Source organism: Bubalus kerabau, chromosome 17, assembly GCF_029407905.1.
Source record: "Bubalus kerabau isolate K-KA32 ecotype Philippines breed swamp buffalo chromosome 17, PCC_UOA_SB_1v2, whole genome shotgun sequence".
NCBI lineage: Eukaryota > Metazoa > Chordata > Mammalia > Artiodactyla > Bovidae > Bubalus > Bubalus kerabau.
Window position 1 is genome coordinate 21,588,483 of NC_073640.1, and position 121,493 is coordinate 21,709,975.

The 121,493-nt window shown below is 41.7% G+C and overlaps 2 protein-coding genes and 2 non-coding genes across 4 annotated transcripts; all 4 read left to right on the forward strand.

Annotated features, from left to right (window-relative positions):
* Nucleotides 1–9,332: 9,332 nt before the first annotated feature.
* Nucleotides 9,333–23,939, forward strand: CNEP1R1 (CTD nuclear envelope phosphatase 1 regulatory subunit 1). Its single transcript, XM_055552420.1, has 6 exons — nt 9,333–9,491; nt 10,546–10,617; nt 12,806–12,879; nt 17,535–17,644; nt 17,760–17,814; nt 22,584–23,939. The coding sequence occupies exons 1-6, from the start codon at nt 9,467–9,469 to the stop codon at nt 22,623–22,625; spliced, it is 378 nt and encodes a 125-aa protein (XP_055408395.1). The 5' UTR covers nt 9,333–9,466; the 3' UTR covers nt 22,626–23,939.
* A 14,812-nt stretch (nt 23,940–38,751) lies between these two features.
* On the forward strand, nt 38,752–77,830 carry HEATR3 (HEAT repeat containing 3). The gene is made up of 15 exons (XM_055552372.1): nt 38,752–39,052; nt 39,182–39,354; nt 43,907–43,994; nt 45,369–45,481; nt 47,749–47,858; nt 50,019–50,159; nt 51,605–51,882; nt 56,285–56,375; nt 56,480–56,637; nt 56,907–56,989; nt 58,518–58,654; nt 64,071–64,159; nt 69,075–69,218; nt 72,854–73,030; nt 77,065–77,830. Exons 1-15 carry the CDS (start codon nt 38,918–38,920, stop codon nt 77,185–77,187), a joined length of 2,040 nt encoding a protein of 679 aa, XP_055408347.1. The 5' UTR covers nt 38,752–38,917; the 3' UTR covers nt 77,188–77,830.
* A 3,224-nt stretch (nt 77,831–81,054) lies between these two features.
* On the forward strand, nt 81,055–81,159 carry LOC129632636 (small nucleolar RNA U13). Its single transcript, XR_008704626.1, has one exon. It is a non-coding gene; the product is annotated as a small nucleolar RNA U13 (small nucleolar RNA).
* A 34,017-nt stretch (nt 81,160–115,176) lies between these two features.
* TRNAG-UCC (transfer RNA glycine (anticodon UCC)) lies at nt 115,177–115,249 on the forward strand. Its single transcript has one exon. It is a non-coding gene; the product is annotated as a tRNA-Gly (tRNA).
* The last annotated feature ends 6,244 nt before the right edge of the window (nt 115,250–121,493 follow it).

The following is a 121,493-nucleotide window of genomic DNA, read 5'->3' on the forward strand; positions in this document are numbered from 1 at the left end:
TTCCCTTTTCTCCACACCCTCTCCAGCATTTATTACTTGTAGACTTTTGGATTGCAGCCATTCTGACTGGTGTGAAATGGTACCTCATAGTGGTTTTGATTTGCATTTCTCTGATAATGAGTGATGTTGAGCATCTTTTCATGTGTTTGTTAGCCATCTTTATGTCTTCTTTGGAGAAATGTCTATTTAGTTCTTTGGCCCATTTTTTGATTGGGTCATTTATTTTTCTGGAGTTGAGCTGTAGGAGTTGCTTGTATATTCTCGAGATTAGTTGTTTGTCAGTTGCTTCATTTGCTATTATCTTCTCCCATTCTGAAGGCTGTCTTTTCACCTTGCTAATAGTTTCCTTTGATGTGCAGAAGCTTTTAAGGTTAATTAGGTCCCATTTGTTTATTTTTGCTTTTATTTCCAATATTCTGGGAGGTGGGTCATAGAGGATCCTGCTGTGATGTATGTCAGAGAGTGTTTTGCCTATGTTCTCCTCTAGGAGTTTTATAGTTTCTGGTCTTACGTTTAGATCTTTAATCCATTTTGAGTTTATTTTTGTGTATGGTGTTAGAAAGTGTTCTAGTTTCATTCTTTTACAAGTGGTTGACCAGAGTTCCCAGCACCACTTGTTAAAGAGATTGTCTTTAATCCATTGTATATTCTTGCCTCCTTTGTCGAAGATAAGGTGTCCATATGTGCGTGGATTTATCTCTGGGCTTTCTATTTTGTTCCATTGATCTATATTTCTGTCTTTGTGCCAGCACCATACTGTCTTGATAACTGTGGCTTTGTAGTAGAGCCTGAAGTCAGGTAGGTTGATTCCTCCAGTTCCATTCTTCTTTCTCAAGATCGCTTTGGCTATTCGAGGTTTTTTGTTTTTCCATACAAATTGTGAAATTATTTGTTCTAGCTCTGTGAAGAATGCTGTTGGTAGCTTGATAGGGATTGCATTGAATCTATAGATTGCTTTGGGTAGTATACTCATTTTCACTACATTGATTCTTCCAATCCATGAACATGGTATATTTCTCCATCTGTTAGTGTCCTCTTTGATTTCTTTCACCAGTGTTTTATAGTTTTCTATATATAGGTCTTTAGATTCTTTAGGTAGATATATTCCTAAGTATTTTATTCTTTCCGTTGCAATGGTGAATGGAATTGTTTCCTTAATTTCTCTTTCTGTTTTCTCATTATTAGTGTATAGGAATGCAAGGGATTTCTGTGTGTTGATTTTATATCCTGCAACTTTACTATAGTCATTGATTAGTTCTAGTAATTTTCTGGTGGAGTCTTTAGGGTTTTCTATGTAGAGGATCATGTCATCTGCAAACAGTGAGAGCTTTACTTCTTCTTTTCCAATTTGGATTCCTTTTATTTCTTTTTCTGCTCTGATTGCTGTGGCCAAAACTTCCAAAACTATGTTGAATAGTAATGGTGAAAGTGGGCACCCTTGTCTTGTTCCTGACTTTAGAGGAAATGCTTTCAATTTTTCACCATTGAGGATAATGTTTGCTGTGGGTTTGTCATATATAGCTTTGATTATGTTGAGGTAGGTTCCTTCTATTCCTGCTTTCTGGAGAGTTTTGATCATAAATGGATGTTGAATTTTGTCAAAGGCTTTCTCTGCATCTATTGAGATAATCATATGGTTTTTATTTTTCAATTTGTTAATGTGGTGTATTACATTGATTGATTTGCGGATATTGAAGAATCCTTGCATCCCTGGGATAAAGCCCACTTGGTCATGGTGTATGATCTTTTTAATGTGTTGTTGGATTCTGATTGCTAGAATTTTGTTAAGGATTTTTGCATCTATGTTCATCAGTGATATTGGCCTGTAGTTTTCTTTTTTTGTGGGATCTTTGTCAGGTTTTGGTATTAGGGTGATGGTGGCCTCATAGAATGAGTTTGGAAGTTTACCATCCTCTGCAATTTTCTGGAAGAGTTTGAGCAGGATAGGTGTTAGCTCTTCTCTAAATTTTTGGTAGAATTCAGCTGTGAAGCCGTCTGGACCTGGGCTTTTGTTTGCTGAAAGATTTTTGATTACAGTTTCAATTTCCGTGCTTGTGATGGGTCTGTTAAGATTTTCTATTTCTTCCTGATCGAGTTTTGGAAAGTTGTACTTTTCTAAGAATTTGTCCATTTCTTCCACGTTGTCCATTTTATTGGCATATAATTGTTGATAGTAGTCTCTTATGATCCTTTGTATTTCTGTGTTGTCTGTTGTGATCTCTCCATTTTCATTTCTAATTTTATTGATTTGATTTTTCTCCCTTTGTTTCTTGATGAGTCTGGCTAATGGTTTGTCAATTTTATTTATCCTTTCAAAGAACCAGCTTTTGGTTTTGTTGATTTTTGCTATGGTCTCTTTTGTTTCTTTTGCATTTATTTCTGCTCTAATTTTTAAGATTTCTTTCCTTCTACTAGCCCTGGGGTTCTTCATTTCTTCCTTTTCTAGTTGCTTTAGGTGTAGAGTTAGGTTATTTATTTGACTTTTTTCTTGTTTCTTGAGGTGTGCCTGTATTGCTATGAACTTTCCCCTTAGGACTGCTTTTACCGTGTCCCACAGGTTTTGGGTTGTTGTGTTTTCATTTTCATTCGTTTCTATGCAAATTTTGATTTCTTTTTTGATTTCTTCTGTGATTTGTTGGTTATTCAGCAGCGTGTTGTTCAGCCTCCTTATGTTGGATTTTTTAATAGTTTTTCTCCTGTAATTGAGATCTAATCTTACTGCATTGTGGTCAGAAAAGATGCTTGGAATGATTTCTATTTTTTTGAATTTACCAAGGCTAGCTTTATGGCCCAGGATGTGATCTATCCTGGAGAAGGTTCCATGTGCGCTTGAGAAGAAGGTGAAATTCATTGTTTTGGGATGAAATGTCCTATAGATATCAATTAGGTCTAACTGGTCTATTGTATCGTTTAAAGTTTGTGTTTCCTTGTTAATTTTCTGTTTAGTTGATCTATCCATAGGTGTGAGTGGGGTATTAAAGTCTCCCACTATTATTGTGTTATTGTTAATTTCTTCTTTCATACTTGTTAGCATTTGTCTTACATACTGCGGTGCTCCCGTGTTGGGTGCATATATATTTATAATTGTTATATCTTCTTCTTGGATTGATCCTTTGATCATTATGTAGTGACCATCTTTGTCTCTTTTCACAGTCTTTGTTTTAAAGTCTATTTTATCTGATATGAGTATTGCTACTCCTGCTTTCTTTTGGTCCCTATTCGCATGGAAAATCTTTTTCCAGCCCTTCACTTTCAGTCTGTATGTGTCCCCTGTTTTGAGGTGGGTCTCTTGTAGACAACATATGCAGGGGTCTTGTTTTTGTATCCATTCAGCCAGTCTTTGTCTTTTGGTTGGGGCATTCAACCCATTTACGTTTAAGGTAATTACTGATAAGTATGACCCCGTTGCCATTTACTTTATTGTTTTGGGTTCGAATTTATACACAATTTTTGTGTTTCCTGTCTAGAGAATATCCTTTAGTATTTGTTGGAGAGCTGGTTTGGTGGTGCAGAATTCTCTCAGCTTTTGCTTGTCTGAAAAGCTTTTGATTTCTCCTTCATACTTGAATGAGATCCTTGCTGGGTACAATAGTCTGGGCTGTAGGTTATTTTCTTTCATCATTTTAAGTATGTCTTGCCATTCCCTCCTGGCTTGAAGAGTTTCTATTGAAAGATCAGCTGTTATCCTTATGGGAATTCCCTTGTGTGTTATTTGTTGTTTTTCCCTTGCTGCTTTTAATATTTGTTCTTTGTGTTTGATCTTTGTTAATTTGATTACTATGTGTCTTGGGGTGTTTCGCCTTGGGTTTATCTTATTTGGGACTCTCTGGGTTTCTTGGACTTGGGTGATTATTTCCTTCCCCATTTTAGGGAAGTTTTCAACTATTATCTCCTCAAGTATTTTCTCATGGTCTTTCTTTTTGTCTTCTTCTTCTGGGACCCCTATGATTCGAATGTTGTAGCGTTTAATATTGTCCTGGAGGTCTCTGAGATTGTCCTCATTTCTTTTAATTCGTTTTTCTTTTATCCTCTCTGATTCATTTATTTCTACCATTCTATCTTCTAATTCACTAATCCTATCTTCTGCCTCTGTTATTCTACTATTTGTTGCCTCCAGAGTGTTTTTAATTTCACTTATTGCATTATTCATTATATATTGACTCTTTTTTATTTCTTCTAAGTCTTTGTTAAACCTTTCTTGCATCTTCTCAATCCTTGCCTCCAGGCTATTTATCTGTGATTCCATTTTAATTTCAAGATTTTGGATCAATTTCACTATCATTATTCGGAATTCTTTATCAGGTAGATTCCCTATCTCTTCCTCTTTGGTTTGGTTTGGTGGGCATTTATCCTGTTCCTTTATCTGCTGGCTATTCCTCTGTCTCTTCATCTTGTTTAAATTGCTGAGTTTGGGGTGTCCTTTCTGTATTCTGGCAGTTTGTGGAGTTCTCTTTATTGTGGCGTTTCCTCGCTGTGTGTGGGTTTGTACAGGTGGCTTGTCAAGGTTTCCTGGTTAGGGAAGCTTGTGTCGATGTTCTGGTGGATGGAGCTGTATTTCTTCTCTCTGGAATGTAATGAAATGTCCAGTAATGAGTTATGAGATGTCTATGGTTTTGGGGTGACTTTGGGCAGCCTGTATCTTGAAGCTCAGGGCTGTGTTCCTTTGTTGCTGGAGAATTTGCTTGTTATGTCTTTCCCTGGAACTTGTTGGCCCTTGTGTGGTGCTTGGTTTCAGTGTCGGAATGGAGGCGTTTGAAGAGCTCCTGTCAATTAATGTTCCTTGGAGTCAGGAGTTCCCTGGAGTCAGGGATTGGACTTAAGCCTCCTACTTCCAGTTATCGGTCTTAATTTTACAGTAGTTTCAAAACTTCTCCTTCTATACAGCACCACTGATAAAACATCTACGTTAAAGATGAAAAGTTTCTCTACTGTGAGGGTCACTCAGAGAGGTTCACAGCGTTACATGGAGAAGAGAAGAGGGAGGAGGGAGTTAGAGGTGACCCAAATGAGATGAGGTGGAATCAATAGTGGAGAGAGTGGGCTAGCCAGTAGTCACTTCCTTATGTGCACTCCACAACTGGACCACTCAGAGATGTTCACGGAGTTATACAGGGAAGAGAAGAAGGAGGCAGGAGACAGAGGTGGCCAGAAGGATACAAGGGGGAAATGAAAAGGCGGGAGACAGATCCAGCCAGTAATCAGTTCCTTAAGTGTTCTCCACCGTCTGGAACACACAGAAATTCACAGAGTTGGGTAGAGTAGAGAGGGGTTAGGGAGGAGATACAGGTGACCTGGTGGAGAAAATGGAGAGTCCAAAGGGAGAGAGAGCAGTCAAGCCAGTAATCTCGTACACTAGTGAAAAATGGGTCCTGAAGATTGGGTTCTTAAAGGTACAAAATTGGTAACAAATACATAAAAACAAAAATTAGAAATTAGAGTAGAGTTTGGAATTTCAAAAATGCGATGTTAATGAAAAGGAGAAGGAAAAGAAAGAGAGAAAAAACGAACAAAGAAAAACAAACAAGGTCGTGAAAGTAATAAAGAAACTACAGGTACAAAATTGATAACTAATACCAAACAGCAAAAATTAAAAATCCAGAGTAGAGTTTGGAATTTCAAAAATACAACGTTAAAAAAAAAAAAAAAAAAAGAAGAAGAAGAAAAATAAAGAGAGAAAACAAACAAACCAACAAAAACAATGTCGCAAAAATTATAAAGAAAATACAGGTACAAAATTGATATCAAATACCAAAAAGCATAAATTAAAAATCTTGAGTAGAGTTTGGAATTGCAGATATACGATGTTATATAAAAGAAGAAGAGAAAGAAACAGAGGAAAAAAAAAAGTCACAGCAATTATGAAAAAAACTATAGGTACAAAATTGATAACATATATCAAAAGGCTAAAATTAAAAATCTAGAGTAGAGTTTGGAATTTCAAAAATGCAATGTTAAAGAAAAGAAGAAAAAGAAAAAAGAAAAAGAAAAAGAAAAAAAAAAAAGAAAAAAAAAAAACCACGGTCAAAAAATTATAAAATATATATATGAAGTTTGCTGAAGAAGAAAAAAAAAAAAATAGGGTCTTTTTTTTTTTTTTTGCAAAGTAATAGTTATAAAAGTGAAAATTAAAGGACAATAGAGGACTTAAAAAAATTTTTTTTTTTAATTAAAAAAAAAAAGAAAGAAAGAAAGATTGATCGTAAAAATAGTAAAAATATATCTAGGTCTTTCTCTGGTTTTGTTGTGAGTATTGTGGGTTCAGTTCATTTTTGGCAGTTCCTTAGTCGGACTTATATTTCTCAAGATCTATAGGCCCCTTCCTATGTAATCCGTAGTAACCACAGGGTTTTAATCTATGGCCTGTAGCTTCCAAGGCGTTTCCCTCTGTTAGAGCTTCTTCTGTTTGCTGGTCTCTTCAGTGTCTGGTTCCCGCCCTGACACAAAGGGGACGGTGGAGGACCCTATTTTTTTTTTTTTTTTTTTTTAATTTAGGCTCACTTGTTCAGCCGCGCTGTGTGGAGGGAGGGAGGGATGCTGCAAACAGATAACACTGGTGTGCGCTCGAAGTGCCTCAGCCACACTGGGTCTGCCCCCGGTCACGGCGCGTGTAACCTCCCTGCCCACACTGCTTGGGCTCTAGGTTGTTCCACCGGGAACAATCAGAGGCCGGCCCTGGACTGAGCTCCCAGGTCCAAGCCGCTCAGGTTCAGGCACTCGGGTAGTCCTCAGAGGCGCAGACTCGGTTGGGCCTGCGTTTTGTGTTCTTCCCAGGTCGAGCAGCTCAGGCGATGAGGTGCTTGGCGGGCGCCAATGCTGCGACTTATCGCCTCCCCGCCACTCGGTTATCTGGGTGTAAAACCGGCGCACCTTCTCAGGCAGATGTTGACCGTCCAGCCCCCCAAGAAGTTTTAGTTAGCAAAGAAGCCTGCTTACAGTTTTATAGATAGTGTCTCTCTGGGGCTGCGATTGCCCCCTTCCGGCTCTGGTTGCCTGTCACCGGAGGGGGAGGTCTGCAGCCGGCTATCTCTGTTCAGTCCTTTGTTCTGTGCGCGGGCCTGGCGGTGTCTTAGGTTAGGGCTGGCTTTTCGCGTGGTAGATATCCCACAGTCTGGTTTGCTAGCCCAAATTATTTCGCTCAGATAGCGCTCAGGACATTCGGCCCGATTCTTACTCTAAGGGACACAGCCCGCGCCGCACTTCCCTGCCCAGCCCCCGCTTGCTAATGCCGTGTGCAGGCGTCTGCGCTGCTTCTCCGCTGGGGGAGTTCCCGTAGGGCTCACAGTCCGCGATTTTTAATTGTTTATTTTTTTTTTTTTCCCCTCCCTTTTTTGTTGCCCTCTGTGCTTCCAAAGCTCGGCACAGATTCGGCAGTGAGAGGGTTTCCTGGTGTTTGGAAACTTCTCTCTTTTTAAGACTCCCTTCCCGGGACGGAACTCCGTCCCTCCCTCTTTTGTCTCTTTTTTTGTCTTTTATATTTTTTCCTACCTCCTTTCGAAGAGTTGGGCTACTTTTCTGGGTGCCTGATGTCCTCTGCCGGCATTCGGAAGTTGTTTTGTGGAATTTACTCGATGTTTAAATGCTCTTTTGATGAATTTGTGGGGGAGAAAGTGTTCTCCCCGTCCTACTCCTCCGCCATCTTGGCTCCTCGTTTTTTTTTTTTAACACAGATAAAAATGAATCTGTGACATGAATGTGTGACTGATACACACACTTCTGGGCAAGTTTGTTTTACTTTTCTCATTGTAAATGAGCCTATTAATACCTACATTGGTGGCTTTCAAACTTTTTTTTATTGGAATGCTCAGTTACATATATGTTTTACATAATGATCAGAACATAGCACATATGTAATACACACACAAACAAAATAAAAAATCATGAAATGACACATTCTTACTTCTAGTGATGCTAATATTTTAAGTTTTACTTTAGCTCATATTTACAAAATAACAATTTTGGCTCATTGCATGTCTTTCATGATCTTCTCAGGGGTTTTGACCCACAGTTTAAAAAAAGATTGTGTTGGAGCGCTAAATGAGATAATGTATTTAAAGGGTTTGGCTCAGAGGAAGGCTCTGGAAGTGTTAGGGTAAAGGAACCTACAAAGTGAAGTAATGGGTAAGAATGTGTCAGTTCTAATAGCAAGTGGGGAAGAGGAAAACTGAAGGATGAGTAAATAAAATACCAACAGTGAAAAAATCCCAGTGCCACTTGGAGCTTCTTAGCACCTATCTTTGTATGGCCAGTTGCTTTTTGGGGCTCTCAAATCAAACATCCCGCCCTATGTATTAAATAGCTCTTCCCTAGAACTAGCTCGGAGAAGGCAATGGCACCCCACTCCAGTACTCTTGCCTGGAAAATCCCATGGACGGAGGAGCCTGGTAGGCTGCAGTCCATGGGGTCGCTAAGAATCCGATACGACTGAGCGATTGACTTCACTTTCACTTTTCACTTTCATGCACTGGAGAAGGAAATGGCAACCCACTCCAGTGTTCTTGCCTGGAGAATCCCAGGGACGGGGGAGCCTGGTGGGCTGCCGTCTATGGGGTCGCACAGAGTGTACACGACTGAAGCGACTTAGCAGCAGCAGCAGCAGCAGAACTAGTTCCCATTACCCACCACCAACCACCCCACCACCCACCTCCCACTCTTATCTCATTGTATCCTATTACCCTGTTACTTCCTTCACAGAACCAAGATTATCTGAAATTAATAATCTATTTGCATGTTTATTGTCTGCTGTAATCCTTCCATTTTGAGGATAGGAATCTTGTCTATCTTGCTAAACTGCATCCCTGATAAATACAGTGCCTGCCAGACATGCAATAGTTCTTGAATGAATGAGTGACCACAAGGAAAGGAGCAAGAAAGCGTTTTAATCAAATATAAATGTAGTCAATGCCTTACAGATTTTTTTTAAAGTTCCAGAACACTTTGCTCATTTTACGATTTATGAAAATTGGATGTCATGAGAAAAAAATAACCAAGGGAGAAATGTGTACTTAAAGGGTTCGTCGTCGTTCAGTCGCTCAGTCGTATCCGACTCTTGGCGACCCCATGAACTGCAGCACGCCAGGCTTATTTAAGTAATGAAAGAACCAAGCGGGAAACTAGAAATACACACACGAATGAATGAACTTTCCGGGACAGGCTGCAGTTCCTCCCCAGGGCAGGAGGCGGCGCTAGTGTCACGCCAACTCAGCCGCCGACAACTCTTGGTCCCTCTGGCTGACCGTCCAACACCGGTGCCCGAGGACCGTGAGGGAACTAGCCAGTAGAAAGCCGTCTTAGTTACAGGGTCTGGCGGAAGTGTCCAATGAGCGTGGCGGGTCTAGTCAAGGGGCGGTGCCAAGAAGAGGGGCGGAGGCAAGCGGTTAGAGGTGGGAGTTGGCGCTGCGGGCCGGGCAGGGACCGCGGAGCTGAGATGCGGACGGTGCCGCGCCGGTGACCGGAGCTGCCGCCCGACATGAACTCGCTGGAGCAGGCGGAAGGTAGGGTGCGCCTCCTGGGCCCTTCCCTAACTCCTCCCGGAAGCTCGCGGGGCTCTCGAGGCGCCGGAATCGTGGGAACTGGTCGGGAGAGAGGAGGCCGCGAAGGATGGACTGATGGGGCCCGGAGCTGGGGGCGCGGGGGCCGGACCAGGGGCCAAGGGGCGGCCGGACACGGCCAGGCGCTGCTTCCGGCGCGCCTGGCCTCCGCCGGCACTGGAGAGGCGCTGCGTCAGCTCCCCCCCATTCCCCCTGCGTGGATCAGGGAGCTTCTCGCCCGGTTACTTCTATTGCTTACTCGTTAGCAAACCGTTGTACTTTGTGCCTTGTAGGGCGCTAACTCACTTTATTTTTTTCGGGTAGTCGTTAAGAGTTGTATCCCTAATTCCTGCCTTGGTTTTTGGTAACTGCCGGGGTAAGGGAGTGCTTCTTGGTCTCCTTTTTAAAGTTTGAAAAGCGCAACTGAAAATGATACCTTACCTTGCTCATTCAGAGGGAACACCTTAAACGCCCCTGTCTTGTAGAACCAGGCGTTGGCGCTCCAGAAGTGCCACATAGATCATCTTGTAAGCTCTTGGGAGGCTGGAAAGGGGAGCGTCTTTCCATTACCCATCCGTTAGCTGTATCAGAAGTCCAGTAAGAGCAGACTGAAAGCGTAGCTGTTAATTAAACGTAAGGGCATCGAGACTTTGGTCCTAGGTAAGACATTATCCAAATACGGAGTTCTTGATTCCAACAGAGTTAAAACTCGACCTGATTTTGATCCTTTATTTGCAACCCCAAATTTCTAGCTTTTGGCGCCGACTGAGGCTGCTGCTGATTTTCCACATACCATTTTACGAGGAACCAGCTAGTTTTCTTATATGTGAAATTGGAACTATAGAAACCTTGTGTCTCTGTCAAGTGCATAAAGGTGTCATAGTAAAGAAGTAAACAGTGCAGTCATACGTGTAAGTTGGTGTGCAAGACCTGAAGCAGTTAGAGTATTTAAAATTCATCGTAATAGATTCAGACTAGAAAGAGTTGCTAATTTCAAAATTGGAATCTTTTTACCTAGATCTCAAGGCTTTCGAGAGGAGACTTACTGAATATATTCATTGTTTGCAACCTGCCACTGGACGTTGGAGAAGTAAGTGCTTAGACTTTTTTTTAAGGGAAAATAAGCTGACAGTTGATACTTTTATTCTGCCTAGCAGTGATTTGCTTTCACGTAAAACTTTTGATTAACAAATGCTTGCTTAAAAAACAAATGCTTGCTTTATTAAACCATAAGGTTCCCTTTTGTTTTGACAGTTTTAGATCTATTTAATAGTGTAAATAACAGCATTTTAAAGAAATTTTAATAAACTGACAGCGCTAAAAGGATAGTCTTATTTTGTGTGGTTGAATTTTTATTTTTATATTAAAATACATATATTTTGTTAGACATATATGGCAAATCTGGTTACCAGAACACGTGATAGAAATTTCAGTGATCTGTTTAGCAGTTTTACAATTTTGCCTATAAACTATTGAAGTAAAGTTTGTTAAAGGAAGTGATATTCACCAATACTGTAAAATGTGACTTGAAAGAATTGTAGTTACTGCCCCATGGAAATATATAGGAAATAGGAAATGTAGACAAATATATAAGTGATAAGATCAGTAAGCAGAATACTTTGGTAACTTATGTTGGGAGAGTCTTAATTTCTTGGCTGTTCATTGCTGAAGTCTAATTTTTTCCAAGAAGAGTGAAAAGTGAAAATCATTCAGTTGTGTCCCACTCTTTGGGACCCCATGGTCTCTATTATAGTCCATGGATTTCTCCAGGCCAGAATACTGGAGTGGGTAGCCTTCCCTTCTCCAGGGGATCTTCCCAGCCCAGGGATCACACCCAGGTTTCCCGCATTGCAGGCAGATTCTTAGATGAACCACAGGGAAGCCCAAGAAGGACATCCTTTATTTTGAAGTACGATTCAGTTGGTGGGACTGAACTGAAGAGCATTGTTGAAGTCAGGGGTCTTTTCCTGTGTCAAGATTTTTTGTGTAATTTTTATTAAATCTGTGTGCAAAGTGCTAATCATACGTTACAGGAATTCTGGTTGGTCAGAATTCACGAGTAGTAATGATTTTTCTCAAGCTCTCCCGTTTACCTAGGAATTATCCCGAAAACCTTATTTCACTGTTACGTGGGAATCTTTTTAAATGTATAGGATTATAATATTTAATATAATGAGTACACTTTTTCTCTGGTTCACAGTCTCAGTGCTTCCATATAAACGACATCAGCTTGTTTAGTATACCCATTTGTATGAGGTCCTGTCTGGTGGGTTTGATTATGATTTCGCATCATTTTAAGAAAAGAAAAATCTGTATACTTTAGTATATTTCTTATTGGAAATATAGAAATGTAAGAAACAGTTTAATCTGTTCTGAGAGCATAAATTTGAGATTTTTGAGTATTATTCAACAACTAAAATGAGATTGTTTTTCTATGATTTGCCTCTTCTAAAAGTGCATCACCTGAGGTTCTAGATAATTAAGGTTTCGCAATATTTCTGTTGGTCGTTGAAGCTTGATCTGTAAATTTAAAAAATGTTTGCATCCCAATTGAAAGAAAGTAACTGTCTTGGTCTCTAGGACATTAACTAGGTCTTGTTGCCCCTGTATTATTTTTAATAGTATAATAGTATTTTAGTAATACTATTTATTCTCAGGTTTTACTTATGCTCTATCTAGAATTTCTAAAATGATTCTACCTTAATGAGGAGAAAGAATCTTTCTAACTTGTACTGTCAGTAATTCTACCCCAACTTTCCTTAAGTCCCTTAAAGAAAATCTGATACTGATTGGTGTGTTCCACACTCCTAACACTGACCTTTGTTTAATTCAACAACAGGCGGTTGTCTGCAAGGCAAAATTCTTTAGTCCAAGTTCTCAGTGCATTCATAAAAGAGTCTTTGTTTGGTTTGTTTACATTAAGAAATGAGGTTTTGGTGGGGAGTGTTTTTTGTTTTGAGTCTGCAGAAAGCATAAAGCACATAACAGAAATTTACATTAAAGTTTTACCACTTTGGTTCTTACTGTTTTTAATTTCATAAATCTATAGCAATACTGACTAAAGAATTCAGGGGGACAGTATCCGCCTCAGTTACTAAGGTTCACATTGTTTTAGAGAATTCCCCAAGGTCTTGTGGCAAGTTTCCCTAATTCCTGAGTGGAGTACATTTTCCATTTAATGAAGTGCTGCATCCTCTGGCTGTTGTTTATTAAGAATTGGTAGTAGTATCACATTAATGGCTTATTTCCTTACTAATTTCGTGTTTATCTTTCATCAGTGCTTCTTATAGTGGTATCTGTCTGTACAGCTACTGGTGCCTGGAACTGGTTAATAGACCCCGAGACACAAAAGGTAGAAGTTTTGATTTAAAATCTTTCATAGATTAAGTGAGACAATGGCTATAGCAGTGCTTTGTTTTTTGTAAAGTATTAATCAAATGCTTCCTATTAGTACTAGTAGTGATATTAATCATGTTAAAAATATGCCTTATATTAATTTGCTTGAAAAAAACTTCAGCTGGCTATTGCGGGTCAAGTATCTTTGCAGAGAAAAAGGTCTAAGAAATAGTACTTATATTACTTTTCATTTCTGAACTTGTATGCAGTTGTTATATATCTCACTATTACATATTTCAGTGTAAACACTATATTTTGTTTTGTTCATTTAGTATCATCAGTACCACCTTTTAAAAACTATACAGCAACATTTTCTTTTATGAGTTACTTTTGTTAATGCCTTTCCTCACCCTGTAAAGCATTCGAGACAACTCTGCAGTAAGCATTATGATTAAATAGTAGATATAAGTGTACTAAGCAGCCAAGACCAGAAAAAAACAGGAGGACGTCAGAACCAGGACGGAAACCAGGTCACTAATACCATAGACCATCTGGGCCAGCATAATTGCCAGGGTCTCTGAAGTTGCACACCACCCTTATGACAGAAAGTGAAGAGGAACTAAAAACTCTCTTGATGAAAGTGAAAGAGGAGAGTGAAAACATTGGCTTAAAGCTCAACATTCAGAAAACGAAGATCATGGCATCTGGCCCCATCATTTCATGGGAAATAGATGGGGAAACAGTGTCAGACTTTATTTTTTGGGGCTCCAAAATCACTGCAGATGGTGATTGCAGCCATGAAATTAAAAGACACTTACTCCTTGGAAGGAAAGTTACGACCAACCTAGATAGCATATTCAAAAGCAGAGACGTTACTTTGCCAACAAAGGTCTGTCTAGTCAAGGCTATGGTTTTTCCAGTGGTCATGTATGGATGCGAGAGTTGGACTGTGAAGAAAGCTGAGTGCCGAAGAATTGATGCTTTTGAACTGTGGTGTTGGAGAAGACTCTTGAGAGTCCCTTGGACTGCAAGGAGATCAGTCCTGGTTGTTCTTTGGAAGGACTGATGCTAAAGCGGAAACTCCAGTACTTTGGCCACCTCATGGGAAGAGTTGACTCATTGGAAAAGACCCTGATGCTGGGAGGGATTGGGGGCAGGAGGAGAAGGGGACGACAGAGGATGAGATAGCTGGATGGCATCACTGACTCGATGGACATGAGTTTGGGTGAACTCCGGAAGTTGGTGATGGACAGGGAGGCCTGGCGTGCTGCGATTCATGGGGTCGCAAAGAGTCGGACACGACTGAGCGACTGAACTGAACTGAAGTCACTGCCAGTTCCATGGTTTTCATCATGAAGAGAACAGATGTGTAAATTCCCTAAACTGTCAGAGCCCTTCTTTTTCAACTTCATTTTATCTTTAAAAAAAAAAAATTCTGCCTGAAGTTTAATATAGGAGACACTGAGAGATCTCCCATTGGACACCAAGAATATTGCTGTGCCAAATGCAATAAGAGATTTCATAATGTTATTTCTTGAAGCATCCTTCCATGAAACATGATAGCATGTTTCTGAAATTTCTACCTCTTTCTACCAACTTGTGCCTTAATTTAAAACTTGAGCTTTTTTGTTAAAGGAAGTAATCATCTTCAGTTTTTCAGCGAAGTTTCTTTTCTCCCAGTTCAGCTTTCTTTGGTATTAATGATATTGTAATTTTCACAAAATTAACCTTCCCCTTTTAAACTATAACTAGATAAACTATTTTCAGTAGCTTTATTTACAACCTTTAAGTTATATACAAGAAAGACTTAGTAATAAGACTTTTGTCAGCAGTCTAAATGGCAGTTCAGACAGCCAGGGGGTTATTTACCATGTAATCTCTCTGACTTTATCCACTGAGGTGGAAACACAAAAGAATAGGAGCAGGGGAGGTTGGTGATGGGATTTCAGTTAATAGAGGGGTTTTTATAATGGATAAGAAACCCTCCTGTGTGTCCCTTTATAGCTGGTACTCATCCTTAGGGGAAGAGTGAAGGAGGCTGGCAAGAAAAAGGTCTGTCTTGGGAAATGAATCTGACTTCTAATTGGGAAAAACATAAGCTGATTTCAGCTAGTTGACATCTTAATAAAACATAGAATTAAATGTAATATGAAATAGGCTCAAAATTCTGTAGTTAATGTAATTCTCTAAATTAGGCGAGAATGTAAGTATTAGCCTGAATGTCAACTCTGTATTTCAATATTTAATAACTTCAAACCTGACAAATAAACAGCGATTGTGTCTGTAAGAAGAGTAGCAGACTCGAAAGCCAGTGGCTAGCTGGAGGAGCACAGGGGAGAGGGAATGTGGCAGACTGGAAAGTACAGGTGTGCCCAGACTAAAGGAGGAAATTGTTACTTGGGTGCAGTTGACTGTTGCCATGGAGGAAAGAAGGCGGATGCTGACCTAATTAAAATTAAAACACTGTATGTGCTAATATTGTGCAGGGCTCATAAAACACAGCTAGCCTGTGGGAATTGAACTGTCCTCAAGGGTTTAAGAAGACATTACTCTGGAATATTAATCTTTCTTCAAGATCCCATCCTTCTGGGAGCTTTCTCCTTCCTGATGTTTTCAACCTGTCATCTCTTCACTTGACAAATTTATTTAACCAGTACCATGCTAGGCCACTGTTCTTCCTTAAGTTTAGTTCTCTGTCTTGAAACATGTACACACATCTTAGTATGAGAGTGGAGCACAGATGCCCTTAGTTTGATTCTGTTGCTCCCATTTAGTTTCTAGTCCACTTGATTTCTTTTTCTAGACTCTAAATACTTGCCTTCTCCATCTGCATTCTGATTCCCAGTAGTCTGGCTTCAGTGCCTACGCTTGTTCCCATTCTGGATCCTGTTCCCTTGTCCTTCTACATGGTCTCATAATTGTGGATGGTTCTGTTTTTTTTTCTACCATCTGATTATGCTCATATCTGAAATTAGCCCTTTGTTTCTCTTGAACTGTAGTTTTTTATGGCTAGCTACTAATTATTCTCTCCTACTGGAATGCCCTGTGGCCATCTAAATCTAGTAACTTCAAAACCAAACTCATGTTTTGTCTCTTTCAGAAAGAAAGGGTGATGCTGAAACTGAGTCTTATAAGGATATGTAGGAGCTAGCCAGGTGAAGAGAGAAAAGGAAAATGGTAGTGATTAGACTGAGACCAGGTTGTGTATGCAGTTTGCTCACTTCTGCTTTTTAACAGGGAAGGTAACTAGATCATGTCTGACTTGTGTTTTCGTTGAGATTAGAGGTTGCTCAGTCGTGTGCACCTCTTTGCGACCCTTTGGACTGTAGCCCGCCAGGCTCCTCTGTCCAGGGGATTTCCCAGGCAAGATTACTGGGGTGAGTTGCTATTTTCCTCCTCCAGGGGATCTCCCCAGCCCAGCGATTGAATCCCTGTCTCCTGTGTATCCTGCATTGCAGGCTGAGTCTTTACCCACTGAGCCACTGGGGAAGCCCCTGAGCACCAATACTTGCCAAGTCCTATTTCAGGTGTTGGGAAAATAGCAATGCCATGCCCAGAACAGTGTCCGTCTGCCTGCAGAACTTTTTTCTTTTTTTTTCTCTTTGGCCGTGGCACTTGGCATGTGGAATCTTTTCTAACCAGAGATCAAAGCCTTCTTCTCTGGGAACATGGAGTTTTAACCACTGGACCGCCTGGAAGTCCACGGAACTTGTAGTCTTATGCTTTTTAAATTACTTCTCACTAGGAAGCGTCCAGTAAATATTGTCAGTAGGGTATTTTTTAATTATAGAATTGAATTTGTAATGGTTCAAGCATTTGGAATGAATGGAGGGAATATTACTAATATTACTATATTGTTTTGCTGCATTGAAGATTTAAAACAGACATTAATTTGTGTAGCATAACAATAGGAAGAACTGGGATTTGGGAAAGGCCTCAAATTCCTTTTTTTTTTTGCCTTGCCTCGCAGCTTATGGAATCCCAGTTCCCTCTTGTTCCTTGTTCAGTGGCTAAGTCATCTCTGACTGTTTGCGATCCCATGGACTGCAGCATGCCAGGCTTCACTGTCCTTCACTGTCTTCCAGAGTTTGCGCAGACTCATGTCCATTGAGTTGGTGATGCCATCCAACCATCTAATCCTCTGTTACCCCTTCTCCTCCTGCCCTCCAGTCTTTCCGAACATCTGGGTCTTTCCATTGAGTTGGCTCTTTTCATTAGGTGGTCAAAGTATTGGAGCTTCAGCTCCAGCATCAGTCCTTCCAGTGAATATTCAGGGTTGATTTCCTTTAAGATTGACTGGATTGGTCTCCTTCTTGTCCAGCTGAGTCTCAGGAGTCTTCTCCAGCACCACAATTCAAAAACGTTGATTCTTCTTTATGGTCCACCTCTCACATTCAGACATGATTATGGGAAAAACCATAGCTTTGACTATATGGATCTTTGTCAGCAAAGTGATGTCTCTGTTTTTGAATACAGTCTAGGTTTGTCATAGCTCTTCTTCCAAGGAGCAGGCCATGGCAGTGAAAGCCCAAAAGCCACCAGGGAACTCACCAAATTCTTGTACTTCAGAGAATTAAATGTTATATGTATTCGTGTACAAGTAAAGAAGTAGGAATCAATACTGTTCTAAGATTTTTAACATTTTTATATTTCAAACTCTTCTTTTGACAGGTGTCCTTCTTCACATCATTATGGAACCATCCGTTTTTCACCATTAGCTGCATCACTCTAATAGGCTTATTCTTCGCTGGAATTCACAAGAGGGTAGTCGCACCGTCAATGTATCCTTCATCATGAATTGAATTTTATTCTCTGAACTAAACTAAAGCACCTCTCTAGGTGTTGTTAAAAGCTTACTTTTGAAATACAAATTTTCCTTTGACTGTATTTATTCAGTATAGCTGCTCGATGTCGAACTGTGTTAGCGGAATACAACATGTCTTGTGATGATGTGAGTATTTTCATTAGAAAACTGTAGACAACATGTGAAAGGACTGAAGTTCTTCGGTTTAAGTAAAACAAGCATTAAAAATAATTTGTCTCAATGGAATTAATAGGGAGACTATTCACTGTAGCATTGATTCGAAGACACTTTTTTTAAAAACACTGTAACATCCCTGAAAATTTAGATACATCTAGCAGTCAGTGGTGTCTCATAGTTAAATTGGTAGAGAGTGTAATCTGTCTTAATGACAGAAAGTCATGATGCACCTTCTAACTGAAGCTGTCTTAGATTCAGTGAAGTACAGCGGTCATTATTGGCCAAAAATGACTCGCTGGGAGTTGGTTTTATAAATTACTGTTATTTATCTCATGCTGTTGTGTATATAGAGTTTTAAATAGAGTAATAGATTAATTGATAGACTATAGACATATGAACCTGCCGTGTTTTTAAAAAAGTTAATCACATATCAATATGATGAGAATATGTCACAATTTTGATTTTATTTATAAAAAGCATTTTTACCTTCAACTTAAAAAACTATTTAGTAATACTTACCCAGTATAGAAAATTAGAATAAAAGGTCAAAAAAATTCTAGGGCAGGAGAACAACTGGATTGGTGAAAGAGAATGATAGAGGATAGTATTCATGATATTTGAAGACCTATTAAAAATCAATAATAAAAAGACAAATAGTACATTTTTAAAATGGGAAAAGGTTAAGTCATATCACACAAGTGGAAATACAAATGGATAAAGGTGAAGACTGGACAGCCTCGTTTATCATGGAGGAAGTGCAAAGTTAAACAGTTTATTTATAAATATTACCTGTCAGATTAGTAAAAATTAAATACTTTACAACTAGTATGGTGGTGAAACGATGCAGCCACACACTGCTTGTTAGGAATATACATTGATACAGTAGGTTGCCATTTCTCTCGCCAGGGAGTCTTCTTGACCCAGCGATTGAACCTATAACCCAGGTCTCCTGCATTTTAGCTACATAACTTTACCATCTAAGTCACCAGGGAAGCCATTTTTGAAGGATAGTTTTCATCATTCTTATAAAACGTAGTATGTGCTTGCCTCATGACCTAACCATTCTGCTTTTCTTCTCCTACCCTGGTTGGGGGTACCATCCCACAGGTACACAGGGTTGTTCATTATAACATCCTTAGTAGTGAAAAAAAAAAATGGAAATAATCTTTGTGTCTCAACGAGGGAGTGGTGAAATAGGCTGTGGGAAAGCCATATCATAGGAAATCAGAAGTAAATCTGTAAATACAGACATGGAAGCATCCAAGACATAATGTAGGAGCAAAAAGTAAATTAACAAACAATATGCTCAGTTTTGTGCTTTTTTTTTTTTAAGTTTTAATTAGGGAAATTTCCAAACATAAGAAGGCAAAGAGAAGAGCTAAATGAACTTCATTTATCCTCAACAGGTGTCAACAGTAAATCAGCTCTTGGCCATTCTCTTTTGTTTTCATGGCCATTCTTATGTGTACCCCTGCCCACCTTCCCCATCATCAGGTTATTTAGAAATGAAATGCTTAATTAGCATGTTAGAAGCACCAAATTTTTATTCATATATGTGAATATAAGTCCATTAAAAAAACAGTATGTAAGAATTCATGCTAAAACTGTTTTCTTCTGTAAGAGGACTAGAATTTGAGGTAAATGGAAAGGATGACTTTGGCTTGTCTTTTTTGAACTTTTTATTAAATCCATGGTATTTTTATACAGTGGAATACTACACATCTTATAAAAAGGTACAAAAGTGCTAAAACATAGTGGCATCTGTGAGTTTCAGAAACACACTGAGTGAAAGAAGTAGGAGCAGAAAAACACACTGTGAGATTCTATTTATTTAAAGGTCAGAGACAGGCAGGTTAATCTATGGTGAGCAGTTATGTCGGGAGCTCAGGTTCCATTGACCTTGGAAAGAAGCATGGAGGAACTTTCTAAGTGGTGACGATGTTCTGTAGCTTGCCTTGAGAGGTGGCAACTTGGGTCTATACATTTGTTGGAACTTAACAATTTTATATGAATTACACCCCAGTAAAACTGTAGAAAACTTAGTAAGTTCTACCAAGATACAAAAGTATTACCAAAAATTAAGGGAAAGTAAGACTTAAGATAATCACGAAGGTGTGATCACTGACCTAGAGCCAGACATCCTGGAATGTGAAATCAAGTGGGCCTTAGAAAGCATCACTACGAACAAAGATAGTGGAGGTGATGGAATTCCAGTTGAGCTCCTTCAAATCCTGAAAGATGATGCTGTGAAAGTGCTGCACTCAATATGCCAGCAAATTTGGAAAACTCAGCAATGGCCACAAGACTGGAAAAGGTCAGTTTTCATTCCAATCCCAAAGAAAGGCAATGCCAAAGAATGCTCAAACTACCGCACAATTGCACTCATCTCACATGCTAGTAAAGTAATGCTCAAAATTCTCCAAGCCAGGCTTCAGCAATACATGAACCGTGAACTTCCTGATGTTCAAGCTGGTTTTAGAAAAGGCAGAGGAACCAGAGATCAAATTGCCAACATCCGCTGGATCATGGAAAAAGCAAGAGAGTTCCAGAAAAACATCTATTTCTGCTTTATTGACTATGCCAAAGCCTTTGACTGTGTGGATCACAATAAACTGTGGAAAATTCTGAAAGAGATGGGAATACCAGACCACCTGATCTGCCTCTTGAGAAATCTGTATGCAGGTCAGGAAGCAACAGTTAGAACTGGACATGGAACAACAGACTGGTTCCAAATAGGAAAAGGAGTACGTCAAGGCTGTATATTGTCATCCTGCTTATTTAACTTATATGCAGAGTACATCATGAGAAACGCTGGACTGGAAGAAACACAAGCTGGAATCAAGATTGCTGGGAGAAATATCAATAACCTCAGATATGCAGATGACACCACCCTTATGGCAGAAAGTGAAGAGGAACTCAAAAGCCTCTTGATGAAAGTGGAGAGTGAAAAAGTTGGCTTAAAGCCCAACATTCAGAAGACGAAGATCATGGCATCCGGTCCCATCACTTCATGGGAAATAGATGGAGAAACAGTGGAAACAGTGTCAGACTTTATTTTTTGGGGCTCCAAAATCACTGCAGATGGTGACTGCAGCCATGAAATTAAAAGATGGTTACTCCTTGGAAGGCAAGTTATGACCAACCTAGATAGCATATTCAAAAGCAGAGACATTACTTTGCCAACAAAGGTTCGTCTAGTCAAGGCTATGGTTTTTCCTGTGGTCATGTATGGATGTGAGAGTTGGACTGTGAAGAAGGCTGAGTGCCGAAGAATTGATGCTTTTGAACTGTGGTGTTGGAGAAGACTCTTGAGAGTCCTTTGGACTGCAAGGAGATCCAACCAGTCCATTCTGAAGGAGATCGGCCCTGGGATTTCTTTGGAAGGAATGATGCTAAAGCGGAAACTCCAGTACTTTGGCCACCTCATGCGAAGAGTTGACCCGTTGGAAAAGACTCTGATGCTGGGAGGGATTGGGGGCAGGAGGAGAGGGGGACGACAGAGGATGAGATGGCTGGATGGCATCACTGACTCGATGGACTTGAGTCTGGGTGAACTCTGGGAGTTGGTGATGGATAGGGAGGCCTGGCGTGCTGCAGTTCGTGGGGTCGCGAAGAGTCGGACACGACTGAGCGACTGAACTGAACTGAAGACTTGAGAGGGAACCAGAATCCTGGCAATACTTTTAACCTAGAACCTTGCAACCAAAGATAATCACCATGTTTTATGTTTTATTGTGTATCTCATGTACTTATTATAAGAGAAAGATGTTATAATCAAGCTTATGAGTAAAGGACCTCTAAGCAGTGTTACAGGGTTTTCAGTTCAGCACTTTGACCCAGTGTTAGGATTTCAGAGCTGCCATATATTGGATATTAACTGTATACAAGGTCTTGGGCCTGTTTTTCCTTTTTATTTGCATGATCTCAGTTAATGTCATCCGTTTTGTTTAATTGCGTAGTGCTCCACTTTATGGATGCATCGTAATTTCATCCACACTTTGCGTGTTGTATATGTTGTGCATATTTCATTAGAGCTTAAGCTCCACGAGGACAGGAAACTGTCTCATCCGTTACTGGGTCTCTAGCGTCTCTTGAGGCATGGCACGTGATAAGCACTCAGTCAATCCTGAATGAAAGAACAGGACTTAAATGTGCATCCTTACAGTTGCATCTCTTCAGATAAGTTCCTAGAAATGAAAGTCTTTGGATTGTATGGTATGCGCTTTTCTTTCTGGATAACTGTGACACCGGCCCCGCCTGGCCCTACTGTATCCGTCCGCACATGGAAACAGAAGAGTTGTATCCGTGTGCGTTGAGGACCAACCGCATATGCGTGTCTGTCATTCCAACCCTAGTTGTGCATTTTAACTTGAGGAAATTAAAGTTTTGATGTTAGAAAATGGGAAAGTTTTTGTTCAGATACAGTTTTATTTGTGTTTTATAGACTCCACTTGGTAAGGAGCATAAATTAGCCTGTACAAGTCTGGATTTTATTTTATCCAATGGGTTGGTTGGCTGATTTTCAGGAAGACTGTGTGTGTGTTTTAAAGTACTAAAGATTTTAGAAAAAAATTCTACACAAAGAACACTTAGAAAATATAACTATTAATTGCTTAATCTTGACTAAATATTGAGGGATGTTCTGATGCCTTATAAGGCTTTTAGGAAAGTGGTGATATTTTTAATAGAATTGTGTATATATATATTTTTTTAACCTTTTTTTCTTTTTATTTTTGCAGACAGGAAAGCTAATTTTGAAACCTAGGCCTCATGTTCAATGACAATCTACACTCATTGTTCTGGGACTTAAAACAACCTTTCTTCAAAAAGTGATACAGCAAAAAGCCATAAAAGATCCCTTTTACAGTTGGATATGTGACTGTCATAGCAACAACGGACAAGAAATGTGCAATATTTCCCCAGATTATCTTCCTGATGACTCGTTACCAGTGCTCTGGTCCTCGGTTACCTGTGTTTCAGTATTAGTGTCACTTTAGTACTTCAGATCCTGCGAAGCTTTTTGCAGATGAAGTATGTATGTAATATGTTACTAAGTTAAACTTAGAAACAGAACCTCATCCAGTTTTTATAATGTATTTTTGCAAACTACTGTAAATAGCCAATCAATGCCAATGTTAAAGAGGAAATGTTATGTGGACTTCATTCTCCTGCACCAGTATTTCAAGAACATCCGCTTGCCATCTCCACAGCTCTTTAAAACCGGCTATTACTTATAGCTGTGCCTTTCACTCAAGACTCCTCTTTTAATCATAATGCAGGAAAAGCATCGGATTGAGCTTAGGCTAAGGAAAATTCATCTCCATTATGTTGTAAGAAATTGTAGATGTTTTGAGAAACAGTTTTTGTTAAACCAGATAGTGAATTTCAGCCACTGTAGTGCTATTTTCCAGGTTCATTGTTTTCATTTAATGCTAAATATACTTTATATTTTTTTAAATGATTTTAAGAACACTCCAAAGGCTTCTGAGTAGACAGATTTAGTTCTAAATTACGTATTGTCTGGGAATTTGACGGTCATTGTTTTAGATTATTGGATTTCATGCTGTGGTAGACATGCTGCTACACTAGTGTTGTGCAGGTGTGACTGGCCATCCATCCGTCACGGGGTCACTCGGGAGCAGCGCCGCAAACCAGAGTCTAAGATTCTCACTGTTCAGAGAGTGTTAATGACATACTGTGTATGCATATTAGCCACATGTACTATAATAACCCTGGAGATTAAACTATTGGGATTGCTGTAAATATTTTAAAGAACTGGAGGTGCCTTTTACCTGTTTATTAGAAGATTTTGAAAAGGTTTAAATTATTTCATGAGCAATCTTTTTAATTTCATTTAATGTAAAGCTGAAAATTCAAAGACAGGACAAAAAATTTTTAACAAGGCTGCCATTTATCTTAAATGTGTTCATCTTGGCTTTCACATGTATAAAATTTTATTCTTTGAACTGCAGCAATAAACCCTCTGCTCCTACTAAGTCTTAAGAGGGTATTCTATATATTCTTCATTGTTTTATTTCCTGTAAATTTTGTAGGTAAATATGTGCATAAAAATAAATACTTTATATATACATAGTGATTGGGCTTTTCCTTGGTTTAAGTCTGTAACTGAAAAGAATTTTAAACATACGGTGTGTCAGATACAGGCTAGTTCCAAATGAGATATTTGACTCTTAACTGTAGTAGAGTAGGTCCAGTAGAGCAAATTTTAAGTGACAATTTAAGGTACACAGTTTATCAGGCTGTCAGTACTTTTAATATGTCTTATTCTGTATGCTGTGTGCTCAGTTACTCAGTTGGGTCTGCTGTGGACTGTGGTCCACCAGGTTCCTCTGTCCTTGGAATTTTCCAGGCAAGGATACTGGAATGGGTTGCTATTTCCTACTCCAGAGGATTTTCCTGACCCAGGAACTGAACCCAGGTCTCTTGCATCTCTGGCATTGGCAGGTGAATTCTTTACCACTGCACCACCTGGGAAACCCCATTTCTTATTCATCATTATCTAATAACATTTGGCTCTTAATTAGGAAATTCAGGTTTTCTCAAAAACTGATCACTAGTTTCCTCCAAGAGTATAAAACTAAAGAGTGATTTTATATGTCCTTAATCCTTTATGGAATCAAAAGCTACTTCATGTATTTAACAAAAGCCTTGACTCTCCTTCCCTAGAAAACTATGTCTGTGTAATGCATATACTTCACATGTACATGGAGAGGATTCCAAGGATTTCCTGATGCCAGGCTGCTTGGAATCCAGTGGCTCCAAGAAAGAAACTTTAGTTACAGTTCCAAAGACTCTTCATACCTTAACTTCTAGCACAAGTTTTTCTTTTCCAAAAAAGTCTTTACTCTGATTGAAATGGCCCAAGGATCCTTGCCAAGCTAGCTTCTTAACCACCAGCACCCTCACTCTTGTATATCCTTCCACACTGTTAGGAAATTATTGTTGAGACTAGTCCTCTAACTTTACAGGTGGGAAAGACAGTCTTAGATTTGCAAAGTGACTTTACATCCACCTGACTTACTGAAGACAACCAACACTAAGTCTCTTGACTCAGATTGAAAGGGTGTGTGTGTGTGACTTAAGTCATGAGCCATTACAATGGTATGGTTAAGAATGTACACTCTTGTGCCAAACTGGATTCTGATCTCAGATCTACTACTTGCTACTTTTGTAACCTTAGGCAAATTATGTAGCCTTAGTTTTTTCATTTATAAAATGGGCATGATTCCAGCCTTCTAGATAGGGAAAGACACAATGTATAAGATAAAGGTGTGTTGCCAATCATCCAGGCTTATATCCAGTATTATTAATTCAAGGAGAGCACTTAACCAGCGCTTGGCTACAGAGTCAGTGCTCAGTAAATCTAGTTGTTAAACACTAAAGAAAGAAAGAGTTGACTCATTGGAAAAGACTCTGATGCTGGGAGGGATTGGGGGCAGGAGGAGAAGGGGACGACGGGATGAGATGGCTGGATGGCATCACCGACTCGATGGACATGAGTTTGGGTGAACTCCAGGAGTTGGTGATGGACGGGGAGGCCTGGTGTGCTGCAATTCATGGGGTCGCAAAGAGTCGGACACGACTGAGCAACTGAACTGAAAGAAAACCTCGTTATAGCTATTTTACCTAATATTAATATCTCAGTTGAGATAGCCACGAGGGGAAATTTTAAGTTAGAAGGCTAAATGCTAAGATTTGTAATGTAAAAAGCCATAGTGAAACTAACATAGCTTCATTATAACTTAATTAAGTCAAAAGAAACATCGTTTATCCTTGCTTTCTGTATTCTAATTTTCCTACAGTTATCTGTCATTATCAGACATTTGCCCCTGCCCTACCCTAAAAAATCATTTTTTTAAATCTAACAAATTGTTATGAAAAATTTTAAAACAAATGTAAAAGTAGAGAAAGTGGTATAATGGACACCCATGGGCCCATTGCCCAACTTTTAACAGTTACCAACATAAACGTAACCAATTTGTCTTGTGTTCTACTTCCTCACACCCACAGATGATTATTTTGAAGTAAAGCCTAGATAATTTTTCATTAAAACCGTAAATATTCCAGTAAATATCTCCAAAAGATAAGGACTCATAGTCAACAATACTGTATCACATATAAAGCAATAATTTTGTACCATCAAAGGTACAAAGGGGCTGTTGCCCCCTTCTGCCTTCAATCTTTCCCAGCATCAGGGTTTTCCAGTGAGTCGGCTCTTGGCATCAGGTAACCAAAGTATTAGAGCTTCAGCATCAGTCCCTCTTGTGAATATTCAGGGCTGATTTCCTTTAGGATTGACTGGTTTGATCTTGCTCTCCAAGGGACTCTCAAAAGAGTCTTCTCCAGCACCACAGTTTGAAAGAATCGATTCTTCGGTGCTCCGCCTTCTTTATGGTCTGACTCACATCCATACGTGACTACTAGAAAAACCATAGCTTTGACTCTACAGACCTTTGTTGGCAAAGTGATATCTCTGCTTTTTAATACACTGTCCAGGCTTGTCATAGCTTTTCTTCCAGGATGCACGCATCTTTTAATTTGGTGGCTGCAGTCACCCTCTGCAATGATTTTGGAGCCCAAGAAAATAAAATCTGTCACTGTTCCCACTTTTCCCCATCTGTTTCCCTTGAAGTGGTAGGACTGGATACCATGATCTTAGTTTTTTGAATGTGGAGTTTTCAGCCAGCTATTTCACTCTCTTACCCTCATCAAGAGGCTCTTTAGTTCCTCTTCCTTTCTGTCGTTAGAGTGGTATCGTCTGCATGTCTGAGGTGGTCATTTCTCCCTGCAATCTTTTTTTTCCCTCCCTGCAATCTTGATTCCAGCTTGTGATTCATCCAGCCCAGCATTTCACACGATATACTCTGCATAGAAGTTAAATAAACAGGGTAACCATATAATCTTGATGTCCTCCTTTCCGAATTTTGAACCAGTCCGTTGGCTCATTTCTGGTTCTAACTGTTGTTTCTTGACCTGTATACAGGTTTCTCAGGAGGCAAGTAATACAGTCTGATATTCCCATCTCTTTAAGAATTTTCCACAGTTTGTTGTAATCCACACAGGCAAAGGCTTTTGCGTAGTCAATGCAGCAGAAGTAGATGTTTTTCTGGAATTCTCTTGCTTTTTCTATGATCCAGTGGATGTTGGCAATTTTACCTCTGGTTCCTCTGCCTTTTCTAAATTCCACTTGTAGGATTCAGGTACTGTTGAAGAAATTTTAAAAAAGAATCAGATAAATTTGAATAGCCACAGTTTGGGGAAAAAAATAAAACAACAACCTAGGGTCTCGGACTGGGTTTCTGAAATCTCTATTTCTGAATGTCTGATTACGTTTGTGAACTCATGCATGTAAAATATTTTTTCAATGAATTATGTAAAGTCAAGAGCTTCCAGAGTAAACAGCGTTATCACAGTGAACACCACTGCTATCTCTTCCATGTATCAACAACTTCAAAGGAAATGGAGAACCCACACGCAATCCACCTTGAAAGTCCAGTATGACTGCTATGCAGCATAGACAGTTCCCAGTCCGGATAAGGGCAGGAGGAAAGGAGAAGGATGACAGGGAGAAACTGGAATGGATATGTTTGAACATGTGAGAAATACAATTGACAAAGTAATGAAAATAAGGCAATTATTAAGTCCAAGGAAAATGAAGGATTGTATAAGAAAGAGACTGGTTTTAGTGGACTTAGACATTTTAACTTTCCTGATGGTTCAGAATGTAAAGAGTTTGCCTGCAATGCAGGAAACCTGGGTTCAATTCCTGGGTTGGAAAGATCCCCTGGAGAAGGAAATAGCAACCCACTCCAGTATTCTTGCCTGGAGAATCCCATGGACAGAGGAGCCTGGAGGGCTACAGTCCATGGGGTTACAAAGAATTGGACACGACTGAGTGAATAATATTTAATACTTAGACATTTAGCAGTGTCCAAGTAATTTGAATAGCGATAACTGATTTAACCAAGAATTGTGGTATGGTTTTGTCGGAGGAAGTAGAAATGGAGGAGAAGGTACAGGAGAGTAAAATCTTTATACCTCCCAGGGCAAGAAGGCAAGAAAGAAAGAGAAATAATAGCTTACTCTTTGGAATGTGGAGATAGTAACAGGAGAAACAAGAGTTGAGAATGTCTACTTCCTAGTAGACATTGGCTTGGGGTTGGGGAGAAGAAAAGCAAGGGACTGCTGTTCTTCCTTTTATAACTTTTCAAATTGTGTATTTATGTAAGAGACTTCTTTTCAATGAGGTAGTAAAATAAATACAAGTTTGCTGGGGGCAGTAGTTCATTTTATGAAACACATTTAGAGCATTTTTCCCAGTTTGGGAGCCCTTGCTCTGCTCTTATACTTAGTCATTATGTTCCTCCTTTTACCTGGCGTTACCCAATAAAACTTTGGTGTTTTTTTTTTTTTTTTTTTTTTTCCAATTTGCTAGCTCTTCAGTAGATACCAAAAAATTCATTAGGAGACAATGTATTGGAGTTACTACAAGCCAATTCAAGTCTGTGTGAGTAGGGTCAGTCCTGTCTTTGTCATTTAGAAACCACGTGCTCTTAGGCAAGTAACTTCTCAGTGCCTTGCTTCTCTCATCTCTGACATGGCAGTGGATGCAACGTGGGGCTGTTGATGGGTTAAACATCTTAATCCACGCAGAGCTCTCAGAGCACTGGCTGGCACACAGCGATGGCTCAGTAAATACTGTCAAGGGTACCCTCACTCTCCAAATAGGGAATGGAATCCATTATAATTACCAATGACTATGGGGGAGATGATCAAACCAGGGATAGGTTCTGCAGGCTTTTTAAAAAGTCAACTTTATTGAGGTTAATTTACATGATACAACTCTAATTTTTATCATAAAATGCAGTTTTAACTGTACAGTTTGATGAACTTTGAGAAATATGGTACCCCTGTAACAAGCACTACAAGGAAGATGAAGAACAATCACCCCAAAGGGTTCCCTCACCCCATGTGCCAGTCAGTTCCCATCCCCAACCTCTGGCTCTGGGCAACTCTTATCAGCTCTGTCACTATAGACGAGATTTGTGGTTTCTAGTTTCACACAAATGAAATCATGGTATAATCATACACTACAATTCTCTTGTGTCTGGTTTCTTTTGCCAAACATGTTTTTGAGATTTTTATCTATGTTAATACATGTATCTGTAATTCATTCCCTTCTATTGCTTTTTTGTTTCTTCATTTACCTGTTGACAGGTATTCCAGTTTGGGGCTGTTATTAACAGAGCTTCTGTGAATATTCATCTACAGGTCAGTGTGGATATATTCACTTTTCTGGGAACACCTGCAGTGGGATTGCTGGATCATAGGCTGAGTATATGTTAACTTTATAAGAAAGCACCAAACTGTTATCTTTTTTTTTCATTATTTATTTATTTTTATCCTTCTCAATTTATTATTGCAGTGGCTTCTCTTGTTGCAGAGCTTGGGCTCTAGGCTCATGGGTTCAGTAGTTGTGACACAGGGGTTTTGTTGCCCCGAGGTATGTGGAATCTTCCCACACCAGCAGTTGAACCTGTGTCCCCTGCATTGGCAGGCAGATGTCTCACCATTGAGCCACCAGGGAGGTCCCCACCAAAATGTTTTCTGAAGTAGTTGCCCCATTTTACATTCCCACCAGCAATGTTTGAGAGTTCCAGGAGCTACACAACCACTAAAAAGGCTAAAATGAGAAAGACTGACAATACTGGTTTAGGTGATAGCTGACTCTGTTGACTTTGGGGTATATAGGATGCTCTTAAAATGTACTCCCATCACTCTCTATGGATCAAAACCATTAAGGTTTGTTGCTTTCCAAAGGTTGATTTTGAACTGTGCTGCTGGAGAAGACTCTTGAGAATCCCTTGGACAACAAGGAGATCAAACCAGTAAGTCCCAAAGGAAATGAATCCTGAATATTCATTGGAAGTTCAGTTTAGTTCAGTAGCTCAGTCGTGTCCGACTCTTTGCGACCCCATGGACTGCGGCACGCCAGGCCTCCCTGTCCATCACCAACTCCTGGAATTTACCCAAACTCATGTCCATTGAGCTGGTGATGCCATTCAACCAACTCATCCTCTGTCGTCCCCCTCTCCTCCAATCTTTCCCAGTATCAGGGTCTTTTCCAATGAGTCAGTTCTTAGCATCAGGTGGCCAAAATATTGGAGTTTCAGCTTCAACATCAGTCCTTCCAATGAACACTCAGGACTGATCTGCTTTAGGATGGATTGGTTGGATCTCCTTGCAGTCCAAGGGACTCTCAAGAGTCTTCTCCAACACCACAGTTCAAAAGCATCAATTTTTAAGTGCTCAGCTTTCTTTATGGTCCAACTCTCACATCCATACTGACTACTGGAAAAACCATAGCTTTGACTAGATGGACCTTTGTTGGCAAAGTAATGTCTCTGCTTTTTAATATGCTGTCTAGGTTGGTCATAACTTTCTTTCCAAGGAAAAAGCGTCTTTTTATTTCATGGCTGCAGTCACCATCTGCAGTGATTTTGGAGCCCCCCAAAAATAAAATCTGCCACCGTTTCCACTGTTTCCCCATCTATTTGCCATGAACTGATGGGACCGGATGCCATAATCTTAGTTTTCTTAATGTTGAGCTTTAAGCACAAGCTGGAATCAAGATTGCCAGGAGAAATATCAGTAACTTCAAATATGCAGATGACACCACCCTTATGGCAGAAAGTGAAGAAGAACTAAAGAGCCTCTTGATGAAAGTGAAAGAGGAGAGTGAAAAAGTTGGCTTAATTCATTGGAAGGACTGGTGCTGAAGCTGAAGCTACAGTACTTTGGCCACCGGATGTGAAGAGCCAATTCATGGGAAAAGACCCTTTGCTGGAAAAGATTGAGTGCAGGAGGAGAAGGGGTCAACAAAGAATGAAATGGCTGGATAGCATCATGGACTCAATGGACATGAGTCTGAGAAAACTCCAAGAGATGGTGAAGGACACAGGTAAGCCTGGTGTGCTGCAGGTCATGGGGTCACAAAGAGTCGGACACACAGGACTCAGCAACTGAACAACAACAGCAAAGGTTGGTTGAGTTAGATGGAGTTTAGGGCCACTCAGGATTAAATCCTATCAGGTAGAAATTGTATGTTCCAATCTAGGTATTTTTCATAGTCTTTATTTCAGCCAAACAGCCAGCAAAGCAGGCAATAGTTTTCAAGGGCAGAAATGTGAATATCCTACAACACAAAATTGATTTGGCTCATTTTAGGCAAGACCACTAGGTTTCAGCTTTCTTAAAAAAATTTTTTTTAATATTAGTTCTCTATTTGAAGAAAGTTTTAACCTGCTAGGACAAAATAAAAAAATTGAAATGCTATATCAGCAACTGGTATTATTTTTGTCACTTTTGCTATTGGCTAAACATGTGAAATGACAATTTAAGCCTGAACTTTTTAGAGAGAGGCTATTCCTAAAAGCTCAGCCTCTCTGTAATACTGGTGCTAAATCAAATTCTGGAGACAGAGTTTGGAATGAAGTAGGAAAGGACAGCTTCATTGCTTTGCCAGGCCAAGGAAGACACACCAGGCTCTGCCTCGAAAAACTGTCCCCTACCCCAGAGAACTTGATGAGGGCTTTTGTGTTAGTGGGTCAAAGGTAGGGTCTCTGACAAGATGAGGGTGTGAGCAGAGTCTCAGGTGTTCAGTCTCCTAATCTTGATGAGCTTTTCTGGTCCCCTTAATCCTGCATCAGGTGTTACGTTGGCTGCTCCTCCTTTGATTAGCAGCTGCTCCAGTCTGACCCTCGGAACCCAGGGAAGGTCATGATGGCTGGAGTCTTGCCTACAAGAAATGGGGGAGAGAAAGGCCTCTGTGCCTGGGAGCCCCACAGGGCCCCACTTGTTTTCAAGGCTATATATTTCTTTTGGATGTAAAATGTGGTATCATTAACCATGATCTTTTAATTCATATGATTTTGCAAGTTTTATCACATATGATACAGATTCCCTAGGGAGTCAATTTGTAACATTTTTTAACATTTGAGATGCACAAAAAAAGCTGTCAGTCATCTAAAAAAATTCCTTACTTTCAGTTTTACTTGAGAATTTGATAAATCCTGATTTTGATCTGGCTTAGAAGGCAATGGCAACCCACTCCAGTACTCTTGCCTGGAAAATCCCATGGATGGAGGAGCCCGGTAGGCTGCAGTCCATGGGGTCGCTAGGAGTCGGACACGACTGAGTGACTTCACTTTCACTTTTCACTTTCATGCATTGGAGAAGGAAATGGCAACCCACTCCAGTGTTCTTGCCTGGAGAATCCCAGGGACGGGGGAGCCTGGTGGGCTGCTGTCTGTGGGGTCGCACAGAGTCGGACACGACTGAAGCGACTTAGCAGCAGTAGCAGCAGAAGGTAATGAAAAAGCAAAATTATATAATCACAGTTACTTAACTGAAGTGATATTATCCCATGATCAGTTAAATAAAACATATACGAAAATACAACAATCTTTAGATGCCCTAAAGCTAGTTCTTGACAAGCTCATTTAAAAACAAATGGGAAGACTTCACTGGGTGGCCCAGTGGCTAAGACTCTACGCTCCCAATGCAGGGGGCCTGGGTTCCATCCCTAGTCAGGGAACTAGATCCTACATGCCACAAGTAAGGATCCCACATGCCACAACAAAGATGGAAATTTCCGTGTTCCACAAGAAGACCCAGCACAGCCAAATAAATAAAGACAGGAAAAAAAAAAAAAAAACCAAACACAAGTGAATTTTAAAAAACACGTGGGAATACACCAGCTCTTCACTGGAGAGCTTGGTCTTGTGGTCTTTGTGCTCAGTCGCTCAGTCACGTGCGATTCTTTGTAACCTCGAAGACTATAGAAGCACCCAGACTGAGAATGGATTCATAAAGAGCTGGGCAAAGGAAGTAAGCAACTACCAACAGGAAGAAAATGTTTCCCGTCTAGAGAAAAAAGAACTGCAGAATTAAATGGGTTTATTCGGAAAAGTACAATTTTTTTAAAGTGAGAAATTTTTAAGAACTCTACAAACATAAGACTGTTGTACTACGTGGGACTCGTGCTACAACTAACCTGGAAACAACATTCAACAATATTCATATTCATGATATTGATCTTAACAGAAGATACAAAATGCCGATCTAGACACAGGAGTCATGGGAGGAGCCTTGAATGGGGCAGAGTCTTTTACAGCAGAGTCTCTGGCTCCAGGGGCAGCCGCTGATCTGTGGCAGGTAGTTGTGGGGTAATACGAAAGGAATAGGGACTACATCAGGAAATTGAGTCACATTTCTTTTTCTTTTTTTAACATTAAAAAAAAATTTCTTTTGGCGTGCTGGGTCTTCATTGCTGCATGCACACTTTCTCTAGTTATGGCGAGTGAGGGCTACTCTTCACGGCAGCGTGAGTGTTCCTCTTTGCCGTGGCTTCTCTTGTTGAGGAGCCCGGGCTCCGTGGTGCATGGTCTTTGGTGGTTGTGGCACACAGGCTTAGTTGTGCCAAGGCATGTGGAATCTTCCCGGACCAGAGACTGAACCCGTGTCCCCTGCATTGGCCGGCGAATTCTTAACCACTGGATCACCAGGGAAGTCAAATCACATTTCTTTTTTAAATTGTTCATGATTAAAAAAAAATATGCGAAGACTACCTGCTCATTCTAGAAAACCTCCAAAATAAAATAGTTTAAACGTAAGATAATTAGATAATCTCTTTTAATTCCCCCACAGTCAAAAACAAGTTACACTTTGGTATATGTGTGAAAGAAAAGTGTTAGTCACTCAGTCGTGTCCTACTCTTTGCAACCCCATGGACTGCAGCCCATTAGGCTCCTTCTGTCCATGGAATTCTCCAGGCAGGAATACTGGAGTGGGTTGCTATTCACTTCTCCAGGGGATCTTCCTGATCCAGAGATTGAACCCAGGTCTCCTGCATAGCAGGCAGATTCTTTACCATCTAAGCCATCAGGGAAGCCCTTGGTATATATACTTTCAGAGATAGTCCCTCTGTGTGTGCTTTTCTATAAATGCAATTTTACTATATATGCTGTTCTGTAACCTGCCATTTTACTTCATATCTGGTGAACACCTTTCTTGCCTTATGAATAAACACTGTCAAAGGATGATTTCCACAAGTTTAAATTTTTGTGTTTATCATATAAACATATAGTGATCATGTGTCAGTTCCTTAATGAAGGAACCAGGAAGATGGAAACATCGGTTTAAAGGAGGAACAGAAATTTAGTCACTGAGGAAAAATATGCTTAAAGAAGACTTCTAGGAAACCATAAATCTTCTAGAAAGAAGCAAACATAGGCAGAACTCCTTTTTTTCTTTGTTCTTTTTTATTTATTTTAAAATTAATTTTTATTGGAGTATAGTTGCTTTACAATGTGTGTTCATAGGCAGAACACTTTGACATAAATTGTAGCAATGTTTTTTTGGATCTGTCTCCTAAAGCGAAGGAAATAAAAGCAAAAATATACAAATGGGACCTAATTAAACCTAAAAGCTTTTGCACAGTGAAGTAAATCCTCAAGAATATGAAAAGACAACCTAGTGAAGGAGAGAACATCTTTGCAAATGATATTACTAAGGGGTTAATACCCAAACTAAATAAACAATTCAACATCAATAAACAGACAACCCAATTAAAAAATGAGCAGACGAACTGAACAAACATTTTTCCAAGAAGACATACAGATGGCCAATAGACACATGAAAAGATGCTCAACATCATTAATCATCAGAGAAATGCAAATTAAAACCACAGTGAAATATCACCTCACACCTGTCAGAATACCATCAAAGCTACCATCAAAAAGAACACAAATAAATGCTGGTGAGGATATAGAGAAAAGGCAACACTTGCACACTGTTGGTGGGAATGTAAACTGGTGTCGCCACTGTGAAAAACAGTATGGAGATCTCTCAAAAAACTAAAAATAGACCCAGAAATTCCACTCCTGGGTGTGCATACATAGATACACACACATACATATGTGTACATATATGTATATCTGTACACACTCATACATGTATGTATATGTGTGTGTATGTATATATATATGTATATATACATAGAGTGCACTAATTTAAAAAGATCCATGCACCCCAATCTTCATAGCAGCATTATTTATAATTGCCAAAATGTAGTTGTGTTGCTGTTGTTCAGTTGCTAAGTTGTGCCCAACTCTTTGCAGCCCCATGGACTGCAGCACACCAGGCTTCCCTGTCCTTCAACAGTGTGAAAGGGGAGAAACAGGAATCTGAGAAAACAGCTCATTCTTATTTGAAACAGAATTTGTCTGCAGATAATTGATTACTAGCATTTTTATTGTCTCAAAAGGGAGGAGGATTCTACGCAATCCAATTCAAAAATTCCCTCTTGACAAAGATAATTTGTAGGAATATGGATGGTTGACTGGATCACTGACATTGATCATGTCAATTATTGCTTGGCTGAATTTTTTTGTTTTAATGACTGGTTAAGGGTAGGGCTTCCCTGATAGCTCAGTTGGTAAAAGAATCTGCCTGCAATGCAGGAGACCCTTGTTCGATTCCTGGGTCAGGAAGATCCACTGGATGAGGGATAGGCTGCCCACTCCAGTATTCTTGGGCCTCTCTTATGGCTCAGCTGGTAAAGAATCTGCCCACAATGCAGGAGACCTGGGTTGGGAAGATCCCCAAGGAAGTGAAAGGCTTCCCATTCCAGTATTTTGGCTTTGAGAATTCCACGGACTGTATAGTCTACGGGGTCACAAAGAGTCAGATATGACTGAGGAACTTTGTCTTTCACTTTAAGAATTATTAGACTGGTTAAAGGTTGCACTGCCTCTAAGACTGATATGGATTCTGGAAGGGCTCCTAAGTTCATTAAATAGTTTTTTTGTTGTTGTTCCGTCGCTAAGTCATATCTGACTCTTTGTGACGCCATGGATTGCAGCATTCCAGGCTTTGTCCTTCACTGTCTCCCAGAGTTTGCTCAAATTCATGTCCATTGAGTTGGCAGTGTTATCTAACCATCTCATCCTCTGTTGTCCCCTTCTCCTCCTGCCTTCAATCTTTCCCAGCACCACAGTGTTTTCCAACAAGTTACCTCTTTGCATCAGGTGGTCAAAGGATTGGAGCTTCAACATCACGCCTTCCAATGAATATTCAGAGTTGATTCCCTTTAGCATGGATTGGTTTGATCTCTTTGCAGTTCAAGGGACTCTCAAGAGTGTTCTCCAGCACCACAATTCAAAAGCATCAATTCTTCAGCGCTCAGCCTTCTTTATGGTCCAACTCTATTAAATAGTTCAGTATTTTTTAGCAGAAATGTTAATTTCTTACAGGAGATAGTAATGAAATAGATCCCAAAGTTCTCCCTGGGTTTAAGGTTTTGAACGTTTTTTTTTTTTTTGCTCATCCCTACAGTGGGAGAAATAGCAAGAATCTATCTCTCCCTATTCTGTCTAGATTGCTTGCCCTTCTCTTTCAGTTCAGTTCAGTTCAGTTGCTCAGTCGTGTCTGACTCTTTGCGACCCCATGAATTGCAGCAAACCAGGCCTCCCTGTCCATCACCAACTCCCGGAGTTTACTCAAACTCATGTCCATTGAGTCGGTGATACCATCCAGCCATCTCATCCTCTGTCGTCCCCTTCTCCTCCTGCCCCCAATCCCTCCCAGCATCAGGGTGGTCTCTATTCATTTAAAAAAATGGCATGCTTATTTTGTGCCAGGTTTTGGCCAGTGTTGAGAAGACAGTGATGTGTTAAAACAGGCAGTCTTATCCTCACAAGGTTTAGTGTGCAGTTGGACAGAGCATGGGCATACTTATAACTTAAATTTCCTTGTGTATAGTTGTAATTTTGAACTGTGCTTTGAAGCAAAGGAACAAGATAAATGTCATTTCAAGAGAGATCCATCTCAGGCTTCAAAATCAGAAGCGGCATCTATGAAGAAGCGACTCTTGCATTCACCAGGACACGGGCTGGGTCTGGGGCTTGTCCAAAATCCTAAGGCAGGAGAGAGGTTGGCCCTTTGGAGGGTGGCTAAAGGACTGGATGCAAGAGGTGACATGAGATGAAGCTGGAGGCTGGAATGAGACACTGCAGCCAGCCAAGGTTTTGATCCCTGTCCTAAGAGAAAGTGAAGCCACTGAAAGGTTTCAAGCAAAGGAGTACATATGAGAAAGTTGGAAGGATATTTCAGTTTGAAAAAAAAAAAATCACTCCAGCTGCTCTATAGATGGGCAGAGTGGGGAAAGCAAGGCCAGAAGGCCATGTAACAAGACAAGAGCAGACAATAGCCTGGACTAGGGAAGTGTACAGATCAGTAACCAGATAAGAGAGATCTAGGAAATTAAGGTTACCAATGTATGCCTGGGGTTTCAACTTTTCCCTGTACCTAAACCTGGTCTTTGATAGGCACACGCTTCTGTACAACTTTACTTACACCTCCATGATTATTTTCCAAAATATGCTAAAGTAATTAATCATTTCCCTTACTAGAAAGTCAACTCTTTGAGGGCAGGGTTGCATGGAGTGGAACTTTTCTCCCATACATTGTTGACCTGCAAGCTATGTATCTATTGGGTGCTCAATATATACACGTAATTATAAAGAGTACATATGCTATGCTATGCTAAGTCACTTCAGTTGTGTCTGACTCTGTGCGACCCCACAGACAGCAGCCCACCAGGCTCCCCCGTCCCTGGGATTCTCCAGGCAAGAACACTGGAGTGGGTTGCCATTTCCTTCTCCAATGCATGAAGTGAAAAGTGAAAGTGAAGTTGCTCAGTCATGTCCGACTCTTAGCGACCTCATGGACTGCAGCCTACCAGGCTCCTCCATCCATGGAATTTTCCAGGCAAGAGTACTGGAGTGGGCTGCCATTGCCTTCTCCAAAAGAGTATGTAAGATTCTCCTATACTTTCCTCCTTTCTTATTACTTACCATAATTGTAATTAAATAGTTATTCATATAATTATATATTATTTAACACACCTCTCACTAAACTGTAAACTCCATAAGGACAAGGGTAGGGTCCATATCTGTCTTGGTTATTGCTTTATCTCAATGCCCCACACTGCACCTGGTACTCAGTAAATATTTGTGAAAGAATCCTTCTGTTAAGTAAAAGTTTCAACCAAACATTTATATCATGCTTATTTTGTGCCAGTCTCTGTCTTAGTGTCTTACAAACATTAGACTAGTTTTTCTCATTACAACTTCATTGGGTATATATTATTGGTATCCCTATTTCACTGATGAGGAAACTGAGGCAGGAAGATTAAGCAACTTCTTAGGGAGTCCATCTTATGGACCAATACATGGACCTTGTCTAGGACAGGACCTGGGCTAGGCACCGAATAAAATCATGGTTAATATTTTGGGGCACTAGTGGTAAAGAAACCGCCTGCCAATGCAGGAGATGCCAGACACGTGTGCTTGATCCCTGGGTCGGAGAAGAGCCTCTGGAGAAGGAAATGGCAACACACTCCAGTATTCTTGCCTGGAAAATTCCATATCCATGGGGTCGCAAAGAGTCGGACAGGACTGAGCACAAAGGATAGGAGAGGATAATATTTTTTGAGTATCAACTATAATACACATATCAGGTTTGGAGTTAGGGGCTTTACATGGTATTTTGTTAAGCCTCACACTAAGGTTAGGCAAGTTAGGTATCCTTAATCGCCCTCGATTATTATGGAAATACGTAAAGGTTTGGCAGATTCAGTTTCTTGATAGACGTCACTAGCTCAGTGGAGGAGGAGACAGTGCCATCGTTCAAACGCAACCTTTCCTCTTCCGAGCAGGTCCCCAGGACCTGCCTCTCCGTAAGGCCTGGCCCCGCCCGCCGTCCCCTCTACGCCTGCGCGCTCCCGGCGCCTGACCCCCGCCCCCGCCGCCGACTCGCCAAGCGCAAGCGCAGTGCTTCTCCATGTGGGCGCGGGCCGTCATCCGGCCCAGCTGAGCAGTGGCACGTAAACCCCTAGGTTGCAAGACCCTCCTGCCCGCCTGCACCGTCTTGCTGTAGCCCTCCTCTCTCGGTCTTCCCACCCCCACACTCCACCACAGCGCACTTCGCAATGGGCAAGAGCCGGACGAAGCGCTTCAAGCGACCTCAGTTCTCGCCTACGGGCGACTGTCAGGCCGAGGCGGCGGGGGCGAACGGGACGGAGCCAGAGGAGGACGACGGGCCAGCGGCGGAGCTGCTGGAAAAAGTGAGGCGAGGGCTCGCCGGGGCCGCGCGGGGAGGGGCGGGGGAGCAGGGGCGCCGAGGCCCCCAGCCGTGCCGCGCGCCCCTGCGCGTGCGCTCTGCTGTCCCCCTGACCACTTGCTCTGTCCCGCAGCTTCAGCACCCGAGCGCCGAAGTCCGCGAGTGCGCCTGCGCGGGGCTGGCCCGGCTGGTGCAGCAGCGGCCGGTGCTCCCGAGCCTGGCTCGCCGGGACGCCGTGCGCCGCCTCGGGCCGCTGCTGCTCGATCCCAGTCTGGCGGTGAGGGAAACAGCTGCCGGCGCACTGAGGTGAGCGGGGAAGGGGGATCCGGGCTGGTGCCCTCGGATCCGGGCATCGGCGTCCAGCCAGCGCCTCCTGTGCGCCTGGCACCGTCGCTCATGGGTTTCATCCTCAGTGCTCTTGTCTGCGGCACAGCTCGGGAGGGCCAAGAACTGGCTATGCTCTCCTGTTTGCAGAGGAGGGATCTGAACTCAGGCTTCGGATTCCGGAGGACCTCATGAGCCCCGAACTACCCGTATTCCATCTGTCCGCCTGACTGCTTCAACTGCAGTAGCCATCTGCCAAGCGTCCTCTGCTCAAGGCTTATTAGCGCACGTTGTACCCTCCCCAAGGAGACTTCATAGAGTCCTGAGGTTCGGTGAACTCTTCCATTGTATGTGCCAGATTTTCTAAACGCGAGGGATTTTGAGAAAGCAGAACACTGAACAAGACAGCCAGGATCTGTGCCTTCACAGAACCATGTTGATGCAGACAGGGAACTAGTAACCAGATGGAACGTAATATTAGGTTTTAAGAGGTGGTATGGAGAAACCAAGGAGGTGATAGCCGGAGGTGAGGAGTTACTTTAAATTGGATAATCTCTAGATAACATTTGTGATCTAAGAGCTGAGGTAGCCTAGAGCCAGAGGTGGACACACAAGGGGAAAAGCATTCCTGACATGGAGTACCAACAGCAGAGGGCTTGGCACGGTTAAGGAAAGGGAAGATTATGTGGCTGAGCAGAGTAGAGGGTGCACATTATAGGGATTCCAGCTGGAGAGACAGATAAGGACTCTGGTGCAGAGCTTAAGGACCTATTCTAAGCTAGAGAGACGGGTCTAATTTGCCTTTTCAAAAGGGCTGGTAGCTGCACTGAGAATGGACTGTAGAGGGGGCCAGAGTGAAGTTAATATTTGTAGTTCTCATCAGATCAGATCAGATCAGTCGCTCAGTCGTGTCCGACTCTTTGCAACCCCATGAATCACAGCACGCCAGGCCTCCCTGTCCATCACCAACTCCCGGAGTTCACTCAGACTCACGTCCATCGAGTCAGTGATGCCATCCAGCCATCTCATCCTCTGTCGTCCCCTTCTCCTCTTGCCCCCAATCCCTCCCAGCATCAGACCCAGCATCAGAGTCTTTTCCAATGAGTCAACTCTTTGCATGAGGTGGCCAAAGTATTGGGAGTTTCAGCTTTAGCATCATTCCTTCCAAAAAAATCCCAGGGCTGATCTCCTTCAGAATGGACTGATTGGATCTCCTTGCAGTCCAAGGGACTCTCAAGAGTCTTCTCCAACACCACAGTTCAAAAGCATCAGTTCTTCAGCGCTCAGCCTTCTTCACAGTCCAACTCTCACATCCATACATGACCACAGGAAAAACCATAGCCTTGACCAGACGGACCTTTGTTGGCAAAGTAGTGTCACTGCTTTTGAATATGCTATCTAGGTTGGTCATAACTTTCCTTCCAAGGAGTAAGCGTCTTTTAATTTCATGGCTGCAGTCACCATCTGCAGTGATTTTGGAGCCCACAAAAATAAAGTCTGACACTGTTTCCCCATCTATTTCCCATGAAGTGGTGGGACCGGATGCCATGATCTTCGTATTCTGAATGTTGAGCTTTAGGCCAACTTTTTCACTCTCCACTTTCACCTTCATCAAGAGGCTTTTGAGTTCCTCTTCACTTTCTGCCATAAGGGTGGTGTCATCTGCATATCTGAGGTTATTGATATTTCTCCCAGCAATCTTGATTCCAGCTTGTGTTTCTTCTAGTCCAGTGTTTCTCATGATGTACTCTGCATGTAAGTTAAATAAGCAGGGTGACAGTATACAGCCTTGACGTACTCCTTTTCCTATTTGGAACCAGTCTGTTGTTCCATGTCCAGTTCTAACTGTTGCTTCCTGACCTGCATACAGATTTCTCAAGAGGCAGATCAGGTGGTCTGGTATTCCCATCTCTTTCAGAATTTTCCACAGTTTATTGTGATGCACACAGTCAAAGGCTTTGGCATAGTCAATAAAGCAGAAATAGATGTTTTTCTGGAACTCGCTTGCTTTTTCCATGATCCAGCGGATGTTGGCAATTTGATCTCTGGTTCCTCTGCCTTTTCTAAAACCAGCTTGAACATCAGGAAGTTCACGGTTCACATATTGCTGAAGCCTGGCTTGGAGAATTTTGAGCATTACTTTACTAGCGTGTTGAGATGAGTGCAATTGTACAGTAGTTTGAGCATTCTTTGGCATTGCCTTTCTTTGGGACTGGAATGAAAACTGACCTTTTCCAGTCCTGTGGCCCCTGCTGAGTTTTCCAAATTTGCTGGCATATTGAGTGCAGCTCTTTCACAGCATCATCTTTCAGGATTTGGAATAGCTCAACTGGAATTCTATCACCTCCACAAGCTTTGTTCGTAGTGATGCTTTCTAAGGCCCACTTGACTTCACATTCCAGGATGTCTGGCTCTAGGTGAGTGATCACACCATCGTGATTATCTGGGTCGTGAAGATCTTTTTTGTACAGTTCTTCTGTGTATTCTTGCCATCTCCTCTTAATATCTTCTGCTTCTGTTAGGTCCATACCATTTCTGTCCTTTATCGAGCCCATCTTTGCATGAAATGTTCCTTTGGTATGTCTGATTTTCTTGAAGAGATCTCTAGTCTTTCCCATTCTGTTGTTTTCCTCTATTTCTTTGCATTGATTGCTGAAGAAGGCTTTCTTATATCTTCTTGCTATTCTTTGGAACTCTGCATTCAGATGTTTTTATCTTTCCTTTTCTCCTTTGCTTTTCGCTTCTCTTCTTTTCACAGCTATTTGTAAGGCCTCCCCAGACAGCCATTTTGCTTTTTTGCATTTCTTTTCCATGGGGATGGTCTTGATCCCTGTCTCCTGTACAGTGTCACGAACCTCATTCCATAGCTCATCAGGCAGTCTATCTATCAGATCTAGGCCCTTAAATCTATTTCTCACTTCCACTGCATAATCATAAGGGATTCGATTTAGGTCATGCCTGAATGGTCTAGTGGTTTTCCCGACTTTCTTCAATTTACATCTGAATTTGGCAATAAGGAGTTCATGATCTGAGCCACAGTCAGCTCCTGGTCTTGTTTTTGCTGACTGTATAGAGCTTCTCCATCCTTGGCTGCAAAGAATATAATCAATCTGATTTCGGTGTTGACCATCTGGTGATGTCCATGTATAGAGTCTTCTCTTGTGTTGTTGGAAAAGGGTGTGTGTTATGACCAGTGCATTTTCTTGGCAAAACTCTATTAGCCTTTGCCCTGCTTCATTCCGTATTCCAAGCCCAAATTTACCTGTCACTCCAGGTGTTTCTTGACTTCCTACTTTTGCATTCCAGTCCCCTATAATGAAAAGGACATCTTTTTTGAGTGTTAGTTCTAAAAGGTCTTGTAGGTCTTCATAGAACTGTTCAACTTCAGCTTCTTCAGCGTTACTGGTTGGGGCATAGACTTGGATTACTGTGATATTGAATTATTTGCCTTGAAAACAAACAGAGATCATTCTGTCGTTTTTGAGATTGCATCCAAGTACTGCATTTTGGACTCTTTTGTTGACCATGATGGCTACTCCATTTCTTCTGAGGGATTCCTGCCCGCAGTAGTAGATATAATGGTCATCTGAGTTAAATTCAGTAGTTCTCATAGCTCTCTATTTATTCTGTTTCATTCATTAATGTAGTAGGTTTATATTGAGGGCCTGCAGTGGTAGGCAGTGGGCTAGTGGGAGTGAACAAGACAAATAATTTCAGTCCTTAATGGATCTTAACAGTATTGAGGGAGGCAAGCATTATGCAAATAATCATGTAAGTGTGTAATTACAACCAATGATATTTACAAAAGGTGCTGTGGGAAGGGGTTCGGGGAAAAAAACTAAGGGCTTGATGTTTGAGGTAAGATCTGGGGGGTGAGGGGGAATTAACCAGTTGATGGAGAAAACAACACATGCACTGGGAGCTCCTGGACGATGGTGAGACATCTTCTCATTTCTCTTCATAGCCTGAGTGCCTAGCTCAGTGCGGTGCACTCAGAGGGTAAGCCATGTCTTTACAATTAAATGTAGTCAGGATTGTTTCAGGGAAGGTCATTCTCAGTAGCCTCACCCTTCCGATCCTTGAAGTCTTGACTCCAGGAAAAGGTCCCTTCATACAAGATCAGGCAGGAGAATTCCCTAGCAGTCCAGGGGTTAAGACTCTGAGCTCTCACTGCTGAGGGAGCAGGTTCAATCCCTGGTCAGGGAGCTAAGTTTCCATAAGCAGCATGGCATGGCCAAAAAAATAAGATCAGGCAGTAATTGATTTACATTAAATAGAAGTCTTCCCTCTCCCTGGGTACTGCCTCAGTCCTGAGAATTACACTGTTACAAGACAGAGTCATCTGTTTACTTCATGTAGAGCAAGGATCAGAGCAGGTGGAATTCTGTGGATTGGTTCTTCAGTGTCTTAGAGGAATTGTAAAGCTATTTCAAACGGGAAATGTTAAGTATGGGTAGACAGAAATAAACTTCAGTGCTTAGTATGTTTCATGACATGTGATCTGAAACTGGTGTGTTTTAAACTTCTTGTGTAGAAATCTCAGCGCTTGTGGCGGTTTCGAAGTCTGTGATGACATGGTGACCAAGGATATCATGACCCCGCTGGTTGCACTGCTGAAAGAGGTATGCTGCTTTCCCAAGTCTCTGTTAGTGCACGCACTCGAACAGTGTGGGGTTCTGTCTTGTTTCTAAGTACTTTGGTGTCATGTTGTCTCCCCTCAAAACATTCTGTAGGAATTGTGTTTCTTTTCCTGCAAACACTGATCTCTCATCGTTGACACTAGTCTCTAGTTTATCCCTGCTACCTTTATTTATCTGCTTGTTGGAAAAGACCTTCCTAAAAGTATAGACTGCCTCCTTTAGACGTCAAGCTTCATAGGATAAAAATAATTTGTGTTTATTGGATGCTTAATTATGTGTCTTGTGTGTTATTTTACTGAATCCTCAAAGCAATCCTATTTGGCAGGTATTCTTTGTTATTCCTGTTTTACAGAGGAGGAAGCTCAAGCATGGACATTAAGAATTTGCTGAGAAGACTAGATTAATTTTTCAAATTTTCTAATGTACCACCTTTATTGCAAGATGCAGTTCAGGGATTAAGGAATTCTCCCCCTGTCATGCCTCTGGTCCACTGTTCTGTATTGATGGGTAATTTTCACTTGAGGCCGTAGAAAGAATATCCAGGTTTGATAAGAAACACCATCATCCAAGGGAAAAGACATCTTGTCCCTTTAGAACAGTAATTCTCGTGGGGGTGATGTGCCCTGCAGGGGACGTTTGGCAATGTCTGGAGCCATTTTTGATTGCCACAGCTTTGGACGAGGGGTTGCTACTGGTAGTGCCTAGAGGCCAAGGGTGCCGCTAAGCATCCTACACTGGGCGTGACAGCAAAGTGTCCCACGTGCACCACAGCAAAGAATCATCCCGTTCAAAATGTCAGCAGTGCCAAGTTTGAGAAGCCTGATGGAGAGGATGTCATGGATTGTAGGAGCGGGCAGAACTGCAGAGGGGTTCAGAGCACCCACTTTGGAGCCAGGATGCCTGGATCTGAATCCCGCTTCACTAGATACTAGGCTGCGCCCTCAGCAGGCTCTCTGTACCTCACTTTCCCATTTGTAGCAGGAGATTGGGGATAATAGTTCATCTGCGTTATAGGTCTGTCGTGACAATTAAATGACTTAATAGACATGGAATGCTTAGAATAGTGCCTCGCACTTAGAAGATGCCGTATAGATGTTAGCTCTTATTATGGATTATTTTTCTTTGCCTTATATATTATCTTGACCAAGTTAGATAAAATATTTTGTATTGATTTTACATTTTCACTTAAGATGTGAAATGCTTTATATCCAGCTTGTACAGTGACTTGTGAGAACTTGATGGGCTGGTGTTAACTGTCATTTTTGATGTTTAGTTTTTGTGATGCTTCACTGCCTTTTGCATTTCTGCTTGTTTATTCTTTTGAACAAAGGTGCTAATCGTGGTATTTGTTTACAGTGTAGTACTGGACTGGATTCAAATGAGATGTCTCCTCAGAAAAAAAAAGATCAGAACAAAAATTCTATTGAAAACATAGCCAACGAGGCCATAAACGTGCTGTGGAATATATGGTAAGATGCTTTCCAGATGCATCTTCCTGCTTCAACACTACTCAGGCTTCTACTCTCTCTGTTAAACTGCAGAGGAATCTCTGTTCTCCTTTGTAGGCCTGTAAATCTGCTAATGCATCTGTTAATGCTTGGTAGCAGATCTCGTCAAGTGGCCTAAGATCAGCTGTCCTTCCCAAGCCCTTGTCCTCGTAGCATCACTGTATCTTTTTTTATTTTTTTGCCTTTCTGTGTGGCATGCAGAATCCTAGTTCCCTAACCAGGCATTGAACCTGTGTCAGTGCTCCTCGGAGTCTTAACCACTGGACTGCCAGGGAAGTCCCACTGCATCTTGCCTTGCTTTACAACTCTTCTATCCAGTTATTGCTGCCAACAGAAATAAGAGAAATTGTGGTCATTGGTGGTCCCTGCACCCCTTCCTCCCCCACTGCCTGTGTACCTTAAGCAGCAGTTGTCTTAAAGCTGGCCAGCTCCAGTGCAATAGATACTTTGATCTGGACTGAGACAGGGACCACGGACCTTGGTGAGTGCCATTTGACAGGGAAGTCAATGTCCGAGAAGAGCTCCTTTGGCCCCAGTGGAAAGGAGACCACGCTCCATTCCATCATTGTAGCAGTGGAAGGGGACTTGGAGATGGAGGCATGCTTTTAGGAATGGAGATGGCTAGAAACACAACCTGGATTTTTTTTTTCCTGCCCCATTTTATTGGACCACATTTCTAGCTGGAGTCTGTCATAGTTCCTTATTTTCCATCAACAGCCATGGTTATTTCTGACCTCTTAGAGGTATCTCTCAGAATACAAGGTTAGGTTGGATCCTGGAAAGCTGCCTGCACTGCTTGACTACCTACAGGCAGTCAAACTTGCCTATGGTTTCTTTCTTGCTTTTTTTGGCTGCACCACTCGGCTTGAGCGGTCTTAAATCCCCGACCAGGGATCAGACCTGGGCCCCCAGCAGTGGAAGCGCAGAGTCCTAACCACTGGACCACCAGGGAAGTCCCTGTGATTTCATTTTGAACTAGTGGACGCATTCCACCAGGGAAATAGGAGAGGTCAGATTTGAGGAAATGGCACGCAGGCAAGCTAGTGCGTGCTGTTTTTCTAATAACTTTAACTTATATAAATTGTTGAATTTGCAGTGTTTTTTTTTTAATTTTTGAATTTGGAAATGAAAAAAAAATTTTCTTTGAAAAGTGCCTGAAAAAGTGGTCTAGTAATCTTTCTTTCCTGAGTGCCCGTGAGCCCTATCTATATCATTTCTGGTTATCATAGCTCTTAACACTTTCGTTGCATAGTTTATGTTTAAATTATGTTTACACATGTATATGTTTTATTATCTTAACATATATATGCTTTATTTTCCTGACTATACGTGAGCTTGCTGTGGGCTTCTTGAGGGGAGGTTCATAGCAGTGTGGCAGTAACTAGATGGAAGGAGGGATAGATGGATACGCAGACAGGAAATAGTTTATCTTTAGACAGCAGGATTGGATTTAATCATTTAGTCAGCTCTGTCAGTGGTTAATCTGTCATGTGTGTATGTGGTATGTCTAGAGGAATATGCTTCTCTGGAACCATGAATAAAATTGTTATCAGTAACTGTTTACCCTATATTTAGCATGTATGTCAATTAATAACATTGATTACATTCATTCTGATTCTTGTATTAGAAGATACTGTAATTTCAAAAATATTTTTTGTAACAGTTTCTCTGTTGAAGATTGCAGAATGTTATCATTATAGCAGTCTAGATGGAATAATTAAAACTTAGTTTTACTTTCTTTTAAACGTGTGCTTTTTATATGATAAAAATAGAGGCCTTTAATCCTTACTTTAATTTATTATTACTGTGATATAGTGGAAAGACAGGTAGACTGGATCCAGGGACTCACCACTAACAAAATGTATGATCAATGGACAGATCACTTTACCTTTGGGGGTATGGGTTTCCTTGTCCACAGAAAGAGGAATTGAAGCAAATGATTTCTAAGGTCTTTTCCATCTTTAACCTCCTGTAAGGAAGCTGGCATGTAGATAAAGAGATTGGCTAATATATTGTACTGTAATTGGAATAAAAATTCAGATAGCCAGCTGTATTCATGCACAGTGACTATGAATGGGCATTAATTTCTTCATCTGTAAAAATGGTGGGGGGTTGACTACAATTCTGGTTCTTTTATAAAGCCTAATTATTTTTTCATGAATTTCTGTGGTTGATTTCTTAATGTTAAAATGTGAATAGTAAAACTTTTTTTTCCCCCTTCAATTTAGTGAATGCAGTAGTAGAGCAGTATCTATATTCAACAAAGAAGGGTGTTTGGAGATTGTATTAAAGTATTTAAGTAGGTTTTCCACCAATGTTGACCTGGCTATTTCAGTAGGTAAGTGAAGAAAAGTTTGTGTGCCCTTATTCAAGATTTTTTATTCAGACATAACTTATTTATTCTACGGGAGTGATTTTTTTTTTCTCATTGTATGTAAATGCATCGCTGAGTTCTATTCTGAATCTTTTAAAATGTGTGATTAATTCTTTAATTATTCATGCAGTTTTCCTGCTTTTGTCTCTAAGAGGGAGGAAAGGGATTATGTGAGCATATGTGGTTTCTAATGTCTGAACATTCTTAGAAGTTTTTATTAACTTTTGAAAGTTTTTATCTCCCATTTACGGAGAAGCAGTAACCCACAACTGCCAGGCCTTTGAGCCAAAGTTAATTGGAATGTAGACGATAACCTCTGCTTTTCTTGAGAGAGGAAGATAGTGATTGGAATTTCACGTAGGCCTGCTTCCCTTCCAGACAAGGAAAACAGAGTCTGGCAGCGTTAGCAGCCTTGGCTCCCTCGCTTTCTGCCTGTGGGGTTACAAGCCACTGGGGGCCCTCACTCAGCAGGGGGAGGAGACAGAAACCAGGGGGTGGGTTCTATCTCAATAGAATGCGGGGGGGCGAGTGGAGAAATAATGGATAAGAAGCATTTTTTATTCAACCCTTCATAACAGTAGGCATCTGTCCTTTTATTTAACTATACTTTTCTCCTGGCAAGGACAAGTTTATTCCCCTTACTGAAGTGTGTTCCCCTTACCGATGTTTCTCTTGGCTCTAGTGGAAATAGAACAGAGAAGGAAAAAATAATAGTGGAATAAATACTATTGGGAAATATTTTTAAATCAGTTTCTCAAAATGGAATCTTTGGCAGAGGGGAGACTTGTGAGTAAATGTGGATTTTAAAAACACTTGAACTAGAAAATTGGCAGGTGACTTTTAGTCTCAGAGGACAGTCTTTATTACAATAAGAGAATTTCAGGAAAGTTCATAGCTTTGAAAAGAAAAACTTCGCTTCTGTTTTTTGGGCCTTAAGTTTTGTAGATTTGGTTATTTCGTTTTTTTCCTAAAGAACTTTTAAAAAGAACTTTTAAAAAAGGGGATCAGAATAAACTAACTTTACAGTGTATAGCAGTATTTTCTTTGGCACTTAGCTAGGTTCATAACTTTTTAAAGGCAAATGTCAGATTGCTTCTGTTTTGAAAATCAAGCAAAGTTTATATATAGTAAAGTGAAATTCTGAAATTCCATGCTATGTATTAATACAGCTTTCTTTGAGCTCATGCTGTCTTAGCAATCACAACTTACCTTGGCTTTTTGTTAAATTTTGAATTTAAGTAGTCTTAATGAAAAAAAAATTACACTTGGATATATGTATATGTTCATATATGCATACATACGGATTTGTATATAAGTGTATTTTGGAATGCAGACTAGAGCACAATAATAACATGTATTTTGACTACTAATTTGGATGGAAATGATCTGCTTTGGAATTTTTAGACCTGGAAAGAAATGGATTTTATGGAATGCAGTATCTCAAAGAAAATAAATTTGGGCTTCCTCATTTGTGTGTCAGAGGTCTCCTCTGTCAAGCTTTTCATGCAGTCCCAGTTTTCTACTTTCAGTTAATTATTTCTAATTTACAAGTTATAATCCATGATCTTGTTTTAATTGCGAGAGAAGAGTTAAGTGCTGAATGAATCATACGTCTATTAACACTTTACCCATCTCTTAATTTACTCATATTTTTGTATAAAATACCTTTTTTCTTTAATGTGCTGTATCATAAATTAACTTTTAAGATCATGCTGAATTTTTTACATGTCCCCAAACCTAGGGCTTGTCATAGACAACACTTGTCCACGCGCTGGTGTTTAGCCTACAGGCTGTTTGCTCCTGGTCTGCGACGAGTACAGAAATTGAGGCCAAATCTTTATAAATGTTTATAGTAATTCCACATTGTCACGGCAATTGAGAGCCTTTTAATTTATAAAAGTATAGTTCTGTAAAGGATTATAAGTTAAGAAAAAAGAAAAGTCTTTCATAGCTCTGATAATTTGGGAAGCCTCATTTGCACGAACTATGTTTGAGGAAAAGGGTGAATCTCCTACAAAATGTGTTCAGAGAAGTTCTAAGGATGCAAATTTTTTTTGATGAGTCATTTTGGTTTAAATTATCCAAGCGGACTTGTTTCTGAATATTTGATTTTTGTCTCTATAGCATATTGTTTGCAGACGGTGACCGAAGATAACCCAGAGCTACTGAAATCTTTCAGTACCCCAGCGTTGCACGTGCTGGAATCAGCAATGCTTTCTCCTGTCAGTTCCATGGAGTATCTTCTATTGAAGACATTGGTGGCAGGTAAAAGTGAACCACTTGCGATAGTGTGCATTTTAGTGACTTGTAGCAGGCAGAAATGGAGAGGCCAGAATTCAATCAGTCCCCCATTTCACCACATCAGGACTTTCCGTGCTTATGTCTGTTCTCAAATTTTTAATATTTAAATGGAAACCTTTAATTCAAGTGATTCTGCATAATTTCAAAGCCTTATAAGATTAGATGTGTTTTCAATTTAACAAGCTCCTGTTGTCTGGTAAAGAAATAGTGCTGTCAGGACCCCCTCTTATTTTTGAAGCAGTGAGTTCAGAAGTTGACAGCAGGCATCTAAGACATGACCACTCACTTTCCTATAAGATCTTTACCCCCAGTGCTTCTCCCCAGAATTTCTAAATACAGAAGTAATCTGATGGCATGTAAGTAGTAGGTAACTTACTGTGTATTTTCCTCCTGCCCTTTGTTTGGTCTTCAAAGGTAATTTATCTTGAGAGATGTTTTGTTTTTTTCCTAAACTGATAAAATACACACAAAATAAAATTTACCATCTTTACCATTTTTAAAGTTTTTCTTTTTTTGGCTACACTGCTCTGCTTGCGGGGTCTTTAGTTTCCCAGCCAGGGACTGAACCTGGCCTCCACAGTGAAAGCGCTGAACCCTAGCCACTAGACCAGCAGAGAGCTCCACCCGCTTCTTAACCATTTTTTTTTTTTTAATTGGAGGATAATCGCTTTATGATATTTCTTAAGCATCTTTAAGTGTACAGTTGTGTTAAGTATATCCACACTGTTGTGTAACCATCCTGCAAAACTGAGACACTGTGCACATTAAACAGCTCCCCGTGTATGTTCGTCCGTCCGTGGGTAGACACTTGGGTTGCTTCACTCTTTCGTTATTGAATAATGCTGCTAATATGGATCTGCAAATGATCTGTCTGACTCCTTTCAGTTCTTTTTTAACATAGCAGAATATACCGCAGAACTATTTTTATTTTGTCACCTTTTTAAAAATTAGTGTACTTCGCAGTAGCTATTGTTCTGGTTTCACAAGTGCAGCACCAAGAACCTGCTCCCTGGTTTGTCCGTGAGATCTTGGAATTTTAATGCATTCCTTTCCCCTCTTGGACTGTAAGAAACTGCTCATGAGAGCATTTCAGGTTAAGATGAAAGAAAGCCGAGGCAACTTAATTTGTCATTGTAAAAGAAACTCGATCGGTGTTTTCTCGGTCTGTTGGCTCTCTATCAGGGCAAGGCATTGTATGCCAGGAACGGGAGACGATTGTGAAGGACCGCTGCAGTAAAGGGAGCTGCCTCTGGGCAGAGCTTTTTGACATTTAATAACTCAACAAAGGCAGTAGGACTGAGATTTCTTGAAATTATGCCTGAGCTTATAGAACCAATATGGTAGACACTGTATTTAATAAAAGATTTCACAGCCGATTTCTTTGTCCTCATGCTTATTTTTTTCCACAGGCACAGTTTGGAATCTAAAGGACATTATTCCATCCAAGAGTCAGGCAGAAATCATAAATGCCATACTAAAGATCTTATCTGAAGTTCTGGAAATGGATGCTGGCGAAACGGTTATTCAAATGAAGGAGGCTGAAACTCAAAGGATAAAAACCGCTGCGGAGACTGAGGACACACTACAGAGTGCTAATGGTGATGACCTGATGGAAGATGAGGAAATGGAAGAGATTCCTCATAGAAGGAAAGTCAGAAGGAAAACGTTCATTTCAGATTTACTTCCAGTAAGTCAGATTGGTGCTTTCAAGCATAGATTAATACAGCTCTTTTCTTTCAATAGATATCCTAAGCTTCGTAGGAAAAAAGGTTGTAGCAATTAATTATAAAGTGAATTTCCGTAAAAACAGCCATGTTTTCCCATTAACTCTCATTAAAACATCAGAAATCTCCCAAAGGAGAAAAAAAATCTGAGATGAAACATTTGTATAGTAGAGAAGTTGAAAGATGGGTAGACCAGTACTTTTGCAGTATTTGAGAAATATGCAGTCATGTGATGAAGAGTCTGAGCTCCCAAGGCAGGGGACATGGGTTCGATTCCTGGTCAGTGAACGAGGATACTTCATGTGGCATGGTGTGGTCAAGAAGAAAAATATGTGGTCCTCTTCCTAACATTTGTATCTCACTTAAGTTTCCTACTCTCTCCCAGACTGTCTTCAAACTAAAGGATTTTTACTTTGCTCAGATAGTCCCTTGTAACCTTGTCTCTTCTACTTTAGAGTTTAGCCTTACTAAGCCAAAGTAGCAAGCCAAAGTTATATTTACTCACTACTGTTGAGCAGAGGAGGTAGGGTGACCCTGAGAATTAATGATGGTTTGTAGGTTTGCAGCCTGGGTAATCGTGGCTTACTTGTGCTGGGTGTGATGTTGGGGTGTGGGCGACCAGTCTCCAGTGCAGGCAACTTTTCAGCTGAGCCCGTCGGCAGAGATGGAGCTGTTCTTTGGGAAAACATTTTTCCCAAGGAGGAGAGCAAGTCCTCAGAAAGCCAGGGAGGACATCGAGCTGGGCTTTATTCATCCAGGTGCGCATTTTCTGTGCTTATGCTGAGTCCCAGGCACTGTGCCAGAGGCTACTGGTAGAAAGATGATAAGACGTATTTCCTGTCTTCAGGGACCTTTTCCATCTTGTAAGGATGGACACGTAATTTTAACTTATTACAGTACCTGCGCTAAGAGCAGTGATAGGTCTGTGCCCAGACTTCTGAGTGAGTAGGCACAGCTGACTCAGCCCTGATGGGAGCAGAAAGGAAGAGACTCTCAGGAGAGGCTTGGTGGACCTGAGCCGTCTGAAAGGATGGGGCAGACAGCATGGTGAAAGCAGGTTAGTGTTGTTCGAGGGGCCTGGAGGCAGGAGAACCAGTCAGGGGCTGCCGAAGTCATTCCAGGGAAAGATGGTGATGCTTGATCTGGAAGGACTCTAGGGATGTCCTCTCACCCTCTCTACTGTCGCACGTGTGGCCTGTCCTAATTCGTGTATGAGAAACTGAATCTGAGAAGTGTCTTAAGTCAGTGTCTTCAAGTTTGGATAGATTTATTTTTAAAGAATTCTTTTTAAACATTTTAAAATTTATTTTCTGTCCACACCACATGGCATGTGGGATTCCCTCATAGCTCAGTTGGTAAAGAGTGCCTGCAATGCAGGAGACCTGGGTTTGATTCCTAGGTGAGAAAGATCCCCTGGATAAGGAAATGGCAACCACTCTGGTACTCTTGCCTGGAGAATCCGATGGACAGAGTAGCCTGGTGGGCTACGAGTCCATGGGGGTCAGAAGACTCAGACATGACTTAGTGACTGAACAACACAGCAACGTGGCCTGTGGGATCTTAATTCCCCAACCACAGATTGAACCCATTAGAAGCACAGAGTCCTATTAGAAGCATTAATTAGAAGCATTAGAAGCACAGAGTCCTAACCACTGGAACGCCAAGGAAGTCCCTAAAGAATTCTTAATGGGCATAAACTCATCAGAGTACCACCTTCTTACATTCAGAGCCTTGTAAAGCTGAATTGGTGGTGTTCTAAAGCACTCAAATGTAGTTAAGAGCTGTTTTCTCAGTCCCCGTGAATGGCTGTTAGGTGCAAAGCTTTGTGTTAAGTGCTGGGTTGAACACAAAAATGAAAAGTCCCTCCTGCCCTTGAGTTTGCTTGGCAACTCCATATCATATCTCTCTTGTGCATCTGAGTCAGAGTGGGTAGAGTTTAAAGTCGGTAAACAAGATAGACAAAGGCATAGCTGTGAGCCTTTTCATCCCAAAGGGTGTTGATAGAACCCCAGCAACATCTTCTCAGGTGCCACGTGGAGGTAAGTTACAGATCTGGGGTTCACGTGTGGAACGTCAGGTGTAACAGATTGGCGCTCGGAGGCTCTTCCACAGGGGCTGGCATCGTGCTGACCAGGTCACTTTATCCTGATGGACGCATCTGTACTGCGTTTCCCCACCCCAAAATCCCATCAGGGGAGCAGTGGGAATCCCACTTGGGCTGCCTGGGGACTCTGAGAGATCGGACGTCCCTGGTTGGGGGTGGGAGAAGAACCACCCCTGCGGGTTTGCCCCATCTCCAGCTTTGCTTCCGGGGGACCCTCCAGGGAAGGGTTGAGTGGGGATTGGGATCCCAGTCCACCCAAGATGAAGTGCCACTATTTGAAAGTATCAGTGTTTAACTGTTATTTAGAGATACACATTCTCAAGTATTACTTACAGATAGAATTTTGGTGCTTAGGAAATGCAGTGTTTTCTCCTAACAAAAGCTCGCTTTTTAAAGTCTGTCACCGTGCCTGAGCAGACTGGGTGGTTAACGTGCTGGTCAGGCAGCCAGTGTTTTGGTGCCAGTAGGGTGCTAAGCATCCTGCTGCCACGTGCCAGGAATACAGATTCACAGGCAGGCAGCTCAGGTCTTTTCACGCTGCCCAGTGGCTTGTGCAAGTGTAATGACAAACCTGGAAGGAGAGAACCAGCCCAAGTTGTTGCCATAACATGCAGAAGTAGAACACTCGTTACCTGGCTTCCGCAGTTAGCAATTATCAAATCATGGTCTGTTTTCTTTCATCGCCTTCCCTACCTACTCTCCCCTCTCACTACTGAATACTTTGAAGCAAATCTCAGTTGTCATAACATTTCCTCTAGCTTGGTTCTTTATGTCAGTTTGATAACAGTAAGAAGCAGGGGATTGTTCTGAGCAGGAAAGTCAGGTAAAGAAACGGAACTTGTTTCAGAGTTGTTTCATGCCAGATCTTCAGACATGTTAAGTGGATGAGAGGCCGGCAAGGGTGTGTCTTATTTAGAGTCTCAGCATACACGTATGAAGTGAATAAGAATAAATTTTCTGGGTTCGATCCCTGGGTTGGGAAGATCCCCTGGAGGAGGGTATGGCAACCCACTCCAGAATTCTAGCCTGGAGAATCCCCATGGACAGAGGAAAGAGTCTGGTGGGCTATAGTCCATGGGGTCTCAAAGAGTCGGACAGGACTGAGCCGCTCAGCACAGCACAGCAGAAGAATAAATTTTGGATACATTCTTGCCCGTAATAGAAGGAACATAAATATAGGGATTCCTAAAGTCTATCTACTATATTAGCAGTCTGCTTTTTTATTTTTTAAGAGTGTGTTTCAAAATTACAGTTAATTCATTGCACAGGAAGTTGCTAGAGGATTATAAATGAGTATGAACATTCTGGAAAAGGAGAACAGAAATATGTCATAGGATCTGTAGACATGTTTTTAACCTTTGATCCAGTAAATCTGAGGAAATAAGATAACCAAGTAATGTGAATTATTCCACACTAGAGGAATGCTTATAAATTATAAAACATTCATTTAAGGGAATATTGCACAACCATTGAAAAGACAATTTTTAATAGAAACTTTTGAGATTGGGAATCATCCAGACAACAAAATATACATCATTTTTTAGCATGTGCACTACTTTGGAATAGCAGTATAGCTATTTCACTTTTCATAGGTGACTTGAGAATTAAGGTCATACAAATTTATGCAACCCATTTTGAGACTGTTAATTGATGTTAGGTTCACATTATTTATTTCCTCAAGAAAAAGTCCCCCTTTTTCTTCAGTCTTAAAGGAATGCTTTATTGCAGTCTTCAGAGAAAGCCAGAATGCGGCAAACCCGTCTGCTCCTTAGCCAAGCTCTGTTGGTCACATAAGGGCCTGTTAGTAATTCTGGTTAGCGCAGACTTTTCTGAGAAGACATCTAAGCATGTAAAGGCAGGTTTGTTGTGTATAAGTGCCTGGCGTCTATAACGAACCCTTGTTTTAATCTTTGTATGCTGAGCTACTTCTTAACACAGTATATCAAGTTTCAGGGTGAATTCAGTTCAGAATTCCTGAATATTTATCTGTTCTCTCCAGCTAACTAAGCAGCACTTAGAGAAGCCGTGCGGAGAGATGGGAACCGGTGAACAGTGGTGTGGCGCACAGTGCCGAGCGGAGTCGTAATGCCTGCTTGTCCTTCAGCCCGTTAGGACTCTTCTTCTGCTCACCCACCCCCGCCGCCAGGTCCCCTGTTCCAAGTGCAAATACCATTTAGTGGGCTTGAACTAAAGAAAGCCACCTGAAAATAGTTTTCTAAACCTTGGGGTGAGCGTTGGTCGTTTGCCTTTTTTTTTTTTAGCCCACCGACAAGGAGCTGAGAGAGACCATAGCATTGCTGACAGCTCAGCAGACGGCTCTGGAAATCATTGTGAACATGTGCTGCAGTGAAGGTGTGTTACCAGTTCCCATTTAGATATCCTCCCCAGCACTGGGCGGGCGCTTCCACGCGGATTATCTTAAACAGTCCAGTTCTCTGTGATCTGCACTCTTCCAGATCCCACAGACGACGAATGGGAAGAGCTTTCCAGCAGTGATGAAAGCGACGCGTTTATGGAGAACGCCCTCAGCGAGTGCGGTGGGCAGCTGCTCTCTCCCCTCTGCCTCTCCCATGAGGTTCACACGGCTCTCACCCACCACCTCCTCCCAAAGAAGGTAATCGGTTTTCAGTCTGGGCTCACTCTAGAGCATCGAGAAGGTTGCAGAAAGCCATTCTTTCTGTGCACAGAGAAAGTGTGTGAATCCCTCCAGGTGTGGGTGATGGGTGAGATATGAAAAGTGAGACAGTGAACAGCACTGGAGGTGGGCTGAAGCTTATCAAGCCTAACCATCTCACTTAGAAGTTGGGATTTTATAAAGGAATCATGTGTTCAGAAAAAAACCTTTCCTTGTAACATTTGCCTTACTGTCTTTCTTAAATTTAGATTTTTGACAAAACTGCCTTTCCAAACAGCGTTGCAGTTGACGTGTGCTCTAGGAGCCCCACTTGGAAACCTTTGATTAGAAAGTAAGAACATTTCTCCTTTCAAAACCATTTGTCATTATGTTATTATCAGAAATGATGGACCATTAAACAGAAGATGCCGACTCCCCCCACATTCAAGAGTTCTAGTCCTGTGTCTTGTGTATGTTCCCTAGAGAAGTGAGCGCATATGTGCCCTAAGAGCGGAGAATGCTCATAGCAGTGTGGCTCACAGTTGCCCCAACTTGGAAGCAACCTCAGTGTCCATTGGTGGCAGAATGGATAAGTCAATGCCGACATGCTCATACAATAGAATACATACAGCAGTAAAAAGAATCTGAACTGGAACCACTCACAAAATAGTGAGTAGTTCATTGAGAGGTGCATACATAGATGGTTCCTGGGCTTCCCTTGTGGCTCAGCTGGTAAGGAATCGCCTGCAATGTGGGAGATGTGGGTTCGATCCCTGGGTTTGGAAGGTCCCCTGGAGAAGTGAATGGCTACCCACTCCAGTATTCTGGCCTGGAGAATTCCATGGACTGTGTAGTTCATGGGGTCACAAAGGGTCAGACACCACTGAGCAACCTTCACTTCGGGGGTCAGGGAGGTGGGTGACGGGGAGGGGATGGGTGGCTGTGAGCGTGCTAGAAGCATTTCTTTTTTTCCTCCTTCTAGTGAAGTAGGGTTGGTTTCCAGTGTTGTGTTAGCTTCAGGTATAAGCAGAGTGATTCAGTTATATATATGTATTCTTTTTCAGATTTCCCCCTTCTAGGTTATTACAAAATATTGAGTAGAAATCCCTGGGCTATACAGTATGTCCTTATTGGATATCTGTTTTATATAGAGTAGTGTTTATATGTTAATCCCAAACTTCTAATTTACCCTTCCTCGCCTTTCCCTGTTGGTTACCATAAGTTTGTTTTCTATGTCTGTGAGTCTATTTCTGTTTTGTAAATAAGTTCATTTGTATCTTTTTTTTTTTTTAAGATTTCACTTATAAGCAATATAATATATTTGTCTTTTTCTGGCTTACTTCACTTAGTATGATAATCTCCTGGTCCACCCATGTTGCTGCAAATGGCATTATTTCATTCTTTTTTGTGGCTGAGTAAGATTCCATTGGATAAATACGCCACATCTTCTTTATCCATTCATCTGCTGCTGGATATTGAGGTTGCTTCCGTGTCTTGAGTATTGTGAATAGCGCTAACATTCTTATCCAGGTGCACCAGTGTTTGCTTTGTAAACTATTAAACTCTGTATATTCCTGAGTGCTTTATGTGGGTCATATTTCACATTTAAAAATAGGCTTTAAAGATGCTGGCATGCACAGAAATTTTTCTCAAGCAGATTCCATACAACTCATCAGTTTACTGTGCCTCTGAGGCCTTGAGTGCTCAAGCAGTTTGATCTGGTCAGATTCACAGTTCACCTTAAGTGTTCTTGCCAGCTGCCCGAGACCTCCTCCTTACAGATGGTCCCCATCAGAACCGGACGCCTGGGTTCAACGTCAGTGCTGAATTCTGTCGGGTCACTGTGAGAGGCCAGACAGCATTCTCTCTCTCCTTTCCAGAATGAACACTATACAGTGTAGAGCCCTCGTGTGTCTCCAGAGCCTCGTCTCCCTTCTGGATGTGGACCATCTGGGAGGACCTGCTGCCCTTCAGACGCTTGCACAGCACCTGTCACAACTGCTTTTCTCTCAGCCGGGTAAATACGCTGTAGTTTTTTTCTTTTTTCTTTTTTTTTTTAGTTTTACTGAAGTAGTGTGTTTGTCTCTGCCATACAGCAAAGTGAATCAGCTATGCATATATATATCTCCACTCTTTTTTAGATTGTTTTCTCATATAGGCCATTATAGAGTATTGAGTAGAATTCCCTGTGTTATACAGTAGGTCCTTATTAGTTATCTGTTTTATAAATAGTAGCGTATATATGTCAGTCCCAATTTCCCAATTTATCCCTCCCCTCTCATCCCCCTGGTAACCATAAGTTTGTTTTCTATATCTGTGACTCTTTGTACATCTGAGGAAATAGAGTATTTTACATACTAAAGGAAAATTCTCCATGTTACTTCACCCTGCATGTATGTCTGGAGTGAGGGTTAATACGGGAGATATGAATCTGCTCTAATTCTTTGCAAAACTGTTTTAACATTTCCCCTTCTTAGAACACTGAATCCAAGAGCTGAAATTCTTAGAAGATCAAAATAAGGTCACTTTTGGCTAAATACGAGTTTCTGTATAAACAGTCCTTCAAGAGTTGTTCCCTGATTCTTTCCTTTTTTTTGGCTTTGCTGGGTCTTCGCTGCCGTGCGGGCTTTTCTCTAGTTGCGGTGCACAGGCCTCTCACTGCCGTGGCTTCTCTTGGGAGCAGCACGGCCTTCATGGGGCTTCAGTAGCTGCGGCTCCCAGGCTTTAGAGCACAGACTCAGTAGTGTGGTGCATGAGCTTAGTTGCTCCGAGGCATGTGGGATCTTCCCGGATCCGGGATCGAACCCGAGTCTCCTGCATTGGCAGGCAGATTCTTACCACTGAGCCACTAGAGAAGCCCAATCCCTGATACTTTAAAACATCTATTTTGCTCTCTATGAAGAAGTTCTGTGTATTTAATGGTACCTGTTTTAGAAGTTCTAGATTAATTTTTAAAGATTAAGTAAATAAATGTTCAGAAACTCATTATATAGTTGTCAGCATTTGTCAGTTTATAGACAGAGTTTTCAAGTGATCTCAGGCTATGTATTCTTTAGCTGGTGCCATCATGTGAAAACCAGGCCCATCCATATCTAAGACGGGTCGTAGACCGGATGTGAGCAGTGCCATTCCCATTCCGAGCCTGGACTGAGCCAGCTCTGGAGTGCAGAGGTGACTGTCAGTGGAAGCTGGCCAGGTGATGACTAAAGCTTTGTATTTCTTTCCCAGTCTTATAAACCTAAGAGATCTGGGGACTTCCCTGGTGATCTGTGGCTAAGACTTCACCTCCCAATGTAGGGGGTACGGGTTCAGTCCCTGGTCGGAGAACTAAGATTCCACACGGTATGAAGAACGGCACAATTTTTTTTAGGAAGTAAACCTAAAGAGACCTGGATGGCATGGGAAGTACAGGGGATGGCTCCTGTCAGCCCAGCAGAGTGTCCTATGGAGGGGTGCCTGGCAGAGCGCTGCTACCGCTCATGCCCGCTCCCATCCACCCATTCCCATGGGCTCCCTGCAGGGAGCAGGGCCACGCAGGAGGGTCCACAGCCAAGCCCCCCATCTCTCAAGGAGAATCCAGTCAAGGTCCCGCTGACTCTGTCTCCTGCCAGCATGAAGAGTTTATTTCACAGGAAATAAGTGGATGTGTTCTGCCCCTCTGCTGTAGAGAAAACACTGGGACGTGTTTCTCCTGGTTCAGCCGGCTGCTTGTGGTCACTGGTACATCCCCATTTATCGCCGGGAAAGGTCACAGGAAAACCATAACAAGTCGAGTCTTAGAGAAATAATGAAAAGTTTCTGAATTGTGGGAAAGTACAATGAAACACTTTGATCTTTTAATAAATTTCACTTTCATAGCTTTGTTGATACAACTGTTTTATCAGAGTGAAATTTTATATTTAGAGACAGTATTCTTATATAGTCCTCCCAGACATTTGGGATTTTTAAGTCATGTAACCCTGTGAGTTATGGGTGGATAATGTGAACTGTTACTGAGGAATTTGGTGGGGAGAATGGGGCTAAAGTTCTCTACATTTTTGTGTTACCATGTTTGAAAGTAATGTATGAGGATGGTACAGCTGTATTGTATTTAACTTACTTTCATCTTAATGCTTAAATACAGTCTGAATAGTTATAAAATTTGTGATACGTACCTGTATAGGCTTTTAGTGGCTGACATCAGAGATAAAAGGAAAAAGTTTTTAGTAGAATCTGGCCCTTGCATTCAAAACACCTGTATCTTTGTCTCCTTCATTTAAAATATTGATCTTCAGAACATCAAGAGATTTTCAGCAATGTTGTATTTTCAGATTGGATTACATGGGTGCTAAAGTCATTTAGGATTCCCTGTTGCCCTAGGTTTTGGGAAGCAGAAAGCTTCTTCTCATTACAATTAAAATAGTCGTAGCTCCCATTCTGGGATATGCTTTTTATTCCATGTCAACATTGGAAATAGGTCTGTAAAATTAAAAATAATTTGCGGCTTGATTACTTGTGGGTTGACGATTTACCTACATTTAGGTGTGCTGCAAATTCTTAGCTCCTATACAAAGTTGTTGAGAGGCGAAAAACATTTCGAATCACTTAGCTTCTTTTGCCAACATCGTGTGTTGCTGACCTTTCACTGAGAATTTGTCAGAAAGGCAGAGTCATTTGAACTTCCTCCCCTAATTGGGGTTAGATGACCAGAAATATGAATTAAGTAAAAATCTTCCAAATTGAGGGAAAATATGAATTTCACGTAATATAAAATAGTAGTGTGGTTTAGATTAGGATTTTGAATCTCAGTTGTGTTATGTGCAGCTGACAAATATCCAGGGTTACACTTAACAGCTTTAATCAAACATAAGTTACTTTTCAGAGCCAGTATGGTGACTTTTGGAACTTTAATAGTAACAATTTTATGCCAGCTTTTGAGGACCTGTTAAGTACTAGGTTTGATGAGCTAGGCATTATCACCCCACTTGCCTGATAAGGACACTGAGATTTAGAGGTTTAGGAAGTTTTTCAGGAGCATTCCTTTTTTGTTTTTCCTAAATTAAAAAATAATTATTTTTACTTATTTGGCTGGACCAGGTATTAGTTGTAGCACTCGGGATCTTCAAAGTTGGTAGTGGCATGCAGGATTTTTAGTTGCGGCCTGTGAGCTCAGTTGCAGCATGTGGGATCTAGTTCCCTGACCAGGGGTCAAACCCAGGCTCCCTGCGTTGGGAGCTTGGAGTCTTAGTCCCTGGACCACGAGGGAAGCCCTTGGGGTGTTCCTTCTTTTAACAACTATTTATTGACTGACTTAATGCCATGCACTGTGCTAGGTCCAAGGGATCCAGGCATGAACAAGATAGGCAAGGTTGCTATGCTCATGGAGCTTGCATTCTCATATAAATAAACGTTTGATGTCATTCTGGCCAGACAGGAAAAACTCAGAGCAGAGTGGTATGAGGTGTCACATTAGTTAGTATGGAAGGACCCCTCTGAGGAGCTACCACTTCTCTGGCTTCTAATATTCTCTGGCTAAGACCAGGATGAGAGGTCACATCGTGTCAAAGGCTGCATTCTGTCCCTGTTCTGTCTGACCCTAAAGAATCCTGGTACCTGTTCTGTGATACTTATAGGAATTCCCTGCCTCTGTGCATGGCATAGATCTGAAAATGAGAGAGCCCAAAGAGATAACAGTCCTTGATTCCAGTCTGTGCAGAAGCTGCCTCGCTCTCATGCAGCCGAAGAGGGGGCATCAGTATCTTTATACGGCCACAGGCCCCACAGGGGAGAAAGCCACGGTGTCTCCTGCCACGTAACAGATCACCCCAAAACCTTGTAGTTTGAAACTGCAATAATCACATATAATGTTTTTCTCATGGTTTCTATGGGGGAGGGATTTAGAAAGGGTCCAGTGGAGGTGATTTTCTCTACTCCACAATGTCTAGGACAGAGGTTCTCAACTAGTAGCAGTTTTTGCCTCCTAGGACTTCTGTCAATGTCTGTTGGCAGTTTTTGCTGTTATAATTTGGGAGGTGCTACTGGTATCTAAGGAGAAGGCAATGGCACCCCACTCCAGTACTCTTGCCTGGAAAATCCCATGGACGGAGGAACCTGGTGGGCTGCAGTCTGTGGGGTCGCTGAGTCAGACACGACTGAGCGACTTCACTTTCACTTTTCACTTTCATGCATTGGAGAAGGAAATGGTACCCCACTCCAGTGTTCTCACCTGGAGAATCCCAGGGACGGGGGAGCCTGTCTATGGGGTCGCGCCGAGTCTGACATGACTAAAGCGACTTAGCAGCAGCAACTGGTATCTAAAGGGTAGAGGCCAGAGATGCTGTTAAATATCCTGGTGCACAGGGGACCTCACATATACCACAAAGAATCATCTGGTCCAAAATGTCCTCAGTGCTGAGGTTAAGAAACCCTAGCCGGTGGTCTCTGTCGAAAGACCGAGAGGCAGAATCGTCTGAGGTCTGTCTGCTTACATGTCTGGTAGCATGGAGCTGTCAGCCAGAACACCCATAGGTGACCTCTTCATGTGACCTTAACATGATGGCTAGTTTCCAAAAGCAAGAGCTGAGAGAGAGGAGAGAACAAACACATGTGAATCGGGTGGAAGTCATGCCTTCTACCACCCAGCCTGCCACTTTCTCATATTCTCTTGGTTGAAGAAGCCACAAAGTCCCACCCAGGTTCAAGGGGAGGGGAAATAGACTCCACGTCTTTGTGGGAAGTGGCAGGGTTCTGCAGAATCATGCAGAACTGGAAGTACTGTGGTGGCTGTTTTTGGGAAACATAACATATCACGTGCATCAGTCACTCTCCCTTCCCACCGAAGCGGGGAGGGAGCCAGCTTACCTGGTGGCCCTCACCCTGCTGCATGGCTTTGTTCGCATAATTGTTGATTGCTGTTGTGTTCTGTCCTGTATGAGAAGAAGGGACAATAAAAAAGGAGTAAAAATGAACCAAAGTGGGAAGGGGAAGGTGGGTCAGTAAAAACCATGAAAGCCACTGAAAAGCAGAGAAGCATGGTGGCCTGGCCCTGCACTAGCGATACTTTGCGGCTGGGCGGTGGCTTTGGGTTGCCAGGCAGCACTCTGATTTGGGTGAGGACTCCACCCTCCGTCTGCCCAGCACAGTGATAGCGATCAGTGAAAAGCTGACTTCCATCTACAATGGCCCACTCAGGTTTATTGTGTGCTAAAGTGTGAGTTAAGTGAAAATTCGGTATCTACAAGTTGAAGACTGTCAGGATTGTTTCAATTGTGGTCATCTTTCAAACTCAAATATTCAGTTCACAGGGGGCTGTTCACTGGAAGTTTGGACTTAAATATCAAAGTGTTTTTATTAAAGTAGCATATATTAACATTTAACAATGCTTTGTTTTGACTTTTTCTAAAAATCACTCTTCTTAGGGAAAGACAAATTTATGTCTCACTTTTGTGTTTTAGATTTTGCTAAGCACGTTGACTTTTTAGAAGCCATGAGTAGTGCCTTGAGGGCCCTTTTGCAAACAATGGCCTCCAAGAACATTCCTCAGGTAAGGTTTTAAAGTTTTTTATATGAAACTAGCAAAGATTCTGTATAATGGAGGCAAAGTTTATTAATTTTTTGAAGCGTTTCTATTAGAAGAGTAATGCATGTTCCGTGTAAAGTGAAAACAAAAGTACTTGAAGCATAAAAAGTGAAATCTTTTCCTTGTCGCCACTCTGCCACCAGAGCAGAGTTTTATCCATTTGTTTTGTTTTTGGCTGCCTCAGGCCTCAGTCGCGGGTGTGGAATCATTTTCCTTGCAGCACAGGGGCTTCTCTCTAGCTGTGGTGCTCGGGCTCAGTAGTTGCCCCTTGGCACGAGGGAGCTTAGTTCCCTGACCAAGGATTGAACCTCATCCCCTGCCTCATTATAAGGTAGATTCTTAACCCTGGGCCACCGGGGGAGTCCCCTGTACAATTTTCTTTTTATTGATATAATGTATTTGACATATGTATGTCGTATTTTCTCTGAAAGCCATTTGTCTTTTTTTGAAATACTGCAGTACAGAAATTTTTAAGCATGTCCTCCAGATACTCCACAGTGAGTTGTCTGCGCCTCTCTGATAGGTGCCTTTTCACTTTTATTTTTTACTTTCCGTGAAGGAAATTTTCAACCATCACGAAAAGCAGAGATGATAGTAGTTACCTGCAGGCATTCTCACCTAGTGTCAGCAGGTCAGTCTTTCTTTCTTTCTTTTTGGCCGCGCTGGTCTTCACGGCTGTGCACGGGCTTTCTCGAGATGTGGCAGGTGAGGGCCGTTGTATAGTAGGGGTTCATGGGCCTCTTCGCATTGCCTTGGCGCTTCTTGTTGCGGAGCCCGAGTTCTAGGGCGCATGGGCGTCACTGGTTGCAGCGCGGGAGCTCTGTAGTTGTGGCGCACGGGCTTAGGTGCCCGTGGCACATAAAGCTTCCCAGACTAGTGATCGAAGCCACGTCCCCTGCCTTGGCAGGCAGATTCCTAGCCTTTGGACCACCAGGGACGTCCCATCTTGACTTTCTTGTTTCTTTCACTTTCCCTACATTTTCGTTTTTGCTTCTTGGAATAGTTGAGGCAAATCATGTTATTTCACCCATGAATGTTCTATTGTGTGCTTCACTATGTTGTCTGTGACAGAAAATGAAATTTTAAAAAACGTAACCACATTACCATTATCTCAAACCTCCAAATTAACAGATGTTTTAAAATTATCATTTAATAGGCAGTCTGATGGTTCAGTTTTCCCTGATTGCTTTAAAAATGTCTCTTTTTTTTTAATGGTTTGTTCAAATCAGCATCTAAGCAGGATCCACATATTGTTCTTAGTTGCTATTTTGGTCTCTTAAATATATATTTTTTTATAATTCACATACCATACAGTTCTCCCATTTAAAGTATATAATTCAGTAATTTTTAGTACTGGACAAGCAAATGTCAACCACTCCAGTATTCTTGCCTGGGAAAGCCCATGGACAGAAGAGCCTGGTGGGCTACAGTCCATGGGGCTCCAAAGAGTCAGACACGACTGAGCAACTAGACAACAGTTTTTCGCATGTTGACAGATTCTTAAATCTGTGAATCTAAAACATCTCCCCTACCTGCCGGCCTTTCCTCATACTATCTTTCCATTGAGTAAGTTACCATTGGTCCTAAAGAATTTCCCCCGTTCTCAGATGTGGCTGGCTAAACAATGCTGTTTAATTTAACGGGCCTGTCTGTCTTCCATATCTCCTACAAATTGAGGGGTATGTCTAGAGCCTTAATTAGATTCAGGATCTGAGTTTTTAGACAAAAATAATTCATTGTGGTGTATGTATATTTTATATCACAAGTGATACATCACTGTTGTAAAATAATGATGTTAAAATCTTAATATCCATAGATTCACTTGTAGCAACCAGTGATTATTATATAGATCCATTATTTCATCAGGGTTTGCAAGATAAAGATACCCTAATTTTGTTGTTCTTTTTACATTTATTGGCTGTGATTCTTCCATAAGTAAGAACTTGTTATTTCATCAATTTTTGGTAACTTTGGAATACACTTCATACCGAAAAAGGTAGGGTATGGGTCTCTCTCCCCACCCAACGCTTTTTCCCAGAAAATGAGTTGGTGTCCTAGCAGTCTCTAAAAATGATCAGTGAATTTTTTTAAGTATCGTTATGAACTCATTATTATTTACTTCATCGTATGGCATATAGTTACTAGTTTCAAAGTAACGCTGTTATTACTAACAGTAATACTACTGGATGCAGTTTAAGATTTCTTTGTGATTCTTTTTGTCCTTAGGAAGAAAAATCCTTCTAGGACTGTACAAATTACTATGCTTTAAAGTTGCTTTGAACAGATTCTCTTGTGTGGTTTGTTATAAAGTTAGCTTCAGTTTCAGCTTTTTTAAAAAGCATTTTTTGTTTGATTGCTCTAATTTTTATTTTTTAATTATGTAAAATATTTCCCCAATTTCAGAGTTAAAACTAAAGCAGGATATATTCAGGGGAAAACATGGTGTATACATACTTTGAAGTATTATTCAGCCCTAAAGAGGACTGATGTTCTGGTACATACTACTGCATGGATGAACCATGAAGACGTTATGCTGAGTGAAATAACCAGACACAAAAGGACAAGTATTATATGAATCCTCTGTAAGGGACCTAGGATAACTAAATTTGTAAGGACAGAAAGTAGAAGAGTAGTTACCAGGGGCTCAGAGAGAGATAGTTTAATAGGTTCCGGGTTGCAGTATGGGATGATGAAAAAGTCCTGGGGATGCATGGTGGTGATAGTTGCTTACACAGCAATGTGAATGTACTTCCTGCCACTGAACTACACATTTTTAAATGGTTGAAATGGTAAGTTTTATGTATATTTTATATGCACACACACACAAAAATATGTAGAGGGATGCCTAGTTTCTGTCCATTTGCCCGTGTTCCTTCCTTTGTGCCACTGGTAATCATCCTTATTGATGTTTTTATTTATCATTCTGTTGTTCTTTTTTCAGAAAACATAAGCAAAATATGTATGTATTTGTATTTCACCCTTTTTCTTAAAAGGATGCTTCTGCACTTTGCTTTTCACTCTTATTAGTCATCATAGTATGTCGACATGCTTCTCATTTCTTTTTTACAGCTTGATAGCCCTCCATTGTGGACATATTCCATATTTATTCACCATGTTGGCATTGATGGATTTTTTAGTTCTCTCCAGTCTTTTGCTCTTACAAATAGAACCGCAACGAGTAGCACTTTTACCAAAGTTCCGTTGTGTTTTTGCCATTATGTCTTTGGGCCGATTTCTAGAGGTGCGCTGCGGCTCAGAGAACGGACACATCAGTAGCTCTGCTCCAGGCATTGCTCTCGCCCCCTTAGACGTCTGAGCCGTTTGGAATCTCCACCAGCACTGTTGGAGAGTGCCTGTATTGTCACACCCTCACCAGAAGAATATGTTGTCAAAATGTTGGATTTTTACTGGTTTGTTGGGTGAGAAATTGTGTCTCAATTTTAATCTGCATTTCTTTTATTATGAGGAGGTTGGAGATCGTTTCATGTCTTTTAAGGGCTTTTGCATTCTTTTTCTGTGACTTTCCCTGTCTTTTGCCAGCTTTGCTACTGAGTTGGTCTTTTTCCTTTTTGTATTAAAGGGTAGATCCCAGGATCTACTGAAGCAGAAGCTCTGGGGAGGGACCCAACAGTGTCTGTGTTTTAACCAGTTCTCCAGGCGATGGTCGTATACACTGATGTTTGAGAATCACAGATCTAAAGCATGCTCACTTCTTCCTTTCTAAAATCCTCCAGTTTTGAGTAACATGTCACTAGACCATGCAACCTACCTCTCAGTTACAGTCACCCACCATCCCCAGGGGCCACTCATTCCTTGAAGATTCCTACTGTTGGACCCTGTTGTTTGTTACTGGTCCCGTATGATTCTGGGTGATTTCAGAATTCATGTGGAGACTCGTCCCAGGAACCTGGCTTTGCAGTTCTTGGGCCTCCTTTCCTCCTATGGGCTGTCTTCCATCCTTCCTTCCTTAGTCCTTGCATGGCCACGCCTCTAGAGCAGTGCTCTCCAGACTTGGCCTTCTTTCAGAGTCTAACAGAAAGTCGCTCATGTTTTACTATTAAATATAGTATATGATGTTGGCCTGTAATGTATATGTTTAAATTTTATTCTTTTAATTTTTTTCCAGGAACAAAACTTTTGACCTTCAGTTTCTATGAAATGGAAAGTGACATTCGCACTCTTATGATACCTGCATCCATGAGTGTGTGCAAATCAGCTTAAGGCACTTCCCTGGCAGTCCAGTGGTTAAAACTCCATGCTTCCAATGCAGGGATGCACGGGGCACGGGTTCAGTTCCTGGTCGAGGAATGAAGATCCCACATGCCACATGCTGCATGGTGCGGCCAAAAATGAAGTCAAATCAGCTTAAAGTAAAAGTTATCACTATGTGGTGGAAGCACTATGTAATTGAAAGCGTTTTACAATCTTTAATAATCTACCATAGCACAGAAATCTCAAGAGTCAGCTCTTACCTTGTGTAGGTTCAGCCCATTTTTAGTAAAGCTGCATGATCCTATTTACATTTTCAAAACGTTTTCTTTTTTTTGGTGACCAATGTTGAACAGAAGTTAGAATCTCTTTGGTCTGTGTACATTTGAATGAAAATCTTCACATGAGACAAACAGGAACTGAAGGCTCTTTTACGGGCCCCCAGCCATGATAGAGTAAGCGGTGACAGTGACGTGAGCAGGCCTCATCCTGGTGCAGAATTAGCTGTTTTTAGGAGTGCTTAGAACATTTAATAACTTGCCCACCCAGTGTTCTTGTCACTTGTAGAGTCGTGCCGCCGGTACAAGAGATTCTCGCCAATCCCAAGGCATGTGCTGTTGGAATTGGCCGAGTTTAACACGCTGAATACTCTGTCCTTCTCTTTCAACAGTGCATGACTCCCGACCAGCTGATGACGCTGTGCACGGCAGGCGTCCGCAGTAGTAATGTGGGGGTGAGAGTGAACGTGGTCAGTATTTTAGGAATCACAGGCAGCGTCCTAGCCAAAGAAGACGGCACGCTCGACACTCTCAAGGTAAAACACTGTGCTTCCAACCTGAACCATTAAATCACTAAAAATGGGAGGAGAGTGACTTTAAAATCACTCCTGTGGATTTTAAAATCTCCTGTGGATTTCATGAGATGAAATCATATCAAGAAGTCGTTTATTAAGATATATTATAAAGTATACCCTTTGGCCTGATCTTACTCCATGAGTCACACTGAAGAGTCGAGTCGCATTTTGCCATTTAACTTTCTTCCGGAGATGGTTCTCAAAAGTAAATTTGTCTTCAGTGGAAGGCCAAGGTTCAAAGTTGTTCAAGTTGACCCTGCTTTGACTGTTGCGTAAAATGTGTGCACGTTGTATTCTCCTGCGGATATAGAGCAATCCCAACAGTTTCCCCAGCACACCAGGCTGAAGTGCAGTCTGCACCTTGCCACCCAGTTCATCCCAAGACCACTCCATAGATTTGAAGCAGCGACTCGTAGTGCCCGCACACAAGGAACTCACGCAGCATGTTTGCTTCCAGCACTTGATCTAAGCAAGCTGCTCAGCAACTGCACTGCCAGAGGTACAGCCTAGTAACTAAAGGGACAGTAATAGTAAAGTTACCCTTCTTTGTGCTAACAGTAATTGCCGAAGCGTGGGTTACTGGTAGTGGATAATAAACTGGTTATTATAAATTATTTATTTTTTAAATATAATTTTATTTTTAAAATTTATTTATTTTTGGCTGTAGTGGGTCTTGTTGCAGCGCACAGGCTTTCATTGTGGTGGCTTCTGTTTTGTGGAGCGCAGGCTTTAGGGCTCGTGGGCTTCACTAGTTGCAGTGCATGGGCTCAGTAGTTGTGCCCGGGCTTAGTTGTCCAGGGCATGTGGGATCTTCCCAGATTGGGGATTGAACCCACGTCTCCTGCACTGGCAGGCAGATTCTTTACCACTGAGCCACCAGGGAAGCCCCTAAAGTACTTCTTAACTTGCTAAGAGCTTACCAGTGTGACTGGGATTTTTTAGAAGCCTGTTTCAAAAAGATGATGTGTGCACATTCAGACCATTTGAAAGTGAAAGTCGCTTAGTCGTGTCCAACCCTTTGTGACTTTGTGAATTTTCCAGGCTAGGATACTAGAGTGGGTAGCCTTTTCCTTCTCTGGGGGATCTTCCCAACCCAGGGTTCAAACCCAGGCCTCCCGCATTGCAGGCAGATTCTGTAATGAGCCACCAGCTAAGGTGCATCACTCCTCAAATGCCAGTCCCCTAGTTCCACTCCAGAGAGGCCGCCACTGTTACCCGTTCCTCGTGTGTCACTCCAGAGATTCTAACATACAGACCTAAGTGAGAGAGCACGGCTGTATCAGTCGTACGTGTACACACATACCAGTGAGCACGTGTAGGTGTGGTCACTTCCCACCCCTTAAGACTCAAGTCCAAGGCCCACTTTAGAAGAAAAGCAAATTTTTCTCAGGCATAACATAAGATTTCCAAAATGTTTTTATTTAGTCACATTTTCAAGCATGAAGAAAAGTAGAAAGTGCAGTGAATTTTGTACAGCCATCAAGCGTATTTAACAGTTATGAGTTTCCTATCATATGTACTTAAAGTAGTTCCTCTGCTAAATGTGTTAAATTAATGACATCCTGATATTGTGTCCCTATTATTCAGTATGCACGACTTAAAAATACAGTTTTTTTGTATCAGATCAGATCAGATCAGTCGCTCAGTCGTGTCCGACTGTTTGCGACCCTGTGAATCGCAGCACGCCAGGCCTCCCTGTCCATCACCAACTCCCGGAGTTCACTGAGACTCACATCCGTCGAGTCAGTGATGCCATCCAGCCATCTCATCCTCTGTCGTCCCCTTCTCCTCTTGCCCCCAATCCCTCCCAGCATCAGAGTCTTTTCCAATGAGTAGTACTGGAGTTTCAGCTTTAGCATCAGTCCTTCCAAGAAATCCCAGGGCTGGTCTCTCTTTGTATAGCCACCATTATTATGCCATACACAATTATTTCTTAATATGTCTAATACTTCATCCATATTCAAATTCTTCCAGTTGTTCCCAAGATAACTGTTTATAGACTGTCTGTGTAAAGCAGGATCTAAGTCGGGTCTCCATGTTGTGCTTGGTTTGGGGTCTTCGAAAAGACCCTGATGCTGGGAGGGATTGGGGGCAGGAGGAGAAGGGGACGACAGAGGATGAGATGGCTGGATGGCATCACCGACTCGATGGACATGGGTTTGGGTGAACTCCGGGAATTGGTGATGGACAGGGAGGCCTGGCGTGCTGCGGTTCATGGGGTCGCAGAGTCGGACACAACTGAGCAACTGAACTGACTGCAGTCTCTCTTCCTTGAGGGCTTTGCCCCGCCTAGTACCTCCCACACGCCGCCTCTTTCTCCCGCAGCTTCTGGGTCAGTTGGCTCCTGGTGTTCAGCCTTGCGGATTTGTCGTATTGCCTCCTTGTGGCGTTAAGTCTGTTCCTTTATCTTCTGAATTTCCTGCAGAGTGGAGCTTAGATCTAAAGGCTAGGTTAGATTCAGGTTCAACTTTTTCAGTGAGACTACTTCATAGGTGATGCTGTACGTTCCATGTTTATAGTAGAATATTGAATTTATTTACTGTTTATATTTTTGGCAGTGCTTGGTCTTCGTTGGTGCGTGTGGGCTTTCTCTAGTTGGAGTGAGCGGGAGCGACGCTTCGTTTCAGTGCAGAGTTCTCATTGCAGGGCCTTCCCTTGTTGCCCAGCGCGGGCTCTTGGGCACTCGGGCTTCAGTAGCTGTGGCTCCTGGGCTCTGGAGTGCAGACTCAGTAGTTGTGGCACGCGGCCTAACTGCTCCCCAGCATGTTGGATCTTCCCGAACCAGGAACTGAACCTGTGTCCTCTGCTTTGGCAGGTGGATTCTCAACCACTGTACCACCAGAGAAGTCCCAATGGGATATTAAATTTAAATACTCTCCTAGAGGTTTTCTTGCCCACTTAAATTTAGATGAGAAAATGGAGGTCCAGAGTGAGTAGCAAGGTCCCAGAGTCACCCTGTTATACAGTAGAGCTGCATTTCACACTCAGCATTTTCACTCTCTCATCCATAATAACAGGTGTGCACATTGCCCTTAAAGATGTAAATGGTGAAGCGAAAGAACCAAAATAAAATAACTTTACTCTTGACCAGTTCTTCAGATTGGGAATAGTTTGTTCTGGTAGCTAGCTAATCATAAAAAAAAATGAGTGGATGTTAAAAATCATCAGAGTGAAGCAAAATGAGATTGTATGTTCTTTATTTTTTTAATGTCTGAGTGTTTCTCATATAATTTAAAAAGCGGGGTTTTTTTTGTTACTGATAATGTTTATATGCATTTGACACCATGGGAAAAGCCTCCTTGATGGAGATAGATAGAAGGGAAAATCTAATAATTTCCAGTGTCAGTCTTTCATAGGTCATTTATGGATCTTAGTTCACTAATATAAACTAAGGTTTTGAATTTATCTTGCTTACATTATACTTGGTATTTTTGTAAATATATCTTGTCTTTAGTCTTTTAAAAGTGTTAATTTTTCCCCTAGCATTTGTATGTAAAACTTTATGCGTGAATTGTCGTCACATTTAGAGTTAGTACTTATTTTGAAAACTGACTTAGAATATTAGATGATCCCTTGCTATGTTTTGTTTTCTCCAGACCATCGGGTACTCTCTGCTTGAGGTTGCCACCAAAGACCCCTGCCTTGTGGTAGCAGGGGAGGCCTTGGATGCCCTCTTTGATGTTTTTGCAGACGGTAAAGAAGCTGAAAGGGCCTCAGTTCAAATTAAATTGTTATCTACTCTGAAAGAATTCCAGCCAGTCTTCAAAATGAAGGTATGTAACATTTTATTTGGCTTCCCTGCTGGCTCAGCGGCAGAGTCCACCTGCCAACGCAGGAGACGTGGGAAGATCCCCCGGAGAAGGAAATGGCGCCCACTCCAGTATTCTTGCCTGGGAAATCCCATGGACAGAGGAGCCCGGCGGGCTTCAGTCCGTGGGGTTGCAAAAGAGTCGGACACGACTTAGTGACTAAACAACAAACGGTTTATTTAGAAATGCTGACGTCTCAGCATTCTGTGGGACGGGTGTGTGTGGTTCCCTGCTTGCAATCTTGGTGATTCGTACAGCACTTCAGCCCCAGTTCTGTGTAAACGCTTGTCGGCTGAGTCAGGGCGACTGAGCCCTTTCTGTTGAATCACTGTGACTTGAGCCAGAATGGTGTGGACAGCTTCCTCTCTCTGCGGCGGTTTAGCAATGTTAACAATGCTTATGTGTAAGCCCTACAGTGCGGCCTGCAAAGCACTTTCAGGGACAGTGTTAAATTTATTTTATATCATGTAATGCCAATGTTGTAGGCTGACTTCATGTATTTCCCTTTGGTCCTCTGAAAAAGGCAAACAAACTCCAGCCGGTCTGTAATGGAGCATGCAGCTACCTTCATTTGCCCTTTTATCGATCGATCGATTGATTCATCAGAAGCATCAAAGCTAACTTTGAGTCAAAAAGATAATTTTAAAAAACTGTCTTGGTGGTTGGGGGAAAGCAATGAGAAATTTTAAAAACAGCCTTTGATCACATATTCACAAACTTAAGTTGGCCAATTCTCTTCTTATCTAAATCTATATATTTCATTTCGAGAGATAAAAATATTTGTATTTTTTGACTTTACATTTTGAATTAAACTTTTGCCTTTAAATCTCTGTCGGGAAAGTAGAGGTTTTAATGGAAAATTAGCTTACTTTTGTTGCTTTCCAACGTGTATTTCTTTTCTCTAAGAAGCGTCAAAGGCAAAATTCAATTCCCATAGGCAGAACTCTGTGACAAGTTTTTAGGTAAAATGATTGTATGTCTAGAGATGTAAACTTTTTGAATTTTTTTAAGGTGTGAAAAAGAGTTTTCTTTTCCAGAAGAAAAAAAAAATAGCCACACATGCCATGCACATTCTCACAGATATATCAGTGTTCGTTTAGGAACATTAATAACTGGTTTGTCTTGTAACATTTTCATGTTTTGACATCTTACATTTAAAAATATAGTAATATAGCGGCTGACATTGAGTTAAGCTTCACTTGTAGGTGACTTTAGTCTTGAGGGGGGAAAATTAATCAGTTGACTCTTAATTATGCTTTGTTTAAGCCTCTAGTTTCGTTTGTTTGGGTTTTGTTTTGTTTTGAGATGTAACTGACATACTGCAACATAGTGTTAGTTTCAGGTGTGCAGCGTAATGATCGGATATGTATATATATTGCAAAATGATCACCACAATAAATTTAGTTAACATACATCACCACACGTATAGTGTTGTTAATGGTAGTCCCCTTGCATTACACCCTCAGGACTTACTTCTCTTACACAGTTGATCCTTGAGTGACCCTGTGCAGATGCACTTAAACACGTGGACTTTCTTCTGTGGAAAATGCTGCAGTACTGTATGATCTGCAGTTGGTTGGGTCTGTGGCCGGCAGTGAACTTGCACTTGGATTCTCAACAAGGGATAGGGAGGTTGGCACCCCTAACCCCTGCAGTGTTCAGGGGTCATCTGGAACTGAAAGTGTGTACCTTTTGACCACTTTCACCCATTTCACCCTCCCCACACGCTGGGGGGGTTATTTTTTGTTTTGGGGTGGCTTTTTTTTCTTTGTTTATTTTCGCTGCTCGGCCTCTTAGTTGGGGTACACTGGATCTTGGCCTCTTAGTTGGGGTGCACTGGATCTCGGCCTCTTAGTTGGGGTACACTGGATCTTCTGTCTCCGCTGTGGCATGCAGGATCTTTAGTTGCAGCAGGTGGATCTGGCTCCCTGACCAGGGATCAAACCTGGGCCCCCTGCACGGGGAGCATGGAGTCTTAGCCACTGGACCTCCAAGGACATTCCCTTGGTGTTTATTTTTTAAGCAGTGAGAAGTTTTATTCCCACGTGTTCCCAGCCTGCTTCATGGGTAACCAAACCGAATGGTGTTTCTCTGCACAAAGACAAATGCATGTTAGTATTTTTCCCCTTTATTATCCAACAGATAGCATAATATATTCACAGCCTGTACTTCATGCGCTTTTATGTCACACTGTCTCCTAGAGACATTTCTAAACCAGTACATGGAGGGTGTCCACATTGTTCTTAAAGGTCACAGGCCCTCTAAACTTCTGAAAAAGGAGTCTGAAGGGAAAGGAAAATATCTCCTTTCCTTGCAGCCCCTGGGAAGGCAGATGTGGTTGAGAGTCATCAGACTCTACAGAAGCAAATGCTTAGAGAGCAGTTATGTAAACTGTGAACTAGGAGAATGACCCCTCATCTCTGGCACGTCCATTGTTCTGATTGATTTGCCTGCCTAGTATGCAGTGCAGTGACGGTGCTATTTACCTGAGTGTTTTTCTTTTCTCAAAGCTATGAAGCCCTGATGAAGTGTCTTTGTTAGCCAGGATGGCAGCATGCAGGTTTTTATATGACTGTCTTTTGTAAATGAAACCACAGTTACATTAAAGGCTGTTTGGTTTATATTTAGCCCCAAATTGCATTTACACACAGCACAATGCATTTTACTAAAGAACTTCTCTAGAGCAGACATCCTCAAAAGTGCCCTGTATCAGCAGTGCCAGCCTCACTTGGTAACTTGTTGTAAATGCAAATTCTCAGGCCCAACTCCAGACCTACCAAAAATCAGAAACTATGTGGACTGGCCTTGCTGTTGCTCGGTTGCTCAGTCATGTCCAGCTCTTTGTGACCCCATGGACTGCAGCATGCCAGGCTTCACTGTCCTTCACTCTCTCCTTGAGTTTGCCTAAATTAATGTCCATTAAATTGGTGATGCCATCCAACCATCTCATCCTCTGTCGTCCCCTTCTCCTCCTGCCCTCTCTTTCCCAGCATCAGGGTCTTTTACAATGAGTTGGCTCTTTGCATCAGGTAACCAAAGTATTGGAGCTTTAGCAATCTGGTTGTTAAATAAGCCTTCCAAATGGACTTGCCTGGTAGCTCAGCTAGTAAAGAATCCGCCTGCAATACAGGAGATCCCGGTTTGATTCCTGGGTCAGGAATATCCCCTGGAGAAGGGTTAGGCTACCCGCTCCAGTATTTTTTTGGGCTTCCCTGGTAGCTCAGCTGGTAAAGAATCCACCTGCAATGCTGGAGACCTGGGTTCGATCCCTGGGATGTGAAGATCCTCTGGAGAAGGGAACAGCTACCCACTCCAGTAGTCTGGCCTGTATAGTCCATGGGGTTGCAAAGAGTCGGACATGACTGAGCAACTTTCACTTTGACTTTTCCAAATGCTAAAATTTGAGAACCACTGCTCAAGATTAGAGGTGAGGGTTAGTTCATATACCATAATACTCATTCTTTTTAAAGTCTACAATTCAGTTTTTCAGTATCATTTGAAAAGTGCACAGGATTTCCCTGGTGGTCCAGTGGTTAAGAATCCACCTGCCAGTGCAGGGGACACGGGTTCAATCCCTGGTCCGGGAAGATCCCACGTGCCAAGAGGCAACTAAGCCCATGCACCACAACTGCTGAATCCACTCATTGGAGTTACTGAAGCCTGTGCACCCTAGAGCCTGTGCTCTGCAAAAAGAAAAGCCAGCACAATGGGAAGACCATGCACCGCAACTAGAGAGTAGCCCCTGCTCGCTCCAACTAGAGAAAGCCTGCGCACGTCAGCGAAGACCCAGCACAGCCAAAAATAAATAAAAGGGGCATGATCTAATTTATCTTGGTTACAGCTCATGTACTGTGTTCCATCACCTTGGAAGTGAAAATGTTCTACCAATTTCTGGCAACCGTTTGTTCTAAAAATAAATACACCCCAAATTAAATGCTTTCTTATTTAAAGGAGTTAGTGGTAGATACCAAAAATCTCATATGATGTTTTTTTGGCAGATACGAAAAGAAGGGAGAACTAAATACAGTCCAGATCAGCTGTGTGTTCTTGACAACGTGAAGATGAATTTGAGAAGATTTGTCGCTTATCAAGAAACTGTTGAGAAAAGACTGACTACTTGAACCACTGAAAGAGACCAGTCCTTCAGTTTTCAACACTGAAGAATACTAGAGGGTTTCCTTTTAGGGTGTTTCTTCTGAAAGTCATTTTTTTTTTTTTTAATGACTTGGTGTTCTGTGTGTTAATTTGAAGTTGATGAAAACTCCAGGACATATCAGGAACTCTTTTTAAGCTCTGGGATCTGTGTGGCATTTCTAGTGCTCTCAGGTTTCCGGCATGTTTTAATCACTGGAAACCCAAAGGTTGGAAACACAATGCATCTCAGGTGCTTCTTCATGAGCAGTGAGGACGCTGCTAATCATGTTCTCTTGAATTTTGCAAAAGAAAATCCAGAGCATAACTTGGATTCTCTTTTAAGCCAATATCATTTTATAATAACTAAATATTTAACTGAAATGTGAAAACATGCTTTATAACTTTTTTTGGTATGAGATCTATCAATTATGCCTGCCTTTCGTGACGAGGGGAATAAGTTGGATTCATATTCCACTATTTAGTAGACTATACTCCTCGATAATGAGGCCATCATCACTCTCTGTACGAAAGGATCTGATCCGTCGATTTGTAACATCACTCCTTATTTAATTTGAAATGCAATCAAAATTGGGAGAATATGTTTTTTAATAAATAATTTTAAAATTGAAAGCTTTATGTCTTGCAAAATCTTTTTAAAATGCCAGATAATCCTATTCCTGGGTGTCTGCTTGCTATTGGATTTTGCTTTGAATATATGTGTGCTATTAAAAAGAAGATTTATAAAGGGAGGTGGGATGAATTGGGAGATTAGGATTGACATATCCACTATTGATAGAATGCATAAAATAACTCATGAGCGCCTGCTGCATAGCACAGGAGACTACTCGGTGCTCTGTGGTGACCTAAACGGGAAGGAAATCAAAAAAAGAGGTGTATATGTAAACATACAGCTGATTCACTTTGCTGTACAGCAGAAACTAACAGTAATAAAGCAACTACTCCAATAAAAATTACTTTTTAAAAAAGGACATCTTAATTCCTCGAATCTCCAGCATCACTATCGGTGTCCTTCGAGAAGCAGGTGGCAGGTGGATCAAAGGGAGGGAGTTTCAGTGCACGTCACTGAGCGCGGCCCCTCTCCCAGGTCCATTGTCTGCCCACTTGCCTGATCAGAGGAGTTGGAGACTTAAAAAATTTCCCTACTGTAGATCTCAGTTGATCTGTTAAAAGGCCCCACACCCAGCATAGGACTTTAGTTAACTAACATCCATCACCTCACATAGTTTTTTTTTTTTTGCCTGGTGGTAAGACTCTAGGATCTGCTTTCTCAGCAGCTTTCAACTGTACAATACGGTATTAACTGTAGTCACTATGCTGTACGTTACATGCCCAATAATTTACAGTTGGGAGTTTACAAACTTAGACCTTTTGACTACCTTCACCCATTTTGCTTGTCCTCCAGCACCCAACCTGGCCCCCCGCCTCAGGCAACTGACAATCTATTCTCTCTTCTCGATGAGTTTGGTTGTTTGCGTGGTTTTTAGGTTCCACGTGTAAGTGAGATCATACAGTATTTGTTTTTCTGTGATTTATTTCACTTAGCATAATAGCCTCAAAGTATATCCTTGCTGTCGCCAGTGGCGGGATTTCTGTCTTTTTTATGGCTGAATAATATCCCATCGCGTACATACACTACGTTTTCTCTATCCATACATCCACTGGTGGACGTTTAGTTGGTTTCCCTGTCTTGGCTACTATGAGTAAGGCTGCAATAAACATGCAGTGCAGCTGTCTTTTTCTGACAGTGATTTTGTTTCCTTCAGATCTATACCCAGAGTTGGAATTTCTGGATCATGTGGTGGTTTTATTTTTAATTTTCTGAGGAACCTCCCTACTGTGTTCAATAGTACCTACACCAATTTACTTTCCCACCAATACTGCACAAAGATTCCCTTTTCTCCACATCTTCACCAACACTTTATCTTTTTGAAAATCATTCTAGCAGGTGTAAGGCTTATTGTGGTTTTGAGAGACAAATTCTTTCAATGAAGAAAAGTCTCAGAGTTCTCCCTACATTGAATATTTAAAACATATATTCATTTTCAAAGAGAATAAAATTTCCAATTTTGTCATCTTTCCCACACTTTCTAACCCATAAACGTGAAATATCTAGCACAGGGCCTAGTTCATAGTAGGCTCTCGATAACTTTGTCAAATAAATGTTAGTGATTTTCTGTCTTAATAAGCAAGTTTGTTGCAGTTGTTCAATGTAGAATCATCCTATGGAACAGTAGAATGTGAGTTATTACATTGGAAATGTGCCATCCCCCCAGTTTTTTAGGCTCTGAGGCATAATAGTCTGCATTGCTATCATTTAATTTTACTACTCGGAACAACAGGAAAGATAGGAAAAGATTAAATGTACAGCTGTTGATATTACTAGCTCAGTAAGCATATGAATATTATTCACACAGCACAGCAAAATAGAAACTATAGTTTTTTTCCTGAAGGAAAAAAATTGCTTTAACATAGTTATTTGCAAATTATCCAGAATAGTCCATTAAAAAGATACACTGTTTTAATAGCTGAAATATTCAAGCTCATGTGACAGCCTTTGTTCTAGAAGGTACCTATAAGTGTCCAGCCTGCCATGGCATGCTATCCAAGGAAATAAAAATCACTGCTTTAGTTCCCTTTTTCTGTAACATGGAAACTCATTTTAAGATGGAATTGATTTTGAAATATTAGTCATGTAATTACATTTCTTTATCTGCAGTCTTATCTTTTGCCTTTAGTCTTTCAAAAAAATACCTCTGAGTTATCAAGATCGAGCAAGTTTCTTATCTCTTCAGCGTTCCTGTTCATCCAGTTCTGTTGTAGCCTTGCTCCCTGCCTTTTTGAAATTGCATGGACCAATACTTGATTGTACAGGCAGACCTCAGACACATTGCAGATTTGGGTCTAGACAACCACATTAAAGCAAGCATCACAATAAAATGAATCACGAATTTTTGATTTCCCAGTGCATATACTGTACTATGGTCTATTAAGTGTGCAATACCTTAATTTTCAAATACTTTATTGCTAATAAAAATGCTACCCATCATCATCTGAGCCTTCAGGGAGTTGTAATCTTTTTGCTGGGAGAGGGTCTTGCCTCGATGTTGATGGCTGCTGACTGATCAGGGTGGTGGCTGCTGAAGGTTTGAGGTAGCTGTGGTAATTTCTAAGTCACCAAGGAAACATCCATGGCCTCTTTTGCAAACAAGTTCTCTGTAGCATGCAAAGGTGTTTGATAGCATTTAATCCACACAACTTCTTGCAAAATTGGAGTCAATCCTCTCAAACCCTGTTCCTGCTATGTCACCTAAGTTTTTGCTGATCAATGAGAAGAACTCCTCATCCATTAAAAGTTTTAAAATGAGATTGCAGCAATTCAGTCACATCTTCAGACTCCACTTTGGATTCTAGGTCTCTTGCTATTTCCACCACATCTGCAGTAACTTCCTTCACTGAAATCCTGAATTTCTCAAAGTCATGCATTAGAACTGGAGTCATTTTCTCCAAAACTCCTGTTAATGTTGCTATTTTGACCTCTTCCCATGAACCGTGAATGTTTTTAATGGTATCTAGAATGGTAAATCCTTTCTACAAGGTTTTCAGTATATTTTGCCCAGGTCCACCAGAGGAATTGCTATCTCTGGCAGCTATAGCCTTATGAAATCTATTATAAGACTTGAAAGTGAAAATTACTCTTTATCCATGGACTTCAGAATGGGAGTTGCATTAGCAGGCATGAAAACAGCATTAATCTCATTGTACATCTCCTTCAGAGCTCTGAGTGACCAGGTGCATTGTCAATGAGCATTAATATTTTGAAAAATCTTTTCTAGATCCTTTTGTAGTTCATGAGCGTGATGATTGGGTGTTCACGCTGCTGCGTGACATGTGCCTCCCCGCAAACCTTATTACGACACCGGCATATTACCTGTCTGATGTGAAAAAATATTTATATATTTTCTGAGCAGTAGGTCTCAACAATGAGCTTAGAATATTCAGTAAACCATGTTTTAAACAGATATGCTGTCATCTAGACTTTATTGTTTCACTTGCAGAGCACCAGTAGGGTATATTCAGCATAATTCTTAAGGGTACGAGGACTTTAGGAATGAAAAAGGAGTATTGGGTTCAACTTAAAAGTCACCAGCTATATTAGCCCCTAACAAGAGAATCAGCCTGTCCTTTGAAGCTTTGAAACCAGGAATTGACATAACCTCTTCAGCTATGAGTCCCAGATGGCATCTTCTCCCAGTTTAAGGATGTTTCATCTCTAGGGAAAATCTGTTGTTTAGTTTAGCCACTTCCATGAATAGAGGAGCCTGGTGGGCTGTAGTCCATGGGGTCGCAAGAGTTGGACATGACTGAGTGACTGAACACACACACACACACACGCACATACACACACTCACCCCTCATTAACTATGAGAGCTAACTCTTCTGGGTAACTTGCTGCAACTTCTACAGCAGCACAGGCTGCTTCACCATGCTCTTTTACGTTATGGAGATGGTTTCTTTCCAGAAACCTTGTGAACCAACCTCTTCTACCCTCCAACTTCCTTCTGCAGTTTCTCACCTCTCTCAGGAGTCACAGAATTAGAGTTAGGGCTGTGCTTTGGATTAAGTTTTGGTTTAAAGGAATGTTGAGAGTGGTTTGATCTTCTATCCAGATCACTAAAATTTTCTCCATTTCAACTGTAAGGCTCTTTGACCTTATCATTCATGTGTTCACTGAAGTAGCACTTTTAATTTCCTTCAAGCCCTTTTCCTTTGCATTCACAACTTGTCTAACTGGTGCAAGAGCCTGAATGTTTGGCCAGTCTCGGCTTTCACCTGACTTTTTCACTGTTGTTGTCGTTCAGTCACTAAGTCGTGCCGACTCTTTGTGACTCCATGGACTGCAGCACACCAGGCTTCCCTGTCCTTCACCATCTCCCAGAGTTCACTCAAACTCGTGTCTACTGAGTCAGTGATGCCATCCAGCCATCTCATCCTCTGTTGCCCCCTCTTCCTCCTGCCTTCAATCTTTCCTAGATGGGGGTCTTTTCAAAGTAGAAGGGTGTTCTCTACTGAGCTTAATCTAACTTTTGATTTAAAGTGAGAGATATGTGACTCTTCTTTTCACTTACACACTTAGAGACTAGTTCAGTTCAGTTCAGTTCAGTCGCTCAGTCGTGTCCGACTCTTTGCGACCCCATGAATCGCAGTACGCCAGGCCTCCCTGTCCATCACCAACTCTCGGAGCTCACCCAAACTCATGTCCATTGAGTCAGTGATGCCATCCAGCCATCTCATCCTCTGTCATCCCCTTCTCCTCCTGGCCCCAATCCCTCCCAGCATCAGAGTCTTTTCCAATGAGTCAACTCTTCGCATGAGGTGACCAAAGTATTGGAGTTTCAGCTTTAGCATCAGTCCTTCCAAAGAACACCCAGGGCTGATCTCCTTCAGAATGGACTGGCTGGATCTCCTTGCAGTCCAAGGGACTCTCAAGAGTCTTCTCCAACACCACAGTTCAAAAGCATCAATTTTTCAGTGCTCAGCTTTCTTCACAGTCCAACTCTCACATCCATACATGACCACAGGAAAAACCATAGCCTTGACCAGATGGACCTTTGTTGGCAAAGTAATGTCTCTGCTTTTGAATATGCTATCTAGGTTGGTCATAACTTTCCTTCCAAGGAGTAAGCGTCTTTTAATTTCATGCCAGCAGTCACCATCTGGAGTGAATTTGGAGCGCAGAAAAATAAAGTCTGCCACTGTTTCCCCATCTATTTCCCATGAAGTGATGGGACCAGATGCCATGATCTTCGTTTTCTGAATGTTGAGCTTTAAGCCAACTTTTTCACTCTCCTCTTTCACTTTCATCAAGAGGCTTTTGAGTTCCTCTTCACTTTCTGCCATAAGGGTGGTGTCATCTGCATATCTGAGGTTATTGATATTTCTCCTGGCAATCTTGATTCCAGCTTGTGCTTCTTTCAGCCCAGCATTTCTCATGATGTACTCTGCATATAAGTTAAATAATCAGGGTGACAATATACAGCCTTGACATACTCCTTTTCCTATTTGGAACCAGTCTGTTGTTCCATGTCCAGTTCTAACTGTTGCTTCCTGACCTGCATATAGGTTTCTCAAGAGGCAGATCAGATGGTCTGATATTCCCATCTCTTTCAGAATTTTCCACAGTTTATTGTGATCCACACGTCAAAGGCTTTGGCATAGTCAATAAAGCAGAAATAGATGTTTTTCTGGAACTCTCTTGTTTTTTCCATCATCCAGCGGGTGTTGGCAATTTGATCTCTGGTTCCTCTGCCTTTTCTAAAACTAGCTTGAACATCAGGAAGTTCATGGTTCATGTATTGCTGAAGCCTGGCTTGGAGAATTTTGAGCATTACTTTGCTAGCATGTGAGATGAGTGCAAAGGTGTGGTAGGTTGAGCATTCTTTGGCATTGCCTTTCTTTGGGATTGGAATGAAAACTGACCTTTTCCAGTCCTGTGGCCGCTGCTGAGTTTTCCAAATTTGCTGGCATATTGAGTGCAGCACTTTCACAGCATCATCTTTCAGGATTTGAAGGAGCTCAACTGGAATTCCATCACCTCCACTAGCTTTGTTCGTAGTGATGCTTCCTAAGGCCCACTTGACTTCACATTCCAGGATGTCTGGCTCTAGGTGAGTGATCACACCATCATGATTATCTTAATCTTGAAGATCTTTTTTGTACAGTTCTTCTGTGTATTCTTGCCACCTCTTCTTAATATCTTCTGCTTCTGTTAGGTCCATACCATTTCTGTCCTTTATTGAGCCCATCTTTGCATGGGTTCCCTTGGTATCTCTAATTTTCTTGAAGAGATCTCTAGCCTTTCCCATTCTGTTATTTTCCTCTATTTCTTTGCATTGATTGCTGAGGAAAGCTTTCTTATCTCTCCTAGCTATTCTTTGGAACTCTGCATTCAGATGCTTATATCTTTCCTTTTCTCCTTTGCTTTTCACTTCTCTTCTTTTCACAGCTTTTTGTAAGGCCTCTCCAGACAGCCATTTTGCTTTTTTGCATTTCTTTTCCATGGGGATGGTCTTGATCCCTGTCTCCTGTACAATGTCACGAACCTCGGTCCATAGTTCATCAGGCACTCTATCTATCAGATCTAGTCCCTTAAATCTATTTCTCACTTCCACTGTATAATCATAAGGGATTTGATTTAGGTCATACCTGAATGGTCTAGTGGTTTTCCCTATTTTCTTCAATTTACATCTGAATTTGGCAATAAGGAGTTCATGATCTGAGCCACAGTCAGCTCCCGGTCTTGTTTTTGCTGACTGTATAGAGCTTCTCCATCTTTGGCTGCAAAGAATATAATCAATCTGATTTGGGTGTTGACCATCTGATGATGTTATCATGTATAGAGTCTTCTCTTGTGTTGTTGGAAGAGGGTGTTTGCTATGACCAGTGCATTCTCTTGGCAGAACTCTATTGGCCTTTGCCCTGCTTCATTCCATATTCCAAGGACAAATTTGCCTGTTACCCGAGGTGTTTCTTGACTTCCTACTCTTGCATTCCAGTCCCCTATAATGAAAAGGACATCTTTTTTGGGTGTTAGTTCTAAAAGGTCTTGTAGGTCTTCATAGAACTGTTCAATTTCAGCTTCTTCAGCATTACTGGTTAGGGCATAGATTTGGATTACTGTGATAATGAATGGTTTGCCTTGGAAATGAACAGAGATCATTCTGTCATCTCTGAGATTGCATCCAAGTACTGTATTTTGGACTCTTTTGTTGATCATGATGGCTACTCCATGTCTTCTAAGGGATTCCTGCCCACAGTAGTAGATATAATGGTCATCTGAGTTAAATTCACCCATTCCAGTCCATTTTAGTTCACTGATTCCTAGAATGTCGACGTTCACTCTTGCCATCTCCTGTTTGTCTACTTCCAATTTGCCTTGATTCATGGACCTGACATTCCAGGTTCCTATGCAATATTGCTGTTTACAGCATCGGACCTTGCTTCTATCACCAGTCACATCCACAACTGGTATTGTTTTTGCTTTGGCTCCATCCCTTCCTTCTTTCTGGAGTTATTTCTCCACTGATCTCCAGTAGCATATTGGGCACCTACTGACCTGGGGAGTTCCTCTTTCAGTATCCTATCATTCTGCCTTTTCATACTGTTCATGGGGTTCTCAAGGCAAGAATACTGAAGTGGTTTGCCATTCCCTTTTCCAGTGGACCACATTCTGTCAGACCTCTCCACCTTGACCTGCCCATCTTGGGTGGCCCCATATTGCATGGCTTAGTTTCATTGAGTTAGACAAAACTGTGGTCCATCCGTGTGGTTAGATTGAGAGACTAGTTAGGACCATTAATTGACCTAATTTCAGTATCGTTTTGTCTCAGGGAATAGGGATGCCCAATAGAGGGAGAGTTAATGAACAGCCCATTGGTGGAGCAGTCAGAACACACACAAAACTTGGAAATTCCCTGGTGATCCAGTGGTTAAGAATCCACCTTCCAATGTGGGGGACATGGGTTGGACCGCTGGTTAGGGAACCAAGATCCCACGTGCTGTACAACAGCTAACCCTATGTGCAGCAGCTACCAAGCCCACGTGCCACAACTAGAGAGAAGCCTGTGTTGCAGTGAAGATCCCAAGCACCATGGTTAAGACCCAATGCAGCCAAAAATTAGATAAATCTCTTTTTTTTTAATAAAAGGAACACAAAAAATTTATTAAGTTCATCATCTTATCTTATAGCATCACTGACTCAATCGACATGAGTTTGAGCAAGCTCCGGGAGTTGGTGATGGACAGGGAGGCCTGGCGGGCTGCAGTCCATGGGGTCACAAAGAGTTGGACACAATTGAGGAACTGGACTGAGCTGATTTTATCTAGGTGTGGGTCGTGGTGCCCCCAGATAATTAACAATAGTAAACATCGAAGATCACTGACCACTGCTGCTGCTGCTGCTAAGTCGCTTCAGTCGTGTCTGACTCTGTGCGACCCCATAGACGGCAGCCCACCAGGCTCCACCGTCCCTGGGGTTCTCCAGGCAAGAACACTGGAGTGGGTTGCCATTTCCTTCTCCAATGCAGGAAAGTGAAAAGTGAAAGGGAAGTTGCTCAGTCGTGTCCGACTCTTAGCGACCCCGTGGACTGTAGCCCACCAGGCACCTCCGTCCATGGGATTTTCCAGGCAAGAGTGCCCATCATTGACCACAGAGCACCATAAAAATATAACAATAGTGAAAATTTTGAAACATTGTGAAAATTACCAAAATGTGACACAGACACAGAGTGAGTGAGCAAAATGTGACACAGACACACAGAGTGAGCAAATTTGTAAAAAAAAAAAAAAAAAAAATGCTATTATCTGTGAAGCACAAGGTGTGCTAATTTAACTCATATATAGAACATGGGCAATGTTAGCACTCTCATCTCCATATCCAGAAACTCTTTGTGTTCAGCAGCAATTAAGTTGTATTATACTATTTTAAAACATCTGCTTTTAAGACCAGAACACTTCCTTTCCTTGCCATTTTGTTTTTTAAAAATAGGGATTTATAGAGTATTGTTAGTCCATATATTCTTTCCCCTTCAAAATAAAGTCTGTCATTGTCTCTATCTTGTTACCACTTAGATTTACTTCTTTTAAAATTATTTACAATGCTGTGTTAATTTCTGCTGTACAGCTTAGTGATTCCGTTTTATGCATGTATACATTATTTTTCATCTTCTTTTCCATTATGATTTATCACAGGATATTGAATATAGTTCCCTGTGCTGTAGGTAGGGCCTTATTGTTTGACCATCCTATATACACGAGTTTGCATCTGCCAACCTCAAACTCCCAGTCCTTCCCTCCCCCACTCTTCTTCCTCCTTGGCAACCACGGCCTGTTCTCTGTGTGTATGAGCCTGTCTCGGTTTCACAGATGAGTTCATTTGTGTCATGCTTTAGATTCCGCATATAAATGACATCATATAGTATTTGTCTTTCTCTTTCTGACTTCCTTCACATGGTATGATAATCTCTAGGTCCATCCGTGTTGTTGCAAATGGTATTATTTCATTCTTCCTTATGGCCTAGTAATATTCCATTGTATATATGTATCACGCCTTCTTTATCCATTCATCTGTTAATGAATATTCCATGTCCTGACTGCTGTGAATAGTGCTGCTATGAATATAGGGATGCTTATGTCTTTTCAAATTAGACTTTTGTCTGGACGTATGCTCAGGAGTGAGATTGCTGGGTCATATGGTAGCTCTATTTTTAGTTTTTTGAGGAACCTCCATACTGTTTTCCATAGTGGCTACACTAATTTACATCCTCACCAGCAGTGAGAAAAGGAGGGTTCCCTTTTCTCCACCCACCCTCCATCATTTGTTATTTGTATATTTTTAAATTATGGCCATTCTGATTAGTGTGAGGTGGTACCTCATTGTTTGCCTATATTTATTTCTAAGCATTTATTTTTACTTCTAAGCATTTATTTTATTTATTTCTAAGCCTTTATTTCTGTTTTAAGTGGACTGTGGTAATGATTGATTGTCTGTTGCCAAAGAAATTCTTGGTCCTTTGGTTGATTCTGCCCTAGGACTTGGACTGTTGTAGAACCAATGGAAAGTCAAAGGTTAGTGAGATATTCCCAGCAGGAACACGAGGCCTGTGCTCACACTGGAGTTCTCTTTGGGGTGGCAGCTTCTTACTAGACGGCTCCTATGACTGCACCAGGTCCCTTGTATCCTGTGTATTTCCAGAACCTGATCCTCCTGCCCTCTCATTAATTTTTGAGCTACCCTAGAATCATAAGCTTTCTTTTTAATTTTAAATTTTTGATTTTGTCTTGGGGTATAGCCAATTAACAATGTTGTGATAGTCTCAGGTGAACAGTGGGGGGACTCAGCCACACATATACACATATCCATCACATGTATCCATGCTCCCCAAACTCCCTCCCATCCCAGTTGCCACATAACTCTGAGGAGAGTTCCATGTGCTATACAGTAGGTCTGTGTTGGTTATCCATTTTAAATGCATCCATGTGTATGTGTCCATCCCAAACTCCCTAACTATCCCTTCCCCCTGGCAGCCATAAGTTTGTTCCTAAGTCTGTGAGTCTCTCTGAATAAACTGTTTTTAATAGCCATTCTCAATTTCTGCTGCTCGCAACCTGAAAACCCTGATCCTTCTAGTACTTTTCTGGGCACATCCATCTATACCTACATGAAAATATTCTTTCTACAACAGGAACACAATGTTCAGCAGCTTGGCTTTTTTCTTTAACAGTAATTCAGAGATGTCATGTCAGAATCGTGATTAGGTCTTAGGGTAAACTTTGTTTCTTGAACAGGAAAAATCACTTCATTTCCACATGAGAGTCTATTAGATCTCAGTCTGATAGATTGGGGTGGTTTACTTTTATAGGCCTCCTCTTTTTTTATTTAATTGAAGTATAGTTGATTTACATGTTGTATTAATTTCTGCTGTACAGCAAAGTGATTCACACACACACACACACACACACACACAGACATGAGCTTCCCTCGTGGCTCAATGGCAAAGAAACTGCCTGCCAGTGTAGGAGATGCAGGTTTGATCGCTGGGTTGGGAAGATGCCCTGGAGAAGGAAATAGCAACCCACTCCAGTATTCTTGCCTGGAAAATTCCATGGACAGAGGAGCCTGGCAGGATGCAGTCCATGGGGTCAGAGTTGGACATGACTGAGCCTGCACACACATGTATATATATATATATATATATATATATATATATATATATATATGTTCTTTTTAATAATTCTTTTCCATTATGGCTTATCACAGGATATTGAATATAGTTCCCTGTGCTACACAGTAAGACCTTGTAGTTTGTCTATTTCACATATAATGTGGAATGGATATTTGCATCTCTAGGCCTGTTCTTGAGACAGCACTTTTAAACATTCTTTTGAGTCTTCCAGTGATTTGGAGAATTGAATCTCCTCATTTGTTGGAAGCAATCCCAAACTTGTATTAAAAATAAACCCAGAAGAACTATAAGATGGAGACCAGAGATTTTTAGAAATCTAGTACTTATACAGTAGTAATTCCTAGCCTTTTCCAGGTCATTAATTATGCTGAGAGTCTGATGAAAATCATAGACCCTTCAAATAAATGCACTACATTAGTAGTTTTCTCCTGTGTAACAAGTTATCCCAAATTTAATAGCTTAGAGCAACAAAATGTATTACCTCACAGTTTCTGTGGATCAGGAGTTGAGGAGCAGCTTAGCTGGGTAGCTCTGCCTCAGGGTCTCACAAGATCGCAGTAAAGATTTTGCCCAGGGCGGCAGTCAGCTGAAGGATTGACCGGGCTGGAGGCTTTCTTCCAAGGTGGCCCATTCACTTGGCTGTTGGCAGGCAGCCTCCGTCCTCATGACACAGCAAGTGGTTTTCCCCAGAGTCGATATTCAAAGAGAGAGAGAAGGGGAAAGCGGTGATGCCTTTTATAATCTATTTTCAAGAATATGAAAAAGAATATGTATGCGTATAACTGAATCACTTTGCTGTACAGCAATTAACACAACACTGTAAATCAACTCTACTCCAATAGAATTTTGAAATTAAATAAACCTGTTTTCAGAAGTAGCACACCATCACTCCAGCCATGTTCCATTTGTTGTAAGCGAGCCACCAAATCCAACCACGGTCAGGAGCAGGGAAGCTAAGTTCCACATCTTGAAGAATGGAAGAGCAAAGAATTGGTGGACATATTTTCAAACATACATACCTTTATTCTGCATCAGAGTAGAGGTTGCTTTTGGATTTTTCAACTCACCCATGGACATTAGGTTGAGTTTTGTGATTTTATACTGAGTTGCTTACTTTTCCAACTTTAAGTCAAAAAGTATTCTGAACACTGCTAGATTCAATTGTCTATTGAATTTTTTAAAATTGTATTGAAGTATAGTTGATTTACAATGTTATGTTAATTCCTGCTGTATAGCAGCATGACTCATTTGTATATATATCCATATTTTTTCATAGTCTTTTCCATTATGGTCTATCCCAGGATATTGAATATAGTTCCCTCTGTTATATAGTAGGACCTTGTTGTTTATCCATTCTATATACACCAGTTTGAATCTGCTAATCCCAAACTCCCAGTCCTTTTCTCCCCTCTTCCTTGGCAACCACAAATCTATTCTCTATATCTGGGCATCTATTTCTGTTTTGTAGATTGCAATTTGCAATCATGTAAATAGCATTATTTCATTCTTTTTTATAGCTGAGTAGGTAAAGAATCCACCTGCCAATGCAGGAGATGTGGGTTTGATCCCTGGGTCAGAAAGATCCCCTGGAGAAGGAAGTGGCAACCCACTCAAGTATTCTTGCCTGGTAATCCCCAAGGATAGAGGAGCCTGGTGGGCTACAGCCCTTGGGGTCACAAAGAATTGGACACGACTTAGCAACTGAACGACAACAAGTATTTTACCACATCTTCTTTATCCATTCATCTGTCCATGGACATTTAGGTTGCTTCCATGTCTTGAATACTGTAAATAGTGCTGCTATGAACATAAATATACATGTATCTTTTCAAATTATAGTTTTGTCTGGATGTATGCCCAGGAGTGGGATTGCTAGATCATATGGCAGCTCTATTTTTAGTTTTTTGAGGAACCTCCATACTGTTTTCCTTAGTGGCTGCACCAATTTACATTCCCACCAACAGTGAAAAGCACCCTCTCCGGTATTTATTTGTAGGTATTTTAATGATGGCCATTCTGATTAGTGTGAGGTGATACCTTATTGCAATTTTGATTTGCATTTCTCTAATAAATTAGCAACTATGAGTTGATGTAATTGTCTATTAATAGATTTCTTTTATTCATTCAACATTTAATGTTTTATTAAACAAATATTGCTCCATTGTTATATTTTCTCCACACTGGAGTGAGATTAGTCTTTTTCAAACATGAGTGAACTCATGTTGCTTCCTTGCTTTTTACTCTGAATACTTCAGTGGCTCCCATTACCCAGAAGATTAAGTTTGAAATACTTGCCATCACCTGCGAGTGTGCCCAGGTTTGCCTACGAGTCCAGCATAATTACTAATAGGACTCTATTTGATTATCAGAAGTGCTCAGGATTAAGATGAAAGGAAACTAATGATACAGTGTGAGATTCAGAATAGGGTCCAGGACCAGGGTAGAAGCAGCTGTAATGGGCATAACAGACAAGTGACCAAGTTGAACGCGTCATGAACTAGATAATAGTATTTTATCACTGTCAAATGTCCTCATTTGATCACTGTGATTGTGAAAGGGGGTGTTCTTGTTCTTAGGAAATGCACACTGAATCATTTAGAAGTAAAGGAGCAAAATGTCTCTGTGTGCGTCTTCGTCACTCAGTCATGTATGACCCTTTGTGACCTCATGGATTGTGGCCCGTCAGGCTGCTCTTGCCATGGGATTCTCCAGGCAAGAGTCCTGGAGAGGGTAGCCATTCCCTTCTCCAGGGGATCTTCCTAACCTAGGGATCGAACCCAGGTCTTCTGCACTCCAGGCAGATTATTTACCATCTGAACCACCAGGTAAGCCCTCTGACTTACTCTCAAATGATTCAAAGGGAAAAAAATTCATTTATATATATATATAGAGAGAAATAAAGCAAATGGGACAAAATGTAAGCAGTGCATTAGGTAAAGGGTACATGGGACCTCTCTAAACTATTCTTGCACTTTTTTCAATAAGTTTGAAATGTTATAAAAATTTGTTGTTGTTCAGTCACTCAGTTGTGTCCACCTCTTTGCGACCCCATGGACTACAGCACACCAGGCTTCCCTGTCCTTCACTGTCTCCCAGAGTTTGCTCAAACTCATGTCCATTGGATCGATGATGCCATCCAACCATCTCATTCTCTGTTGTCCCCTTCTCCTCCTGCCTTCAATCTTTCCCAGTATCAGGATATCAAAATTAAAACTTAGGAAAGTAATGTTTTTAAATTGGGGAAAACAAAGTTCTTCAGTTTAAACAGTAAATTAAAAGGTCATCCCAACCATAATCTCCTACATAGTCTGGTCCTGCTTGACCCTCTCATTTCTCCTGCTCTACTACCTGCCTTGTTCTCTAAGTTTCAGCCTTCTTGTCCTTTATTTGATGGTTTGAATGTACCATGTTCCTCGGTATCACATGTGTATGCAAACCTACCATCTGCTTGCTTTTCCCCCTTAATCTAGTTAAGTCCTATTCATCCTTCAAAAGTCAACCAAATAGCAGATTCACAGGGAAACTTTCACAAATCCTTCAGACAAGATCTAGACACTCAGAGGGTCTTCTTTATATACCCTTCCTTCGTAGCACTTCATCCTTCATCTGAATGTTAGTATTTGCCTAACTGTGTCCCAGGTCAGGTGGTCTGGTATTCCCATCTCTTTCAGAATTTTCCACAGTTTATTGTGATCCACACAGTCAAAGGCTTTGGCATAGTCAATAAAGCAGAAATAGATGTTTTTCTGGAACTCTCTTGTTTTTTCCATCATCCAGCGGGTGTTGGCAATTTGATCTCTGGTTCCTCTGCCTTTTCTAAAACGAGCTTGAACATCAGGAAGTTCACGGTTCACATATTGCTGAAGCCTGGCTTGGAGAATTTTGAGCATTACTTTGCTAGCATATGAGATGAGTGCAATTGTGTGGTAGTTTGAGCATTCTTTGGCATTGCCTTTCTTTGGGATTGGAATGAAAACTGACCTTTTCCAGTCCTGTGGCCGCTGCTGAGTTTTCCAAATTTGCTGGCATATTGAGTGCAGCACTTTCACAGCATCATCTTTCAGGATTTGGAATAGCTCAACTGGAATTCCATCATCTCCACTAGCTTTGTTCATAGTGATGCTTTCTAAGGCCCACTTGACTTCACATTCCAGGATGTCTGGCTCTAGGTGAGTGATCACACCATCATGATTATCTGGGTCGTGAAGATCTTTTTTGTATAGTTCTTCTGTGTATTCTTGCCACCTCTTCTTAATATCTTCTGCTTCTGTTAGATCCATACCATTTCTGTCCTTTATCGAGCCCATCTTTGCATGAAATATTCCCTTGGTATCTCTAATTTTCTTGAAGAGATCGCTAGTCTTTCCCATTCTGTTGTTTTCCTCTATTTCTTTGCACTGATCACTGAGGAAGGCTTTCTTATCTCTTCTTGCTATTCTTTGGAACTCTGCATTCAGATGCTTATATCTTTCCTTTTCTCCTTTGCTTTTCACTTCTCTTCTTTTCACAGCTATTTGTAAGGCCTCCCCAGACAGCCATTTTGCTTTTTTGCATTTCTTTTCCATGGGGATGGTCTTGATCCCTGTCTCCTGTACAATGTCATGAACCTCCGTCCATAGTTCATCAGGCACTCTGTCTATCAGATCTAGGCCCTTAAATCTATTTCTCACTTCCACTGTATAGTTATAAGGGATTTGATTTAGGTCATACCTGAATGGTCTAGTGGTTTTCCCGACTTTCTCTAATTTAAGTCTGAATTTGGCAATAGGGAGTTCATGATCTGAGCCACAGTCAGCTCCCGGTCTTGTTTTTGCTGACTGTATAGAGCTTCTCCATCTTTGGCTGCAAAGAATATAATCAATCTGATTTCGGGACTGTGTGGATCAGAATAAACTGTGGAAAATCCTGAAAGAGATGGCCATACCAGACCACCTGACCTGCCTCTTGAGAAACCTATATGCAGGTCAGGAAGCAACAGTTAGAACTGGACATGGAACAACAGACTGATTCCAAATAGGAAAAGGAGCATGTCAAGGCTGTATTTTGTCACCCTGCTTATTTAACTTATGTGCCAAGTACATCATGAGAAATGCTGGACTGGAAGAAGCACAAGGTGGAATCAAGATTGCCAGGAGAAATATCAATAACCTCAGATATGCAGATGACAGCACCCTTATGGCAGAAAGTGAAGAGGAACTAAAAAGGCTCTTGATGAAAGTGAAAGAGGAGAGTGAAAAAGTTGGCTTAAAGCTCAACATTCAGAAAACGAAGATCATGGCATCTGGTCCCATCACTTCATGGGAAATAGATGGGGAAACAGTGGAAACAGTGTCAGACTTTATTTTTCTGGGCTCCAAAATCAATGCAGATGGTGATTGCAGGTATGAAATTAAAAGACGGTTACTCCTTGGAAGGAAAGTTATGACCAACCTAGATAACATATTGAAAAGCAGAGACATTACTTTGCCAACAAAGGTCCGTCTAGTCAAGGCTATGATTTTTCCAGTGGTCATGTATGGATGTGAGAGTTGGACTGTGAAGAAGGCTGAGTACCAAAGAATTGATGCTTTTGAACTGTGGTGTTGGAAAAGGCTCTTGAGAGTCCCTGAACTGCAAGGAGATCCAACCAATCCATTCTACAGGAGATCAGTCCTGGGTGTTCTTTGGAAGGAATGATGCTAAAGCTGAAACTCCAGTACTTTGGCCACCTCTTGTGAAGAGCTGACTCATTGGAAAAGACTCTGATGCTGGGAGGGATTGGGGGCAGGAGGAGAAGGGGACAACAGGGGATGAGATGGCTGGATGGCATCACCGACTCGATGGACGTGAGTTTGAGTGAACTCCGGGAGATGGTGATGGACAGGGAGGCCTGGCGTGCTGCGATTCATGGGGTCGCAAAGAGTCGGACACGACTGAGCGACTGAACTGAACTGAACTGTGTCCCAGGCACTCTGCTCCGAGGACACCAAGGTAAGGAAAATGTCTTTACAGAGCTTATGAATTCATAGGAGGCAGATAGAGTCAGTGTAAAATTACAAAAGTGAAAAGTGCTGTAGAGAGTACACGCTGCTCTGAGGCTGTAAGAGAGACTTGCTGTAGATAGCGAGGTCAAGGGTAGTCTTACCGGGATGCACAGGAGTAACCTGAGAGCTAGGAGAAAAACCAGATGAACCCGAAAACGGGGGCACTAGGAAATGCTTTCGGGAGGAAGGGGCTAAGATTGTGGGATGTGGTTAAGGTCCAGAAAGAGGAGAGATGAAAAGCAGCCACTGGTTTAGTGACTCACATGTCATCAGTGTCGGCAGCAAGAGCTATTTCCGTGGAGTGGTCAGGCCAGAGGTCAGCCTGGGCAGAGTTAGGGGAATGTGAGGAAAGGAGGCTGGTGCAGATACCAGTCTTTAGAGAGATTCGTGAAGGGAGGAAGAAAATAAGGCAGCAATTGAAGGAAGGTGCCATACTGGTTCACTTACGATAAATCAATGAATGAATGAATTGCTGATGCACTGGACGTGGTGTGTGAGCGTGCTCAGTTGCCAAGTCTGGTCTCACTCTTTTGTGACCCCATGGATTGTAGCCTACCAGGCTCCTCTGACCATGATTTCCCAGGCAAGAATATGGGAGTGGATTGCCATTTCCTTCTTCAGGGTATCTTCCTGACCCAGGGATCAAACTCACGTCTCCTGCCTTGGCAGGTGGATTCTTTTCCACTGAGCCACCTGGGAAGTGCATTGGATATGGACGATAGAGCAAAAGAAAATCCAAGAATGATCCTGGTTTCCAGCTTATGGAACTAATTGGATAGTGGTCTGTTTTTCAAGATTAGAACCAAGACCTAAGTTAGGTAGAACATACCTGTAGCTTACGTCAAGGAAGCTTTTATCTAGAAAATCTTAATTTCCCTTTTAGAGAAGTTGGTTTTTTTCTCTCCAAACCTCAAAACCTGCTTACTGCTTCTGTTGGTAACAAACATCTAGAATTTCAAAGTCTTAGTAAATGCTTTTTTAATCTTATCCCTTCTTAGTTTTATCATCTAACCAGGATAATGAAATATCTTCATATAATGGAAGATTCTCAAATTTTGCCCTATTAAAGAAATTTATATCTTTCATTGAAACTATTTTGGTCCCCTCAATTGAGCATTTTCTTATTTTAATAAACAGAACTAACTTGAGTCATTTTTTTCTAGGCAGAGTGAGAAATTACAAGCAAGTGGTTTCCAGTATTTGCTTAAATATATTTTTATCCTCCCTAATCTCCTATAGGAATCCTAATTATGAGAACACAGTTGCCCTAAAATTTTAACATTTTCAGCAATCTATGCCTGTCCATGAAAAGAACAAATTCTTTTTGAATAAAGGAGATACAGTCTTCGATTACTTTCATTTACTGTTAATGAAACCAGGAAAAAATACTTTCTTACTCTCATTTGTAGGAACCAATTTCCTGAGTTTATTTAACATAAAGATAATTAAAGTTATTCAAGTAAAATAGAAAGAAATGAAGATTTTGGGGGGAACTGAGTGCTATTGAATTAAAAGAATAGTGGATTCATTTTTAGGGCCATGAGATTTTAAATTACAGATAGTGGAATAGGTGCCGAACATGGAGCCAAAATTATTTCACAAAGGTGTTGGAAATAGTTGCCTTTCTTTTTCTTTTTTATTTCAAAGGTTAGTGTACAAAGTCAGAAAAGAAGCTTGAGATCATGGCCACTTTAAAACATTATACACTCTAAGGAAATAACTCCATATTGTGCAATTATTTTCATTAAAATTTACTCATGAATTTAATGTGTTTCACAATTTGATAAAAGTAAGCTGATAAGTCACCCAAAATTTTTTAAGCCATATGAAAGTTAACAAAGTTTTCACCTTGGGTCTTTTACTTTGACCTTGAAGTATAAAGTAAGTTCTGAAAAATTTCAGAAGATGAGGGCTTCCCTGGTGGTCCAGTGGTTAAGAATCCACCTGCCAGTGTAGGGGACATGGATTTGATTCCTGCTCCTTTGGAGAAGGCAATGGCACCCCACTCCAGTACTCTTGCCTGGAAAATCCCATGGGCGGAGGAGCCTGGTGGGCTGCAGTCCATGGGGTCGCTAAGAGTCGGACACGACTGAGCGACTTCACTTTCATTTTTTACTTTCATGAATTGGAGAAGGAAATGGCAACCCACTCCAATGTTCTTGCCTGGAGAATCCCAGGGACGGGGGAGCCTGGTGGGCTGCCGTCCATGGGGTCGCACAGAGTTGGACACGACTGAAGCGACTTAGCAGCAGCAGCAGCAGCTAAGAAGATCCCATATGCCTCAAGGCAACTAAGCCTACACAGCACAGCTGTGGGCCCCTGCATTGCAGCTGCTGAAACTCAAGTGCCTAGAGCCCATGCTCCGCAACAAGCAGCTGCAATGAGAAGCCTGCACAGTGCAGCAAAGAGATGCCCCCACTCACTGCAACTTGAGAAAGCCCGTGAGAGGTAGCAAAGATCCAGCACAGCCAAAAATAAAATAAACAAATACATAAATCTTAAAAAAAATTCAGATGACATTTTCCATTGCTCTATTGGCAGAAGTTTTATTTCCTTTCAATTTTTATTACATTTATTTTAAATTTTTTTTAATTTAAAAGATTTTAATTTTTGACTGTACTGTGCAGCTGGCAGGATCTTAGTTCTCTGACCAGGGACTGAACCTGGGTCCCAGCAGTGAAAGCGCTCAGTCTTAACCACTGGACTGCCAGGGAATCTCCTCAATTTTTTAAAGTTATAGTCAATAAAATAGGTATTACATGTGCATGATAAGCAATTAAACAATACCAGAAAAGTCTTAAAATTTTTTTCTATCTCCCAGTTCCTCTCCCCCAAAAGTATACCCCTTTATACCCCTTCTGTTTTTACATGCATCCTTATAGAACCACTCTCAACTGATACGGCACATACACGTGTTCTTCTCCTGTTTTGTAAAAATGTTAGTGTAGTTTTCACACGTTCAGTATCTTCATGCTGTTAGTTAATATCTTCAAGAGATTTCCATATCAACTGTTATAAAACTGCCCTCTTTTTTTCTTTTTTTTGGGGGGTCTGCACTTTGCGGCATGTGGGATCTTAGTTCCCTGACCAGGGATTGAACCCGTGCTCCCTGCATTGGGTGTCTTAACCACTGGACCACCAGTGAGGTCCCTCCATTTTTTTAAAAAAAGCAATGCCTTAGAATTCCACTGAAGTATTGGAACCTTGATTTAATTAATCTCCCCTCAGAGGAGAAGACAGCATCCAGGTCAAGTGTTCAAACTCTGAAGCTGTATAGCCTGGGCTTGAATCTCGATTCTGCCACTTCCTCACTGTGCTAAGTTGGACAAATGACCTGATTTCTGTGCCTCAGTCTTCTCATCTGAAAAAGGGAATAATGACTTTAGACCCTTAATAGGTTTCTTATTGAGCATTAAGTGAGTTAATATCTGTAAAACACAGAACAGTGCCTGACACATATTAAAAGCTATACAAATGTTTCTTACCTACATAGATGGCTAGGCTGTTTCTAGTCTTGGCTGCTACAGACACTGCTGAAGTGAATATTCTAGTACTTACACAAATATCTATGCACAAGATCCTAGAACTTGAATTACTAAAGGGTAAGAAGTGTATAAGAAAGCCTTCTTCAGCAATCAATGCAAAGAAATAGAGGAAAACAACAGAATGGGAAAGACTCGAGATCTCTTCCAGAAAATCAGAGATACCAAAGGAACATTTCATGCAAAGATGGGCTCGATAAAGGACAGAAATGGTATGGACCTAACAGAAGCAGAAGATATTAAGAAGAGATGGCAAGAATACACAGAAGAACTGTGCAAAAAAGATCTTCATGACCCAGATAATCACGATGGTGTGATCACTGACCTAGAGCCAGACATCCTGGAATGTGAAGTCAAGTGGGCCTTAGGAAGCATCACTATGAACAAAGCTAGTGGAGATGATGGAATTCCAGTTGAGCTATTCCAAATCCTGAAAGATGATGCTGTGAAAGTGCTGCACTCAATATGCCAGCAAATTTGGAAAACTCAGCAGGGGCCACAAGACTGGAAAAGGTCAGTTTTCATTCCAGTCCCAAAGAAAGGCAATGCCAAAGAATGCTCAAACTACCGCACAATTGCACTCATCTCACATGCTAGTAAAGTAATGCTCAAAATTTTCCAAGCCAGGCTTCAGCAATATGTGAACCGTGAACTTCCTGATGTTCAAGCTGGTTTTAGAAAAGGCAGAGGAACCAGAGATCAAATTGCCAACATCCGCTGGATCATGGAAAAAGCAAGCGAGTTCCAGAAAAACATCTATTTCTGCTTTATTGACTATGCCAAAGCCTTTGACGTGTGGATCACAATAAACTGTGGAAAATTCTGAAAGAGATGGGAATACCAGACCACCTGATCTGCCTCTTGAGAAATTTGTATGCAGGTCAGGAAGCAACAGTTAGAACTGGACATGGAACAACAGACTGGTTCCAAATAGGAAAAGGAGTACGTCAAGGCTGTGTATTGTCACCCTGCTTATTTAACTTATGTGCCGAGTACATCATGAGAAATGCTGGACTGGAAGAAGCACAAGCTGGAATCAAGATTGCCGGGAGAAGTATCAATAACCTCAGATATGCAGATGACACCATCCTTATAAGTGAAGAAGAACTCAAAAGCCTCTTGATGAAAGTGAAAGAGGAGAGTGAAAAAGTTGGCTTAAAGCTCAACATTCAGAAAACGAAGATCATGGCATCTGGTCCCATCACTTCATGGGAAATAGATGGGGAAACAGTGGAAACAGTGTCAGACTTTATTTTTCTGGGCTCCAAAATCAATGCAGATGGTGACTGCAGCCATGAAATTAAAAGACACTTACCCTTGGAAGGAAAGTTATGACCAACCTAGATAGCATATTAAAAAAGCAGAGATATTACTTTGCCAACAAAGATTCGTCTAGTCAAGGCTATGGTTTTTCCTGTGGTCATGTATGGATGTGAGAGTTGGACTGTGAAGAAGGCTGAGTTCTGAAGAATTGATGCTTTTGAATTGTGTTGGAGAAGACTCTTGAGAGTCCCATGGACTGCAAGGAGATCCAACCAGTCCATTCTGAAGGAGATCAGCCCTGGGATTTCTTTGGAAGGAATGATGCTGAAGCTGAAACTCCAGTACTTTGGCCACCTCATGCAAAGAGTTGACTCATTGGAAAAGACTCTGATGCTGGGAGGGATTGGGGGCAGGAGAAGGGGACGACAGAGGATGAGATGGCTGGATGGCATCACTGACTCGATGGACGTGAGTTTGAGTGACCTCTGGGAGTTGGTGATAGACAGGGAGGCTCGGCGTGCTGCGATTCATGGGGTCGCAAAGAGTCGGACACGATTGAGCGACTGATATGATCTGAACTGAAGAAGTGTATATATATACCCACACATATATATATATATATATATATACCCACACACTTGTACATATATGGTACATTATATATAATTATAATACATAATATAATACATCATATGTGTATGTATATATATACATTTCTTATCTTTTAGTAGTTGTGACTAATATATATTATATATAGCATATATAATGATGTCCCTTCCCACCCCCCTCATCTAAAATAGCATACCCTTGGGAATTCCCTGGCAATCCAATAGTTTTGTTGTTGCTTAGTCACTCAGTTGTGTCCGACTCTTTGTGACCTCATGGACTGTAGCCCACCAGGCTCCTCTGTCTGTGGCATTTTCCAGGCAAGAATACTGGAGTGGGTTGCCATTTCCTACTCCAGGGGATCTTCCGGACCTAGGGATTCAAACCACGTTTCAGGTGTCTCCTGCATTGCAGGCGGATTCTTTACCTTTAGGACTAGGTGTTTTTACTGCTGGGGCTATCTTCAATTCCTGCTTGGGGAATTAAGATCCTTCAAGCCGTTTGGCTCAGCTAAAAAAAATAAATAAATAGCATACCTGATGCACACTATACCGCCTTCCTCTGCTGTATATTTCTTTTTTGGTACTTATCGCCATATGATGTATACTTTTATTTGGAACATTGTATTTTTAATTCCATAAATCAGCCCAGATTTCTTCTCTTTATATTTGGAAAGAAGAATAGCAACCAGGAACCAGAGAGACTTCCTGCATTCTAGGGTTTTTCATTGCTTTAAAGAGGGCTTTAGGAAGAACAAGGCATCTGGAAGCCTCATGTTTTGTAGCGCTCACCTGGCCCTTTCTTGCTTGTGCAGGAAGTCACTGTTCCTGCCTTTGGGGGCTGCAGGGACCCTGTAGAGAATGAGAGGTGTGTGAGGTTCTGTGCTGTGTAATGACATTGGGCGGCTGAATAAATTCTGGAAGAAACAGGAGAAAAGAGGAAACTAATCCTGCTTAGAAGTTTTAGGAGGACAGATATGGTGATGTTTTCGAGCAGATCAGTGCTCATCCTTGCCCCTTTGGTGCACACCCGCCTCATTTCCAGCTGCCAGCCCCCTCCTTTCCTTGCCGGAGAACTTTGCTTGGCCCCCAGGTCTTTGCCCCAGCATGACAGGCATGGAGGAAACTTCCTCTTCCCCAACCCCTCCATCGGTGACTGACAGGAGGAGGTGTAATAACTGCCCAGCACACTTGCCCTGGATAGGGTGGCGCCAAGGTCCTCGCGTGCTGCAGCAGGGTTAAGTCTTAGTTACTCACGCTGGCACCCTGCTTGAAAACAAACGCTTCACTTGCTGCCTCTCTTCCCCATCTGGCTTTCCTGCTCCCCACTGGTGTCTCCTGGGATCACCTCCCACAGAAACTGTCTGCACTTGAAACCTTGGCCCAGTGCCTGCTTCTGGGAGAACCCAAAGCAACACAAGACATATTTAAGTTGTGTTTCAGGGGGAAAAACTGTGTGTGTAAAATCCATAAGTTTATAAATTTATATCCTGGGTGTGCAAGAGCTTTGTGAATTAGCCACAGCCATGGAGTGGTGCTGGTCAAGGTGCAGGATGATGATCTTAGATTCCCTGCCTTTAGGATAGAAGAGAATTCTCATTTCTATTTATCAAACTAATTTCCTTCTGCAGATATCAAAAATTAAGTCTCTCGGTTGTGTCTGACTCTTTGTGACCCCATGGACTGCAGCCCACCAGGCTCCTCCATCCATGGGATTTTCCACTGGAGTGGGTTGCCATTTCCTACACCAGGGAATCTTCCTGACCCAGGGATCAAACTCTGGTCTCCTGTATAAAAATTGCTTATGCCAGCCCACATCTCTATTTAACAGAAATTAATTTGATGATTGATTAAATTACATTTCCATCGACTTAGGATCAGAATAATATAGCTATCTGAAGAAAAATGGGTTATAAAATACTTAGTGGGAAAGTATGGTGGCACACCCCACCACTTGTCATGCTTTTGGCAATTACAGGGGAAGCAAATTCAAGAGGGAAATCTTTCATCCTAAAGCTCAAAATGGCCGGTGGATTCTGAGGTTCAAACAACTAACTTCAAAGCTGATTTTTGAGACCTAATCTTTGAGTGTGTGGATGGAAATACTTTCTGAACTACATGTGAAATTGCTCTAGAAAAGCTAATTGATAAGTTCTTGTCTAACAGGAATGAAAGGAAATGACATAGCAGAAAATCAGAGCTACACACCTAGCTTGAAAAGTTATGTTTTAATCCAAGAGAGATAACAGGAATAAAACGTATAACAACTTGCTTATCTAAATTGTGCCTGGGACTTCCCTGGTGGTCCAGTGGTTGGAGATCTGCCTGCCACTGGGGACGCAGGGGACGCAGGTTGGATCTCTGGTCTGGGAACATTCCACATGCCTTGGACAACTCCTTGTGCTACTGCTACTGAGCCCGGGCACCTTAGAGCCCATGCTTCACGACAAGAGAAGCCACGAGAATGCGAAGCCTGCCCACCGCAACTAGAGAGTAGCCCCTGCTCACCCAAACTAGAGAAAGCCCTCAAGCAGCAACAGAGACCGAACACAGCCAAAAATAAATGAATAAATAATTGTGCCTCCATTTCTGTATCTGTTAAGAGGGATCACCTTGATGATTACTTGCATAGGTCTAGGGATTTAGAAAAATAAAAATAAAGTCGTTATTAAAAGACCTGCTTTGGGGGCTTTGCTGGTGGCTCAGTGGTAAAGAATCTGCCTGCCAATACAGGGGACACGGGTTTGATCCCTGATCCGGGAAGATCCCACATGCCTCGGGGAAACTGGGCCCCTGCACCTGAAGAGCTGAGCCTGTGCTCTGGAGTTGGTGATCTGCACCAAGAGAAGCCACCGTGATGAGAAGCCCGAGCACTGCAACTAGAGAGAAGCCTGAGCAGCAACGAAGACCCCGCACAACCAAAAATAAATAATTAAATACAATTAAAAAAAAAAAAAAGACCTGCTTTTAAGAGGTAGAGTGGCAAAGGCTTCTATGAAGATCTTCTTTACAGCAGTGCTTATAATAGCAAAAGACTGAGATGGGTATGTGTCTGAGGGAACGTGTGTGTATGTTTTATTTTCACATTTTTTATTGTTTTTCTCCCCTACTAGATAGTAAGTCCTATCAAATCAAGGACTATGTTTTATATGTAATGTTCACTGCTCTATGTACCTTCAGTGTCCTTACCAGGAGATCAGTAGTTATTTTTATTTATGTGTGTGTGTGTGTGTATGTTCCTCTTCTTTTTTTGTGGTAAAATATACATAAATATATTGTTTAAATATAATGTGAACTTATAATTTTAACTCTTTTTAAGTATACAGTTCAGCGACATAAAGACATTCACATTGCTGTAGAACCACCACCATCCAACTCAGACTTTTTCCACTTTCCTCAACCAGAACTCTGTACCGTTACACATTAACTCCCTGCACCCCACAGCCCCTGACAAGCGTTGTTCTACTTTCTGAATCTATGAATTTGACATACTCTAGGTACCTCCATGTAAGTGGAATCATAATATTTGTTCTTTTGTGACTGATTTATTTCACTTAACATTATGTATTGAAGGTTTATCTATGTCTGAGGATGTATCATTTTTTTTTTAACATTTGTCTGTTCACAGACACTTGAGTTGTTTCCACTTCTTGGCTATTGTGAATAATCCTGCTATAAACATGCGTGTATATATATATCTGCTCAAGTCTCTGATTTCAACTCTTTTGAGTATATACCCAGAAGTGGAATTGCTGTACAGTGCAGTAGTTCTATTTTTAGTTTTTTAATGAACCACCATAATGTTTTGCACAACCGTTTGCACCATTTTACATCCCTACCAAGAGTGAAAGGTTGCAATTTCTCCACATCCTTGATAACACTTGCTATTTTTGATGCTTTGATAATAGCCATCCTAATGGAAGTGAAGTAGTCACTAGTTATTTTTTAAATAAACAATATTTCTAAAATTCAAGTAATTAGTTTATTGGATGGCATCTTGTCTAAGGATATTAATGTTACAAAAGAATAACTATTCATCACTCAGTCATGTCTGACTCTGTGATCCCATGGACTGTAGCCCACCAGGCTCCTCTGTCCATGGGATTCTCCGGGTAAGAATACTGGAATGGGTTGCCATTTCCTTCTCCAGTTACAAAAGAATACTTGTATCCTTTTGAGATGCACTCTTTCAGTCAACAGTATCCAGATGTTCAGGCTGGTTTTAGAAAAGGCAGAGGAACCAGAGATCAAATTGCAAACATCTGCTGGATCATGGAAAAAGCAAGAGAGTTCCAGAAAAACATCTATTTCTGCTTCATTGACTATGCCAAAGCCTTTGACAGTGTGGATCACAATAAACTGTGGAAAATTGTGAAACAGATGGGAATACCAGACCACCTGACCTGCCTCTTGAGAAATCTATATGCAGGTCAGGAAGCAACAGTTAGAACTGGACATGGAACAACAGACTGGTTCCAAATAGGAAAAGGAGTATGTCAAGGCTGTATATTGTCACCCTGCTTGTTTAACTTGTATGCAGAGTACATCATGAGAAACACTGGGCTGGAAGCACAAGCTGGAATTAAGATTGCCAGGAGAAATATCAATAACCTCAGATATGCAGATGACACCACCTTTATGCCAGAAAGTGAAGAGGAACTCAAAAGCCTCTTGATGAAAGTGAAAGAGGAGAGTGAAAAAGTTGGCTTAAAGCTCAACTTTCAGAAAACGAATATCATGGCATCCAGTCCCATCACTTCATGGGAAATAGACAGGTAAACAGGGGAAACAGTGTCAGACTTTATTTTCTGGGGCTCCAAAATCACTGCAGATGGTGATTGCAGCCATGAAATTAAAAGACAGTTACTCCTTGGAAGGAAAGTTATGACCAACCTAGCATGTTAAAAAGCAGAGACATTACTTTGCCAGCAAAGGTCCGTCTAGTTAAGGCTATGGTTTTTCCAGTAGTCACGTATGGATGTGAGAGTTGGACTGTGAAGAAAGCTGAGTGCTGAAGAATTGATGCTTTTGAACTGTGGTGTAGGAGAAAACTCTTGAGAGTCCTTTGGACTGCAAGGAGATCCAACCAGTCCATTCTAAAGGAGATCAGTCCTGGGTGTTCATTGGAAGGACTGATGCTAAAGCTGAAATTCCAATACTTTGGCCACCTCATGAGAAGAGTTGACTCATTGGAAAAGACTCTGATGCTGGGAGGGATTGGGGGCAGGAGGAGAAGGGGACAACAGAGGATGAGATGGGTGGATGGCATCACTGACTCAATGGACGTGAGTCTGAGTGAACTCTGGGAGTTGGTGTTGGACAGGGAGGCCTGGTGTGCTGCGATTCATGGGGTCACAAAGAGTTGGACACGACTGAGTGACTGAAATGAACTGAACTGAACTGAACTGAACTGATGAGCACTGGGCTTTCCATTTTATACATTATATCTAATAGACCCTAAGACAAAATATAATGCTAAACCCAAATTACTGCTTTAACTATGAAAAATATTGTCCATTGTCAGCGACCAGACTAAAAGATCTTTCAAGATCCTGTCATATACTGGTCTCATTTATGGCAGGTAGCTAAATATTTAAATACAATAAAAAGTAACATTGCTCCTCAAAAAGTTGAAACATAGAATTACCGTATGATCCCACAATTCCACTCCAGGTAGGTACCCAAAAGAACTAAAAAGAGTAATTCAAATAAAAACATGTAAACAAATGTCCTTAGCAGCACTGTTTGTGATAACCAAAAATTGGAAACAAACCAAATGCCCATTGTGGATGAACAGATAAGCTAAATGTAGGATATTCATACAATAAAATATTGTTCAGCCATAAAAAGGAATGATACATGCTACAGTATGGACGCACCTTGAAAATCTTATCCTAAGTGAAAGAAGCCAGGCAGAAAGGCCACACTTTTATGATTCCATTTATAAGAAATATCCAAAGAAGATGACTCTTTAGAGATGTAAAGCAGATTAATGATTTCTAGGCTCTGGGTGGGGTGGGAGAGTTATTACTCATTTTGGGGGTGATGAAGATGTTTCAAACTAGAAAGAAGTGATGGGCATAACACTGTGAATGCCCCTTAGGCATTTATCCCCTTGAATAGTACACTTTTAGATGGTTAAAATGGTGAATGTTTTTCTACGTGAATTTTTACCTTAAAATAAGAAGTAACACGCCTTCACCTAGCAGTGAGGGTAGTCAAAGTACTAAGCGTATGAAAAGGTATAAGGAACAAATTCTTCTTCCTCATGCCCCCAGTCTACTCCTTAGAGATAATGATGCCAATGGTTGCTTGTACATCTTCCAGAAAATATTGGCGCTTAAACATATTTTTTCTTTACAGAAATTGGATCATGTTCTATAAACTGCTCTGCACTGTGCCTTTTCTACTTGATGGTACAGTTTAGTGAGTTCTCCATGTCAGTGTGTTTAGTGCTGGCTCATTCATTTTAATAGTTGGATAGCAGTATTTTATGACTGAGTGTACCTTAGTTTGACTAGCCCCCTCCTGATGGATGCTTGGGTTATTTATAATTCTTGGCTACTGTAGATAATAGAACTTTAATCATTCTTAATTTTTAAGTTTTTTTTTTTAATGTGGGCCATTTTTAAAGTCTTTATTGAATTTGTTACAATAATGTTTCTGTTTTGCGTTTTGTTTTTTTTTGGCCATGAGGCATGTGGGATCTTAGTTCCCCAACTAGGGATTCAACCTATATCCCCCTTCATTGAGGTCTTAACTACTGAACCACCAGGGAAGTCTCTAAACATTCTTATTTAAAGATCCCTGGACACAATGCAAACACAAATGCAGGATAAATCTCCAAAACTGGATTTGCTGGGTGTTATGAACTATACTCGGAGAAGGCGATGGCACCCCACTCCAGTACTCTTGCCTGGAAAATCCCATGGACGGAGGAGCCCGGTAGGCTGCAGTCCATGGGGTCACTCAGAGTTGGACAGGACTGAGCGACTTCACTTTCAATTTTCACCTTCATGCATTGGAGAAGGAAATGGCAACCCACTCCAGTGTTCTTGCCTGGAGAATCCCAGGGAGAGGGGAGCCTGGTGGGCTGCTGTCTATGGGGTTGCACAGAGTCGGACATGACTGAAGTGACAGCAGCAGCAGCGTGAACTGTACTATGCCCCTAACTCCTTCCCCCTGCCAAATTCACATCTTAAAATCCTAACCCTCATTGTGTATTTGGAGATAGGATCTTTAGGGAGGTTAAAGATCCTAATTAAGGTTAAAAGAAGTCATAAGGGTGGGGCCCTAATCCAACAGAACTGGTGTCCTTTTGAGGAGAGGAAGGGACTCCAGAGATGTCTCTCTTCCTGTGTGTGCACATTTAGGACACAGGGGGAAAAATGTTATCTATGAGTTAAAAAGAGAGTTCTCACCAGAATCCAACCCCATGGGCACCTTGATCTCAGACTTCCAGCCTCCAGAACTTTCAGCCACCTGGTTTGTGATATTCTGTTCAGTTCAGTTCAGTTGCTCAGTCATGTCCGACTTTTTGCAACCCCATGAATTGCAGCATGCCAGGCCTCCCTGTCCATCACCAACTCCCGGAGTTCACTCAGACTCACGTCCGTCGAGTCAGTGATGCCATCCAGCCATCTCATCCTCTGTCGCCCTCTTCTCCTCCTGCCCCCAATCCCTCCCAGCATCAGAGTCTTTTCCAATGAGTCAACTCTTCGCATGAGGTGACCAAAGTACTGGAGGTTCAGCTTCAGCATCATTCCCTCCAGAGAAATCCCAGGGCTGATCTCCTTCAGAATGGATTGGTTGGATCTCCTTGCAGTCCAAGGGACTCTCAAGAGTCTTCTCCAACACCACAGTTCAAAAGCATCAATTCTTCGGCGCTCAGCCTTCTTCACAGTCCAACTCTCACATCCATACACGACCACAGGAAAAACCATAGCCTTGACCAGACGGACCTTTGTTGGCAAAGTAACGTCTCTGCTTTTGAATATGCTATCTAGGTTGGTCATAACTTTCCTTCCAAGGAGTAAGCGTCTTTTAATTTTGTGGCTGCAGTCACCATCTGCAGTGATTTTGGAACCCCCAAAAATAAAATCTGACACTGTTTCCACTGTTTCCCCACCTATTTCCCATGAAGTGATGGGACTGGATGCCATGATCTTAATTTTCTGAATGTTGAGCTTTAAGCCAGCTTTTTCACTCTCCTCTTTCACTTTCATCAAGAGACTTTTGAGTTCCTCTTCACTTTCTGCCATAAGGGTGGTGTCATCTGCATATCTGAAGTTATTGATACTTCTCACGGCAATCTTGATTCCAGCTTGTGTTTCTTCCAGTCCAGCGTTTCTCATGATGTACTCTGCATGTAAGTTAAATAAGCAGGGTGACAATATACAGCCTTGACGTACTTCTTTTCCTATTTGGAACCAGTCTGTTGTTTCATGTCCAGTTCTAACTGTTGCTTCCTGACCTGCATACAGATTTCTCAAGAGGCAAGTCAGGTGGTCTGGTATTCCCATCTGTTTCACAATTTTCCACAGTTTATTGTGATCCACACAGTCAAAGGCTTTGGCATAGTCAATAAAGCAGAAATAGATGTTTTTCTGGAACTCTCTTGCTTTTTCCATGATCCAGCGGATGTTGGCAATTTGATCTCTGGTTCCTCTGCCTTTTCTAAAACGAGCTTGAACATCAGGAAGTTCACGGTTCACATATTGCTGAAGCCTGGCTTGGAAAATTTTGAGCATTACTTTACTAGCATGTGAGATGAGTGCAATTGTGTGGTAGTTTGATATTCTGTTATGGAAGCCCAAATAGACTGAAACACTGGGACAAAGAACGTACTCACTTTTAATTTGATAGATATGACCAAAATAATCCTCAGAAGTTCTGCCCTACTTCACCCTTCTAAAGAGCTTCCTGGTGGCTCAGTTTGTAAAGAATTTGCCTGCAATGCAGTACATCTGAATTCAATCCCTGGGTCAGGAAGATCCCTTGAAGAAGGGAATGGCAACCCATTCCAGTATGCTTGTCTGGGATATCCTATGGACAGAGGAGCCTGGTGGTGTCCATGCGGTCCCAAAGAACTGGACACAACTTAGCAACTACACCATCACCACCACACTCTTCCACACACACTGCATGCATGCGTAGTTACTTCAGTCGTGTCCAACTCTGCAACCCTAAGGACCATAGCCTGCCAGGCTCTTCTGTCCATGGGATTTCCCAGGCAAGAATACTGGAGTGGTTTGCCATGCCCTCCTCCAGGGGATCCTCCAGACTCATTGCAGGTGGATTCTTTACTGCTGAGCCACAGGGGAAGCCCTCTACACACAGTAAGCAAGGACTTTTTGTCCGGTATCCTCACCAGCACTTGGTATAACCATACTCTTTCATCTTTGTCAATCTGAGAGACACAAAAATTGTACCTAATTTTACTTTATGCATGAAATTGAGATTTTTTTTCCCTCCCTATAGTGTGTGTGATTTTTAGAGTGAATCCTTTATCTTTCCTCTCAATGCCTGGAAGCCCATTATGTGGTATTACATGAAAGCTCATCCAACTCCCCAGGGACATTTCAAATAACTTTCTTATTCACTTTCCATTTCCTCTTGCTTCTTTAATAATTCATGAGTTTAAGTGGCTATAAAAAATAAAGGTAAGAGAACATAAAGGGGGGGGTCTCTCATATTTGGTAGTAAGATATTTAATTCACTATGATTTGGAAAAATGAGCTATAGATCATATAATGTAATTGATGAACAGAGTTTCCATAGAGTCCAATTTTGTCAATTGCCTGATTGCCTTGTGAAATGTATTTGAACAGTTTTCGAACAGAAGTTGTAGTAACAACTGATAGAAGTAGGAATGAGGGAGATGTGCAGTTTTGTTCTTTGAGCTATGTTGAGCTAGGTTAGGGCATGTGCCACCAGGACACTCTGCTCCAGGGCTCCCAGGTGCTCCATTTATGTTATACATACCTTATGCCTGTCCTCTGGGTTCTTGCATTCCAGCCAAATTAAAAAGTTTGGGCTGCAATGACATATGGGTTTCCCTCATGGCTCAGACAGTAAAGAGTAAAGAATCTGCCTGCAGTGCCGGAGACTTGGGTTCAATCCCTGGGTTGGGAAGATCCCTTGGAGAAGGGAATGGCAATCCACTCAATTATTCTTGCCTGGAGAATTCCACGGACAGAGGAGCCCGGCGGGCTACAGTCTTTGGGATCCCAAAGAGTTGGACACGACTGAGCAACACACACACAATGACGTATATTGATGAGAAAACATGCCAACACACCCATGAACCACTGGACTATGAGCAATGCCCCTGACGTATGCCTCTTTGTACATGAGTGTTAAATGTTGGCAGAATGAGTAAATATATATATATGTATGAATGAATGGCAAAGATAGCAATTAGGTAAGTTAAATGTTTCTTGGGAAGGATGTTACTTTGGCCAAGAGGCTGCACACAGCTTTTGACCTTCATAGGACTTAGTCATGAACTTGTAGCCATATTGGTGAATTTCTTGGCTTGAACTGATTGCACTATCAAACTGATCTATGAAAAACTGAAATGTTTACATACACATATACACATTCACATGAAGTGAACTATGATTTGAGAAGCTGGACAGCGATGATATAACTGTTCTTAGCCATTAATTCACAGATGTTGTTTAATCATTGAACACTCATTATGATTGTGTGTTTCAGATTTAGAACTTTGAACAAGGTCAATAATCTTATGTTGCTGTGGTCATAGTCCCTCACTAATTGCTGAGAGTGAATAATTATGTCAAAACATTTTCTAGAGCACTAGGAGAAAGGCTTTCAGCAACTCTTAAATTTGTTACATAAGCTAGTTTCAAAACAGATCGGGGCTACACACTTGAAACTATCTCACTAACCTGATGTCTGTAGTTTGTTTTTTTTAATTTATTCATTTATTTATTTTTGGCTATGATGGGTCTTTGTTGCTGCATGGGCTTTTCTCTAATTGGGGTGAACAGAGTCTACTCTTTGTTGTGCTGTGTGGGCTTCTCATTGCAGTGGCTTCTCTTATTGTGGAGCATGGGCTCTAGGGTGCAAGGGCTTCAGTATTTGCTGCATATGGGCTCAATAGTTGTAGCTCCCGGGCTCTAGAGCACAGGCTCAAGCCTAGTTGTGGCACATAGGCTTAGTTGCTCTGCAGCAAGTGGGATCTTCCCAGACCAGGGATCAAACCTGTGTCTCCTGCACTGGCAGGCAGATTCTTTACCACTGAGCCATCAGGCAAGCCCTATAGGTTTTTTTTATTTTCTTTTTTTTCTTTTTGTAAATGGCAAACTTGGCAGTTTCTATTTGAGGCACACAGTGTATGGCCTCCTAGAGCTCCATGCTGTATTTTCTGATTCAGTTTTCCTTGTTGTGTAATGGCTCCATTTGTCCTCAGCCTGCAAATTTTAGTTGGTTTTTGTTCACCTCTTCCAAACCAGTATGGAAATTGACCTGCTACCCCATTATTTTGGTCACACTTTTTAAAGCTTATCAGGCCATCCACCTGCCAAGCAGAAGACATGGGTTCAATCCCTGCATCACGAAGATCCCCTGGGAAGGAAATAGCAACCCACTCTAGTATTCTTGCCTGGGAGATCCCATGGATAGAAGAGACTGGTGGGCTACAGTCCATGGGGTCACAAAGAGTCGGACACGACTGAGCGACTAAACTACAACAACAAAAACTCCAGGGTAACTTCATAAGTTAAATTATTCACATTTTTCTTGAATGAGATGCTTTTTAGACTGGATACATGATAACAATAAAGGAAAAACTTGGCACCTCTTGTCTTGAACGGTACTGTAGAACAGGCCCTTGTGGCTTGGCTTACGCATGTCTGGAAACAGAATTTGCCTTTCTGCTCCTTTGTGAGGCAGTCAAAGCATGATGTGCAAGTGCAAAATATATTTAGTTCTGTCTGTAGCAATTCTTTTGTTGAAGATGGTTGCCACGAAACATCTTGGAGGGAGATTGGGTGGAAATGAATAATAGCCCAGGGCGTTACTTGGATGGGTCAGGCAGAGCACTGCCTAAAGGAGTAAATGCTGAAGAAATGCTTTTACTTTAGAAATCATTAAAATTTGAAATCACGGGAGCGATTTTGTTCAGTTGTGTATGTGTTTAAGTAATACCTTTATAGCATAAAAATATTTTTCAAATAGTTCAAAAGGGTTTAAAATAAAAGTCTCCTCCCTTCATGGGTTTCTAGTATTTTCATTTTCCTCCCTAGACTTTTGTCAGTTTCTCGTAGACCCTTCTAGAGAAATTCTACATTTATGCGGTTAGCTACACACATATTCACACACGAGTGGTAGCATATTATAGCCATATTGTCCACTTTGTTTTCTTTCTCTGTTTTGCTTTTTCATAACAATATACTCATTCAACAGACATTTATTGAGCACCTACCTAATACATGTTGTATCCTGTTCTAAGGACTCAGGAGAGAACAATGAACAAAACAAATTATATTGGTTTTCTATTGCTGAGTAACAAAGTACTACAAATTTAGTAGCCAAGAACAACAGACATTTATTATCTCTCAGTTTCAGTGGACCAAGAGTCTGGGCACTACTTAACTGAGTGTTCTGCTTCAGGATCTGGCCAGGCTACAGTCAACATGTTGGCAGGGCCGCATTCTCATCCGAAGGCTCAGGTGGATTCTTCATCTGCTCCCAAGCACACTCCAGTTGTTGGTAGAATACATTTTCTTGTGGTGACTGGACTGAGTGCTTCAGGTTTTCAATTGGCTGTCAGCCGGAGGTCCTCAGTTCCCAGACGCCACCCTCAGACAATCCACAGACATCAGCTTGCTTCTTCAAGACCAGCAGGAGAGTGAGAGTGGATCTGTGAGCACAGAGGCCCCCAGCCCCTGGGACACAGACGGCTACCAGTCTCTAGCCTGTTAGGAACTGGGCTGTACAGCAGGGCGTGAGCAAAGGGTGAGGGAGCAAGTGAAGCTTCCTCTGTATTTATAGCTCATTCACATTCCCGCCTGAGCTCTGCCTCCTGCCAGATCAGTGGTGGCATTAGATTCTCATAGGAGCACAAACCCTACTGCACTTGAATCATCCCCAAAACATCCCTGCCTTCCCACCCCTGACCCCTGGAAAAATTGTCTTCCGTGAAACCAGTTCCTGGTACTAAAAAGGTGGGGGAACCACTGAGCTAGAAAGACAAAGTCTTATATTATGTAACATAGTCATGGGAATGGCAGCCCATCACTTTGCCACATTCTGGTGGTTGGAAACAAGTCACAGGTCCCACCCACATGGAAGAGGAAGGAATGAAACAAAAATGTGAACACTAGGAGAAAGTGTGGATCATGGGTGGGGGTGCATCTTAGAGTCCATCTGCCTCACAAACCAAGCCCCCTTGGGAACTCTACTCATTGCTCTGTGGCAACCTAGATGAGAAGGAAATCCAAAAAGAGGGGACACATGTGTACATATAGCCAATTCACTTTGTTGTACAGTAGAAACTAGTACAACTTTGCAAAGCAACTATACTCCAATAAAAATTAATCTAAGAAAAGAAGTAAAACTAGCAGACATTCTAATTAAAAACACACACACACACAAAAGCAAGCCCTTGCAGTCATGAAGCTGACACTGTAGGAGGGGAAGACAGACAACAAAGGAATAGACAGATAAATGTTGGGTGCTACAAATAAGTGCTAAATGCATGTGTGCATGCTAAGTCCCTCAGTCATGTCTGACTCTTTGCAACCCCATGGTCTGTAGGCTGCCAGGCTCCTCTGTCCGTGGGAATTCTTCATGGAGTGGGTAACCATGCCCTCCTCCAAGGATCTTCTTGACCCGGGGATTGAACCTGCATCTTGTACATCTCCTGCATTGGCAGGTGGGTTCTTTTCCACTAGGGCCACCTGGAACAATAAAGCTGGCTAAATGGAGCAGACGTGCAGGGTACAGTCAGGGCAGGCCTCTCGAGGGGCAGCAATGTGGGAGCAGAGCCCTGAAGGAAGTGAGAGAGCCACACAGAGAGCTGAGGGAAGTGGGCTCCAGCCTAAGACAGCAAGTGCATGGGCCCTACCTTGTGAGCTTGCTGGAGGCTCCTGCAGCCAGGACTCAGGTGGTAGGACACGAGTCCAGAAAGGAGACGGGGAGAGATGAGGTAGGGCCTTGTGGGTGGAAGGATCTCTGAGCAAAATGCAAAACTGTTAGAAAACTGGGGGCAGAGGAGAAGCACTGTTTGGCTTACCTTTGCAAAAGATTACGTGGTTCCTGGGGTGAGAACAGCCTGAAAGGAGGCATCTGTGGAAGCAGGGAGACCAGTTTGTAGGCAGTTTTAATCATCTTGGCAGAAAAAAATGGTGGTTTGGATCGAAGTAGCGCTGGTGTGTTTCCTGGAAAGTAGGTGTTCTAGTTTGAGGTGGAGCCTGTCGCCCTAAGGGTGGAATGGATGTGCTTGCAGTGGGAAGAAAAGAGAGCGGTTACAGGTGATGGCAAGGATTTGGGCCTGAGCCACTTGAAGAATGGCATCACCATTTACTGAGATGCAGAAGACTTAGGAGAAGAGGTTTTGGAAGAAAAAAAAAAAATCTAGAACTGATTTTATTATGTACTTGAAGGAGAAGAATATAGTCAACTTCTGTGCCACGTTGGATTGTGAAGTTAAAGTGTGGATGCTTTGAGATGACAATTGGAAAGGTATTGTGGTAGCCTAAGCAAGGAGTGTTGGTGGCCCAGGGTCAGCAGAATAGGACGGGAGGAGGGACTTCCCTGGTGGTCCAGTGGCTAAGACTCTGTGCTTCCAACGCAGGGGTCCCAGCTTCGATCCCTGGTCAGGGGACTAGATCCCACATACCACACCTGAAGATCCAACAAGCCTCAACTAAGGCCCAGTGCAGCCAAATGAATGAATGAATATATAAATAAATGAATGAAAAAAATAAAGAATAGAGTGGAAGGAGAGGAAAGTGAATGGTCTTGCAATGTGTTCATTGTGCTTGCAATATGGCCTCCAATGTGTGGAAGTAAAATAGGGCGGGTCAGGAGGTTATCTGAAGGTAGTAGGAACATTTTTGTTGCAGGTGAGACCATACTTGTCTGACAGGCATAAAGCAGAAGGTGAGTCTCAAAGTCAGAACAAGAGCAATTGTAAAACTGGATTCTCCACAGGAGCTTTGGGAACTTTTTTCATGAAGAAGTGTCTTAGTCAGTCCAGGCTGCTATAGCAGAATACCACAGAAAATCTTAAGGTGGGTTATAAACAACAGGAATGTATCTCCTGCAGTTCTGGAGCCCGGGAGCCTGGGGTCAGGGTTCCAGTATGGTCAGGTTCTGGTGAGGATCCTATTCCAGGTTGCAGACTGCCAGTTTCTTGATGTGTTCTCCTCTGCTAGAGAGCAGAGAGGAAGCTAGTTCTCTCCTGATGCTTATAAGGGCATCAGTTCCATTCGTGAGGACTCCATCCTTATGATGTCATCTAATGTTATATCATCTAATCTTATAATCTTAGAGATACCAAGGGAACATTTCATGCAATGATGGGCTCGATAAAGGACAGAAATGGTATGGACCTAACAGAAGCAGAAGATATTAAGAAGAGGTGGCAAGAATACACAGAAGAACTGTACAAAAAAGATCTTCACGACCCAGATAATCACGATGGTGTGATCACTCACCTAGAGCCAGACATCCTGGAATGTGAAGTCAAGTGGGCCTTAGTAAGCATCACTACGAACAAAGCTAGTGGAGGTGATGGAATTCCAGTTGAGCTATTCCAAATCCTGAAAGATGATGCTGTGAAAGTGCTGCTCTCAATATGCCAGCAAATTTGGAAAACTCAGCAGCGGCCACAGGACTGGAAAAGGTCAGTTTTCATTCCAATCCCAAAGAAAGGCAATGCCAAAGAATGCTCAAACTACCGCACAATTGCACTCATCTCATATGCTAGCAAAGTCATGCTCAAAATTCTCCAAGCCAGGCTTCAGCAATACATGAACCGTGAACTTCCTGATGTTCAAGCTGGTTTTAGAAAAGGCAGAGGAACCAGAGATCAAATTGCCAATATCCGCTGGATCATCGAAAAAGCAAGCGAGTTCCAGAAAAACATCTATTTCTGCTTTATTGACTATGCCAAAGCCTTTGAGTGTGTGGATCACAATAAACTGTGGAAAATTCTGAAAGAGATGGGAATACCAGACCACCTGATCTGCCTCTTGAGAAATCTGTATGCAGGTCAGGAAGCAACAGTAGAACTGGACATGGAAAAACAGACTGGTTCCAAACTGGGAAAGGAGTACGTCAAATCTGTATATTGTCACCCTGTTTATTTAACTTATATGCAGAGTACATCATGAGAAACACTGGACTGGAAGAAGCACAAGCTGGAATCAAGATTGCCAGTAGAAATATCAATAACCTCAGATATGCAGATGACACCACCTTTATGCCAGAAAGTGAAGAGGAACTCAAAAGCCTCTTGATGAAAGTGAAAGTGGAGAGTGAAAAAGTTGGCTTAAAGCTCAACATTCAGAAAACAAAGATCATGGCATCTGGTCCCATCACTTCATGGGAAATAGATGGGGAGACAGTGGAAACAGTGTCAGACTTTATTTTTTTGGGTTCCAAAATCACTCCAGATGGTGAATGCAGGCATGAAATTAAAAGTCGCTTACTCCTTGGAAGGAAAGTTATGACCAACCTAGATAGCATATTCAAAAGCAGAGACATTACTTTGCCAACAAAGGTCCGTCTAGTCAAGGCTATGGTTTTTCCTGTGGTCATGTATGGATGTGAGAGTTGGACCATAAAGAATGCTAAGCACTGAAGAATTGATGCTTTTGAACTGTGGTGTTGGAGAAGACTCTTGAGAGTCCCTTGGACTGCAAGGAGATCCAACCAGTCCATTCTGAAGGAGATCAGCCCTGGGATTTCTCTGGAGGGAATGATGCTGAAGCTGAAACTCCAGTACTTTGGCCACCTCAAGTGAAGAGTTGACTCATTGGAAAAGACTCTGATGCTGGGTCTGATGCTGGGAGGGGTTGGGGGCAGGAGGAGAAGAGGGCGACAGAGGATGAGATGGCTGGATGGCATCACTGACTCGACGGACGTGAGTCTGAGTGAACTCCGGGAGTTGGTGATGGACAGGGAGGCCTGGCGTGCTGCGATTCATGGGGTTGCAAAGAGTGGGACACGACTAAGCGACTAAACTGAACTGAACTGAATCTTATATCCAACACCTTGGCCATCTGCTGTGAAGAGCCAACTCATTAGAATAGACCCTGATGCTGGGAAAGATTGAAGGCAGGAGGAGAAGGGGACGACAGAGGACTAGATGGTTGAATGGCATCACTGACTCAATGGACATGGGTTTGAGCAAGCTCTGGGAGATGCTGAAGGACAGGGAAGCCTGGCATTGCTGCAGCCCACAAAGAATTGGACATGACCGAGCAACTGAACAACAACAGTCTTATACCCACCCCATCCCCCCACTCCTATACCATTACATAAAGTAGTTGGGTTTCAACAGCTAAATTTGGGGAGGACATAAACTTTCACCCCATAATATTCTGCTCCTGAGTCCCCCACATTCATGTCCTTTTCAAATAAAATCCATTCGTTCCATCTCCCAAGTCTCAAAAGGTATTAAACTCATTCAACATCAACTCTAAAGTCTGAAGTCCAAAGTCTCTTCTGAATAGCATCCAAATCAGGTATGGGTGGAACTTGAGATATGATTCGTCCTGAGGTTAATTCCTTTCCAGCAGTGAAATGTATGAAACCAAACAAATTATGTACTTCTAACACATAAAGATGTGACAAGTATAGGAACAGACATTCCCATTCTAAAAGGGAGAAATCAGGAAGAAGGCAGCAAGTCCAGCAAGGAAAACTTCATGAGATCTCAAGGCTCCGGAATAACACTCTTCGTTGCATGCTCTCCCCTTCAGGCCCACTGGGGCAGAAATCCCACATTTCTGACCCACTGGGGCAGTGGTTCCACCTCCACTGCCTCCAGAGCCCTAGGAAGCCCCATCCCTACAGCTCTGGGGGGCCTTCCCCTCTGGCTGTGGGCAGAGGCTGTCTGACCTGTTGGAAGCAAGGCAATGGTTATCTTTCCAGAAACCAAGGAGGCAGCCCTGATGATCTCTGAATTGCCTTTGGGGTCACTTGTCTTTAAAAAATATATTTTTTAATTAATTAATTTATGTATTTGGCTGTGCCGGGTCTTAGGTGCAGCACTCAGGATCTTCCACCTTCATTGTAGGATGGAGGATCTTGAGATGCAGCATGTGAACTCTTAGTTGTGATGTGTGGAATCTGGTTCCCTGATCAGGGGTTGAACCTGGGACCCCTGCATTGGGATCACAGAGTCTTAACCCCTGGACCACCAGGGAAGTCCCACTCTTCCCTTGCCTTAAAGAATAGCACACCATCTCCTCAACTAGGCCTATGGTCTTGTCCTGTAAAATTCATGAAGTCTGACAGCCTTCCTTCATTCCTTCCTATTTCCTTCTTCAGTTCAAACTGGTAGTTCTCCTCCTGGGATGGCTGACTCCTCCTGCGGTTCACACCCCTACTCATTTCCCAGTGCCCCATATGGTCACTTGGCCATATCCTTAGTGTTCTCGTTTGTTTTTTTTTTGCAATATGGATAGGCTGAGAATTTTCCACATCATTAAGTTCGACTTCCTTTTTGCTTAACAAGCTGTCTTTAAGTCATTTCTCTCTGCTTGAATTTTACTATAAGCCGCCAGGAGGAGCCAAGCCATACCTTTGACACTTTTTTTAGAAATCACTTCAGTTAAATATAAAATTTCATTGGTTGCAAGTTCTATCTTCCACAAAACACTGGAACACAAATCACAGCTCAGCCAAGTTCTTTGCCACTTCTTACAAGTATTGCATTTCCTCCGGTTTCCAGTAACATGCTCTTCATTTCTATCTGAGACATCACCAGAATGCTCATTACCACCCATATTTCTACCAACATTCTACTTCAGTTCAGTTCAGTTCAGTTCAGTTCAGTCGCTCAGTTGTGTCTGACTCTTTGCAACCCCATGAATCACAGCAAACCAGGCCTCCCTGTCCATCACCAACTCCCGGAGTTCACTCAGACTCACGTCCATCGAGTCAGTGATGCCATCCAGCCATCTCATTCTCTGTTGTCCCCTTCTCCTCCTGCCCCTAATCCCTCCCAGCATCAGAGTCTTTTCCAGTGAGTCAACTCTTTGCATGAGGTGGCCAAAGTACTGGAGTTTCAGCTTCAGCATCATTCCCTCCAAAGAAATCCCAGGGCTGATCTCCTTCAGAATGGACTGGTTGGATCTCCTTGCAGTCCAAGGGACTCTCAAGAGTCTTCTCCGACACCACAGTTCAAAAGCATCAATTCTTCAGCGCTCAGCCTTCTTCACAGTCCAACTCTCACATCCATACATGACCACTAGAAAAACCATAGCCTTGAATAGATGGACCTTTGTTGGCAAAGTAATGTCTCTGCTTTTGAATATGCTATCTAGGTTGGTCATAACTTTCCTTCCAAGAAGTAAGCGTCTTTTAATTTCATGGCTGCAGTCACCATCTGCAGTGATTTTGGAGCCCCAAAAAATAAAGTCTGATACTGTTGCCCCTTCTATTTCCCATGAAGTGATGGGACCGGATGCCATGATCTTTGTTTTCTGAATGTTGAGCTTTAAGCCAACTTTTTCACTCTCCTCTTTCACTTTCATCAAGAGGCTTTTGAGTTCCTCTTCACTTTCTGCCATAAGGGTGGTGTCATCTGCATATCTGAGGTTATTGATATTTCTCCCGGCAATCTTGATTCCAGCTTGTGTTTTTTCCAGTCCAGCGTTTCTCATGATGAACTCTGCATATAAGTTAAATAAGCAGGGTGACAATATACAGCCTTGATGTACTCCTTTTCCTATTTGGAACCAGTCTGTTGTTCCATGTCCAGTTCTTTTTTTTTTTTTTTAAACTTTACAATATTGTATTGGTTCTGCCATATATCGAAATGAATCCGTCTATGTCCAGTTCTAACTGTTGCTTCCTGACCTGCATACAGATTTCTCAAGAGGCAGGTCAGGTGGTCTGATAGTCCCATCTCTTTCAGAATTTTCCACAGTTTACTGTGATGCACACAGTCAAAGGCTTTGGCATAGTCAATAAAGCAGAAATAGATGTTTTTCTGGAACTCTCTTGCTTTTTCCATGATCCAGCGGATGTTGGCAATTTGATCTCTGGTTCCTCTGCCTTTTCTAAAACCAGCTTGAGCATCTGGAAGTTCACGGTTCACGTAGTCCTAAAGCCTGGCTTAGGAATCCCCAAAGAAGACTGAGACTTTCTCTACAGACTTCTTTTCTTTGACCTCTCTTCAGAACTACCTTTAAAAAGGGGAATTCCCAGACCTCCCTTGAGGTCCAGTGGTTAAGAATCCACCTGCCAATGCAGGGTACATAGGTTCCATCCCTGGTCTGGGAAGATTCCAGAGCCTGTGCTCTGCAACAAGAGAAGCCACAGCTCAAGAGTACCCCATCCGGCTGCAACTAGAGAAAGCCTGTTTTGAAGACCCACTGCAGCCATACATAGATACACAAACTAGTAATTTAAAGAGATCAAATTGCTAACATCCATTGGATCATAGAAAAAGCAAGAGAATTTCAGAAAAACATCTACTTCTGCTTGATTGATTACGCCAAAGCCTTTGACTGTGTGGATCACAACAAACTGTAGAAAACTCTTCAAGAGATGGGAATATCAGACCACCTTACCTGCCTCCTGAGAAATCTGTATGCAGATCAAGAAGCAACAGTTAGAACTGGGCATGGAACAATGGACTAGTTCCAAATTGGGAAAGGAGTATGTCAAGGCTGTATATTGTCGCCTTGCTTATTTAACTTTCATGCAGAGTACATCATGCAAAATGACAGACTGGATGAAGCACAAGCTGGAATTAAGATTGCAGGGAGAAATATTAATGACCTCAGATATGCAGATGACACCACCTTTATGGCAGAAAGTGAAGAGGAACTAAAGAGCCTCTTGATGGAAGTGAAAGAGGAGAGTGAAAAAGCTGGCTTAAAACTCAG

Bases quoted from the DNA above. Each gene is read 5' to 3' on its own strand.
- HEATR3 (XM_055552372.1), top strand. From the start codon at position 38,918: ATGGGCAAGAGCCGGACGAAGCGCTTCAAGCGACCTCAGTTCTCGCCT. The intron at 50,160-51,604 runs GTAAAAGTGAAC...TTTTTTCCACAG, and splicing joins ATTGAAGACATTGGTGGCAG to GCACAGTTTGGAATCTAAAG. The intron at 56,638-56,906 runs GTAATCGGTTTT...TCTTAAATTTAG, and splicing joins ACCACCTCCTCCCAAAGAAG to ATTTTTGACAAAACTGCCTT.
- CNEP1R1 (XM_055552420.1), top strand. From the start codon at position 9,467: ATGAACTCGCTGGAGCAGGCGGAAG. The intron at 12,880-17,534 runs GTAGAAGTTTTG...TTCTTTTGACAG, and splicing joins TAGACCCCGAGACACAAAAG to GTGTCCTTCTTCACATCATT. The intron at 17,645-17,759 runs GTATCCTTCATC...GTATTTATTCAG, and splicing joins AGGGTAGTCGCACCGTCAAT to TATAGCTGCTCGATGTCGAA.